This window comes from Bombus vosnesenskii, unplaced genomic scaffold (genome assembly GCF_011952255.1).
Source record: "Bombus vosnesenskii isolate JDL3184/JDL3185 unplaced genomic scaffold, Bvos_JDL3184-5_v1.1 scf7180000013288, whole genome shotgun sequence".
NCBI lineage: Eukaryota > Metazoa > Arthropoda > Insecta > Hymenoptera > Apidae > Bombus > Bombus vosnesenskii.
Genome location: NW_022882941.1, coordinates 835,187 through 979,365, shown reverse-complemented (window position 1 = coordinate 979,365; position 144,179 = coordinate 835,187). Strand labels below are relative to the sequence as shown.

General features: G+C 37.0%; 8 protein-coding genes and 1 pseudogene across 10 annotated transcripts in view; 3 read left to right on the top strand and 6 right to left on the bottom strand.

Annotated features, from left to right (window-relative positions):
- The window catches only part of LOC117232428 (endocuticle structural glycoprotein SgAbd-1-like), a 6,297-nt gene extending 4,785 nt beyond the window's left edge, over positions 1 to 1,512 (bottom strand). The window contains exon 1 of the mRNA XM_033491782.1: positions 1,325 to 1,512. Within this exon, the coding sequence (XP_033347673.1) occupies positions 1,325 to 1,336 (12 nt within the window). The 5' untranslated portion in view covers positions 1,337 to 1,512. The remainder of the gene's footprint in view (positions 1 to 1,324) is intronic.
- Positions 1,513 to 14,299: 12,787 nt separating this feature from the next.
- LOC117232452 (larval cuticle protein LCP-17-like) lies at positions 14,300 to 16,260 on the bottom strand. The gene is made up of 2 exons (XM_033491798.1): positions 16,156 to 16,260; positions 14,300 to 14,784 (listed from the first exon to the last, which is right to left on the bottom strand). The coding sequence occupies exons 1-2, from the start codon at positions 16,165 to 16,167 to the stop codon at positions 14,410 to 14,412; spliced, it is 387 nt and encodes a 128-aa protein (XP_033347689.1). The 5' UTR covers positions 16,168 to 16,260; the 3' UTR covers positions 14,300 to 14,409.
- Positions 16,261 to 55,011: 38,751 nt separating this feature from the next.
- Positions 55,012 to 82,451, top strand: LOC117232429. 2 transcript variants are annotated; one of them, XM_033491783.1, is made up of 4 exons: positions 55,012 to 55,101; positions 68,008 to 68,124; positions 77,052 to 77,248; positions 79,829 to 81,039. In XM_033491783.1, exons 2-4 carry the CDS (start codon positions 68,037 to 68,039, stop codon positions 80,711 to 80,713), a joined length of 1,170 nt encoding a protein of 389 aa, XP_033347674.1. In that variant the 5' UTR covers positions 55,012 to 55,101; positions 68,008 to 68,036; the 3' UTR covers positions 80,714 to 81,039. The 2 variants fall into 2 exon arrangements, with proteins under 2 accessions (XP_033347674.1, XP_033347675.1); XM_033491784.1 differs by lacking the exons at positions 55,012 to 55,101; positions 68,008 to 68,124 and adding an exon at positions 76,562 to 76,734 and having other exon boundaries at positions 79,829 to 82,451.
- Positions 82,452 to 85,480: 3,029 nt separating this feature from the next.
- LOC117232422 (protein BUD31 homolog) lies at positions 85,481 to 87,064 on the top strand. The gene is made up of 3 exons (XM_033491776.1): positions 85,481 to 85,675; positions 86,299 to 86,421; positions 86,498 to 87,064. The coding sequence occupies exons 1-3, from the start codon at positions 85,582 to 85,584 to the stop codon at positions 86,713 to 86,715; spliced, it is 435 nt and encodes a 144-aa protein (XP_033347667.1). The 5' UTR covers positions 85,481 to 85,581; the 3' UTR covers positions 86,716 to 87,064.
- A 491-nt stretch (positions 87,065 to 87,555) lies between these two features.
- Positions 87,556 to 90,332, bottom strand: LOC117232423. The gene is made up of 2 exons (XM_033491777.1): positions 89,233 to 90,332; positions 87,556 to 88,839 (listed from the first exon to the last, which is right to left on the bottom strand). Exons 1-2 carry the CDS (start codon positions 89,518 to 89,520, stop codon positions 87,556 to 87,558), a joined length of 1,572 nt encoding a protein of 523 aa, XP_033347668.1. The 5' UTR covers positions 89,521 to 90,332.
- Positions 90,333 to 93,586: 3,254 nt separating this feature from the next.
- On the bottom strand, positions 93,587 to 94,770 carry LOC117232426. Its single transcript, XM_033491780.1, has 2 exons — positions 94,023 to 94,770; positions 93,587 to 93,647 (listed from the first exon to the last, which is right to left on the bottom strand). Exon 1 carries the CDS (start codon positions 94,622 to 94,624, stop codon positions 94,145 to 94,147), a length of 480 nt encoding a protein of 159 aa, XP_033347671.1. The 5' UTR covers positions 94,625 to 94,770; the 3' UTR covers positions 93,587 to 93,647; positions 94,023 to 94,144.
- A 7,482-nt stretch (positions 94,771 to 102,252) lies between these two features.
- On the top strand, positions 102,253 to 103,771 carry LOC117232448. 2 transcript variants are annotated; one of them, XR_004493131.1, is made up of 3 exons: positions 102,253 to 102,404; positions 102,484 to 102,729; positions 102,936 to 103,771. XR_004493131.1 is itself a non-coding variant. In XM_033491796.1 (2 exons), the coding sequence occupies exon 2, from the start codon at positions 102,681 to 102,683 to the stop codon at positions 103,083 to 103,085; it is 405 nt and encodes a 134-aa protein (XP_033347687.1). In that variant the 5' UTR covers positions 102,253 to 102,404; positions 102,484 to 102,680; the 3' UTR covers positions 103,086 to 103,771. The 2 variants fall into 2 exon arrangements, 1 of the variants encoding a protein (XP_033347687.1); XM_033491796.1 differs by having other exon boundaries at positions 102,484 to 103,771.
- A 10,605-nt stretch (positions 103,772 to 114,376) lies between these two features.
- LOC117232443 lies at positions 114,377 to 117,985 on the bottom strand (annotated as a pseudogene).
- Positions 117,986 to 124,122: 6,137 nt separating this feature from the next.
- LOC117232430 (putative fatty acyl-CoA reductase CG5065) lies at positions 124,123 to 143,130 on the bottom strand. Its single transcript, XM_033491785.1, has 8 exons — positions 142,784 to 143,130; positions 140,463 to 140,726; positions 138,913 to 139,229; positions 137,421 to 137,668; positions 130,743 to 130,926; positions 125,046 to 125,231; positions 124,717 to 124,977; positions 124,123 to 124,627 (listed from the first exon to the last, which is right to left on the bottom strand). The coding sequence occupies exons 2-8, from the start codon at positions 140,682 to 140,684 to the stop codon at positions 124,549 to 124,551; spliced, it is 1,497 nt and encodes a 498-aa protein (XP_033347676.1). The 5' UTR covers positions 140,685 to 140,726; positions 142,784 to 143,130; the 3' UTR covers positions 124,123 to 124,548.
- Between the last annotated feature and the right edge of the window lie 1,049 nt (positions 143,131 to 144,179).

The following is a 144,179-nucleotide window of genomic DNA, read 5'->3' as shown; positions in this document are numbered from 1 at the left end:
AATAACAAAGAAGAACTAATAGAATGAATCGCACGTGGGCAGACAGCTATGTAAGTTATGAATAATTATATGCATCTGATGCGCTGCGTATTTTATCTTCTTTATCAATCTGTTCGTCTAACGCTAATTATATTGCATTATTAAGGAAATTTTATTATTTAATAGAAAATACGTGCACATAAACTGCCGATTTATTTCTCTATTTATTAACTTATTACAGTTATTTAAAATATATGTCTTTAAAATAGAAGAAAACTCGGTTTCAATCGAATTCAATGAATGCGATGTATGCGATATGCATAAATGTCTGCCCCTCATATACATCTACACAATTTTAACGTACTTACGAAATTAAGTCAATGACGCGATTAAATTTAATTGTATAATCAAGATTTTAAGTTTGTAAAATAATGTTGTGCCCTTGAGTTTGTGCAATGTACGTGAAGTTAAATAGTTAATTTTATATTTGAACGTATGTATGTTACATTAAATATTATTGTCGTACAAAAGATCAATCTCTGATTAAATGTAATCTTAGATTAAATGTTATCTTTGGTAGTGCAACATTTTATTCATCATGTATTGGTTTGAAATTATTATTGAGATCGCCGAAACAAAACTACGAGACATTTGGAAGAAAGGCGTTTCAAATAAGTCAAGATATACTAAAACATACCTTGTAATTTTATAATTTTATAATATTAAAACAGTATTTTATAATATTTAACATACATTGCACATAGCTTATAGTATATTTAGAAAATGATGCGTATAGCATTCGGGATCTGTAACGATTCTAACAATTTTTCATAACTTGATCGATGTTGTGGTTGTAATTGCTAGGGAATATGCGAAGAGATAGGAAAATGTTGTTAAAAACGGATGTAGATGAATTTTATGTTTGACCGATAAACATATTACTAGATTATTTGTTTTTTAGTAGGCTTTAGTAATGGGAATGACAGTTTTTGTTAATCGATAGGTTCAGAATCGTTAAATGTATGTAATTGTCAGTTGTTTAGAGAATGTTAAGACAGAACGCGTGTATTAAAGACGTTGGTTATTTGGTTTCATTGTAAAAGTTACTCAGTAGGAACAAGTTCTTTAAGAACTGTACCTCGTCACAGGAATCGCATTAATGTGTATTTAAAATAGGATGTAACATATTTAATAACTTTAATAACGAACAAAACTTGCGTAACATTTTCCAAATTTCCCCTTGTTACAGTTCTAGAGATATTTTTGAAGTATCTTGAGGATTATGTATTTTAGTATTGACTAACAAATTGAAGATAATGGGATTAGAGTAATACATTGCACTCACAAAAATCTTCATGATGACTACGCAATAGCAAAGGTTGAAAATCCTTTAATTAGTCACGAAGCCACCAGGCACGACACGATTTTTGAAAAGTAATATTCAATCACGGTCCACTTTGATCTTCGAAAAGACACGTGATAAGAGTTCGTCCTATCCTGTAGTGCTTAGAAGTACGACATCAGACGGATTACGATGAGGTTTTATAGTCGCCACAGTCCTATGCTTCTACTTCCTTCCCGCCCCGCCACTGATTCAAACAAGTTGAAGGGGAAAGAATATGTTTCATCTATTCGTATAATCTATAAGTAGGGTAGCGATTGCGTTCCTAACGAATATTGCCGATTGGCAAGGTATTTGCGCATTTACATATGCTTATATACTTTAACTTTGCTAATTTATAACAAAATAAGGTTCTAAACAAAGTATAAAGAAAGATAATAACACGGGGTTACATTTTTGGTAATATGCAATGGAGTTTCGAAACATCAAAAATAACAAATTTCCTATGTTTCGTAAAAACATTTATAACTGCGTATATCCACACAGAATGTTGAAGAAATACAAGAATCTGCTATATTTATTCGTTTAACATATACTCATTAATTTGTCTATCATTCGATTGGGGTTAGGTTGTGCTTAGGTTGGGGTTAGGACTAACCTTTTCGTAAATATTAAAAGTTTTTAAAAATAAACATCGTTTTGTGCATATATGAACGTATATTCGTACTTAACGATCAGTTATCGTGCAATTCGATACAAAGTACAATTTGGATACTGAATACCTTTTTCTTAATCTTAACTGAGGAATTGCTTCAATATAGAATACTTGGTTAGAATGTAATAGTATAAATATGCAATGCGTAATGTATAAGTCTATTCATTAAAAAAGAATAAACTCGGAGTTACGATGATTGTGGTGAAAAGATAAAGATAACTAGGTCTATATTAGGACACATATTTTACCTTGTTATAACATCAATTGAAAATATAAACAGATATTGTTTGTAATTAAGAACCTATAGACAGTCTTTTACTTAGTTCTATTTAATTGTCGTTGTCTCTAATATAGTTTTTATAAAAGTTTCAGTCAAATACTTACTACTCTACTCTCTTGTTCCAATAATATTTACCAAGCATTTAAATATCGTTCTGAAAGAGAATTCTAAAAGGAACAGGAGTTTTCAAAAAAAAAAAAAAAAAGAAAGAACACACACACACACACACACACGTGTGTAACAACGATATATTAAAGATGACTCTGTTAAACATTAAAGGATAGGTCAATCATTGGCTTTAAAACTTGACATCTTATCTTATAGTATCGGTATCGATGCACGAATCTGTTATACTTGCATGTATAATTACACACAATGCAATGTAAGGAAATACACGAACGAATATATTTCGTAAACTTTACGCGCATCTCGTATGCATATGTATATAAGAGATATAATCCCTAGAGTTTAATAGGATTCTTTTCTACTTGGCATTCGACAGTTGTTCCCTTATTAACATTTAAAAAGCTTTTTGCTTGTAAGACCGTCAATTACAGCGGTATGCAAACTGTCTAACTCGTGTAATCTTAATTCTCGCGTGTTCATCTAATAACGATTATTCATGATGCATAGCATAAGAGTTGGAGTAGAGCTTCTAACAGGATGGTAGACGGCCGTCAAATAGGCGTTATTAAATCTGCCAGTTTGCAATGTCTCGTAAGACACGGACCGAAGCGACCTCGGTACAGGATTCAGATCGCCGGATTTGCCACGGATCATCACAGGGCGTATTCCTTTCACTGGTTGCCTGTTACGAGCAGGATGCACGATGCAACGATTCGCTGCACAGCATCGGCGATCCTTGCGACACTCCCTAGGTGGAACACCAACGCATTCTCGTTTATCGTTCCTCGCATCTCGATAGATCGAGATTTCCAGAATTGATCCAACTTACGACTTTCCTTCCCCGTCCCGTCTGCCACAGTGACACTTGTTTATTTCCAATTCGTCCATCTATATATATACATAACGAAGAAGCGCAGTAACTGACATGTTAATTCATTGGATGCTAATAGATAGCTTTGCACATAGCATTTACAAAGGATTCTAAAGATCAAATTGTTCTCATTGTAAAGCGATGCTTTCGTCCTAGTTTCGTTCTATCGAAAACTTCTCAATTATTTTCGGCTATTCGTACATTTTTTAATACTTTTGTCATTTTTACAATGTTATCTTTTAGTTTGATTAGCTTGATTAGTAGCGTATAGAATCGGTTGAGCGAAAAAAATAGTTTTGATATTATTTTTAACGAAATTTAAACGTAAACAAGTGAAACATAATACAATATATAGATTAATTATGCTACTTTTTAAGATGAAATATAATATATACGCAAATATATGTAGATACAGGATTAACAGGAATTAAATGTGAAAAATATTAGATATTAATATATACATTAATAAAATGTAAATATTAAATGTAAAGATTAAATATGAAATTGCGTTCAATTAAATCGTTACGTATGATTGCTTTTATTACGTATACTGTATGATTTATAAATATACTTCTTTTGTCAATAAAAGGTTGGATATATAAAAATTAACGATAATATTGGTATATCAAATTTTCGGAACTTTACGTAAATACATGCAGATAACGAAAAACATCGAATTTAAAAGCAAATCTTTCAAGTCACGTGTTATTCACTTTCGTATTTATAAGAGTGTTACGACTCGTCTTAAACGTTATACGAGTACAGAAAAACACAATTGTTAAACAACGAAGGAGTATACAAGTGAGAATGATTTGACACATATTTTAAATTACAGAACTCTGAAATTTTAGCGGTTGCTTAACAGTTAATCCGCTTTCAAGATGTATCGAATTCTATGGTGAACAGACACTTTGTCACTGACTTATAAGCAATGAGATGCAATAGCTGCAATTATACGTTTTATCGTGACTTTATTACACTAACATTTATATTTCAATAGATGTAACAGTAAGTTTCTACGTAATCCTTCAAGTGGGTTTTACGTAATTTACGGTTCTTCATTCAACAAGATAATCTTATTGGGCTGCAAAGTATCTGTTCATAGAACACGAATATTTCTAAATCATAGTATCTAATATACAATGTGTTACTGAAAGTGAAATTCATTTTACGTAAGTTACATTTTACGTCGATTAAATTAAATTAAGTTTTAAATGAAACTTTTTCGTTCGAATACTTTTGTCGGAAACTTTACAATTTCTGACGTTAATTTTGTTAAAATTGGAAAACAAATTTTTCATAAGAAGCTACATAAAACATGCTGAATAAAATTCTTCCGTTACGGAATTTCTAAAAAGTTAACATGGAAAATAATTAGATGGTTCAGTGTTTACTCGTGCACATTCATAAAACGAGCCAAATAGCTTTATTTTCTTACTTTTTGACTTTGGAAAGGAATTTGGCTACGTGGTTATGCCTATGAAATCAATATACATGTACATCCATACGATAGATTGATGACAATTACGATATTTAAGAGATTTAAAATACTCGCGAATCTTATTCAGCCAATTCCCTTCTCCTTTCTACCATTTTCCCTATTCCTTATTATTCCCGTCTTGATTCTCTTGCCAGCGCATCATCGTCCTTCTGGTTAATTGTTTTTCTCTTTCAACTTCTCTGTGTTCTTCTTTCGTTCTTTCCTCTTGTCCATACGATCTACCGATCTTCTCCTCTGCTTGTATACAAAATCTGTTAACTCTGTCCTCATTACGTTACCGTATCTGATTCTCGTTATCGTATCATATATTCCTTCTTCAGATACTCTGCTCTATTTTCCTCCCTTAATTCCAGGGGTCCAATGAAACTGTTAATTTCTATAAATTAAAATTATTTACCAAACTTTTTCGAACAATTTCTTTTCTGTTTTAAACTATCTGTGTACACTGAAACTTGAACTCTTTTGTAAGAATCCCTTTTTGACAGTTACTTTACCCCCGATTAACAAATGTTTTGGATGATCAGGTACCCTCGAACAGATATTTAAGGGTAAGATGTAAAAGTTGAAATATTGTTTTAATTAGTACTACTTAATTAGTATGATTTAATTAAAAGCAGGATAAACGTAGAAGAGAAAGTCACGTTGTGATTTTTGTGTAGTTACTTTGTTTCATTAACGATAAAAGGAAAACTAACGAGGACAAAACGTTATGTATACACTCAGAGTTCGCAGTTTAGTTTTGAGAGTAATGTGTTTTTCATATTATCTTCGTTAATTTCATTTTTGTCAAATTTGGAAGAATCGTTATTTCTTAAACCTCCCGGTCTCCCTTAAAAATAGAACTTCACCGAACGGTTCAAGGTTTCAACTTTTGAACAATCTGCCGCACGACATTTCCATCAAGTTCGTCCGTGCTATTTTCCAACCTTCTAGTAGCTCCTCGATTTCACCGCCGTCTTTCTCTACTTAGCGACGAACCTAGCGACTCCCCGCGTCGGTTTCGTTCATACAGTTTTAACCTCTTGCGACCCCTCGACTTCGCGCCAGGTTTATCCGCAAGTGACTTCATTCCAAAGGCTGCCCGATTTGCATCAGATTCTTCCTCACAAACAACAATCTTAGCACTGCCTGATTTCCTAACCGTATTCCCTAAAATACTCTCGTCAGCTTCTCGCGCTACTCAAAGTCCTGGTAACATTAACGTTACTTTTTTCCAAGCATCTGTTTCGCTTGTGCAGATAAATTGGGAAATGTACTACATAAATTTGATTTATGATTATATTCGGTCCGGAAAATTTTTTTTAAGTTTGCTTCGTATCCAATATCATTTCAACGTTGTTTAACGCGTAATAACGTTGTTAAAGATAATTAAGATAAAATTATTTGTCATAAACAGATATAGTAGCGAGAGTCGAGTTTGAGCTTCCGTGACGATAACACGTGTTGATCTTAAGGCCATGGTGGATATCTGGCTTAAGCGTCCTTTCTCCATTTACAAAAAAGGTTCCAACATGGATATTTCCGGTAGCAAAAGCATTCATCCATAATGTCTGAAAAAGCAACAAACCTAATAAACAAGCAACAAGCTTCATACTGAAGAATCGCATAACAGGACGTGTGCCCGAAAACAGGGCAAGCTGTCGTTATCGCGATGAAGCAGAAGGCCTTGAGAATATGTTATCCATTTAAAGAATACGTAATATAGTAACCTACAAGAAGCGCATAGATTCCTAAGCGTAAATTAGAATACTCTGGAAGTAAAGCCTTTAATAACGAAAATTAAATGTATCACTATCGAAGAGCGAAGGCAGGTATCGTAATCTAAAGAAAATTAGCGGAATTTGATATAAATATATAATCTAAAATCTTGACTATAAGAAGTGAATAGGATGATGTAAGTTTTTGTTATATTCACAGCTTTAGAAGACAAGTTTACATCGAGCAAGGTAATGTCAGTAAGTTAGAGGAATCAACATTAGTTGTATGTGTAAACGTAAAATATTGCATATAATATAATGTTTATGAAGGAAAAAGCTGACTTGATTTTTATGCAAGAAGAAAATCACCTGGGAAAATACTAAATATATGGAACCCAACACTCATTCGAATGCATCTGTTAGCATCTACAGTCATCTGAAAATGTAAATAGTCGATCGGTATTGCAACATCGTACTAATATACAAGAAAGGCATTTTCCTACATTTCTTTTACCACTTCTACGTTTCTTTATCTATTTAATACCTCACCGGCAACTAACGCTAAACGTTCAACTACAGCCAGTTAAATGCCATTTTGAAGAATAAATTTATTTAATAATAAGCTTTGAAAATGTCATACAATCTCTTGCTGAAACTAATGGTAATCCGAGCATAATGAACATTGCTTTGAAGTTTTCTAAAGATATGTATACCCACAGTTATCGAAGCACTCGGATTGGTCTATGTCTGCCTCCTAAATTCTTTCATTCCGAGAAATATTATACATGCAAGAAACATAGCAGAGGAATGCAAAGCCGTTACCAACCTCAGACTTATCGATTATCTGTATTGTTCATCGGGTGAAGATGGGTGGGCCGAGAAACCACAAATCTCATGCTGAGGCGTGATATGACCTCTCAGTTATGCTATGCATTAGCTAAGAAGAGCACATCGCCGTACATAATTCGCCGTTGAATCAACGCTCACCATCCTTTACCGCATTAACGTCTTAGAACATCTATTATTATTATAAAACGTCGCTTCTCTAGTTATTCGTATGGCAAACACACGTCTCTTCGATATAAATGTTTCAGTATACGGTAGTTTCCTCTAATCTCACCCAAGAACCATTAACGTTATTTGAAACAGCGACATTTAAACACTTGGTAGGAACACTGAGTATGGTTGTAAAATGAAAAATATCTGTAAATGAAAAATATATAGCTGACTCAGTATTCTTCTGCCATTTACGGCCATGTAACGAAACATGTTTTAAATCGTACTTTAATAGTGCTGAGTGTACTATGAATGACGGTGAAACAAATTCCGAAAGTACTTTGTTCTCATAGAGAAACCAAGGTCACTTTGGGTAAATAGGATGAGACTGCAGGGGATTTTGCAACAAATTCAAAAAGCATATTACATAATACTTTTATTAACTCTATACCAGGTTTACGGCACGCTTTGTTCTAATGCTTGTTCAAATTGCATATCGCCTCCCGCGATACGATATTCTGTTCTCTTGCACTAGCTTGAATGAATTGTTGTTATTAGAGTGACTGAAAGTAAACACTATACTCGACACGCTGTGGTAATTCTCCCTTTCTGAAATGTAAGTAATTCTGAAATGAATCAATGAGTGAAACGTTACTTCAAAAACTGTAAACCTAGTATTCGATTAACGAAGATATTACGCAATATGCTGCTTGAATTTGTCGTAAAGTCCTCTACGATATCACGAGAAAAAGGCGTATATAAAACAAAGTATTTTCGGAATCTTTTTATCGTTATTCGTAGTAAACTCGACGCCATTGAAGTACCGCTCGAAACATTTTTCGTTGCAAGGCCGCAAATGACAGAAAAATTACACAACACCTGTTTTAATTGTCAAAATTACTTGTGAATTTGAAACGTGAATGTTTAGGAAACGCTCGTCCGTTTTGTGTACGATAGGAAACAGTATAAACTGGCAGTTTCCCGAATTTAGTATTCTGTGCGCGTTTAGACAGTGAAAATAAAAATTTAATATTATTTTGATACATTCAAAAGTGTTTTACCGGGTTTCAAGTAAAATAAAGCGTGAAAAATAATGGTAAAGAGCAGTAAATGTGCAGAATGCTAATTTGAACTGAAAGTGTATGAATTTAACGAAGGAACTGATTCTTTGGTTCGAATACGGAATTTACTCTTCTACTTTTTTACCGCTCATTCTTCATCGTATCATGCACGTTATATACTTTCTTCGTACTTTATATGTACACTGACTAAAGTTAATTAGTGGCCAATCATCTTATCACAGAGATTACTTGGCACGCTAACGAATATATGACTCTTTTCGATGTGTTATCTAACTTAGCCTGGCTAATCATCGTATAAAGTACTAACATAGCACATTTAGGAGGTTGAAGCGGTACATAAAAATTTATATCTGAGGTGTTCGTTTTAAAAGCATGGTTGGCTATACCTGTCGAGAAAACGAACAGGCTGCTCTCCAGATGTGTGTAAGAATGGTTAGGACTGTTTCACAAGGATAGCGTCATTTCGGCAACGAAATCGAAAACTTGAAAAAGCTATTCCACGCGACAAAATATAATTTTTCATTTGGTTGTACGTTAATTTGTATTATTACACTTTAATCTATAAAAGGATACCTTAATTAATCCTTCGAATATAAGTTTAGACAATTTTTTTGTAATTTCTTTTGGTTTCTTCGTTTTTTATTTTCATGTGTATGTATGTGAATATCGTAATATGCAGTGATCAATAATTTGTGTAGGAAATGTGGAAATGTGTGTGGTTCGTGCAAGACAGCGTTCAACCACATTTGGTAGCATCTCAAGAATACTTAACGCGTATGTGATTTTTCAGTGGACAGCCGCGTACAGGACGATCGTGGTGTGTGTGCGTGTGTGTGTGCGTGAACATTATTTATATGTGGTATTATTTATTAATTATTTATAGAGGCAAAGAATCGGAGGAAACATTAATCTTCTCCACTCGAAAATTCCATTAGGCGATTTTCAGCAAGTATAATGTTTAATCTACGATTTTTCTTACGAAACGTCGCGCAAGATGGTATACGTTTTACGGCATAATAATCATAATCTTCTCTACGACCTGTACGTGGTAAGCTGCTGCCTACGTATCGTTCGATATGAGGATCGATGTGCATCCCGCTGTTCAGGTTGACGTACTTTCGATCGTGTAAAGAGGTTCGCTTGTGCACAGGCGTATCTCGGCTAATCTTTAATTGCCAGTAACTAAGGCACAAAGTCGAAAACGCAATTTTTTAATTCTTAGTTTTCATCTTATCCTGGCTTAAAAAACCACCCCTTAAATGTTTTTACACCTGTAGCTAAACACTCAGTATAATTATGTATCTAAGTTTAAGCAGGTTGTCTCTATTCTAAAAGTCCAAAGAGTATATCTTTCAGCTCTTATTTTTATTTTATTTTATTTTATTTTCTATTTTTTATATTTCATTTTTTTATTCTTTATTTTATTTTTTATTTCCTTAAGTTTACAATAGTACACAACACATAATCTTTATTAAAGCGGTATACAAGCAAGCAACGATAGGAGCAATGCGTTATAACAAAACATAGATGGTAAAATGAGAGAGAAAAATAACGCGTGACAAAAAAGTGCAATTCCAAGAGCAAGTTGCGTATATGAGCGGTAAGTTAATGTGAATAACGCTTGTAATAGAAAGTATAATTTCTATTTAGCAGAATGAGCTAAAGAGCTACTTCGTGAAGGTATGAAGAATGTGGAGTGACGAGTGATAACTGAGAATATGAAAGCAGAAGATTTTTGGAAACGTCATATTTTGGTGCAACTAACATGTATTAGACTCAAAGAAAAATTAACAAACAAAGAGGATTATTCGCTTAACTAGGAACCGACGCGCGCGAGATCTTTGGAATACGTGAATTTGGTCACAGGTACAAGGCCAAGGTACAGGATAAATATAAAAAGAATCACGATAAAAATTTTTCTCTTTTCTGGTTCTCGCTATGTTAATGGGAAGAAGAGTCTGTGATAAAGGAAATAAAAACGATTGAATTTGCAATCAAGTGCATTTGCAATTGCCGCATATGATATACAGTATACCGTTAGAGAGGAAATGACTAGTGCTGCACAATACGGATAATACTGGAAGGTAATCTACGTTAGCATATACAAGAACCTATCGAATTAGGGATCTGCCCTATTTGGTTGCACGCTGATATAGACAAAAACTTTTTTGTTCCACGCTACAAGAATCTATTTAATTATATGGCTATACGGAAAAGTTGGTATCTATTTATGTTCAAGATAGACACTTATGAGTATAATAAAATCGCGCAATAATTCAGCTGATCGCAAGTTGCCTAAGAAAGAAAAATTGATTGTACACTATGTTTTTAGAGAAGGAAAGCGAATGTTGCTTTTCAAACGATAACGGATCAGTGAAATGATGCAATCATTTTAATATATTTTCCGTACAACATTTAGGTATAACATTAATCCTTGGCACTCGACAGTTTTATAATATACAGTTAGCGGATTCTTTGGTTTGCGAGTAGGCGAAAATTGTCATGCCGTTGAAAAAACGACCTTCAGCGAGTCATCAGATCTGTCGCACATGATTCATTCCACTAGAAACAATAAATAGATCTGGTGCTTTTCAACGAATCAGTTGTAATTATTATATATGAAGAATTTACCATTTACTATCAAAATTTACTACCTGTTATTTATTGTTCGTTTGTTAAATTTGTTTTTTTGTAAATTAGAATGTTTTGAAAGTGTTAAAAATCACAAATGAAAAAATCATTAAATTGTTAGATTTTAGGTTTCGTCAAATATTAACAAGCAAATACGTGTACTTTTTCATCATTATCATACAAAGTGTTTGACGTTAATTGTATATTTATTGTTTATTTCTTCTTTATTATTCGTCATTCGAATAAATTTTGCTTGCTAATCGCAACGAGATCATAAACTGGTAAGCAGAAACAATAGCGATCAGCCGATTGGGGCATGAACTAAGAGAGGAAAAGTGCACTGTGTACTAATACGTTACTACCGACTGAGCCCTTGATGACGTTGCTCGAGACTCCGGTGTCAGTGAGGAATCGTTTTCGTTCTTCTGTCCCCATTCTGCGGCGTATTTCATCTTCTCCGATTGTTGTATCGGCTGTCCGGGCCTTTATTCGTCCGAGGAATTTTAAATAATTTCGCGGCGATCTTGACGAAACTCACCTTCCTTACCGCATTTCAAGTATTTTGCTGCGAACGTCGATAGATGAGATGGCAATGTTTTCTCAAAGTTTGATGATGCCGAACACCTGTAGCTCCGAACGACTAATACGTTTTCGAAAAGTAACACGTTTTGCTTTTGGCTGTAAAAATATTACATTAAATAGGTTGGCTAACATTCTACTGCAGGAATAAGAAGCTAAAAGTTTCTTTTAATTAAAGTACATAAATCTATAGCGAAAGAAATGGATTCAATCAAATATAAATAAACATAAACTAATTTATTTAATTAGCGATATTACTATAAAATTGGATAAATACTTTCGAGATAAGATCTTTAAACGCTAGTGCTGCTAAATCTCCTATTTTCTTTTTAATAATAGTTGAACTTCATGTTGAAATTTTTAAAAATTTTCGTCTCCATATTTTTCTCATTCGAATCTTTGCAAGATGGATAAAACGTGCAACTTTTCGCAGCAATATCCGAAATATACCGCTGTTTGTAGTGAACATGCTCGGTATCGTGGTTAATCTCAAATGCTGGTTGCCGGTGAAAACGATGAAATGGACTTCAATTTTGAGACAAATTGAAATGTGCTCGTATTCGCAAAACAAAAAGAACATGCTATTTTTCGTACACACGTCGATAGAAACTTACAAGAGAACATCCCCAACTCGTAAATTTAGAAAATTATGAAATCTTGGGGACGTGTAAAACATATATAGATACGAATATACTATAACGCGATTTCGTTTGTTGCTCAAACTCCCTCTCAAAATTGGTCTCTGAAAATTTAGCTATTTTTCGATTTTGTTATAAAGCGCAACATATGAGAGAGAGAGAGAGAGAGAGACAGACAGACAGAAAAGGTTTTGAGGCAAAAGTTACATCTCTTAATTAGGACTGTAATTTGATAAAAGATTTATGAATTATTCACATAATTAGGAAAAGTTATAAAAAGAAATATTTATATAATACACAAGATTCAAAAGTTCTTCGATTTACGAGGAACATAATTCACCAATACGATAAAGCCTGTATTTGTGTTAAAAAGAAGTATGTCGTTTTATAATTATTTAAACCATCGGTTAAGATTTCCGTGAAAAAATGAATTAAAACAGATTATTTATATTTTCATTCATAAATTTTTGTTCTAATTATATAAACGCTTAATAAATCCTTTGCCAACCAACAGTCCCCGTTAAAGGAAATAACTTTTGCCCTGAAACTCTTTTTCTATGTACTACTAGTTAGTTCTATCTACTACAAATAGTTGAGTTTGCAGCTGTCAATTTTACTCCCTTGAAAAGGATTTGGGCGACAAACGAAATTGCGTTATACATATCTCTGAAGTTTCATAATTTTCTGAATTTTCGGGTTGAGGACGTTCCCTTGCTAGTTGTAGAGGGAACTCTCGGAGAGGGAACTCTACGACGCGACCAGGGTGGCTTCCTGTAACGTGGCCCTGGGTCTGGACCGAGTGGAGGCGATGAACAACAGTCAACGAACGTTCGCGCCGCGTTTTGAGCTTGGAACGAGAGTGTCGTCCGGTCCCATCGTACGATGACCCGGTGTGAACTGCTGGTGATCTGGTGGCGAGCCGTCGCAGTCTCCTCTTGCTGAGAAGCGTGCATAAGACGGGAATACGAGTGGATACCGGACGGTGTCCTATGCAGCGGCAACTGATCTGGCGGCGTTGCTTCCGTTCGAGCTTCGGACTCTGGTACTCAGGTCTACGAGCACCTAAGGGGTCCAGGATCGGGAGTTGATCCTGCCAGGCGGGCGGTCCTGGACGTCCGGGAAACCAGGGAGCCGTAGCTATCCTAGCTAGTTGGCGAAGTGGGTGGTACGGGCTACCGAGTAATGGAGACGATACTTCTGAGCTGGGAGAACTGATGGGGACCCGCTTACCTTTCGGATGACGCAGGTGACGGGACTCTGCCATCACTGCAGCGAGGGCAAGGACACCGCGCAGCAGAAATGCTGCGTTCGCTCTTGCGCATCGTCATTGGCGAGAGTTTGCCAACAATTGTCGGAATTTTAAGCTTTAGAATATAGCGGGCGTTCGACGTTGTGCTACTATAGTGATATCTACTTTATAATGAAACGATTAAGAGTGATATAGAAAAGCAAGAAAATTATACTAGATCTGTTGAGTTTTCTAAAATCTATTTTTCGTTTTAGAACGATGACGTATGAATAAATAAAAATGAACTTTTATAAATATAGAATACGTAGGTAACGTATGAACGTGAAACGTAATTATTGGGGAAGTATTTTATCTACAGCAATTTCAAATTCAAGATACTTTTTTTATTATTCATTCTACATTAGCAAGTGTTGTTCTAGTATAATGACGGCTAATTTCATTTGGAGCCTAATTATGCCGAAGTGTGTAACGTGTAACAACTCGCACTTGTGTTATCAAGTGTTTCTCTACTTTAATTTAAAATTGTATACGTGTTCTAGTTATATGTACGTTATACACGTAATTCTTGTTATATGTATATGTATTTAAAGCAAAGAACGATAAGGAGAATGTCTTTATCATAAGAATTTTCAATAAATGTTTATTATCGTGCACTTGTTATGTACAAAATGTAATCTCATTTGGCGACGTGGAGGAAGTTGGTAAAGGAAGCGGAACGTGAATTTATAGGTTAGGCTGGTCGGCTTGTGGTGGATGCGTTCTGATGTATTCAAGAGCCCTTTGAATCAATGGAGAAATAGCTGGAATGTGTTCGCCCTGTGGTTGGAATCCGTTATGATCGGCAACATATGTCACCTTAATTGGTGTACCATCGGGGGATGTATATTGATACTCTCCTTGGGTAACAACAACGGGTGCGCTCCTTGCATCTGTCACCACTGGAGTTCCACTTTCAGAATGATAAATTCCATTATCTGTTTCGTAGGAATAAGAGTAGGATCCGTCAGGCGAAATATCTTGAGATTGTTTAACGATAACTGGTTGATGCTCAGCCACATCAGCCGAAGCCATAGCCAACATAGCAACAGAGATCACTACCTAAAACAAAAGTTTCATATCTTTTATCAATATGTCAATTATAAACATAATATTATTCTCATCAATTTGTAGATACAATATTATATTATGTACTTAAACATTAATACATATTTAGATGGATATTTACATCAAATTTGATAGAAAAAATCATCTATATATTTACGTTAACTATTTACTGTATTTTTAAATGAAATTATGTACAAATTATTTAATATTTAAAATGGGGCAAAGAAAAGTTAACAATGTTTAAGCGTTTATAGCAAATCCTTCTGTGATAATAAACATTGTAAAACGATTTTAATAAGATGAATAACTCTGGATGATGAAGCAACAAGAACACCGTAAAGGCTTGAACAACGACGCTTGACGTTTGCTAAAAGCCAGAAGCATAGTAAGTAAACATTTGATCAATGGACAAAGGTTCTACGAACTGATGAAAACGAGTTTACTGTGTTTTATAATGACGATAGAAATAATGTTACTATATGCAACATGAGGATGGACGTCAATGATTTAATATTAAATTGACTGCAAGATGTGGAGATGAAAATATAAGGTTGCATTTCCAGCAATAATATTGACCCAATAATACAAATTTAAACATACTATGAGACAGGTCTTTGTACCTAATGTATATAAATTTTGTTTGAACTTGAAAATGTTAAAGTCATCCTTTAAAATGCACTTATATGTTTAAGTAAATTATGAAAACTCACAAATAGGTACAGTAAATGTTTCTGTTTGCAAATAAATATATCACCAAAAGTTATATAGTTCACTATAATAATTACATAACAAACGATATACTGACTTTGTAAGATGGAAAATTCGTTAAAAACCGTTCCAAAACAAAATGGATCGAATATGTATACGGGAGGAAGTAAAATATGAATATTTCAAATAAAAAGCAGGTAATATATAAAGTATAGTTATATATGTATATTATAAGATTTATGTATTGTAAAGTTTGAAATAATAGTATAGTTTTTTACAAAATGGGTTCAATATTTAATTATTATATCGGAATCGTTAGCTTCGATGTTTAATATCGGAAATGTTTTAATTCCCAAAATATGCGTAGAGAGAAGATATCATTTTCGCAAAAGTTACTATCGTATATACTTTTGTATTTTTCGATGGTGTTTAATATAAATTTATTTATATAAAATATATATTCTATTGCATATATACATATTACATATTCTATAATATATATTATTTTGTTTGTGAAATCATTTTCATAGAAAATGCAACGAAGAATATAGCGTGTTTCTAAAGTTATACAAATGTAAGAAGTTTAAATAATTGATAGAATAAAAATAAAGGCGATAAGGTTAATACAGTCAGAAAAATGTGAAAAAGAAGACTCACGAGAAATTTCATTTTGAAAGATAGCTGGTTGTCACCAGATGCGAATCCAATGGAAGAGATTGAGATTTCGAATGTGGTTTCTGTGTGACACGAATGCCCTTTTATACGAAACTTTGGACATCGCTTTCGCCGAATATTATATTATTCGAAGAAGAAGAAGCTACAGTTGATGAGGATGAACGAAAGGGAGAGAGAAAGAGAGAGGGAGAGAGGGAGAGAGAAAGAGAGAGGGAGAGAGAAAGAGAGAGGGAGAGAGGGAGAGAGGGAGAGAGAGAGAGAGAGAGAGAGAGAGAGAGAGAGAGAGAGAGAGAGAGTGAGAGAGAGAAAGAGCGGAAGAGAAAGAGAGAGACAGGAATATAAAAAAATGACCCATCAGACAAGCAGAGAACTCTGCAAAATTTATTCGTTGGTTTGACATTTCCATGTTGCCTAAATCGATTGCTTGTATAACCATATACATACATATATTAAAGTAACTTTTGACTATTATTAGCTCTACCGTATATATAGCATAGTACGTTTTAAAATCGCATGGGTTTGCATTGTTATGTATGTTAGAGCAATGTAAACATACATTCTCCATAATTATTGATATAAGACAAAATGATTGATCAGCGAAGTAGAATAGGATATAATTTAAGCATTTTATAATTATGTAATTTGAAACTACATTTACTTCCCAAATGCATATATTACGTCTTTTTGAATCTTGTCGCTTCGTTCACTGACTCGCGCACACAAATTTATATTTATATAGAGCGCCTCGTTTTAATTAAATACATATTTCGAAAAATACAATAGGTACGGGTAAATATTTTCACGTAATAACGACAAAAATGTCAAGTAAAGCATATTCTCTATAATTTAAGTTTCTAATTTAATTATTTTTATTAACATTATACAATAATGTACATATATATATATATATATATTTGTGTGTATGAGTGAGTGAACAAGATGAAAAGAATACAATTATAATAAGATATGATTATAAAACATGTATTGGAATGCTATTTGATTTTTATTGCTATGTATATACCGAAAACACTACTACATACATACCTATGTTTAATTTTGATTGGTGATCGTAAAAATATCAGATGTCATGCTTGGAAATGTTACGTAACAGCCTTCCCATTCTTGAATACCTCTTTCATCTCTAGTAGAGATGACCGTATACCTTTTTTTAGTTTGAGTAAAAATAACCTCGTGCCATCATCATCTTGCTTTAATTTTGTTGTAAAATTTATAACAGGAGCATTTACCCTGCGTTTTACGTGTGTACTCGTCATCGCGTGTTTTCATTTATTCACCTCACGAGAGATTTCTAACGCTGAATTCCGCAGTTAACTGGTTAATAGTAGTTATTCGTTTATTACACGTTATCTAAAGTGTTCAATGCAATCGAAGAATTCAGTTTAGTAAATAATTTCTGGGTAATATGTCAATAAAACTAATCTGCACTAAACGTTGGGCAACGTAAGGCAACGTAAATCGAGGTTTTCATAAAAAGGAAAAGAAATCTATCGAGTTTTCTAAATGAAATTATGCGCTGTTTTCCATATTATTATACGAGAACTATAGTAAAATCAAGTAATGCACACTAGAACACTCATTTATTTATATGCTGCCTAAATATTTCCTTATTTTAAGTTTCGTATTTTTTACAATAATTTAACAATTAAACTGAGTCAATTATCAAAACTTTATGCCACGGTGAGTCTAAGGTTTCTTAAATATGTGCAAGGAGAAAAACAGACATAATAACTGCAACTTCGGTACAATGTAGTATGCATTGGCGGACCAATATCCCTATTTATATGCTCGCCATTGTGCATCGTGAACATAACAACTCAACGAGCATAGTTTATTACGAGGATGTTTACTTTCACGTATTGAAACTAAGAAGTTGCTTCTACCAAAGTTAATATTTTTAGTTGTAATTATTATAATTCGGTTGGGTGTACATACAGAGTGCGTGTCAATAAGAATTACTGTCTAAAGTAACTCGTTATTTATTGTTCTCATCGTTTTAAATGACTTTAATGAATTTTATGAATTAAAATGAATTACGTTGATTGCAAGGGACTCGTCGGATGGATGCTATTTTACTTTCTGTGATATCAAGGTGACCTGATGTTTTCTGAATGGCACCGTATATATTTTGTAACATCAATCGGTCCAGTTGGTCCATTAGTCTCTACAAAAAGGTGTTAACATATTTATGCCGAATAATTATTACTTTGACAGATATTTTAACCTTAATTTATTAAATTTAAAATATGTAAGATTAAGTCGAAGAATAGCGCTTTACGTCTTTTTCTGTCATTCATACATTAAATTTGACAGATTGTAGTTATGTCATATGTGAAACTAATGGTTTTTCGGTATAAATAGGTTAATACTTTTTCGCAGAGAATGTCCAGTTCGATGGGCTAATGTAATAAAAAATATACCATGCTATATAAGAAACCGAAGATCACCTTGATACGGCAGAAAGTATAAGATGTAAAAAAATAAAATAGCATCTATCCGATGAGTTCCTTGAAACGCAACATATGGTAATCAGTTGTTTTAGATTGGCTCTCATTGTATATACTATTACCTTATTTCTAAAAGTTACTTTGTTGTTGTATTTATTTCATTAACTTTTATATAAATAAACATTTATAAAACTATTTATCGGATTACATGAGTTGGCCACAGAAGAATAGTCGAATCGGAGTAATTGTGCTACAAATTTCAGTGTTAAATAAAAAATTCGAACGATATGCACACATTGCATTAATGTTTTCGGAAATAGTAAAATAAACTAATAAAATAAATTAAAGAAATGAAATATTTCCCAGTAAATTAGAACCCTACTGTATTTAGTATTGGTCAAATAAAATGTTATTTTTGAATACTATTTTAGAAATGTTTTCCAATAAATAAAACATTTCACTTGCAAAATTGCACGTATGATATAAAATAAAATTGAAATAACGTTTTACTCGGCATTGTGCCAAATAAGCTTTCATTGAATAACAAATTGATTGGATATTGCTTTGTAGAGCAAACAATTTATTTTATATAATGATAGACATTAAATTACATTATATTTACGTTCGGATGTATTCAATCGCACATCTGAAGCGATACTGGAAAGTTTTTTTTCAAGGCTAGACATGTGACGCTTTGATACGGTACCAAACATTCTCCGCTGACCATTAGTCGACCGATTAGCTTATACATTGTGGCTCGAAACAATCGATGAATTGTCAAGCGATTTTCCTAATGTCATGTAAAAAATTTGTGGAATAAGTTTTCACACACCTTGTCCAGAAAAGTAATTAGTTCCTTGAATTGGATTTCTTCCTGTTTGGTTTAAACAAACATTCAAACAGTTGCCACTTTCTACAGTAAGATACCGTAAATGATGGTTGGCTCAGATAGAGTATTTCGAATAGGTGTTCCTGTTTCGTTTGGTACTAACTAGCGCAAGAAACTTAGTGAAACAGAGGGTTTGTTTCAGCCTAATTGACTAACTTTCATACAGTGTTAGCCGGGATCCGTGAGAATAATTCTGCAATGCGAAAGAATGAGTGTTATATACTATGCAAAAGGGATGGGATTCTATCGGTCGATCGGACAGTCCATGTACGTATCAACAGCAAACCCAAGATCAAGAGACTATGTTTTCGGCGTCAAAGTTGACAATACTGCCCATTAACATTTTTTAAAGTAGGTCCGTTGGATATATTTCATGTTTGAGACAAGTAAAAACATATCAGGGAGTAAATTATTAGGTTGTGGTACGATTATTCCTATTTTGTCATATTTTAAGATCCGATGTTAATTTAAGGTCATTTCAATTATTTGTAAACTAGTGACTTCATTGTGAAATGAGCCCTTTTCCAATGACTAGCATAGATTCGCAACTAAATTACTTGTAGTCCCTTACTTAAATCAAAACTCTTTGTATCTAACTGCACCCTAACGTTTACTTAACCATAAAACACGGTGAGTATCGTTTCATGCTTTCCGAAGATATGCGATCCTTATACAACGCTGCTAATCTTCGCTATGTGCTATGTTGCTAGTTACGTTGACGTTGCACTATTTTCGGTCGGCCGCGATCTATCAAACCGAAACCAATACCGATACTTTTCTTTAAAAGAAGCTGGTTGTCTTTTCCGCGCATATATTTTCTTATTATATGAACTATCGTCGAACGTCTAACAATAAGTTGTAAACAATAGGAGCACGCGTTATGTACACATTCCCCTGATTCACATTTCATACGGGTTTGCAATATCATTATGTATTTAAAAGTAAATATTTCATGGACTCCTTTTATATGAACGTGATCCTATTGTGTAAACGAACAATCATAGATGGTGAGGAGAAATAGCCGACTCCTATAAATAGCTATATAAAGAGCTGAACTCCCATTACACGAACGATTTCGTTATATGAATATGCTTGTCCCTCGACAGGTTCATATAAACGGAGTTCTATTGTACGTACATACATTTATCTCTCAGCCGTATACATACATCGTGCATACTCATATTATTATGTTAATTGGGAACATTGCACGCAGATGTACTATTGTATACAGAGACCTGTGTGATGATTTCCCGAAGTTAAAATTTTATATTTCAATTTTATTATCTCATTCTATGACATTCGCCAAATTTTGTCTCGTTCAGCCATCGATGGCAATCGGAACTAAATATTAGCTCAAAATATTGCCGATCTTTCCTTTTCGTTGCATATAATACTTATATACAGTACATAAGTTATTAAATTATCCGAATTTTTCTTAGGATAGAAGAGAGGATAGAAGAGAGAAGATACCCTAAAGCTCTGAGTTATGATTTTTTCGTTCATATATTTAATCTTAAATAATTATGGATTAATTCCTCCTGATGCAGAGTTTTCCGAAGGATGCAATCATGTAAATTTACAAATACAAACACAACTTTGCTGACTCTGTTTACGACTATATGCTTAAAAGTAAAAGTGAAACATTTTCTGCAAGAATTGGTGTGATGAATGAAAGGATGCCGTTTCATACGCTATAATTAACAATTTCAGCCAAAAGTAGAAACCGATATATGCGGACATGTCGATGTGTACTCTTACTGAAGATATTGCTCTATTGCTCATCTCCCGTTATATTTACATATTTATTGCTGCTAGCTGTATACTTTCTTAAATAAATGTATTTCTTAACATTTTTATTAGTGATATTATATAGTACTATTTAGTACTTTTGTATAATAAATTATTTTTATAAAAATAATAAACGTTCTTCTTTAAAAAGCAGATTCTTTTTCAGTATAAGATCTAAAGAGTTGATACTGATTAAATAAGAAATTCAAAATGTTTTTGATATAAAATATTTTATAATGCATTTGTGATATAAAATACATATAATTATTAATGATATAAAATATTTCGCGATCTACACACTACTGTGCTTGTGGATATGTTTCTTCGCCTACGATCTCGTCGCGTCTTCACGGATAAATAAAGCTTATCAAAATCGATTATATTTATCGTTCCTATTCTTTCTCTATTCCTTATTATTCTCGTCGATTTATGTAATAAATTGTACGAAATATTAAGCCTCTATTTTAATATAATAGCCATTAATAATTATTTCATCTAAATCGATATTACGTAAATATCTTTAAAGCTACTAACAATACCAAAAATGATGTTTCGGTTAAAAGCTGAATGATTTCAAGGAGAATGGAATCTGACGTCGATAATCGTTTTGTACGCGAATACATAAAGAAAGTACGAACGCCAAGTCATATCTCTTTAATTAACATCATAAGTTTGTAATAATGTTTATGCATTTGTTGAGACTTTTCTTCTCCTATGTTTCGTCGCTGTAAGACGGAGAGCGTTTGGAAAAAATCAAAACAACACACATATGTAAGTAATAGTGAAAATCTCTCTCTTCCTCTTTCCTTCTCAAACAGGACCAGAAAGGATATGATAATAAGACTCGGATAGGAGAGTTTTGTATGGAGTCAAATGTATTGCCGGTCAAGGCCGTTTACTTTTTCCTCTGATGCCACATTTTAGTTTTATACGTTATTGCTATAGAAAGAAAGAGGCTTACGAATTAGGTAGAAAGAACGAAAAAAGTCAGCTACCGTACTAACAAGAACAAATTTGTCTTATTTGACGTTCGGTAAATCCTTTTTTATCGGTTGAAAATTTGGTACCACGCTAATTCAGCTAATCCCAATAGGGTGACTTTCAAAGATTGTTGCTTCACTATGCTTATCTTCACTATACTGATACAATTAAATCCATGGAATGCTTCGTGCTTAGTCGTCTTCTATTAATTTTATTAAAACCTTCGGCTGTTGGCTGATTGTTGTCCTTTTCTATCTTTTCTTTGTATCTTTTAGTACTATTTGTTCGGACACAGTTGACATTTTTAAGTCTCTTCGTGTATTCTTATTTCTGAAATACCATGGTACATCCATCACCGTTCTTAGGACATCTGGAGTATTTGCAACTTTGCTGTATGGCTTGTTAAGAATAAATATTACCGAAAAAGGTGGACGAAGAAGGGAATCTTTGTAAGATACCAAATAATAGCAAAAGAGAACTCATTTCCGTAGAACAAAACCCACACATTGTCGTGTCATTAACGTTCATTTTTCAAACTATATACGCAAATTTTATTGTGTAAATATAGAATTTGTTCATTTAATAGAAATGTAAAGAAGGAATAAGCTTAACGAACTAGTGAATTTTATATGTAAACCTTCATTCGGTATAAAAAGGTAGTTAATTTGGTCATTACTTTATAAATTGTTTTAATTGGAATTGATATATGACGCTTAGAAATCATATTAATTGTTTATAACGAATATAATGATATTTGTAGTCAGAGTTATAGTTTCAAAGTTCTATAATCTAAGCAAAATTGTTTTTTTTTTTTTTAATACAATTCTTCTAACACCAAGATTAATATCCTGCGTGCGTGTAAGAACGTATTCGTATGTAAATACATGTATACATATGTATCTGTTCAACGGACAGAAATATCTAAAAACGTTTTTTATTAAATTTACATAACAAACTGCTACTATGTGTGAACATTTTCCTTCTATTTCCCTACATTATTTACAATCTGTTTATTGCGACAATAAAAAACCAATTAAATATCCAATCATCGTAAAAAGAAAAGAAAACGGTTACCCAAGTCTTAAAAACCAACTTATATTAAATGTACTAAAAAATTATATAACTAGAATTAAACAAATTTAACGGTGTACAGAGTCGCGAATTACGCTTGTTACATAGGAACCAATTATATTTTTCCTAAAGGATATTTCAATATTGTCACTAATTTTTCAAATATTGACAAGAATCGATCGTAGAGAAAGTTGCACGTTTATTTTAGAAATTCAGATTCCTATTGAATCAATATAATTGTATTATGTATAATTGTATTTCAATACTCCGTTGATGACATTTAGAAATATTTGAAGGTTAAAGGAATTGGAATAATGTAAGGCCGCATCAGTATTTGCCGCATGTTTGCATAACTTCTGCTCTATTACGAAATAACTTGTAATATATTCAATGACCTTGTACTGAACGGTTTTTGAAAGGTGTTGCAATATATAATTACATTTGCTTAAAAATATATACAATCCCTGAGGACAATTTGCACTAAAGATATGCGATATGTGTTATTCAGTCAGTTTAATTACCAATGAAAATAATATGTTACAAGAATTTTAAACGATATCAAGAGAAATAAAAAGAAAGATATATTAGGTATTTAATGGAAATTTCACATTTTTTGAAAATATTACATACATGCATTAACGATTCTATACAATTTCGAACAATTTACAATAAAACACTTGTTGCGAAGATATGTAAGTACACTGTAACACCATTGTCCTCGACATTAACAGTTACACCTGCAATTAGGTGATTCTGTGCTCTGTGAACGAGTTTCGAATTGTTTCTTATCCACAGCAACTTGTTTCTATATATATATATATATATATATATATATATATATATATATATATATATATATATATATATATATATATATATATATATATATATATATATATGTCGGGTTATCATAAGGATTTAAGGCGCGTAATGATTCTTCGTTTGAATTAGCCATTGTTTTACAAAACAGGGAATATATTTACGCGAATAAACAAGATTTTACAAAATATTAAGAATAATGAGTTTAATAAATGAAAAGATTAACTAATGATGAATTTAATTAATAATTAGATTAAAGAATAATAAGTTTAACGAACAATAAGAGGAACGAATAATATGTCTTACGAATAATGAATTTAACGAATAATGAGATTAACGATTGATAGGTTTTACGAATAATGAATTTAATTAACGCTGTTAACAATGTTTCCGGGGTTCAAACGAATCCACGGTCAACGGGATAACTTTTTACTATGCGTAGAATAATTTTTTAAACACAAAAAAAATACGATTGCTGAGACACTCGGTAAATTGCTCGATGTATCACTTTCCAAGGCGATCACACGAATGAATATCTGATGAAAATCTTTTTCGCTGTACAACTGCATTTGTTTGTTATATGCTCGCTGGAGACATCGAGAAGATTCCAATCGTTGTTGCTAGGCAATTTCTGTCAAAAGTTTGTTGTATACTCTTTGGAAACATCGAGAAAGATCCAAACGCCGTTACTAGGCAGTTTCTGTCTGGAGATTGATTCCTAATACAACGTGTGTCCCATTATATCGACATCTCTAAAGTACAATTCTATGTGATTTCTAGGGAGAACAATACAACCGATCCACATCTTCGTCAGGCAAAACGTTTATCCCGTGACCGTGGCTACGTTCGGCGACCAGTTGTCACCTCGAACCCACTTTCGCTTTCACAAATATCAAACAATTACAAATGACAACAATTGCTTAATTACAGCTATGATAAAATCTAGGCTAAAGCATTAGAAGACTTTCCCAAAATTGCAAAGGGAAGGCTTCGGTTTTCCTTTCATCTCCGACATATATATATATAAGGTTCAATTCTAAGATATAATTCAGGGATCGATTCTGAAAATCGAGTTTATCGTGAAAATACTTAAATGAAATACAGGAGTAAACAACAATTAATAACAGTAATAATTAAATAAACAACAACCAATTAATAACAGTAAACAATAAATAGCAAGTTCTGTACAATGTCTACATGAAAATCGAGAATCGATTTTCAACGTCCTGAGCTACCGATCTTTCTCCGTCAATCTTCAATGTTTTAAATAATTACTCTTTCTTCTGTGATCTTGATCTCTGTCCGTCCGTTTGGGAAATGCGTGTCTCTCAAAATGGCTCTCCGTAAAACAAAGAAAACCGCTCTGTCCGTGAAACAAAAGAAGTCGTGCTGTCCGTAAAACAGAGAAAGTCCCCTTGTTTATCCGCATTTGATCTCTTAGAGAGTTCATAAATAATCGGTGGTCTCGCTTAGTTTTCGAGATATTTGCGAGAAACTATCGGTACCACTATATCCTCCTTTGCAGGGTATATTAAAAAAAAATGTTTACTTCGTAATAATATTTTTGCCATTTTTCCATTTTCATATTTCATAACATATCTCTATTTTATACGTAGCAAGATTATTTCTAACATTTTATCTAAGCTTGAAGTAATAGAAACAGATTTTTAGGGTGTGTTGACCTAGGTCAACCATTCATAAAAATTGCTTCCTAGATGCGTGTAATACATGAAAATGCCTACCCATTAATACGGTCACATGCAGAACCGTATGCGTTTTTTCGGAGCAATTTAAATCTTACAGCGAGAATATTAGTTGCAAGTTAATACTCTGCTTGAAACCTTTCAGTAAACCTATATCGTATTAAGTTTCTATCGTTTTTTGCTTGATAACAGTTAACGTATTAGTAAAAATTAACATACGGTTGATAAATATTCAAACATACGTGAGATTTGAATGGGATAGGAAAAATTGTACGTATTCCATACGCGCATAGTCAACTTTTCAGATCAATTTCTATCATCGTTAGTAGTTCAACGGTGAGTCACGAAATTGGAATTTTCAGAATTTTTTTAGATAGAAAGAAGGAACTAGTTCTGTGACATAAGAATAAGCAAATATTTCCAAGTATTATATATAAAATTATACAATTATGCATAAAAGAATGTTTGCTCTTAATATTAGATTTCTTACGTATAATCTTATACTTGTAGTAGTAAAGGATGGGAAATCTTACGTAAATATTAATACTATTTACTTAATGATTCAAACTGTTTGCTTTGTTTTAACGGAGGGAGCTCCAAATCTTTCGAAATATATGAATACTTGAAATTCTCAGTAGGTGCTATGTATTATGTTATGCGCATTTGAAGTAATTACCAGAAAATCTAATAAATACTATTGAAGTATACCGGAGAACACGAAAGACCAGTTTCATTATTGTTACGCTACAAGACGAAGCAAACGGAGCATGTCTGTCAATATGATAGCCATTGCTAAATCTATCAGCCACCTGAGAATTGGCGACGATAACATGGAACCTAGAGGTTTCAGAAATCATTTTTTGCAACAATATGGAGATCGATATTTCGATGCACCAGGATTCCAGATGACAAACGTAACGGCTTTTTCGTCAAATGTAAAATTATATTTGCAAAACGCTTCGACAGAAGGAAGACAGCACTAGATTAGAAACAAATCGTATGGGAACCATCAGAGACCGTGCTCTCAGCTTCGAGGGCTCAGTGGTGCCTAAAATGTAAAACTATATCGTCTAATCGAAAGCATCACGCCGCACGTCGAGCTAGTGAAATCCTACTTCACGGAAAGAACGGATATCATGCAAGTAGATGTAGATACAATGCTATAAACAGGTCGTGATACTCATATGTTCGATGCGGCACCAACGATACGCCAAGAGAAGAGTTTAAACTAAACAAAGAATAATCACGGCACGTATTGTAACCATGTCAAACTTTATTTAAACAAAAGCTCAACAGAGAAAAGCTCACGCTGCCGAGCGTGACTATAAATTCTGGTCAAGCACGAGCACGTGTTTAACGCAGAGTAATTTGTATCCGATGAAGATCCGATTAAGAAAACAGTGACTTGTTATTAAATCTGGATGAATCAATTTGTTTATACGTGATACTACATCGGTATAAATCTCTATACAACCATTCGAAGCAATGTTTCTTCTTTGGAAATACGAATTTATAAAAAGTTTATAAAAAGTTTCTTCTGGCGTTGCTGAAGACTCTAAGTATTTAATTTTAAACAGCATAGCGATTCTCCCTGTATATCTTTACATAAAAGATCAATATATTTGATATATACCAGTATTATTTCATCGTCCGATACGTCTATCGATTCGTCTAATTGAATTGCATAATACCGGGATTTTTATATTTTCTCCGCCAATTAAATAATTTAATATCGTCAGACAAATCGATTATTAGTTGACTTATACCGTAGTTTGACATGGATACGCAATTTATTTTCGCTTCATATTCTTTGCCAAATAATTCGCTGCAAATGTCTTTCATGCAAAACTTTAATAACATTTCTCCAACGATATACGCTTTCTTCCATTTAGCTATATGGAAAGCTGCCAAATAAGAACATTTCACAACTTTTTGTTCGTAGAAATAAATTTTGTCGCATTGGATCCATTTGTTCTTAATTAATCGCATTTTCTTAACAGAAATCCGTAGGTAAATCTTTATATTGGCTATGATTTTTCTCCAAATGTCCTTATAGTTTCTTAATTCCCAATGGAGAATTGGCTAATACGTTTCCATAGATAACACACTGCGGTAAATCTATTCCACTTTCTTTTATCAAGGTGATAATTTCTCTTGATAACAATAAATAAAATTCTTGTTTTTTATCTTTTTTGCTATTTATTGGTTCGCTTGAATTAGTAAAAATTTCAATATTTCTGTTATACGAATTAGTTCGACAGAGCCTTGGATATCGTCAAACTCTACCCCAACAGACTCTTTCTCATTTGTACGAATTCCAGTTGCATTGATCATCGTAGAAAAGATAAAAGAGTACAACGAAACTAGTTACATCTTACAAATCTAAATTTATCTGGGTATCGTCACGCAGAGGATTGGTTGGCAACGAAGCAGACAAAATTGCAAACAAGTACACCAACCACAAATCCAACCATCTTTATTGGCAAATGCCATACCAAGATCTTGTAACCACTTATAAACAGCGAATGTGGAAACCTGCAGATCAAACTCTACTCTACGATATAATATCAGAAATGGACTAGGACTTGGCTCGAAAAGTTGCAATTACCAAGAAACATAATAACGTGTATTTGCCGGGACCGTTTAAACCTCTCCAAATTGAACGCTCGTGGATCGCTCGAAGTTAATGAAGTTGACAACCTGAACTGTTAACACGGGCTAATGGAACGTAGCCTACACTACGGCAAGTATATTAACGTTTCATTCAATCGATTCCATTTGATCCGATTCCTTCAACTTGAAAGACAAAGGTAGTAATATAAGAAATAGGCAGTAATATAAGAATTTTCAAAACTATATTTGCTATTTAAATGTATCTACTCGAAAATAACAAGTAATTATAATTTAAGTCATACATACTGATGTTTACTCGTTTATAGTTGAAGAGTTTGACATTTAATATCTGTCTTTAACATTCTCAATATTCCAAAACTTAAAAGAACTATTCAACGCGATAAATATCATTTTTCATTTGGCTGTACATTAATTTGTATTATTTCATATTACTCCATAAAGCGATACCTCGATTAATTCTTCGAGTATAAAATTAAACAATTCTCTTCGTAGAGTTTCTTTTGGTTTCCTCGTTTTTTATTTCATGTGTATTGAATAGTGCGATATGCAGTGATCAGTAATATGTGTGTGGAAAATGCGTGTGGTTCATGCAAGAACAAACAAGAACAGCGTTCGACCATATTTAATATCACCCCAAGATACTTTATGCGTATTTGATTCCTCTGTGGACACACACGCACGGGAAGATTATGGTGTGCGCGTGAAATTTGTATAAACATTGTTTATATGTGCTATTATTTATTAATTATTTATGGAGGCACAGGATCTCTCGCACTCGAAAATTCCATTAGGCGGTTTTCGATATGCCGTTATAGACTTTAATGAGTAGGCAAGTATAGTGTTCAATCTACGATTTCTCTTATAAAACGTCGCGTAGGATGATTAACGTCTTCAAATGTCATAATTTTCTCCTCCAAAATTTGTACGAGGTAAGCTGCTGCCCAAGCATCCCGCTGCTTAAGCTGACTTACTTTCGTTCGTGTAAGGTTTGCTCGCGCGCACGTATGTTTTGGCTAATTTTTAATTGTCAATAACTAAAAACAAAGACGAAAACACAATCTTTTTACTCTTGATTTTCGTCTTATTTCAACGTCAGAAATCAGCCTTTAAATCCTTTTACGCTTGTAGGCAAACACTCTGTATATCAGGGTAAAATAACTCTGAGCTTGCTCAGCATGTTGACGTATCTCTAAATAAACTCAAAAAACAATTCGAAAAATGCAAAACGCATAAAACAAAAACCATCCAATGATTTTATCCAAGGAAAAAAGTATTTTAAGCTTGCAAGATATCTGTTAAATTGTTAATGCTGTTTGTTAAACCTACGTTTTTTATGATAAACGTCTCTTCATGGAAATTGTATCCTGTATTTTTACTGTTTTTTTGTCATACATATCATTCTTTAAATATATATTTAAGTTTAATTAGTAGAAAATTTGATATCAAAGACATTGTTGCAGTTAACGTGTTTGTTATAATATTTCAAATTTGTATTATTATTGCATAGTCCGTGCCTTTCGGCTTTGGACGAACTTTCGATTTTACATCTCTTATGTCTATTTCTCTTCTTATATGCCTACCTCCCCTCTTTTCCACTCTATTCTATTGCACTACCTTACTTATTCTACCTCTAAAAACTAAAAATTAGGAACTATAAATTAGCAACTAACGACTAAAAATTATCGCAACTTTAGTCTTTAGCCTCCTTGCTGTGCCTCCTTCTTGTCGTTTGCCCTTCTCTTCTCTATTATTGCTTTCAATTCTGTTAAACCTTCTCAAGTCTCGTTTAGCGTTTTTCTTATGTTCTTTGGTCCTCCCGTCATTTCACATTCTTCTATTACATGTCTTAGGTCTTCTTCTTTCCTTCTGCATAGTCTGCATCGTTTCCGCATCTGAATCTTGCCAGTATTCTTCTGTCCTTCCACTTCATCCTCCCTTCTAAGTACTTTGGTAATTTTTCTTTGGATTCCCTTATCCTTTTCCCCCTCTCTTCTGTTTATCTCTTTCATCTTTCTTCTATGATTTGGTCTGCTGTGATCCTTTCTTCGTCCTCTCCTGTTTTCACTTCTTCTAGTCTCTTCTTTCTCATTCTTGCTCTTTTCCTTTCCTGACCATTCCCCCATTCTCTCTCTCTCTCATTCCTTTATACACTCCTCTACTAATTCCTTTTTTGATTCTAGGGCTTTCTCTTCGTACCTTGCTGCTCTTTTTAATACTTTTTCTTTTATTTCCATTATTTTGCATTCTTCTATCAGTATATAATTTGGTGTTGTCATATCTAAGCCTAATATGTATTTCAAATTTAAGGGACGTACGTAGCCTTTTATGACTAACTGTTGGTCATACAAGAACTTATTTTCGTCTATTCTTGCAACAGAGTCCGATTCGAATCTAAGATATAAAGAATGGATAAAGAAAGTGTTTTGGTGAGCCGAAGGTGTATATAGATACTTGTCCCATTGGAGAGCATAAGAGATTGGCAAACTAAATCAATCCGAGTACATGTGCTTCTATTCATGTATACGGAACCGTTTCCGCGGGCAAGGTAAAGTGGTCGGGCCAGTTGAAAAGTCGATTCTGTACAGATATATGCTACTGTTTCCACCGAATCCAAGTTGTTCCTACTATAACGAGACATGTATGACGAATCTGACGATTTCGGAGAGCCATAGCATTCAAGGAGTTTTCCATCTTTATGGTTTTTTTTTCGGCAATATGGTAATCTTCGCCTGCCCGCAAACGAAAGCACACTGCTCCTGATCAGCTGCACATTGCAAATATTTTATACGCATTTTATGGGTTTCTTTTTATTAACGATAAACGAAATCATTAAATTTGGGGCGTCTGTCAAATATTAACAACTGGAAATATGTGTAGTATTACGATAGAAAATTTTCCGTTATTATAATATCAATTATTTATATTAGTATAACTCTACTCTCCGAGCAGCCTTTCATTTCTTAATAGATTTTCTTTATATTACTTTCCGAGATACGAAAGCCGAATTATTTTTATTTTCTTTTTTTTTTTTTTTTTTTTGACGGAACTATACATTTTTCTTGAGATCAGTTGTTAGCGTTTCCGTAGACGAATTCGTTAATCTTTCACGTGTACGATCGATTTCAATTAATCTTGCAAATATCGAGCCTACGAATTTATTAACTTTTAGGGAAGAAACTTGATTGGAGTAGGAAACACGGAACGATGGTCTTGTTCGCGCTTGAAATGCCATTTGTTAAACATTGCCTTTTGAAACAAATGCGAAGGGTCTGTGTCAAGAAGCGTTTGAATTGGTTTGATCACTGCTTGGGTTAACGTCAATAGATCTCTGATTATATCCTCCAAGATAAGTATCTTATAATAATTAATAAGTATCTATATTCAGCCCTAATTCACAGAAACATTTTCTTCGTTTATTCTTTATCTCTTCGATTCGATTCGAAGTCTGTTGCAAAAATAGACGAGAATAAGTTCTTCTATGACCTACAAGTCTGTAAGACTTGCGCGTTGGCTGGCGTTCTGTTTGGCTTTGCCTGTCGACCAAGTATACGTACGTAGTTTCGTCAGTCACGTGGAGAACTTGCGTGGTTTCGGTTTGTTCCTCTTGTTCTTTCTTTTCTTCCAACTTCTTCGCTCTACTTTTCTTCGAGTTACATACGTTTAGTGGCACTAATAGCGACAGTGGTCGATTCAAGAAAAGTTAAAAACTGTGCTACTTCTGCTGAAAGTAAGAAACGATTTCAATTTTTCAATATTCCTTAAGTTTGCCTTTGCGCGAATTTCATGGCTTCTCAATTTTCTTGATATTATGTAGCTCTAATTTTATTTCTCGTATCGTTGAAGAAAGTATTTGCGTTCATTAGCGTAAAATTTTACAGCATAAAGGTATTTTGCAGTAAATTATTCTAAGAAATACTATGACTCTGACACACTTATCATTTATTACCTTAAAAATTGTATATTTTGGAAAAATATACAATTGAATGATGCAGAAGCGAAAGTTAATTAAAAGTAATTTGTCAATAGTAATTAGTAGTACTTGGTCAAAGTCGAATACTTTCTATGTGTTTTCTAAACTCATGTAGTTATATAGTTCTATAAGTTATATCGTGGTTTGTAACCGATGATTGTGCGAAATAGGAAGCTTTTGAAATAAATGGTTTCATCTTAATACGAAATAAGAGAAACGTTGTGATTCCTTCAAATTCTTTCTCAAAACAGTTCCATTCGATCGAACCTTTTATCTCGAAGGAACGAGAACAGCAAGGAAACTTAATGAAACGACGGCATTGCAAAGATTGACGTGTGAACATAAATATTAAAAATTACATATTCAATTATGAAGTATTGATAAATCATAATAGATACAAATAAGTACATTATTCGTTTTTCTCGATAAGTATAATAAAAACACGTGCACTATTCGAACTAATTGGAATGGAGCTATAGAAAACTTGGAAAATATCGAGTTTTCCGAACAAATGAAATTGTAACTTCGTTTCATACGAAAAATAATAATTTATTGCGCATTATTATATACGTTTCGATCATTTTCTTAAGGGTTTTCTTATCTGTCTCTAGAAAAATTATTCGCGTAATAAGCTGATTTCGTCTATATTACTTGTATACATTATCTGAACAGATAATTTTATCTCGTTATTAGTTCTATAAATCCTGTTTTACTGATTTCAATAGCAAATCGATTTGACGATAGTACTTTTACCTGACATATTCAGTCCACCAATGCCGTAACCTGACTTAAATTTTGATAAGTAACGATGCTTTAAAGCTGTAATCTTCTCTTAGTGTCTCGTTCAATTGCAATGCTTTTCCATATAAGCCTTGATATAGCGCTCTTTTTTTCACATAATCATGTCAACATTCTATTAGCAGAGTTTCCCTGCAATTGCATGAATTTTTTATATTGCGTATATGTCGGAAACCTTTTCCTCCTCGATACGGCTCTTTCGAGATCATCTTCATTGAAAGAAAATAATTTTGTGCAAAAGAGTGCACGAAGTTTAAAATTATGCGATCTTTAACTACATAATTTTCATAAAAGAAATCCAAAAATGTTGCACATAAACATTTGCTTTATTAAGAAATTTAACGATCAACTGTGATACAATGTACGCGTTCTAAACGTATACATTATGAATCTTAAGAATATTTATTCTATAAATAAATAATAATTAAGCCACAATAAACGACATTAAGTAAAGTCACAGTTTCGTACGATTCTTTTTCTTTTCGTTTTTGTAATTTTAGTGTGATCAAATCCTTTTTTTATTTATTGTTTAGCGTCACATCTCCTGTTAATATATTAGTAACTACATTCACATGTACCTCGCAAATAATTAAGCGACAATAATATTATTTATATGGAGATACACTTATGTTTGTAATACTGTTTATATGTACTAAAATGAGTAGATCAGTACGGTTTTGTATAACTTTATAGTTGACGCAAGAGATGAATTTTTGTTAAGAAACTTGGAATCCTTTACATTGTGCTTTACTACTTATGTTTATGCGCATATGTTGCATATCATTGGGTATCTTTAAGTTATATATCGTGCTTTCAAATTTGAGACAATAACAAATTAGATATTCGAGGGTGATGTTAGCGTTACAGTAATAACAAAATTCGGGGTTTTGTTTTTTCGATAAAATGTAAATGTGTTATACATAGAGGTCATTTGTACTTATTTTGTTTCTTGTGATAGTTACAGTCGAACTTACTTCGTGTATATCTCTTCCGATTTTATGTAAAAACGTGTGTTAATTTAGGCATAAGTTGTTTCACTCGTATTTTAATTTTTTTCGTTACAAATCGTTTCTCTTTTATGTCTTTATTGTATGCATTGGATTGGTCATTTCCATGGTAGTGTAATATTACTTTCGTTTAGTTATTCTTGAACTCGTATGAGAAATGCTTTGGTTGCTCGAGAGTTTTCTGATGTAATTGGCGATTCTCTATAATATTTTATACACCTTGTTGTGTACATTGTGATCGCGTAAGAGAGGGTGATTAGTTTTCTTCGGGATTGACTTCGAGTAGACTGTGCTAGTTCGATATGCCCCTGTTGCTATTCTGGCTCCTACGTTATGAACGCGGTTTAAAATATGAAGTTGATGATGCCGAATTATATACGATGCAGCTTACCGCATATGGTGCAGTAACCTATTTTCGGACGTATTAAGGCTTTGTTAGTAAGACTTGGAATCTTTTGATCGGCTGATCAATTCTTCGAAGCCATAGTCTTTATGACGTTTAGTCTGTACGTACACAGTGTCAAAAATTATTTGTCATGTTTCGGTGAAAGGTGTTTACTTTTTGGATCGGTGGAAATCAATTAAAAAAGTGGATCGTAATTTTGACCTTGAGTATGATTTGTAAGATCAATCTTTTTTATTGCGTCATATACTACTCGTCACAAGGAACAAAAGTCTTACAAGATACACGGATCGCGAGTTAACCGTTCTCCTGGAAAAGGATATTAAAGTTCCATTAGTTTTCCAATTCACTCTATTTGTAATGTGCTTATATTCCGCAGTCGGATGCAGGGAAAATAGCATCTAGTATCGTAAAAATTTCACATCCATCATTAGATATCCTATATCCTTTTCTCTTTCTTTCCTTCTTTCTTTCTTTCTTTCTTCCTTCCTTCCTACCTATTTATTGTAAACAGACCAGTGCTCACATTCTACATTACGGCCAAGTTTCTTCTCAAGATCACGTATTGACTTCAATCGATGAAAACCATATTCAACCCGATGTCTTAATCGTTAAAGATATATATTATCTATTAAAGATATAATATCGTCTTAAAGATATCCAACGGTTCAAATGTAATCCATTCACCCCAACTATAAACGATTTCTTTTTTCTTATGAAGTAATTGCCTATTCCTTTTGAAACCTGCGCATTCCGATTCTAAGCAACAATTGGAAAATTCATTCGTTCTAATGAACGATTATAACGCACGACCTTCAATATAGATAATTTTTATCAACAAATAATTTCTAATCATTCGTAATTTACTTCAAATTAGTCTGTATACTTTTGCTTCTCGCTTCTCGCATCGTAAAATCGATGTGTTCAACTCAACGCTTACAAGTAATTATGTTGTGAATTATAAAGGTTTGAGCGAAAATTGTACCAAAGCTACCCCCTTTCCAATTTCGATGATTTTGAAATATGTTGTCTAGTTCAATGTTTTGTACAACGTTTTTCTGCAGATAGAATGACGGTCGACTATAGTTTCCCAGATATTTACAAAAAGCTATCGGTCCCAGTGGATTCTGCCTATAATTGTGCGTCCGTAGCGGCATATAATCAGCCTTACGGCGCTGCGACCAAATAATGGTCTAACCCAAATCTAACTCCTATCTTTTTTATATGGTATATAAAAAACGAGGGTTTGGCGCATTTAGGTATTTCGCCGATCCTTTGGGTAAAAGCCTCGTGCTGCATCTAAGTTGTGCTTCTCAAATTATCAAACATTGCAACCGTCTTCCGAATTGGAGTAGTAAGGACGTGTGTGACAGTTTTATGTAGTTTTGTTTGGTTTTAATTTGTTTACCTGTTTTTTATTGTGTTGTATGTTGTGTTCTTTAGACATGAGAATCTTTTTTTTTATACCTGGGGAAATTCTCATGGATACTCCGTCGCTTTTCTGGGAAGCAAAACTTACCGACTAAAACCCCGCGGTGGCCTACCTAACGCTTAATACGTTGACTGCCACGCGTGTTTTCAAAGAAATCTCCGTCAGTAGTCTCCAATCTCCACGCGTACAGTAGTATCAAGCGTTCTCTGCTAGGTGCTCCCATCGATATTTTAGTAATGCGAGTCGCTCAAGCGGTGGTCTCAAGAAAGATCTTTCGTTTCATTTGTTCGCAACATTAAAATCACTAGCTGTTGTTGAATATAACGAAGGAAAGTGTGGTATAGATTATTCCGACCAAATGGTTTCTTATGCCACCACAATTAGGAAAGGAATCAAATGGTACAGAAAACTTAGCATTCAATTCCTTCTGGGAATTTCTGTTGTAAACGCTTTGACGGTTTACGACAATTGCAACAAGGAAAAATATAAATACTAGAATATTTAGACAATTATTCGTTGCAAAATTATGAAGGTTGTCTGAAAATACAAAAAATCCTTGTCTTCGACGGAGTCAGCATAATATCGCCATTCGGAAAAATGATTCCGGAAGAAGCATTGGACGCGCGTGCAAACTATGTTATGCAAATAAAAGACGTCGAATGGACCGAACAAAGGCACAAAAGAATTTGAAGAAAACAACAACTTATTGTCCAAATTGTCCCGACCAACCTCAGTTATGTATAGAATGCTTTAAAGTTTTACATTCTAAATAACTTTTTTAATAAACCATTTTCGTATTTTTATTTTATAACAATTCAACAGTTTTATTATTATGGAATATCTTTTCAAATACCTATGACGATCCTTTGCAAGTAGTCGAATAAGCGACAACCGAATATGGGTTACGCGGCCTGACCAGAAACTTTGCTGACATCCGAATACGGGTGTCGTGGCAGTCAACGTGTTAATAGGAGTGCTCCGGGACCTCAATATAATAGAATCCCAATTGTTACCTATTTTTTGTTTTTTTGCAATAGAATGCATCCAATTCTTTTGTTGATCTTTATAACGGGGGCAATACTAGAACTTCATGTTTATTTTTGCAAATTATAAATAACAAAATAGACAAACAGATAAAGGAAATCAAGTTTAATGTCGTATTTCTAACAACAGCTCATAGATAACGAGCGACATTTGATTGTAGCTAGTTTTTCTTGAAATTTTCCTTGAGATTGTGGCTGACTTTCACCTTTAAGATAGATGTCCGTTTGAAGGCTTTGTAAGATACGACATTTGATCTCTCAAAAATATTCTCAAATTGCGTATTTGAGAATAGTTTTCAGAGCTTTACTTTTAGATAGACTGAAAACATTTACCAAGAGTTTGTTATCCGCCCGAATTCTCAGAACTATATCAATTTGAGATTCGTGTATGCCCAATTTCTGTGTTTTACGTTTGAAACTGTCGCTTCTAGTTATGTGTTATATAACATGTCGTTGCTGGATTCGCAAAGTCGCAAGGGCCAAAACCTTCAACTTCGATTCTTCGATTTTAATTAGCTAACTTAATCGTTGATCTTTCTGCCCATTCAACCAAAAAATTGGTTTTGAACGTATATTAAAAATACATATGTGCACAAATGTAGTTAAGGACTGAATTAAAATGGCCGAACATGTATAAGAACATGTACCGATTTTCCACAGTTTCTACAACTTTTCACAACGTGGAAATAATAGTAATGGATCTCGTTGAAATTGTTTTACTGAATGTTAATTTATTTTGGATAAAATAATACGATATCCCATCCTGAAAAATTAACCTGATCTTGAAACGCCTCTCATTACTTTTATAAATAGATCATTAAAACTATTATAATTATGTACTGATATCCGGATATTTGCCTGATGAACTTATAAGAAGATAGAGGTGTGTGTGTGTGTGCGTGCGTGCGTGTGTGTGTGCGCGCGCGTGCGTGTGTGTTTGTGCGTGTGCGTGCGTGCCGGGAATGTAACCGTGTCATAAAACTGCAGCATCTATTCAGCATTCTCGAATGGATACTCCTATGAGAATACGGTCATAATATGAAACTGATTCATATTCTAGAAGCAGCTCACCGATAATAAGATTAGTTCGTATCTGCTTGAGAGGAACCTGCAACACTATCTTCGCTAGCCAATCTCTCTCGCATAGTGTCCACTTGCCAGAAATACTTTCAAAGGCAATTTGGGTATTTCTACACGTACACATCCTGCTGTATGTAAGAACGGAACAAATGTGTTTCTAATTGCTAATTTTCATATTGCTTTTGCAGCAATACACGCTAAATTCGTTAGGCTTCTTTCTCTGTGCTTTATAATCGATTCTGTATTTCGTGAATTTATAATTCGATATTTATAATATATATATTCAGTCAATGCATTATTACAAAAGTTAGCTTCAACATTTTTTTCATAGAATTCGAATCTCTTATATTCATTCACAAATGGTTTTTCATCGTAGTTATTTATAATTTATAGACAGCGATTTGAAAATCTTGGAATATAAACAGCAATTGTCGATACTCCAAAATTGGGTCGGACTTGGAGTTGACGAAGGCTAATTAGTTTTTTAAATTGGATAAGCTTGTTGAGTTACTGTTTGCAGATACTTGCTCTGATCGACAGATACTTGCTCAGCATCGGAGAAGTATCGCACTAAATCGTAGTTGAATTATCTACAAGAACAGACTGGATGAGATTAAATCGCTAATTGAACGTCGCACACGGACTGCAAGTTGGCGAAAGTTGTTAAGATATATTGTATGTCGCGTTGAGACTGTCGATAAAAGAATAGTTGAAGAAATAGGGAAGTATGCGTCGCGCAGAATAGAGAATATATTATACATTTAATCGCACTAATTGTAAAATACCAAGAAACGTATATCATACGCCACGCTGAGACTTTTGGCATTGAAGAAAGAATTCAGAACCACGAGGTTAATTTATATGTTTTGGATAGAACTTGAAGATATCTCGTTGGTTAACGTCAACTTTTTTCGTGTCAAAGCGAAGACCTCTGAGGACCTCATCGATGGTCAGCGAAAGCGACAATGCAAGTGTCGTTTCTAAAAGTATCATTTGCAAACCTTCAATTCGGACGAACACGGAAATAATCTTTCTTAGATTTTGTTCACAAACCTGTATCAAATGAAATGAATTCATTCTATAACCCTGTCGAAGTGCCTACATCTCGGATAAATTACTTCAATAGTTTAACCACAACAAAAAAGACAGATAGTTACAAGGATACGTAACATGTTGGACAAATCACAGTTCACACACGCATTTCCCACATTTGTTTACTTACGTCTCTCTCTCTCTCTTTGTCGCTAGCTTTCTCTCGTCCGAAGATAAAATCAAGGATGTTTTAGCTGAAAAGAACATCATGTTTAAGTCATTTTGTTGGCTTTTCAAGAGTACGAATTTTTCTTTTCGAGTATGGTATTTTATTTATATTTCTGCAAAAAGTAGGCGAATCAAGAATAATCGATGCTCTCTATAATATCTTGTTATCGATTGAAGCGATATATAATAAATGATGCGCTCAAGTAAAAGAACCAGAACATCAGTTATTTTTCTCCAAACGATTCTAAATGCAAATATTAACTAGGAAAATCATATAATATATTTCTACAGTTCCTGCAATTGTCTTTGGTTGAACGTAAATGAATTTAAATTACTGTGACAATTACTGTGACAAAAACTTGTAAAAATCATACAATTTTGACGTAATGTGTATGCATTTACGTAAAAATTTGCGTTAAATCAACAAAGTTCTACACAGAATATCATTAATCAATAAAGAATAGAAATCAACGTTACACGTAAATTTAGATGATTCATTATGAATTCAAACCTTTTAGAATCTTAAATACCTGTATGTGTATATCGTATTATTAAAATTATGTAATTGCATTTGTTTAAAACATTTTATTTACATGTTAGTGATAGAGAACATCCAGCTTGTCCCGCACTTTTTCAGTTCTTTGAAATAGAAACATCTTTATTTTAAAACATTTATCTAAACAATGAGGCACGTGGTTGTGCTGGAATATGAGTTGCGATAACATCAAAAGTGCACTATCCTCGGAAATCTTGAAGGATTACATCTTCCATATGCATACGATATACGCCTGACCTATCCCAATCATAGAATTTCGAAATTATTCATAATACACATACAAGGAGTTGAAAAATTACGCTCCTTGGACAAAACAGATTGTATAACTTCGGGTCGCGTTCGTTCGGAAGTAGTATAGTAAAATTGTGCTAATGTATCCTTCCGATCAGTGGTCAATCCTTTGGAATCTGTAAGGCGATTGAAATTTTGTTTGGCAATATTTTGAAGCTACTCTTAGTTTTTGCACTGACAGTGCGTCATAAGCACCCACCAAAAACACTACAGTAACATAACTACTCTTACTTATACGCGACACACACACACACACACACACGCGCGCGCGCGCACACACACACACACACACACACACACACGTAAGGGGTTACTCTTTTCGTCGATAAGATCGCGAGAGAGAATGCCTTTCCCGTCCCGATGATGCCACGGAGGAAAACTATAATGGGGTGTGTCTAAGGACACGAGATCGTCGGATTCGTCGAGAAAAGCCTTCGTTCAGAAAGTAAGGGAAATTGGCGTTGCTGCTAATTGGTCAATCTCCATATCGGTGGTTAGAAAAAGATGCTAGCCGCCCTCGAGGGAAAGTTGCTAGTGGGAGACGCCGCTCGTTGAAAAATAGGTCACCCCTATTTTCCCGTAGTTGGGACAAAGACCGTTTGTCTGTTTGAAGGACTTTAGTTGACTAAATCTTAAGATTTATAACGGGCCCTCGAGCTAGCTGAACATGTACTGCGGAGACGCATCGACATTTGGCAATCATCTTACTCGAAGAATAGGGTCTGCGTGTGGCGAGCCACGGGACCGAAACCGTTGGAATGTTTACTGTCGCGTGTCGCCACGAATATTTCTTTTAAGGAGAGCTATAGAATTACTCCGTACCTTTGTTAGACAAAGCGTTCATCCCGTGACGTTCGGCGACTGACTGTCGCCTCGAGCCCAAGCTCATTATCACAACTCTCGAACAATTACAATCGGATTGAATAACTACAATTGTTCAATTACAGCTATAGTAGACTCTAGGTTACAATGTTGCGGGATTATCCAAAATTCCAAAGGCTCCGGTGTTCTTTCATCTCCGACATATATATTATATGTATATACACAGTATAGTATATTCTGTACAATATAAATAGTTGAAGTTATCGATATGATACGACTTTTATTAACAATTAATAAGACGTGTCGACTTTTATTAATCAAGTTACGGAGCCTCTACTAACATTTTCTGTATATTTTGTTGCCTTCCCCGCTTTTATATCAGGTTCGTTGGCACGTCTCGATCCAAAGAATATCTTTTCAATCCAGTGGTTCTCTGATTTTGAGTTAATCTGCGCTGTTTTTTCCAACGACTCCCAAACTTCGCATGTTATTCGTCCACGCAGTTTCCTTAACTTTGCACAAAATTCGTCCACAAGTGACTTTCGCGCTAGCCGAAACACCGCATCGGTTAGTAAAGATGCGTCTCCAATAACGAACAGTCATCGAATTGTTCGCGAATATGTCACAGCCGCCGGTTGATCTTTTCAAACATGCAATGTAACAAGTTGACGCACAATTCTCAAGCACCAAGAAATACAGTGGTGTCCCTCCGGATCTCTCTAAACAGATTTCCGAGCGCCGTGGGTACATCAAATGGGTTTCCAAATTAGAGTTCATAGCTTTTAGTTAAAATTACGTATACTCTAGCTTGTACAAGCAAACTATGTTTGCGTTTGCTATCTGAAATATAAAAAATAGGCAAACATTGTGCGAAGATTATATACTAGAATTTTATATGTTTTCAGCATCCGAACACATAGAGAATAATGATAAAAATGAAATGTAATACGTACAATTTTACCGCCATTTCAAACCCCGTATTAAATTTTCCATTTACTTAACTACCATTTTTTCTAAAATCTGTCTAAACTTTGTAGATAGAAGATTAGATTAGAAAATGATTAGTTCCAAATGTAATACGTAGCTTGTGCAATCGTTTCATTTTCGGCTTTAATTATTATAAAGAAAGAAATTTTATTCTCTTTTTTCATCATGATAATGCTCGATCAGACACAGCGCAAACGTTAAACAAAATAATTGGAATTAAGTTTTCGGTAACTACGTATTGGAACAGTGTACAACATAGAAAAGTATATGTATAGTATACTACATATATCAACACACACATATATATAGCAGATTGAACGTCAGTTTGGGATCAATAGATGCAATATGTCACGAATTCTCGTACGTTAGAAATATTGCATGTTATGGCATGGTCGAAACTTCGATTGGCGAACTTTGCCTATAGTACATGATGCGCTGTTCAAGGTCAGTAAGATCCAATCTTGAGTTGCTTAAAAAAGAACGCTATTCGATTGATAACAGAATCGCTCACAATTTTTTATTTTATAAAAGTATTCTACTAAAGATAGAAAATATTTGTGAAAAGTGCTATTGATAATTGACTTAGAAGCCTGCTCTATTCTCATAAAGAAATAGTCAGTAAGCTTCACAGAGTTTGCGACTCTACACGCTAAAATATTTTTAAATATATAAATATTTTCAAAAATAGTAATTAAAAAGAGTAGATGTCCGTACCATGAACTCCAACGATTGAACTGAGATAACGTATATTAAAACTCCTCTTCGACAAAAAATATATGTTTGATTACGACGTATCGTAAATTCTTCGTTTGATAATCTCTGTTTAAATATACTTGACAAGTTTTCCGACTCCACTTTCTCGGAAACGAAACGTCATATGAAAATATGTTATGTTACATTTTCGACTTATCTTTTCATGTAGAATCACTTCCTACCAGCTTGTACCTCCCATCAGGTCTCACACATAGGCCTGCATATCTTACACAAACTTACTTCCAAATAAAATAACTTAAAATAGTCAGGCAGACTTCTTACAATTAATTATTTTTCTATGGTTCTATTCTATTTGGAAAAATTATACACTTAAGTAGCATTAGGTTTGTTAGTCTCTTGATTTAGGTTGATCTTTAATTCTTCACCACTCAAGGAGTTAGCGTCCTGATCGATTGTCCTCGAGATTTTCGATTGGTCTGCTTTCTAATCAACACGTCTAATCAGTTCTATCGATCAGCATTGATCAATATCTTTTCGAGATCTCGGGACTCTTTCTGAAGTAGCTGTTGAACCGTTAGCAATAACTACACAGTTGTAAGCTGGGTTTATGATGCGGACGTGATTTCACTATGCTTGAGTTTAAGATTTCTAAGTAGTCCAGTCCTTGTATTTGCATCTCGTATGGCAATCGTATATTTAAAAATAATAATACAGTACACTTCAGTTACAATATCTCGAATAAATATTTGCCGCGCAACAGCGGAAATGAGGTAATTTTGACAAATCATTCGAATGACTCTTCTGACCGCTGCCGAAAGTAGCTCCTACACCTTGACAATCGATTGTTGACTCTTTATCCAATTATTCTTTGGATCTCAGTGCATTGGTGTTTAACGTTCTATATGTCTAACCCCTGATATATAATATTTCTATATAGCTATTTTGGTAATAAAAAAATTTCTAAATTCAAAAACAGGCATCAGTATTGTTTTTTAATTTTCCAGGTGGCTTTAAATAAAATTATATAAGTCACATTAGTGGCAAATATTATCATTACATCAATTACCATCGATACCATGTTACGCGGCATAGATTGTACGAATATTTTCAAATCGTATATTATATCTACAACTGTCTTTGCGAAGGCAATCAGCAAATTTGGTCAACGTAATATTTTACTAATCGAATTCTACTTTTTGTGTGGATTTAAGAAAGATTACAAGTTAATTCGAACCTTTCTTCGCTGATATTCATAAAGTATACTAACCATGTTTATTTAATTGCAGCAACGAACCGATAGTATCTAATTTAATAATTTAAATCAATCGATAAGCAAATTAACATAAATTTCTATTTTATAAAATATGACAGTGTTACCAAAGCAAAAAGTATACATAAGTGGTTCGGTTTTTCCGTTTTCATTCAAAATGAAATATCATTAAAATTGATATTTCGGTGTTTCTGTTACGCTATGGAAGTGCTTCCATCGTGTACTTCTATAACGGCACCGAATTCCAATCGATGGATCACCGATGGTTTTAAAATAATAAGTACTACGTCTTGTAGTTTACCTACATGACGTGATTCGATCTGATTCCACGCGATTTAATATATCTTCTATACCTTTATAATGATTCTAGCAAGCAATTGACATTATTTTGTTTTTTGTATCCAAGAATTTTTTTATTATTATTTAATTTGTATTTTACAATTTGTCCAGCTGGACATTTGGTAAATTTTTCTAACTTAATTGATAAATAACATATGGATGGCTACCCCCAGCGGGATACCATCTTCGAGTTTGACTATTTTATTTCTTTAGCGAGGTCAGTGGGGTATTTTCTTTTTAGTCTTCTTTCTATGAAAGTTTCGCTTGCTTCAGCAGCCACTTGGTTTAAAAGTATTGCCGTTCTTACCCAAGATTGCGTGATGGTCATGCATATTATAGATGTCTAGTCAGGTGTATCTCTTTAGTTATTTCAGAGCTTTATACAGTACATTAATAGCAAGGATTGTCGTTAGAAGCAAGGAAGTAAAGATTGATGCTGGAACTTACATGAGATCGGGCTTGCTGAATGTTTGAATGTTTCAAAAGCGATAATCTACCAAAGTCCAATAGGGCATACCAATTTTTTTAAATTGGAATGGTTACATGGTATAACGTTATAACGTATTACGCTATATGGTATAACGTTATAACGTATTACGTTATATAACATAACGTTATATCGTATAAGTGAAATTACTCGAATCAAAAGTATTATAACTTCTTCTCCAGCAGCACAAGCTATCAAAACAGCTGTCTCTACTATACACTAATGCAAATTGTGCACAATCTTGGAGCATTTAGATTACGAAATAAAATTATTTTTATCTTTAACTTTAAAGAGTGATATTATAACGAAGGATTTAATGAATCAAGCAACCCTACAGGGCAATGAACAATGTGCTGCTCGTGAATGAAAAATAAGTTTGGGAAAGAGTATCGACTTTATCTAAAATGAAATTATTAATACTGTTTACCGATTTATTTGTTGGAGCCAGCATATGGCGGTGTTATTAAAAAGAGTAACGTCAGAATAAATGTAATCAACTGATTAATTGGTGACCTTGTTCATATCACGGACAAGTTATCAAATGAAATATTTCCATGTGTTCGTAAAGTCTCCGTTACCCAGCTTTAGTAATAACTCGGAGAACACGTTTACATTACTGTCCTCATGAAGTTCTTATATGAAGTTATTACGAAGATCCCCGAAACTTCTAGTTAGGGTTTAAAACATTGCATGTTCTACCACAATACAACACCGTTGCACCTATCCCAGAAAAGACAACTGCAAGTGCAATTGAAGATTCGGAGCGCAGTATTTTTGGTTCCACTGAGACATCCAGTCTGGGTATTGCATCATATACAATTGTTTGATCGTTATTTAGGTTTAATTCATTTCCCATAGTATTATCATGTAATTTTTGTCTGTTGCAAGAGATCGTACGATACGATCAATTTTATTAAGGACAGAAAATCACATCATTAAATTCCAAGTCTAGCATGACTGCTCAGTTCGCTGTGGAGTGCCGAAGCGTGCAGACGTGTCTCTAGTGCCCAGCGTAGTTCGAAAACAACACGTGTCGCCCAACCGTCGAAAGAGAACACAGCTAAGTGTCCCTTATCCTTTAGGGAGAAGAAAATCCCACGCACCTAACCCCAACCCGAATACTAGCCTCACAGCCTCACGACTAGTTGTTCATTCCGAATTAACTAGCTCGATGATGGCCCAGCAACCGCGACCAGGCTCTCCGGAGCAGACTCGCAGCTACCCCGTGGCAGAAGTGTAGCAGAACTCTCCGCACTAACGACGCTAACACTACAAAGAAAAGGAAAATAGAAACAGCAACGCAAATAAACACACACAACAGGTTCGCAGTATTGGAATCCTCAAACGACGCCATGGAAATCGTAGAACCGCCACAAAACCAACACTCACAGAGAATCGCCCCTCCCCCACCAATATTTGTGGACGACGTCATTGACATACAGACAATGATCAAGTCCCTAGAGAGAGATATCAGCAAGGAGGAATATAACCTTAAGATAAGCAACAACAAAGTAAAAATACTACCGACGAACCCAGAAGCTTACAGAAAACTCACCAAGACACTCAGGACCCTGAACGCCAACTTCCACACCTACCAACTCAAACAGGAAAGGCCTTTCCGGGTGGTCCTACGAAACATACACCACTCAGCAGACATAGACGAACTAAAATACAAACTCTCAAAACTCGGCCACGAAGTCATCAACGTAAGTAATATAAGGCATAGAGTCTCCAAAGACCCGTTATCCTTATTCTTCCTAGACATTAAACAAAAGCCGAACAATAAGGAAATCTACAACATCAGTCGCCTAATGAACGCGATAGTAAAGATCGAACCACCGCTCGTGAAAAAAGAAATAGTGCAGTGCAAAAGGTGCCAAAGGTACGGTCATGAGCAGAAATACTGCAACCATACTTTCCGCTGCGTTAAATGCGCAGGCACTCACTCCACTGACCAGTGCGCCAAATCACCGGAAACCCCAGCGAAATGCATCCACTGTCAAGGTGACCATCCTGCCAACTATAAAGGCTGCTCAGCCTACAAAACCCTGTATACAAACAGGTACCCTAAACTCAGAGCAAAAGATGTAACCAATCAAACACCCAGCCAGCCGAAATTCACGACTATCCCAATCCCCTCAACCAACCAAACACCCAGTCCTACCAAATTCATCTCCACCTCAACCTCCTATGCCCAAGCAGTACAAGGCATCCAAAATAACCCGAACAGCCAAAGGAACCTTCCCCAAAACAGTGTCCCCAACCCACCTAACACAGACAACTCCTCAAGACTTGAAAAGCTAATAGAGAAACAATCGGAGCAAATAAACCACTTGCTATCGCTACTAACACTCATCGTGGAAAAATTAACACGCCCCGACTCAAAATAAAACCAAGGCGCATAGCACTCTGGAACGCCAACGGTCTAGTGCAACACAAACTTGAACTAGAACTCTTCTTAAAACACCAGCAAATCGACGTAATGCTCGTATCGGAAACCCACTTCACCGACAAGAGCTACCTGAAAATAAATGGTTACAAATTCTACCATACTCAACACCACAGCGGAAAGGCCCACGGTGGCACCGGAATAATAATCAAAGCAAGTATTAAGCACTACGAACTTCCATCATTCCAGAAAGACTACCTCCAAGCAACAAACGTAGCAATAGAAGACTGTCATGGCTCAATCACCACCTCAGCAGTATACTGCCCTCCCAGACACTCCATCGCCAAAGAAGAATTTGATAACTTCCTGGACACCCTGGGCAACAGATTCATAGTTGGAGGAGACTATAACGCCAAGCACATCCAATGGGGCAGCAGACTGGTTACAGCAAGAGGCAAAAACCTCTTAAACAGCATAATAAACAACAACCTCAACTACCTCACCACATACGAACCCACATACTGGCCCACTGACACCAACAAAATACGCGACCTTCTCGACTTCTTCATAACTAAAAATATCCCATCAAGACACGTCCAGATCAACTCCTCGGCTGATCTCTCCTCTGATCATTCTCCCGTGATAGCAACAGTCAGATCAACAATCATCGAGAATACACCTAATGGCTCCATTCACAACCAACACACCAACTGGCAGCTCTTCAGAGAAGTCTTTACACACTCAACCTCAGCCTTCACCCCACTAAAAACAAAGGAAGATATCGAAGCAGCCACGGAATACTTAAACACGAGCATAATAAACGCAATCCGCCTCTCCACACCGACAAAGCCATCTAACAGCAAACAAGAATATCCCCAATACATACTAAAAAAAATAGCAGAAAAACGTAGACTAAGAAGAGTATGGCAGACCCATAGAACACCGAAGGACAAACGCAAACTTAACAACGCAACTAGAAAGCTATCCAGAACCTTAAGAAACTATAAAAACAACTGTTTCCATAAATACCTCGCCAGCTTATCCCCCACAGCCGACGCCAACTACTCACTATGGAAGGCCTCCAGGAAACTCACACGCCCCCCACAAATAATCCCACCTATCCGTCGTCCGCAAGGTGGATGGGCGCGAAGCCCTATAGAAAAAGCCGACCTGTTTGCAAAACACTTGTCAAAAGTATTCAAACCCCATTCCCCCCAAGCCGCCGCGGACGTTACTGAATACCTGCACACCCCCTTCCAAATGTCCCCTCCTATCGAACTCTTCTCCTCTGCTGAGACTATAGAAACAATCAGTCGCCTAAACCCCAAGTAAGCAGCAGGACACGACCTAATAGGAAATAGAGGAACTTCCCACAAAAGGGATAGCACTCATCACATCGATTTTTAATGCTATCCTTCGCCTGGAACACTATCCTAAGGCCTGGCAAATCTCATTGATTACCCTCATCCCTAAACCCGGTAAACCGATATACGAAACTTGCTCCTATCGCCCAATCAGTCTTCTACCCACCCTGTCCAAACTATTCGAGAAGATGCTCACGAACCGACTCCTTCCAATCCTAGAGAACTTAAAAACATTCCCAGATCACCAATTCGGCTTCCGAAAACATCATTCTACAGTAGAGCAAATCCACCGCTTAACTCATACGATCAGCCAAACACTCGAAAAGAAAAAATATTGCTCAGCGGTTTTCCTAGACATCCAACAGGCATTCGATAAAGTATGGCATGAAGGGCTACTATACAAACTTAAAAAGATTCTACCCCACTCCTACTACTCCATCCTAAAATCTTACCTAACCAATAGACAATTCATGGTTAAATACCTAGACGCCACTTCCGCAACATTCCCAATAGAAGCCGGCATACCCCAAGGTAGTGTCCTCGGACCCCTACTGTACTCCATCTACACTGCCGACCTACCTATATCAAACGATATAACAATAGCGACATTTGCAGACGACACAGCGTTATTAGCTACCCACGCAGACCCGGTAATAGCCTCATCCACTCTCCAGTGAAGTCTCGACTCCATGGAAAAGTGGTTTCACAAATGGGGCTTCAAAGTCTACGAAAAGAAATCCTCACATGTAACCTTCACGCTCCGAAAACAAACCTGCCCCCAGGTCACCATCAACAATGCAACAGTTCCTAGCAGGGACACAGTCCGATACCTGGGCATGACCCTGGACAGGAGACTAACGTGGAAGACACACATCTCAGATAAAAGAAAGCAACTAAAGGACAAACTAAAAAACTCTATTGGCTCACGGGCCGACGCTCCAAACTAAAGATACAGAATAAAATTACCCTCTACAAGACCGTAATAAAACCTGTCTGGACCTACGGAATCCAACTATGGGGAACAACAAGTAACTCCAACATTGAAATACTCCAACGCTTTCAATCGAAAACGCTAAGATCCCTAATTGACGCACCTTGGTACGTAACCAATGAAACAATACACCGCGACCTCAAGATACCCACCGTCAAAGAGGAAATAGCAAAATATAGCGACAGATATAGCAAAAGAATCAACAAACACCGAAACCCCCTAATCACTGGACTACTCGATACGACGGACCAGGTTCGCAGGTTGAAGAGGCACTACCCGCTAGACCTAAACGTTAGATTCATTTAATTATCCAAATTAAGCATATGCACTTACTTATAATACTTATAAATTATACCTATCTATAATAAGTATTAACTTATTATAAATAATCAGCCATGTCACTGCGCCACGCCAGAAAAATTACTGAAAATTCTCAACGCGAGAATTGATTGTAATTTCAACAAATAAATAAAAAAAAAAAAAAGCATGACTGCTGAGTCTGGATGCGGTGTAAGATATCCTGATATATAATACTATCTCTATATTTCATCCACAAAGACAGCGTGTCAGATATTTGACAAGCCGCTAACATCACAGAGAATAAAGATCAAATGTTTGAGGCAGAACTTGTAAGAGCTATCTCTATGGATAATACCTAATACCTAGGTCTGTTACTACTACTATACTCTATATATATGTTGGAGATGAAAGGACACCGGGGCCTTCTCTTTGGAGTTCTTCGGAAAACCTCCAATATTCTAGTCTCTATAATTTAACTCGATTATAATTGTCCGAGATTTGTAATAGTGAGCTTGGGTTCGAGGCGACAACAAGTCGCTGAACGTAGCCGCGGTCACGGGTTGAACGATTTTACCTAACATAGGGATGGAGTAATTCTATTACTCTCCTTAAAAGAAATAGTTGTAGCGGCACGCGACAGTAAACATTCCAACGGTTTCGGTCCCGTGGCTCGCCACACACATGTTCAGCTAGCCTGAGGAGCCGCTATAAATCTTAGGATTTAGTTAACTAAAGTCCTTCAAACGGACAAACGGTCTTTATCCTAACAGTCCCTAAATCTACCACCTACTACTGGAAGATACGAGAAATCTGCTTTTCTCACGAACGACGCTTCCCGCTAGCAACTTTCTCTCAAGGGCGGTTAACATCCTTCTTCAACCACCAACATAGAAATTAACCAATTAACAGGAACGTTCATTTCCCTCACTTTCCGAACGAAGGCTATCCTCGACGAATCCGATGATCTCGTATCCTTATACACACCCCATCATAGTTTTCCTCTGCAGCATCATCGCGACGGAAAGTCATTCATTCTTGCGATCTCATCGACGAAAAGAGTAACGCCTTGCAATCAGAGAATATTACGCGTTTTATTAACAAGGAGTCCGACTTAGATTTTGTGAGCACGTACATCTATCATCCCGTTAACCGCGGATTCGTTATTGAACCTAGGATCATTGTCATTAGTTTCTCGAGTATCTAATTACCACGGTTACTTGTCCAATTCTATAATAATCGTATTTGCACTAGTCAATGTCTTCTCTATTGTATAACGTCATCTAAATGAAGATTCGTTTCACGCCCCTAACCCTAATTGTAATGTAAATCCGACATATATGTACTCTATATACTGTATATTGAAAAAACGACTATTTCATACAGAAGGGGATTTTACATAGATTTAACATGAGCAATGGGCGCTGCTAATATTCCTCGGCGTACTTTAGAAAACAATTTCTCTATCCAAATCTATAGGGTAGAATATTCCAAAATAATCGACGCTACGGAAGAATTAATTAGACAATTACTATAATGCAGGTATTCAATATATGAGGGAAGATGTAGCAAATCACTAGTAGAGCTAACGGTTTTACTATAATATGTTATATTTAACCGATGTGCATAAACTTTTATGACATTTTGTGACATTTGAAACATTTTTCCATCGAACAATTACAGCACAAATTCTTCTTTTTAGACATATGTAGTGTCAATGCGCGATCCAAATGAAAATGAATTTCCGTCTATTACTTCCATTCAGTTCGTTGGAAATTGAGACGAGAAACAAGAAGTGGGTGTGAAACAGGATAAAAATCTACTAGACTTACTGTGTGCGGAAATCAGAATGAGAAATATCAAGTCAGAACGAGAAAAAAATATTCGCCAATTGTAGCGCAGTATCACTGCCGTATTCAGCTAATTTCTAGATATCAGTGTATAGAAATAACGACTGTAGTGCAGCGATTCATTTACTGTTTTAAACGATCATCTTACAGTGCTGTACATTGTAGAACTCCTGCGGCATGTATGATCTAAGCTTTTGTTAAATAAAAGGTTGAATATGAATATTACTTTGTAAAACAGAAAGTCTCTTCTACAATGATTCATGTTTTTTATATATTGCGTTTGTTACGCCATGCGGCTTACCATAGGTCATATTCTTAACTGTCGATCGCGGCACTATAATGTCGCAGACGGATCGTCGCGTCTGCCCGGCAAACAAACATTGTAGTGGCAAGCGCATGGTTCATTAAGCAGGGCGACCTCCAGAAACGTCGACTCGTGGCCGTTACTTTACCTCGCGTAAAAGAATGTGGCGTGATCCGAACGTAGTGGGGGTCGCCTTCCAGAAAAAACGAAAAAATCGAAAGGCGTTCAGAACTTTTCGAGAAGTCGAATCGTCAACACATCTCATATGTCGCGCATTACTTATCAACCAAAGTTATATTTTTGTTCCATTTATATCTTTCTAGTTAATAAGTTGTTGAAATAAACATTAATTTATTTGTGTTAATTCTGTGGAATTTCATTGAACTACTCTTATTATCATAATCGAAATAAGGGGATCGATCAGTTCGTGGCGTCGATTATTTAATCGTAACGGGAACTTACAACTCTCGTTGACGTGCTATCTCGCGATCGTGTCACGTAATTTTTGGGTTGGTCGGTGAAAATAAAATATAGTTGAGTCGTAACACAACTATTTACTTGGTTTTAATCAACCTTTATTATGAATTCAGCAATCACAATGTAACACGCACTGAATTAACATAAATCACAATTCACTCCAACCACGTTATGTAAGACTTAGTTACAACAATACATTAAGTACGCGACTTATAAGAGTAGAGACCGACATAGATATGTTGACTATTCTAAGGATACAGAATAAGTGAAGTTTTTCTGACGATACTGTGTCTGAGGAAAGCTAGGGGTGGGTGTGTCTAAGGACACGGGACTATCGGATTTGTTGATGACAATTTTGGTTAAGGAAGTGAGGGCAGTAGACACCATCTCCGATTGGATAATAGGACGGTTGGTGGACCAGGAAGGGTTTTAGCCGCCCTCGCGAGAAAGTTGCCAACGGAACATACCAGATATGGAGAAAACCAACTTTCTAAGCTAACACGTGGTAGACAATAAACGTAAAGGGAAATCTAAGACAGGAAATACTCGCTTGGTCCGAAGGACCTTAACTATGAAAATGCCAAGGCCCCTGGTGGGCACTTAAGACTATTGAGGGTGCGCGCCAAGGATATGCAGACATCTGGGTGCCATCCTGTCCGTGGTGTGTGGCTTGGTCTCTGATATGAATTGACGTTACAATCGCGTCTCTCCGCGAACGGTCGAAACAGCGTTACATTTACATTTATATATGTCGGAGATGAAAGGAAAACCGGAGCCTTCCCTTTGCAATTTTGGGAAAGTCTTCTAATGCTTCAGCCTAGATTTTATCATAGCTGTAATTAAGCAATTGTTGTCATTTGTAATTGTTTGATATTTGTGAAAGCGAAAGTGGGTTCGAGGTGACAACTGGTCGCCGAACGTAGCCACGGTCACGGGATAAACGTTTTGCCTGACGAAGGTGTGGATCGGTTGTATTGTTCTCCCTAGAAATCACATAGAATTGTACTTTAGAGATGTCGATATAATGGGACACACGTTGTATTAGGAATCAATCTCCAGACAGAAACTGCCTAGTAACGGCATTTGGATCTTTCTCGATGTTTCCAAAGAGTATACAACAAACTTTTGACAGAAAATTGCCTAGGACGATTGGAACCTTCTCGATGTCTCCAGCGAGCATATAACAAACAAATGCAGTCGTATAGCGAAAAAGATTTTCATCAGATATTCATTCGTGTGATCGCCTTGGAAAGTGATACATCGAGCAATTTACCGAGTGTCTCAGCAATCGTATTTTTTTTGTGTTTAAAAAATTATTCTACGCATAGTAAAGAGTTATCCCGTTGACCGTGGATTCGTTTGAACCCCGGAACATTGTTAATAGCGTTAATTAAATTCATTATTCGTAAAACCTATCAATCGTTAATCTCATTATTCGTTAAATTCATTATTCTTAAGACATATTATTCGTTCCTCTTATTGTTCGTTAAACTTATTATTCTTTAATCTAATTATTAATTAAACTTATCGTTTGTTAATCTTATCATTTATTAAACTCATTATTCATAATATTTTGTAAAATCTTGTTTATTCGCGTAAATATATTCTCTGTTTTCTAAAACAATGGCTAATTCAAATGAAGAATCATTACGCACCTTAAATCCTAATGATAACCCGACATATATAATGTAAAACGATACAAGTATGCCGAAAAATTTGAAAATTTTTACATTCTCCTCGCTCGGCAGAATCTATACGATGGTGTAAAGGAGATTGCATTTGTGTAGGAATATCTAACGAAAATTACATTGGCTAGAATTTGAAAAGTAAGCATCACAACCGATACTTTTATATATGTACTAACTGACTTTCGCATTCATTTCGTTGTTTAGAATCAACACTTCAAATGTGTCTCACATATTTATTAATACCTTGTGTTTTATCAAATTGATCTAGTTAACCATAATTGCGCAACATACCAATGACAATAATATATTGTCAATATTACCTATAAACCACTTCAAACTTCATATTTACAACTCTGAATTGCTGATCAAACGTTAGGTATAGTCTATCTTTCGAATTACGACAGTTCAATTTGGTTAAGTTTATCGCGCTATTACATTTACGCGAAGTAAATTGTGTGCTGTATAAAAAGCAAACGTAAGAAAGGCTTACTAATATTTGTCTAAAATGCCAAACATAAATTATGTGACAAAATTATGTAATAAATTTAATTTGCACTATTTTTATGTAAAATACCCTACATTCTGCTTTTTGTATCAGTATGAAAGCGAATATCTTTTCTGAATATCTTTTCTCAATAATTTGTATTTCGTTTTCATGGTTTCAGAGAAGCGTAAAAGTTGTAAGAGTGGAGGGAAGAAATCGATCTAGAGGACATGTCACAGTGTCACTGCACAAACATCAGGATGTCAATCGCAGTGGTAGGTATATTAAAAGTAGCAGTTGACCGTAAACCTCCGAACGGGACGGACCTCTCAAACTAAAAAGGGACAGCAGGCTTAGGCCCTAAAAGTGTGCGCGTAAAAGTAAACAACCACCCTCTAAAGGAAAAAGAAAAAGTGGCAAAAAGTGAAAAATACTGCAGTGACATCATCGTGATATAAATTAAAAAAAAAATAAGACAAAATAAAAGTATATAAAAAAAAATAGAAGCTACCGAGAATGATGCAAAAAGCATGGCAACGAAACCCACCTTAAAACTAACAAGAAAACCCACCAAAAGAAAAATAAATCCGCAAAAAGCGGCCAAGGAAATCAAAAGCTTAAGACTGTCCGCGCAAAAGACGCGGAAACTCAACCCCCAACCAAACCTAGATGCCAGAACCAAAGGATTAGAAGAAATCCTAAAAAACACAAAACAAGAGTTCCCCTCCGCCCAGGACGAAAGTACCAAAGAAGACAGAAACATGAGACCCGTAAAAGCTGCCTCGCCCCCAGCGATCACAACACATAACCGATTCAGCTTGCTAGAATCAGAACCACACCTACAGTCACAGCCGGGATCAGCAAACTACCCAACGCCAAACAAAATGCTAGAGCAAATTAAACAAAAAAACTACGTGGCAAAATGGGAAAACACAGTCCCACCCCAGACGGACACCCCACAAGACACGCTGCAGAGGAGCGCACGAAAGCCCCATCCACCACAAGAGAATACAAACCGCCGCCTATCAACATAACGTTACAAGACCCTAAGGACATAGTAACGCTCATAGAGAAAGTAACCAAGATCAATCAGTTTTATATCAAAAGGATACACTCAGGTAAGCATGCTCTCTACCTCCGAAATCTATCCGATTTCCACACAGCGAAAGAAACGCTTCGGGCAGCCAACACAACCTTCTACACGTATACACCCAAAGCAGAGAAGCACCAAACATACTTGCTAAAAGGCTTAGACAATAGCTACACTGAAATGGAAATACTCACGGACCTACAAGCCTTGCAAATAAACGACGTAAAATTCACAAAAGTCACACGATTCACGACAAAAAGATCAAGGGAGAACGATATATTGCTCCCAATTTACATAATACAAGTATCCCCCGACAGCAACATAAGCAAACTGCTAAGAATAAACCATTTTAACTACTACAAAATAAAATGGGAAAAAATAATAAAAAAAATAACGATATAACCCAATGCCACAAATGCCAGCGACTAGGACACACAGCACAAAACTGTAACCTAAACTACCGCTGTGTAAAATGCACCGAGCCCCGCGGCCCAGGCGAGTGCAAAATCAAAAAAGCAGAAGCAGTAACCAAGGAGAAAATATTCTGCGTAAACTGCAAAAACTACGGACACCCCGCGTCCTACAAGGGATACCCAAAACTCGTGGAACTGCGCAAAAAGCTAGCTGAAAAAAAGAAAAAAGACAAGGAAACAAAGATAAAACGAATTGCCCAAATAAGCCGTAAATACGTCCCAGAACTAAAGTTTTCTGACGTAGTGAAACAACAAACAAAACTAAACCAAATAATCGAAAACACAACACAAATAACAAACTTAAATCCACGATCAAGCCAAAGCGCAACTACAACCGATAACACCCCCCAACAAAGCATTATAAACGTTATCGAAGACTTCAAAAAAAGCATACTACAAGCGTAAAAAGACCAACAAACGCAATTAAATGAAATAAAAAAAACACTATCGACACACGGAGAAAGGATCAACGCCATCTTCAGCACTTTTAACAGTGCAGAAGATTTTTCTTTTTTATTTATTGGTTGAAATTACAATCAATTCTCGCGTTGAGAATTTTCAGTAATTTTTCTGGCGTGGCGCAGTGACATGGCTGTTTATTTATAATAAGTTGATACTTATTATAGATAAGTATAATTTATAGGTATTATAAGTAAGTGAATATGCTTAATTTGGATAACTAAATGAATCTAGCGTTTAGGTCTAGCGGGTAGTGCCTCTTCAGCCTGCGAATTTGGTCCGTCGTATCAAGTAGGCCAGTGATTAGAGGGTTTCGGTGTTTGTTGATTCTTTTGCTATATCTGTCGCTATATTTTGCTATTTCCTCTTTGACGGTGGATATCTTGAGGTCGCGGTGTATTGTTTCGTTGGTAACATACCAAGGTGCGTCTATTAAGGATCCTAGCGTTTTCGATTGGAAGCGTTGGAGTATATCAATGTTGGAGTAACTTGCTGTTCCCCATAGTTGGATTCCGTAGGTCCAGACAGGTTTTATTACGGTCTTGTAGAGGGTAATTTTGTTCTGTAAATTTAGTTTGGAGCGTCGGCCCGTGAGCCAATAGAGTTTTTTTAGTTTGTCCTTTAGTTGCTTCCTTTTATCTGAGATGTGTGTCTTCCACGTTAGTCTCCAGGGTCATGCCCAGGTATCGGACTGAGTCTCTGCTAGGAACTGTTGCATTGTCGATGATGACCTGGGGGCAGGTTTGTTTTCGGAGCGTGAAGGTTACATGTGAGGATTTTTTTCACTAATTTTGAAGCCACATTTATGAAACCACTTTTCCATGGAGTCGAGACTTCGCTGGAGAGTGGATGAGGCTATTACCGGGTCTGCGTGAGTAACTAATAGCGCTGTGTCGTCTGCAAATGTCGCTATTGTTATCTCTGTTGATATAGGTAAATCGGCAGTGTAGGTGGAGGACAGCAGTGGTCCGAGGACACTAACTTCGGGTATGCCAGATTCTATTGGGGATGTTGTGGAAGTGGCGTCTAGGCATTTAACCATGAATTGTCTATTGGTTAGGTAGGACTTTAGGATGGAATAGTAGGGGTGGGGTAAGATCTTTTTAAGCTCGTAAAGTAGCCCTTCATGCCATACTTTGTCCAGTGCCTGTTGGATGTCTAGGAAAACCGCTGAGCAATATTTTTTCTTTTCGAGTGTTTGGCTGATCGTATGAGTTAAGCGGTGGATTTGCTCTACTGTAGAATGATGTTTTCGGAAGCCGAATTGGTGATCTGGGAGTGTTTTCAACTTCTCTAGGATTGGAAGGAGTCGGTTCGTGAGCATCTTCTCGAATAGTTTGGACAGGGTAGGTAAAAGACTGATTGGGCGATAGGAGCAGGTTTCGTATATCGGTTTACCGGGTTTAGGGATGAGGGTAATCAATGAGATTTTCCAAGCCTTAGGATAGTGTTCCAGGCGAAGGATAGCATTAAAAATCGATGTGATGAGTGCTATCCCTTTTGTGGGAAGTTCCTTGATTGCTCTATTGCCTATTAGGTCGTGTCCTGCTGCTTTCTTGGGGTTTAGGCGACTGATTGTTTCTATAGTCTCAGCAGAGGAGAAGGGTTCGATAGGAGGGGACATTTGGAAGGGGGTGTGCAGGTATTCAGTAACGTCCGCGGCGGCTTGGGGGGAATGGGGTTTGAATACTTTTGACAAGTGTTTTGCAAACAGGTCGGCTTTTTCTATAGGGCTTCGCGCCCATCCACCTTGCGGACGGCGGATAGGTGGGATTATTTGTGGGGGGCGTGTGAGTTTCCTGGAGGCCTTCCATAGTGAGTAGTTGGCGTCGGCTGTGGGGGATAAGCTGGCGAGGTATTTATGGAAACAGTTGTTTTTATAGTTTCTTAAGGTTCTGGATAGCTTTCTAGTTGCGTTGTTAAGTTTGCGTTTGTCCTTCGGTGTTCTATGGGTCTGCCATACTCTTCTTAGTCTACGTTTTTCTGCTATTTTTTTTAGTATGTATTGGGGATATTCTTGTTTGCTGTTAGATGGCTTTGTCGGTGTGGAGAGGCGGATTGCGTTTATTATGCTCGTGTTTAAGTATTCCGTGGCTGCTTCGATATCTTCCTTTGTTTTTAGTGGGGTGAAGGCTGAGGTTGAGTGTGTAAAGACTTCTCTGAAGAGCTGCCAGTTGGTGTGTTGGTTGTGAATGGAGCCATTAGGTGTATTCTCGATGATTGTTGAACTGACTGTTGCTATCACGGGAGAATGATCAGAGGAGAGATCAGCCGAGGAGTTGATCTGGACGTGTCTTGATGGGATATTTTTAGTTATGAAGAAGTCGAGAAGGTCGGGTATTTTGTTGGTGTCAGTGGGCCAGTATGTGGGTTCGTATGTGGTGAGGTAGTTGAGGTTGTTGTTTATTATGCTGTTTAAGAGGTTTTTGCCTCTTGCTGTAACCAGTCTGCTGCCCCATTGGATGTGCTTGGCGTTATAGTCTCCTCCAACTATGAATCTGTTGCCCAGGGTGTCCAGGAAGTTATCAAAGTCTTCTTTGGCGATGGAGTGTCTGGGAGGGCAGTATACTGCTGAAGTTGTGATTGTACTATGGCAGTCTTATATTGCTACGTTTGTTGCTTGGAGGTAGTCTTTCTGGAATGATGGAAGTTCGTAGTGCTTAATACTTGCTTTGATTATTATTCCGGTGTCACCGTGGGCCTTTCCGCTGTGGTGTTGAGTATGGTAGAATTTGTAACCATTTATTTTCAGGTAGCTCTTGTCGGTGAAGTGGGTTTCCGATACGAGCATTACGTCGACTTGCTGGTGTTTTAAGAAGAGTTCTAGTTCAAGTTTGTGTTGCGCTAGACCGTTGGCGTTCCAGAGTGCTATGCGCCTTGGTTTTATTTTGAGTCGGGGCGTGCTGATTTTTCCACGATGAGTGTTAGTAGCGATAGCAAGTGATTTATTTGCTCCGATTGTTTCTCTATTAGCTTTTCAAGCCTAGAGAAGTTGTCTGTGTTAGGTGAGTTGGGGACACTATTTTGGGAAAGATCCCTTTGGCTATTCGGGTTATTTTGGATGCCTTGTACTACTTGGGCATAGGAGGTTGAGGTGGTGATGAATTTGGTAGGACTGGGTGTTTGGTTGGTTGAGGGGATTGGGGTAGTCGTGAATTTCGGCTGGCTGGGTGTTTGGTTGGTTACATCTTTTGCTCTGAGTTTAGGGTACCTGTTTGTATACAGGGTTTTGTAGGCTGAGCAGCCTTTATAGTTTGCAGGATGGTCACCTTGACAGTGGATGCATTTCGCTGGGGTTTCCGGTGATTTGGCGCACTGGTCAGTGGAGTGAGTGCCTGCGCATTTAACGCAGCGGAAAGTATGGTTGCAGTATTTCTGCGTATGACCGTACCTTTGGCACCTTTTGCATTGCACTATTTCTTTTTTCACAAGCGGTGGTTCGAATTTTACTACTGCGTTCATTAGACGACTGATATTGTAAATTTCCTTATTGTTAGGCTTTTGTTTTATGTCTATGAAAAATAAGGATAACGGGTCTTTCGAGACTCTATGCCTTATATTACTTACGTTGATGACTTCGTGGCCGAGTTTTGAGAGTTCGTATTTGAGTTCGTCTATGTCTGCTGAGTGGTGGATGTTGCGTAGAACCACTCGGAAAGGTCTTTCTTGTTTGAGTTGGTACGTGTGAAAGTTGGCGTTTAATGTCTTAAGCAGTTTGGTGATTTTTCTGTATGCGTCTAGGGTTATCGGCAGAATTTTTACTTTGTTGTTGTTAATCTTCGGGTTGTAGTCGTCCTTGCAGATATCTCTCTCTAGGGACTTGATCATTGTCTGTATGTCGATGACATCATCTACAAATATTGGTGGGGGAGGGAGCTTTCTCTGTGCTTGTTGGTTTGGCGGCGGGTCTGCGATTTCCATGGCGTCGTTAGTGGATTGCAATACGGCGAACCTATTGTGGGTGTTTATTTGTATCGTTGATTGTTCGTTCCGGATGTCGATCGTGTCTGGTTTTGATGTTTCTATTTTCCCTTTCTTTGTAATATTAGCGTCGTTGGTGCGGAGGGTTCTGCTGCACTTCTGCCACGGAGGAGGCAGCGCGGGGTAGTTATGAATTTGCTCAGGAGAACCTGGTCGTGATTCCTGGGCCATCATCGAGCTAGTTAATTCAAAATGAATAACTAGTCGTGAGGCTATGAGGCTAGTATTCGGGTTGGGGTTAGGTGCGTGGGATTTTCTTCTCCCTAAAGGGTAGGAAACACTTGGCTGTGTTCACTTTCGACGGTTGGGCGACACGTGTTGTTTTCGGACTACACTGGGCACTAGAGACACGTCTGCACTCTTCGGCACTCCACAGCGAACTCAGTGCAAAAGATGAATAGCCAAAATCCACTAAACCAACAATTACAGCAAAAAACACATAAATTAAACTTAAAACACCTGAAAATAATAGCAATAAATGCCAACTCTCTAATTTCAAACCAAAAAAGATACAGTATGCTAACCCTAATAAATAAAGAACCCCCGACATCGTACTCGTCTCAGAAACAAAACTAAATAAAAAACACAAAGTACACTTCAAAAACTACTCCATGATAAGACACAACAGACCGAACGCCAGCCAAGGGGGAGGAACAGCAATCCTCATAAAAAACCCCATAAAACACAAAACAATTCTAAATGACAAAATAACAAGTTTCAAAATCCTAGAAACAACGATCATAAAAATAAAAATAAGCAATAAGGTAAACTTGTTTATCACTGCAGTCTACGCAACCCTCGGAAACCAGAAAGAATTTAGCGACGAATTCAATAAACTTTTCGAACTCTTACAGCTCAATAAAACGGAAAACTACTATATAATAGCAGGCGAGCTGAACGCAAAACATACGAGCTGGAAAAACGAAACAAACAACACGAGAGGCAACTGCATTAGAAACTGGCTAGACAATAAAAGCACTCACTACAAAACAACCTTATACAGCTCCGAGCTACCCTCTTACCCAAAAGGACGCTCATACCTGGACATATGCCTAGCAGATGCACGACTAAAATTTCAAAACCTACGTCCAAATAACACCCTCAAAACCTTAGCCTATGACAGTGACCATAACGCCCTAATATTTCACGTAAGCAAGAACACATCTGACCTCCTAACACTCGAAACACAAACCGAGATACCCAGGTACAACTACAAAAAGACAGACTGGAAAAAGTTCCAAAACATACTCTTACAAAACTGTGACCTAAAGATCTGCAACAACGTCAACCTAACAAACAGACAAATCGACGCATTCATAGACGAAATAGAAAAACATACACAAATCGCTCTCCAAAAATCTGTGCCAAACATAAAACAAAAAAATTCATGCGAGCCCTATATCAACAACAAAATAAAAGAGCTACATCGAGACAAAAGCTACATAATCTCCAAGATAAACAACATAAAACTTAACTATTCTTACGACAAAAGAGAAAAATTAGAATTCCTAAAGTACCTACTATACAAAATAAAAGCGCAAATGAAACAAGAATTCGTAAACTCTATAAACCATTACTGGACAAATAAAATAAAAAACATCTCCAAAAACGACTCAGCCAACATGTTCCCACAAATAAATCAAATCTTCAGACCAAAAGGACAAAGCCCCATCCCACCTCTCAAATTGCCCCCAGAAGAAACCTCCCTCATCCAAGAAGCAGGTATAACAATACACAACACCACCAAAGACACCGAGGGTAACTTCATAATAACTAAAACAACAGAAAAACTAGATATCATTGGCACCCACTTTTCCAAAATACACACACAAAACGAACACATGGGCCGAGATTAACTAAACAGGATTATCATCGCTGAAACAAACAAACTCAAAAATGAAATGGAACAAGACAAAACGCTAAACAAAACAGTCCGCACATTCTCAAACGAAAACACCGCAGACAACCCCAAACAACCAGATCCAGAAATAAACTACTTCAGAAATTACAATCAACAAAACACAATCTTCTCCAAACTAAACAACAAAAAATCCTTCGGCTTCGACGGCATCCCAAACATTTTACTCAAGCGCCTACCGAACAAAATAAAATGGTACTACACAGTACTCTTCAACAATGCACTAAACAACACATATTTTCCCAGAAAATGGAAAGAAGCCAAACTGATAGCTATCACAAAGAAAGGCAAAGACGGCTCATCGCCCACAAACCTACGACCTATAAGTCTCCTCCCCAACATAAGCAAAGTATTTGAAATAATCATAAACAACCCCCTAACCTCCATCTGCACAAAAAATGACATAATCCCAGAAAATCAATTTGGCTTCAGGCACAAATACTCCACAATCCACGCAATAAACAAACTTACGTCGGACATCTGCTGGGCCCTAAACGCAAAACAACGAGTAGCCGCCTGCTTAATAGACCTCGAAAAAGCTTTTGATCCCAGTCTGATTTAACAGTCTGGATCCCAGATCTCATATACAAATTGATCAAGATAAACCTTCCTAAACACCTAATTAAAATAGTCTGGGACATTATGATCACAAGCAGAACATTCGTAATGATCGAAGGTGCAAACACATCAAGCAAAGAATTCTCCATAACAAACGGTCTGCAACAAGGTACAGTAAATTCCCCGCTACTTTTCAGTATTTACAACAGTGACTTACTGAACCTCTTTAATCTCAATACATCCACCCACAAACGCTCCATAGCCTTCGCAGATGACCTACGTAACAGGCCGCAAAACGAAGACAATAAAAACTGAACTGCAAGAACTTTTCGAAAAAATAAACGACTATTACCACGCATGGAAACTAAAAATCAACACAAGCAAATGCGAAACCATACTGTTCAGACCCAAGTTAAGTGAAATCGGCCCAACAGAAAGAGAACACTGCAGAAAATTCCAAGCAAGAGAAAAAGCAAACAAAGGGGCACTCATACCACACAAAAACTGCGTAAAATACCTAGGAATAAACATAGACGACAAATTAAACTACAAGCAGCACACCGAAACCCAACTTGCTAAGGCCAATAAAGCATTCTGGAGAATAAAAAGACTATTCTACTCCAAACACCTCGACAGCAAAGTAAAAATACTATGCTACCAAGCACTAATCAGATCAATCATTACCTACGGCTGCCCAATCTGGTACAACATATCAGCCTCCCAGATGGAAAAAATCCGCATATTCGAAAGAAAATGCATCAGGGCTTGCCTGAGCACATACAGATCCGAACATAGCGGATTCAAAAAATATGTAAAAAAACAAAACAATATACGACCTAGCCAACATTCACCACATCGACTGTCACATCCTAAAGCTAATAAGAAACCACTTGCGCAAGCGGCAAAAATAAAAGAAAACAGCTTAATTTTCAGCTGCCTATTTCCTAACAACGCATATTACAAAAACACTCTGACAACAGGCCACATCCCCCCCAGAAGCTTTCCTATACCTAGACGAAAAGAACTACCTCCAGGACCAAAACAACATCCCAATAATATATCACATAAAAAGAAAAACAGGGATCAAAACCATACTTTACGAAGAAAACATAAATGGACAGACCGCAGACTCCAGATGGAGATACAACATAGCCCTCCCCCTGAAAGACACCAAAGACAAACACAGAAAAAACACAAAAAAATACTGGTGGGTACAGAACCCATAGCAAAATAAGAGAAAACATTAAACTAACAGAACACAATTCTGACACCGCATAACACAGGTATAAAATGTAAATATTGTAAATATTTGTAAATATTGTAAACACTTGTAAATAATCCTATTGGACATCCCCCCTCGCCCCATCCCTCTCATCCCACCCCTCCCCAAAGTTACACAGCACCCAAAAAGCAAGCTACCGAAGCGTCCTGTTTTGCGACCAAGTTTCAGGACAGAAAAAACAAACACAAACAAAATCACATAGAAGCTCCGCTCCCCCAGCGGCTTAAACCTAAAAATTATATTAAACACGAAAAATGTAAAGCGCCGATACATATTATAGCATGGCTACGTCGTACCGTTGCGTATCGGTACTTTTGCCTAAAACATCACTACAAAAATTCACCGTTTATTGCGAATACCAAAATGTATTTGAAATTGTATCTTGGGTTTAATAAACATCTTTAAATAAATATATTAAAAATAGCTAATATTGTATATGTCGGAGATAAGAGGACACCGGTGCCTTCCCTCTGAAACCTCGGGAAAATCCATAAAAACATTGTAATTAAAATCTACAGTTGTAACTAAACGATTTGCCGTCATTCTAACCAATTGTATTTGTTTGAGACTTGTGACAATGAGCTTGGGCTCAAGGCAACAATTAGTCGCCGAACGTGGCCGCGGTCAACTGGACGAACTCTCCATCTAACAAAGGCATTGAGTAATCCTATAGTTCTCCTTAAAAGAAAGATTTGTAGCGGCACGTGGCAGTAAACATTCCAACGGTTTCTGTCCCGTAGCTTGCCACACGCAGATCCTATTCTCCGGGCAGGATGTTTACCAGATGTCGACGCGTCTCCACAGTACGTGATCGGCTAGCCCGAGGACCGTCATAAACACTAATATCTAGTTACCTAAAATCCTTCAACAGATACACAGTCTTTGTCCCAGTTACGGGAAGACAGGAGAGACCTATTTTTCCACGAACGACGTCTCCCACTAGCAACCCTCCCTCAAGGGCAGCTAGCATCCTTTTCTAACTACCGATATGGAGATTGGCCAATTAGCAGCAACGTCAATTTCCCTTACTTTCCACCGGGACGGAAAGTCACTCTCTCTTGCGGTCTCATCGACAAAAAAAAGGATTAACTCCTTACGGTCAGCGAATATTAACACAGAATCCGATTTAGATTTTTGCGAGTGCGTACGACTACCGTCCCGTTGTCCGCGGATCATTATTGAACCTAGGATCATTGTCATTAGTCTCTCGAGTATCTAATCACCACGGTTACTTGTCCGGTTCTATGGTAATCGTATTTGCACTAACCAATGTCTTCTCTATTGCATAACGACGATGTGTAATCCAAACGAAGATTCGCTTTACGCCCCTAACCCTAATTCTAATGTTAACCCGACATATATATATGTCGGAGATGAAAGTAAAACCGGAGCCTTCCCTTTGCAATTTTGAGAAAGTCTTCTAATGCTTCAGCCTAGATTTTATCATAGCTGTAATTAAGCAATTGTTGTCATTTGTAATTGTTTGATATTTGTGAAAGCGAAAGTGGGTTCGAGGTGACAACTGGTCGCCGAACGTAGCCACGGTCACGGGATAAACGTTTTGCTTGATGAAGGTGTGGATCGGTTGTATTGTTCTCCCTAGAAATCACATAGAATTGTACTTTAGAGATGTCGATATAATGGGACACACGTTGTATTAGGAATCAATCTCCAGACAGAAACTGCCTAGTAACGGCGTTTGGATCTTTCTCGATGTTTCCAAAGAGTATACAACAAACTTTTGACAGAAAATTGCCTAGGACGATTGGAACCTTCTCGATGTCTCCAGCGAGCATATAACAAACAAATGCAGTCGTATAGCGAAAAAGATTTTCATCAGATATTCATTCGTGTGATCGCCTTGGAAAGTGATACATCGAGCAGTTTACCGAGTGTCTCAGCAATCGTATTTTTTTGTGTTTAAAATTATTCTACGCATAGTAAAGAGTTATCCCGTTGACCGTGGATTCGTGTGAACCTAGGAACATTGTTAATAGTGTTAATTAAATTCATTATTCGTAAAACCTATTGTTACGACCGTTCGCGGAGAGACGCGATCGCGAGATAGCACGTCAACGAGAGTTGTAAATTCTCGCTACGATCATGTTAATCGACGCCGCGAAATAGTCGTTCCCCTGTTTCGTTTAGGATAACAGAGGTGGTTTAATGAATGTAACACTGTATTAACAGGTTAACATAGAACAATATATTTTACAATAATCTGATGAAGATGTTACAGAAATTTGACTCGACTTTGATCTCTAGATAAATTCGTTTGCTATTGGTCTGATATGTTCGGTGTGTCACGTTCGACTCGTCAGAAGGTACTGCCCGCCCTTCGATTATTTTGGTCTTTTCTGGAAGGCGACCCCCACTACGTTCGGATCACGCCACATTCTTTTACGCGAGGTAAAATAACGGCCACGAGTCGACGTTTCTGGAGGTCGCCCTGCTTAATGAACCGTGCGCTTGCCACTACAATGTTTGTTTGCCGGGCAGCCGCGACGATCCGTCTGCGACGTTGTAGGACCGCGAGCGACGGTTAGGAAATACAGCCCGTGGTAAGCCTCGTGGCGTAACACCTATTAATCGTTTATCTCATTATTCATTAAATTTATTATTTGTAAGATATATTATTCGTTACTCTTATTATTCGTTAAACTTATTATTCTTTAATCTAATTATTAGTTACACTTATCGTCTGTTAATCTTATCATTCATTAAACTTAATATTCATAATATTTTGTAAAATCTTGTATATTCGCGTAAATATAATCTCTGTCTCGTAAAACGATGGCTAACTCAAACGAAGAATCGTTACGCGCCTTAAATTCTAATGTTAACCTGACATATATAATAATATAACATATGCTTATAATAAGAACGCTATTTTTACTCATTAATATCTTCATTAATTTCAAACCGATTATTGTTTTTGTGAATATCTTGTACAAGTTATATTCAAAGGTTTTCTATGATAATAATTACAAAATTTGGTAAGTTTGAAAAATACTTAAAAAAATTGAATAGAATTCTATAAAAATATGGTTGAATAAAAGCAGATTGTAGAATGTTCGTAGCATAAACTAATGTTTAGACATAACAAGCTTAAAAACGTTGCTATTAGCAGACCATAAGCACAGCGCTTGATTACAACGCGTTACGATCCTCTGAATAAAAGAACGTTACATTTATTTAAAGAACTTTTTCTATGAAAAGAGTACGTCTAACTAACTTACAATTATTAAGTAGACTAATCTATTTTGCCTAATACATTAAAAGGCAGAAGAAAATATACTACGTGGCAATAAATTTATGTAAGCGAAAAAATATTAATATAATATTATTTATTATTATTTCAAAGTTTCTAAGATTTACTTACACCATTTGTGATTATATGTTTTATTTTTGTTCGTCTAGGATACGTGACAAAAATTGAATTGGAATTGATGGAAGCTCCGGATGACAGGATCCTCGTTGGACCGATACCATCTCAATTGAATATCACTGATGAAATTAATTCAACTTATCCGAATGGTGAGTTAAAATATCCCACAATACTCAGGACAATAGTAGCTCTTATCGTCCGTGAATTCGAAAGTTTTATATGGACACGATTCGCTTTGCCATTTTTTAGATCATAGGATCCCAAAAGATCCGAGATACATCTAAAGATTTAAAGTTTATCACAGAGAAATCGATCCTTTTGTGCTATTACGTTTGATTAAACGGACATTTCAATTTGCCCTCCCATGAAAAATCTGGCGCAGCAATTTATAAGGATAGAAATTTAATCTTGAGAAATAGTAGCGAGAGAATGGTAGAGAAAGTGAAAAAAGCTCGTTGGAAGAACAGAAAATGACAAGGGCATGTTAGCATGGTAGCAGTGCGTAGCTGGCACGATGTATTTGTCAGAGAAGCGTCAGGAATAGAGTTGTGGGCATTTGCTAGATCTTCATTGGAACCTGCCATCGTTGTGTTATAACGAAGATACGGCCTGATACTACGAGTATGAACACTACCGATTCGACAATCAACAGCGGCGATTAGGCACTCACGACACTAGTGATAATGGTCTTAGGTTCGATAATGAATCCACGGTCAACGGGATGATAGATCCCGTTGCTCTGACTTGCTCACAAAATCTAACTCAAACGTGTAATACTCACTGATCGTAAGGCGCTACTCCCTTCGTCGATGAGATCTCCAGAAAGAATGAATCTTCGTCCCAATGATGCCACAGAGGAAAACTGTGATGGGGTGTGTCCAAAGACACGCGATCATCGGATTCGTCGAGTATAGCCCTCGTTCCGAAAGTAAGGGAAATTGACGTCGCTGTCGATTGGTCGATTTGGGACAAAAGCTGCCTGTCCGTTTGAAAATCCTAATTACCAAAAACCCCAGGTTTTATAGTGGGTCCTCAGGCTAACTGAACTTGTGCTGTGCAAGTGCCTCGACATCTGGTATGCATTGTCCGAAGGAACCGTTGGAATGTTTTATTGTCACGTACCTCCATTGGTATTTCTTTTAATGAGGGTCATACTATAACTCCGCACCTTTGTTAGGCGAAGCGCCCGTCCCGTTGACCGCGGCTACGTTGGGCGACAGGCTGTCGCCCCGAGCCAAAGCTCACCGTCACTAATCCCGGACGGTTACCATCGGCTTGGATAACTGCGATTGTTTCATTACGGCTATAGTAGACTCTAGATTACAATGTTAGGAGGTTATCCTGAAGTTCCAGAGGGGCCCCGGCGTCCTTTCGTCTCTGACATATATAATATGTGATACGTTACCGAGTACAAGAAAGATGAAATCAGCCCTTGGCGTGAAGAAGGTGAGGAATACCTGGACAAACGTAAGGCCTTGAATCGACTAGATACGGATCGCGAAAACTTCGCTAGTTGGCTCTCGATCAGTTTTTCATCGAGATGGGGGTCACGAGGCGGCTACGGGTTCTCAGGGCGTAGGATCACGCCCTGGGAAACCCCGATGAATCTGATGTTCTCCTATAGCCGGATGGTGACTGGTCGGCGTCTTCGGCCCCCGCCAGTTTGCCGATCCGGTGCGGAGAACCAAGACCACTCACCTCACCTTCTTGTGGGGCTCCCCGTCACCCTGCACCAGCCTTGACCGGGGCAGGGTGCGAAAGAATGAGTGGCACCAGGATGGAAACCCTTATAGACGATCTCGGCGATTTCAGAATTACAATGGATAGAAAAACGAATCAAAGAATCGTTTACGGTGCAGGGGAGGGATACCCCAGTACCGCAGCCATGGGTTGTAAAGCGGGCCCCGCTGCGTCGTTATCGAGCAACCGTGGCCGTCCGGGGGTGGGCCGCCAGGCCCCTGGACACGCTCAAGCGTCTGGCGAAGGAGACACACGAACTGGAGGGTCTCGGAGAGGGTTGGAGGAACCCGACGTTATGACCGTCGGCCCGGGATCTTCGCGGGATGGGATGCGGTGGCGCCGCGGTCGCGGCGGGGGGGGTGAGATCCGACGACGAAATGTCGTCATGCTCTTCCTATTCGACCGTTGCGGGCACGCTTGGCAAGCGTGTACTGGTGGTCCGAGAAGATCGCTCGTCTCCGCGAGGCGTGCATCGCCTCTGCTCAGAGCCGGTACACCAGATCCCGCCGTAGTCGGCGGGTGGACGAAGCCACGGTGGCTCGTCTGTACGAGGTCTACTGCGAAGCGCGGAGGCCCCTGCAACGAGCCATCCAGGAGGCGAAGAGGCGGGCCTGGGACGAGCTGCTGGCCAGCCTCGACTCTGATCCCTGGGGGCGCCCTTACAAGATGTTATTGAACAAACTCCGCCCATGGGCGCCTCCCTTAACGGAGAGCATGGACCCTCGGTTCCTGCAGGAAGTCGTCGGCAGCTTGTTCCCGGGAGCATCGAACGAGGGAGATGGCAGTCTTACCGAAGAGGAGGAGCAGGAGCCTCAACCGCCGCAAGAAGAACCACGTGTCACCGCAGGAAGTTGGAGCCCGGAATCGAGGGTTACCGAGGAAGAACTGGCCGGGGCCGTCGGAAGGATCGGAGCGCGGAAAGCTCCGGGTCCCGATGGAGTTCCGGCCCGTCTGTTGGAAAGACGTCGCCGCGGTCTTAGCCCCGAGACTAATGCGTCTGTTCGACGGATGCCTGTCTCGAGGTGAATTCCCCGCTTCGTGGAAGGAGGGGCGGATGATCCTGCTGCCGAAGCCGGGGCGCTCCCCGGACTCGCCTTCCGCCTTCTGGTCGGTGTGCCTTTTGGACGAGGCGGGCAAGCTGCTGGAGAGATTGGCGGTTGCCCGCCTGGAGTCGCATTCGTCCCGGAATGTGCCCGAACTGCACGACGGCCAGTTCGGTTTCCGGAGAAGGCGGTTTACGACCGACGCTGTCGCCCGTGTCCGCTCCCTTGTCGAGGGGGCCGAGCGGCGTGGTTACGTGGCGCAGGCCGTGTCGCTGGACGTGGTCAACGCCTTCAACAGCATCCCCTGGGACAGGATATGCCGGGCCCTCGAATTTCATCGGGTGCCCGTGTACCTGCGGGGTGTGATCCGAGCGTTCGTCGGGGACCGGAGTATCGTCTGCACCGTCCGCGGAGGAGGGGTGACCAGGAGGGCTGTACACCGCGGGCCTCCGCAGGGTTCGGTGTTGGGTCCGTTGCTGTGGAACATCGCGTACGACGCAGTGCTTCGGACGCTGGTGCTTCCGAACTCGGCACTGGCGTGCTACGCCGACGACACGTTGGTGCTGGTCTGGGGCACGGCATGAGGTAGAACCGTCCGCCTGGCGGAGCTGGCGGTGGCCTGCGTGGTTACCGAGATCAAAGGATTGGGACTGAGGGTGTCCCCGAGAAGTCCGAGGCAATGTGGTTTTGCCGCAAGGCCGATTACGGGACGCCTCCACCGGGCTATCGCCTGAGGTTGGAAGGGGCTGAGATCGGGGTCGGAACCAGCATGAAGTATCTGGGCCTAACCCTCGACAGCCACTGGACCTTCAGCGCTCACTTCGAGTGCCTGGCGCCGTCTGTTGAGACGACGGCGAACGCCTTAGGACGTTTGCTGCCTCGGCTGGGCGGGCTTGACGTAGGAGCGCGCCGGCTGTACGCCTGTGTGGTGCGATCGAAGCTCCTCTACGGAGCTCCGATCTGGGCAGAGGACTTGATGACCAATCGTCGCAAGCTCCTAGTGATCAGGAGGCTGCACAGGACGGTGGCCATCAGGGTAGTGAGGGGCTTCCGTACCATTTCGGCGGCGGCAGCGGCGGTGCTCCCCGGGTTTCCACCCTTCGAATTGCAGGCCCTAGGGTGTCGCGAGATTTACCTCCACACTCGGAATGTGTCGGGCGGGGTGGGCCCGGCGGGCGCCGACGTCAGGGTTCGGGCTCGGCGGGCTTTGCTCGACAGATGGCGCGCCAGCCTTGACACAAGAGCGGATACGCCTGGGATAAGGGTCCTCGGGGCCGTCCTTCCAAACTGGGAGGTTTTGTTGAACGGCGGCGGGCCTACCCTGACCTGCAGGGCGACGCAGATGCTCACCGGACACGGCTGCTTCGGTGAGTATCTGCATCGAATCAGGAAGGAGGTGCCCGCGCGCTGCCACCACTGCGATGCGAGCGTGGATTCGGAGCAGCACACGCTGAAATACTGCCCGGCGTGGGCGCGGCCGCGCAGCGATCTCATCGTGGAAATCGGATGGGTCCTCTCGCCGCTGACGATGCTCGAGGCATTGTTGGTAAGCGAGAGAAGGAGGAGGGCCGTGACCTCCTTCTGTGCGCAAGTTTTGCTTCGAAAAGAGGCCGCGGAGAGGGTGAGGGTGCGGTACTCTCACCCTGAGAGGATTGACCGGCGAGGGCGCGGCAGAGGCCACGGACGCGCTTCGGTGAGGCACGCTAGGTCCGCGGCGCTCCCCTTGGGGTGCAAACTTAGGCGCTGGCAGCTCAGCGTTCCGGGGCCGCAAAGCAGTTCCGGTAGGGGAACCGGACTGCCTGGCACGGCGGCTCCGACGACGAGGCGCGGTGTGACGTGGGGCCCGGGCCCCTCTTGATCGCAGCCGGGACGGTCATCGTGGAGGTTTTAGTCGGTTGGAGTCCGGTACTACCAAGCCGCTTTTCCCGAGAAGCGACCTGGTGTCTGCGCAGATTTCCTTCACGTTAATAAAAGAAAAAATAAAAAAAAAGTTTTTCATCGAGATACGCCGCCGAGCAGATTACGTGCGAGGTGAGCTGGATTTCGCGAGACTTACAAGAGCAGTATGAACATTTTCCAAGCAGTGAAATGTCATTTCTATGCGACAGCAAGTAGCAATCGTTTAGGTATAGCGATAGATGTATGCATTGAAGATACCAAGTATGTATGAATGGAAATTTTTGTCTTTTTATTACCAATAAAGCTATATTTGGAATATTATTCCTCGCCATGCGAAGCAAACTTCAATGCCCATGCTTTGTTTATTCGTGATTCAAACTAACGAATAATTTACGTGACGAAGATGATTGACATATATAAATCGGTCCGAATCGTGTGTGTCGCAATCTACATGTCAGAGATGAGAGGACACCGGAGACCTTCCCTCTGGAACTTCGGAGAATCCGTAGAATTGTAATTAAAGTTAACAGCTGTAATTAAGCGATTTGCTACCATTGTACTTGTTTGCGATTTGTGATAATAAACTTGGGCTCGGGGCGACAGTCAGTCGCCGAACGTAGCCGCGGTCACAGGATGAACGCTTTGTCTAACAAGGGCATGGAGTAACTCTATAGCTCTCTTTAAAAAGGAAATAGCCGTAACACTCGACAGTAAACATTCCAACGGTCTCTGTCCCGTAGCTCGCCACACGCAGACCCTATTCTTCGAGTAAGATGATTGCCAGATGTCGACGCGTTTCCGCAGTACATGTTCAGCTAGCCTGAGGGCCCGTTATAAATCTTAAGATTTAGTCAACTAAAGTCCTTCAAATAGACAAACAGTCTTTGTCCCAATTACGGAAAAATAGGGGAGACCTATTTTTCAACGAGCGGCGTCTCCCACTAGCAACTTTCCCTCGAGGGCGGCTATCCTCTCTTTCTAACCACCGATATAGAAATTGACCAATTAGCAGCAACGCCAATTTCCCTTACTTTCTGAACGAAGGTTTGTCTCGACGAATCCGATGATTTCGCGTCCTTAGACACACCCCATCATAGTTTTCCTCGGTGGCATCATCGGGACGGAGATGCATTCTTCTTTTTTTTGCGATCTCGTCGACGAGGAGTAACGCCTTACGGTTCGTGAGTGTTACACGCTTGAGTTAGTGTACCGCGCAAGTAGATCTATCATCCCGTTGGCCGCGGATTCGTTATTGAACCTAAGACCAATATCACTAGTATCGCGAGTGTCCAACCGGCACGGTTGATTGTCAAACCTGTACTATCCATACTCGTGTTAGCAAACCGTACCTTTGTTATACCGCGACGATGGCCAGTTCCAATGAAGATTTATCAAACGCCCACAACCCTATAGCTGTCACCTCTCCGACATATAAGATATCGATATCGTGTTTCGAGTGTTTCGTGTTTTACTTCGTGCCACGGAAAGATAATAACCATTACGAAACGCAAACACGCAGCAGTGCACACCGATACAATTTATCTGTTAATTTGGTAGATAAATTTCGTCGGACAGCAGTTCAATTTCCGGACTTGTTACACTCGCTTTTTCGCATGTAATTTCCGATTAGACGCAGTGAAACTGGTCAACTGCTTTTCATCTTTCTCCTTAACATTTTCCTACAAAAGACTACCATGCACGTCCTGAAATCGTTTCTGTTCACGCATGGGAAATCCAATATAGAACCGCCGACGCATTCGCCGGCAATGATCTAGATCAACCAATGGAAAAGGTAAGCATAACATACCCAGGCAAGAGAGCAGGAGCAACGCCTTCCGATGTCCACAATCGTATAACGAAACCGACGCATGCTGCCAGACACACGATAATTGAGCCCACAGGTTCCGAGCACAACCTGTGGAATTCTTCTTAATTTCGCTTTCTTTTTGCTTTTGCCAGAATTTCGTCTGATACGGTCGCGCCTCGAGGTAGCCGTTCTTAATTTCATTCTTCCTGTGAGATATAGATCTTCTTACGCAGAGCGGCGGGGCGATCCATAATTCGACGCGCGGAGCATCAATCATTGCTAGTTTTTGAAGTCTCAAGTAATGTTCAGGCCGTTGAACGATTCGACTTCGCAACCGAATTTGTAGCGAGCGCTGAGTAAAAAATACACGCGATTGGATGTAACACTGTATACGAATTGTTACGCCTGCCTAGCCAACTGCCTCGCGATCCGTCGAACGTCGAATCCTGTTTCGAACAGTTGTTTTCAGCGCAAACGTTCCGCTAAACAAATCGAACGAAGAGAACAACAGCAAGAGTAAAATATGATCTGAAAAAGCGACAAAAGAATAGACGAACAAATACACAATTTTTTGAACAGGTTAAGCTACGCCTGTGACAATAAGTTCTACCAATGTTTTAAAAATTCAAAAGACGCTGCCGCCGACAGAGTAGGATATCTGTATTTCACCGTCTTAGGGACACAATGCTTCCGAGAAGATTATCCTGCTTCTTGCAAAACTCAAACCCCATAAGTGCGATTAACGTGATATCTAACGTGAAATTTTCTTCTAACGACGAACATGCAAGCGTTCGAGTTGAGATTATTAAAAAAATTTGTTCGTATGATTGTTGGCAGCATTGGGCGTTGTTTGGAGTAGGAGTTTGATAAAACTAAAGCAAAGGAGTATCAGAGTGGTTTGACGTGCAACAGTTCTAGTAAAATTTCGGCGAACCTCGAGGATGTTTGCTATTCGATTAGTGTTGTCAAATAAATCTGCTAATAAATATTAATCAACATAATAAAGCTCGATAATGTATGATAAAGTTACAAAATATATAGCTGTATAAAGATAAATATTGCATTCTGCCAAAATTACGACATTTTGAAAACATTTTGAAGAAGAAGATAAATTATTTTTACGCGTATAACTCTCGAATGGGAGCGAGTAGCGTAAGAGATAAGCGAGCGGAGTTGAATCGGCTTTATTCGATATTATAACAGTTCGAAATAGATTATAACAATTCGAAATCCTGTTTCATCTTTCTAGGCAGTTCCACAAATGGGGCATCAAAATTAACGAAAATAAATCCACACATGTAACCTTCACCCTGCGAAAACAAACCTGACCTCAGGTGATCATTAATAACATTACAATTCCTAACAAGGATTGAATCAGATATCTGGGCATGACTCTGGACAGGAGAATGACACGGAAACAACACATCATAGACAAATCGAAGCAACTCAAGGCCAAACTTAAAAAAATTCTACTGGCTCATTGGCCGATGTTCCGACTTGAGCACGCAGAGTAAAATTACGCTCTACAAGACTATAATAAAACCTGTCTGGACCTACGGAATCCAACTATGGGGAACAGCAAGTAATTCCAACATTGAAATACTTGAACGCTTCCAATCGAAAACTCTAAGATCCCTAATAGATGCACCCTGGTATGTTACCAACGAAACAATACATCGCGACCTCAAGATACCCACAGTCAAAGAAGGAATAACAAAATGTACTAATAGATATATCATAAGAGTTAATAACCATCGAAACCCCCTAGTTACTAAATTACTTAATACGTCGGACCAGATCCGCAGGCTAAGAAAACACTATCCTTTAGATCTAAGCACTAGATTCAACTAGACATAAACTTATTATAAATAATTAGTCATGTTATTGCGCCACGCCAGAGAAACTTACTCAAAATTCTCAATGTGACAATTGATTGTAAAGTACTTGTAAATAAAAAGAAAAAAAATCTTTCTAAACAGATGTTCTACTTTCTCTTTCACTTTGGCTTTTAAGGAAATAAGGTTTGTAATATTAGTAACGGGAAGAACGCAACAGTGAGTAAATTGTTGCTTGGAAACCTTGCAATATTATTACCGTCACATTCAGGAATCATTGAGGATACTCGAGGAATATGGTATATCGCAGATGTGTTTGCCCTAGAGCCTTTAGCGGTTAGCCAAGAAAATCATCTTGGTCATCCAGAGGACTCATTAGCCTTTGTGCGTTCAGTCGGAAACTGAACGACATATAAAATACCTACTGTTTAAATCGTAAATATTTAAGGAATTAATTACTGTACAACAGATTTGAAAGTTTCATGCCACGGATTGTCATACATAACTCTGTTGTGAACTATACTGTTTGAAGTCTCACCTATATAAAAACAAAGAGATCTTCACGATGTACATCGATTTCAGTGGATCCTTCGATACCTGAAGAAGGTAGCTGCAGTAGTAGGGAAACGTCCGGAGGAAATTCCTTTCGGACACGGCTCTTACCCAAGACCCTCAAACAGTTTTGTTCACAAGAGTGTTATATTTAGTTAGACAATAAACTTTAAATAGTAACTCGAACGATGTTGTAATAGGCAGTCCAGAACTAGGTGCAGTTATACTCAGAGCTGAAGAGGCCTTGATAGTTATTTTCGTACTCTTTCTATGGGCTACGGCAATTGCATTATTCTTCAATCGATGGGGCAAGATAAGAATGTTGGAACCATCTCAACCGAAATTCCTGCCACAAGACGAACAAAATTGTACCACGATTGAACAAAATCAACTACAGGTAATGCATAAATATATATTTTATTTATAATTGATATTTTATGACTATACGTTAGTACTGTGTACTGTGTATTGACCTTCGTGCTGTCTAATGCTGAGTTCAGACTGGCTAAAATTGTTTGCAAGCTATTCATAGTTGTAGCATTGTTACTCGTTTAGTGTTGGTACGCGCAGCCACTTGTTAATTTTGTTCGTCTATAAATCTCAATATATGTAAAGATTTGCTGCTCATATTGCATGTAATTGCATGTTTCATAGTAAAAACAAATAATGTTAGAAGAAAAAATGATTTAGAGCATCGATGCTGGAAGAGAATAAATTTTGATACAAGAGACAAATAATTTATTAAAAAACGAAGATGAATTGAAAAATTCTATCGAAATGTCATATGACAAATTACTCGGACCTATGAGAAATTACTTACCATAATCCAATAAATATTAGAAACAAGTATAAATTTTCGAATATCAATTTCAGTCAAAGAAGGAATGTTGATTACGTTAAATTTTCTATCAACGAACGATACTCACGCTGATTGTTCAGAAGGCAGTAACATCAAAGTTTACAAGCTGCTTTACATCTGCTCATAAGTTATTTGCAAATAATACACCAGCTCTACTGCAGGCACGAATACATCTGGATCCTGTATTATAATTGGTACCTTTGATGTAACGTCTCTTGAATAAGGAGTGTTCTCTGTTCACTACTCGTTGTTCACAAATAAGTTCACAAGTGTCCAAAGCTGTTGAAGAACGTAATTTGTAAACAACAATGTGGACCTAACGTAAGATGATCGAAAGACTCCTACACAATCCTAATTAATTATATAGTAATAAAAAATTTTTTACTTGAGACTGACTGAATTATTGATGGCATCTTCTAATTGAGACGAACTAATTGAAATTTCTTAACTCAATTAAACATCAATGGCTGCGTCCTGATTGGCGTTCCGCTCAACTAACAGAATTTAATTGCTCTAAGCTTTCTGGTTGAAACTTACTTAACGGATATTTAACGATCAAATCCAACGAGAATAACATCCATACGTTACTCTTAATCAAGGTATAACAGCTTTCTGAACGTCCGCCAGGACAAATTGCAGGAAACTTCATATAAAAACATAAAAAGAAAAATATAAAGATAAAATTCAAATCTAAAGACAAAAATATCGAAAGATCTTAGTCAATTTTTATCAATCTTTCAAATCATCTATTATTATTTCAGAGATGCTTGACCCGAACGCAGCTATCTTACATCATTTTCCACCAAATCGAGGTTGTACAATGCGACTATAAAAATAACATACAATTTCTTAATACCCAACACATAATCCACTACCAACAACATTTATCCTTGAAAAAATGTGCCGCATTCTTCCCGTAATTATCCTATGCGAAATATTATACATTTATAACTTGTGTTGCAGGACCGCATATTATTTATTGCTAAAATTAGTTGCTTTCAAACTTCTAGTTCCTTATCAGAAAGAAAACAAAAAATACTTTGTTATCGGTATCACAATAAATCGCTGCATTTCTATCAACTTTTATTACTTGACACGGACTTGGACACACACAAACACGTGCGCGCGTGCAGATTACAATATGGATTGTTTTCAAACTTTGCACTTCTGGAATGCTATTTTACTTTTACCGTCCACCGATTCATTTCTGATTTCTTCGTCGTGATTCCAAATAACCACTATGTATTTATTTTGACATTTCGACTTTATCATTTACTAGATTCAAATTTCCTACTACAATTTCCTAGACAATTTTTTATGCAATTAGAGACTTAACTTCTTAAACATAAAATGTAAAATTTAGGGAAAAATGTTTCATTGAAAAACATGGATTGAGTAAATATTTTTTACATCCACTGTCCGGCATACATACGTACATATGCATAAATTCATAACGGAAAGGAGCAACGCAACAACATATAACGTAGATATAACAAACACGAGAGAAATGTTATGCATTAATGTTTAAAATATGAATAATATATTATATACGACACACTCTTATTAATTATGTATTAAATAATTAATAATTAAGAGAAGAGAAGAAATCGAAATTTTCATCCAACTAGGGAACTGGATTTTTTATATTTCTCAATATATTGAGAAATATTCCATACTGAAAGGCTGAATCTTTTACACATTCAATTCATTTCAATGGAAGGATGTTGCAAAAATCTGAATTACCATTAAATAAATTAAAAATTAATGGACAATTTATTTTCTATAGAAATTAAACTGATTTTTGAGATATTAAAATTTCCAAATGGAATACTGTTTTTGATAAAAGTTTGATTTATATGTAAACAAAATGATATAGACATGTATACATCATAATCTTAATTATACCTAGAATAATGATCTATTCATCTTAATTTTATATAAAACGTAGGTAACGTAGGTAATACTTTTCAAATCTGTCAAATCATATTTTACCCTGTTCATCGCGACTTTCTCTAAACAAACCACTCCAAACACGAATGTAGATTACAAAGATCAATTGAACTGTTTACAAGTGGCGATTAAAATTAATTTACAAATCATCTGTTTGTTTGTTCACAGAACCGACGCACATTCTCGAAATGCAATATTCTTTGCGAAGAGTGTCCAATAAGGCACGACTCGAACTATGCTTTGGGACAAATGAGACCGAGGCAAAACAGTGCGTTCATTGGTTCCAGCGTGTCCTTTCTCCCAGGTGGCGGAGGTACAGCGCGTCGCACGAAAAGCGCGTTCGACCTTCAATTTTCCGTGTTTACGGAAAATAACACGCTCGACTCCTCCAGTGAACAGGATACTTTAAAGAATTTTAAGCCGGCCTGCGATTCCACGAAATTATTGCTAGACGAACGAAAGACAAGCGTCTATCAGCTGGACAAAACCGAGACAACCAAATCTTTTTGTCGAAACAGAGGAATAAGTGTTTGTCAATTCGATGCTTCGCCAAAATTATGGCAACGAGATCGTGGAATGAGCATCTGCCAGTTCGATAAGATGGAGGTTCTCGCCAGGCCATTGCAGAGAGATCGCGGTGGAAGTATCTGTCAATTCGACAGAATGGACGTATTAGCCAGATCACTGCAGAGAGATCGCATGGGTAGTGCTTACCATTTTGACAGAATGGATGTGTTGGCCAGACCTAATGTAACTCTTGATAAATTCTTGTTGAGAGAAAAACGCGTTAGTATGTGCAACCTTTTGGGAAAAAATGAGAAAACGACAGAAGGAATTCAAATGGAACGGCATTTAAGCAACGGCAACGTTGGGAAAATCGGGGAAAAAGATACATCGGGCGAGGAAGAGAGAGGCAGGATTATGGCGGAGGAACAAAAGACATTTATTAAACAAATACCCAAAGAGAAGAAAAATAGCTTTTGTCGATCGAACCAATCATCTTGCAGCCAAACTTCTGATACTGCATTTGGATATAAAGGTACTTGCGTGTAGCGTGAGAACTTGTAGAATTCGTCAAGGAAGAGCTGCAATTGTGTGACAGAATTTCCAAGATAATGGTTTTGTTCGGAAACGATCTCAAGATTGACATTCTTGCGAATATATCATACATATGTATGTATATATAACGAATTAATTACTCGTTTTGAACAGAATTAACATTGTATTTAAATATTAAGTATGTATATTGCTTTTGATATGAACACTTTCAGTTCGCTTATAGTGTTTGCTGTAAATGAAATGTTGGACAAATTTCTAAGAGAAACATGAAATTAAATATGCATTGTACAGAATAACCCAGGTTAGTATTTTACCAAATTATTAAAAAACAAATATCTTACACGTATTTTTAAATTTATAAGGAGGAACGACTTGTTACTGAACGATCGTACTAAATTTATATGAAAAAATTATATAATCTGTACAGCTAATAGCTAAAAAATATTTTGTCAGGATAAAAAAATGTCATGGAAATAGATGAAAACTACAAATTACAATAAAATTCAAGGAATTAAAAAATAATGATAATAAACGTGATAATCTGTCTTTCAAATATAGAGGAAAGATACAAATATCTCGTATTTTATTTATTCTTTCGAATTTTTATTATGTTATTCGAATTCATTCTTATCCTATTGTATATTTATCCATTAGTGATGAATAAAATTTGATTTATCATTTTTATTCGAATTTTCAGTATCCAAATAACTTTTTTACTATATCTTACTATCCCTTACTATAATGTAATAATGTAATAATTTGAAGTGCGAGTACTAAATGATAACAGTTGCAACGTTGTAAATAAGTAGTTGACCGGATTTATAAAGAAAGATATTCTTTTAAGCATTGCAATTTATACTTCTTTTCTCAAACGAAATATATTTACTAAAATCTACTATAGTTTTAGTCTTCAGCTATTAAAGTGAAAAATATTCAAAGAATATTCGATTTCAAAAACTACAGCGAGTCACGAATAAAGCGACTAATCATATTCAAAATCATATAGTAAAGGTATTGTTGAAAAGAGAAATTGAATATATTAAATATTCTGCCGTCTTCCATATAAATTTATTACAAAAAAATTTTAATTTATTATTTAGTTACAATGCATCCATTTATAACTGTCATCTACTGAAAGACTAGCTATTAAATGTTGTACGGGAAAGCCGTTTTATATTTCCAAGTCAACCGTGTTTTATATCTCACAAAAAGCAACATCTACATATTCCAGAGTGGCAATATATTTTTAAATGCAAACTACTGTTAAGCAAGTGCTACTTGTATAATTATCGAAAAGATAAGTTATCCATTGATTTATGTTATTATTTACTTTTTTCTATGTAATTTATGTATAATTTGAGACCACTTCTGCAAAAAGAACCTTGATAACCTTATATCACTATATATAATTAGCTATTTATATAATTTATAGCATTTAATTTCCGACAGTCTAGGTGTAATAAAGTTTCATCTCTTCAATTGTAGAAAAACCTGGAACTTTAACATTCTTCGATCGTCTAAAACCTCCATTTTCCATCAAATATGTTTTTGAATTAGAAAAGTTCGTTTGCGATAGATAAATAATCTTTACCACTAATTGTATCTATATGAAATCTAAATTTGTGAGTCTTTTCAAGCGCAATAAGTATTATTAAGTTTTACTGCAAAATATTACATCGTTTACACAGAATTAATCACATTTATGCAAAATTTCAAAGTGTAATATATAATAATAAATAATAATAATATAGTGCAATTTTTCAGCGTTTCTTTATTAAAATCAAAAATCAAATTAAAACTTAAGAAAAATATTCCTCGGGCCCAGCAAACTTCTCTACACGAACCTATGGAGCATCCTATGCACGAGAGCCACAGCGAGTCTCAAGTTCAATAATGTCCGCCAATTTACCTCGTATCGTAATGAAGAAAGCTATAACTATATAACATCCAGTAGCACACAGGACTCTGTATATTACACATTATTTCGTTAAAAAATTAGCGTACCTTATACACGCAAATTTTCTCTGTGATTCTTTCGTTGCACTTATGTAATGTCCCCAGTTTGCCGCTTTCAATTTTTAACTAATTTCACGGAATTTCCATCGAAAGTTTTTCGCTTTTATCTCCGAGTCACGGGTGCCCGTGTCTTCCTTGATTCGTTTTGCTCGCTCGAAATTTTATCCCAGGCTTTATGCGAATTTTATGCAATGTTGGATTTTGCGGAATCTTGCCACCTCCACCTCCTTTAGCATAATTTCTTCTTCGTGACCTCACCGAGCTACCCTCTTAAGGAATTTTTAGCGGTCAAACTGAAGTCTTGTTTCGTTCCTTTTGTTTCTGAACTTAGATCGCCATCCTCTCTGACACTCTCCTCTTCGTGGCTCTGCTCAGAGAGGACGAATCGTCGCAGCGTCGTGTAAGAACAATCAGCTCGCTTTTCCTGTACGCTTCTTCTTCGTTTTTCGTCCTGGAGATTGAAGCCTCGTTATGTCAGAGCTGCCGCGATTTCGGGGTAATTCCATATGCTCTCTGGCTGTGTACCTACTGTTGCTACTTCTCCTTCTCTTCCATCGCTTTTTATATCTACCAACACCAAGACAGGTCTTGTTTTGGACAGAACAAGGTCGTTCGACTCTTACATTTTAAGCGATTCGAAATGCGAAGAAAAATGTTACAAGTTTGGATTCTATCGAGTGGAGTAAAATGAAATGAAATCATAATCTATTTCATGTAAATCTTAGAGATCAAACTAGAACGCTCCTTGAGGCTACTGCACTATATACAGCTTTGTATCTGTACAAGACTTACCAACGTAAACTATACGTTATCCTATAATCCAGCGGTTGAAACATTAACAGAATTTATTACAATTGTGTATAATAGTAATGTATTTTGCACGTTACTTTATACACTGTTATTCGAGCATTAGTAAAAAGAGTGAACGAAAACTACTGTTAAAAAAATATATTCAGTCCCTGGTTACCGAATTAATTCAACCACACGCAGAAATTTCATTTTTCTACTTGCAATGTGTCAGAGACGCATATTCGTATGTATATTATGTCGGATAAAGGACAAATTATCATTGGTTGTTTAAACTGTTTATAGATGATTATGCACATATATACATATAGCAACTATTTAATTTATTATCTCCTTCTTCCACGTCGCTTAATTTTAATAAAAAAATTAAAAATACTGAAAATGTTAAATTTGATTGTAGTGATTATAGTAACCAGAGTCTATACGTGTCTTTATAAGTGACAGAAAATAAAATACACGTATAAACCTGAAAAACCATCAGCAAGTCTCTGAGAACGAGGTTAACGGCATCGACCGATAATACAGAAAACTAGAGGTCGGATGAACCGTGTCTGAAAGGAAAGCAAACTTTTTCTTTTTTTCGTCAAACATCAACCATGGGACGAGCAGTATATATCGATCGATTTCTTACTGGTCGCGCTACTAGGAATCAATCAAGCCCTCAGGTCGTCGATGCTCTTCTTAACCGACAGTCAGTCTAGAACGTTTCGTGAGAACGTAACACAGCGATTTCCACATCATCTATTGACATTTTCTCCTTCTTCCAAATAGCAAAAAAAGCTCAATGGTAGAAAAAAAAAAGTTGCTGACACAGCATTCGTTTCGTGGCATTTTTTGTGAATGTCTTTCTGAGTGTCGATAATAAACCATCGAGCACACGTGCTTTCTTCTTCTTCAAACACGATGGCGTTTGCGATCGATTGCGATTTTTTGCGTCTTGTCAAATCTTCTTCGAGTTTTCCTATCGTTTTATAAACTACACACTTCGTATCACGCAACACTTTACATCCGACATTTTGTTCTTTATATTTTCGTACCATACATTTTTGGAATAAAATGGTGAGCTTTCGAAAAATTAGTGTTGACTATAGACTAAATACAATTCTGTTCAGTAAACCTTCTAGACCAGTCGAATTTGCCTTCAAACTACCCAAAATTGGGAAAAATGGTAAACAGTATATTTTCTACGAAATGATTTTTGTGTGATGTTGTGATTTTTAAATGATAATTTAATATAATATATATAAAATAAATGAATTTTATTACATAATTTAGCATTTCCTATCTTGCAACGAAGTTTTAATGAAATGATAATTATGGTTTTCTTTTTTTACTTGTTCTGTAGGTGAGTGTACAATATCATTAGACATATGGTTTATAGGAGATTAATCTACTCATTGATGCATAATATATGTATTATTCATTATAAGAATTAAAGATAATATGTTCTACAGGTTGAGAATGCTCGTGTAGCAGAGCATTGATTATAGAAATAATTGTTTAATATATTCAAATATCTTTTAAATGATGCTTTAAAATTTCATCCATTCTTATTGTTTAATTCTTCTTCCGCTCTTCTTCTACCAATTTTACGTATACATATGTATAGTCTTAATATAACTATAGTAAATATAATATAACAATAACTATATTTTGTAATTCTGAATGGTTGTAAATTCTCATCAAATCAATGTTTTAAACAAATGTCGATACGCATAGTATCTGTGCATGAATTTTTCTATTTTACAAAAGGTGCATTATGCAGCACGAATTTATTCTGTACAATATTGAATTATCTTGATATTTCTGAAGAAGAAACTGTTTAAAAAAAATATGAGAACGGTGTTTCATTTGTGATTTGCCGCCATGCCGCCATTATTCGTTTGCTTTGATTCGTCACGGCAGTAATGTATCTATAGCTATGCATAATCAACACAGGTACACAAGTGCACAAGTAACGGCATTATAACTCTACGACTTGACATTACTGTAAACTGTATATTGTATACTTTTACTGGTAACGCTGATGCGAATTAAAAATGCCCAAAGTACGTAGAAGTAAGAAACCTCCGCCAGATGGTTGGGAATTAATTGAACCGACGCTAGAAGAATTAGAACAGAAAATGCGAGAAGGTAAGAAGAAAAAGAAAATACAGGTTATGACTAGAAGGTTATGTTGATAACGAAATGTTTCTATTTGCTATACGAAATACAATGTCGCGAATAATTATCAACTCAACCCTATTTCTAGATTTTTCATAATATTAAAATAAAAATTTACAAAATCTTTTATATAATTTCATATTATAGTATAAAAGAAAACTGAAGATACAAAACAAATAATATTTTTTTCTTTCGAAGTCTGGGAAAAATATCAACTTAATGCTGATTTTGTTAAGTTTTCATTTAATGTTTAGTGCGTCATCAGGACTCGACGATAGCCATCGCAATAATTCTATTCTGAAATCTTGAAACCATTTTTTGTAACACTGATTGTATAAATAGGAGCGTCATCTTATTGAAAAAATTGTCTTTTTGTCTCCTATTCTGTTTATAAAAGACAATAATTTGCCATGCAACATCTCCTGATATCCTATAACGTTCAATTTATCCTTTACAATAACAATTTCATTTAACACATCCAGCCATGATTGATGGTTTCTTGGAAATATCGAAGAGATAATGGGAATCTAAATGTGTTTGAGTCTAAAATTATTCTTTTAAATAATTCTAATCTATTGATGTTTGAATCATAGCTGAAACGGAACCTCACGAGGGCAAGCGAAAACAAGAATCTTTATGGCCCATATTTAAAATTCACCATCAGAAATCACGATACATATATGACTTATATTATAGACGGAAAGCGATAAGTCGCGGTAAAGTATCATTGATTATTTCATTTCCTTACTTTTCTCACTGTTATTTACTCTTTTATATGTTCTATGTTTTCAGAATTGTATGATTATTGCCTGAACGAAAATATAGCAGATAGAAATTTGATAGCCAAATGGAAGAAAGTGGGATACGAAAACTTGTGCTGTCTACGTTGTATACAACACAGGGATACTAACTTTGGTACAAATTGTATTTGTAGAGTACCTAAGGGCAAACTCGAAGAAGGCAGAATAGTGGAATGCATTCACTGTGGATGCAGAGGATGTTCTGGATAACATTTAGCAATGACTACAAGATACGTATTTATGTTTCTGTTAATGATATTGCATTGTATATTACCTAAAACTGTATTGCATAATATCGATGACCTATGAAAGTATCAAGTTATAAATTAAAAGCGTATGTACCTTTATTATACCTTATAATTCTCTCTAATTGTACAATTCTCCATCTCTACTGACTAATTCCAAGTATTTTTAAATAGTCTAAAACAACATTGTTGTTTTTATGTAATTGCAGACTTCTTACATTTGAATTTATCATATAAATAATTGAAATGTATGGACGAATTAAAAACTTTTCATCTGAAGTGAAATAGAAAATAAACTTTGGTTGGTATTATTAGATCATAAGTAATTCGCATGAATGAAATGAAGTCAAACTTTGAATTTTTGGGTAATCCAATTTAATTTGTATTCTGTAAATTCATTTGTAAACTTAATATGTACACTTTATTTATCTTTTAGAATTAAATAATATAACTTCAAATATAAAGCACATTCTGAATAACATGTAGCGATGATAATAAAGATGTGTTTATGTTCTTGCTAATGGTATTGCATCGTAAAGTACCAAAAATCTAATTTAAATTGATTACTTGTGTTCTAACAATTCCAGTTCAAAGTTAACATAAGATAATCTACGTATGTATAAAGATTGAAAATTTTTTAATTATTTTCTAATAAAATAAATAAATCTCTGTTCGATTTGAAAAAGTAAAACTGAACTAGAAGCTGATGCAAGATATGTATCATATCGATAATATATAGATTTTTCGTATAATATAATTTTTACCACTGATTTCAATACTTTTAATATGAAGTGAACGATAACTTTTAATTCTGGTATTTTTTGTAAAGTTCTGTAAAAACCGTCTGACATTCTTTATGAGTAAACGTTTGTGTGTATTGGTTATTTAATATAATAAATCTTTTACCCTTTCGCCAAACTGTAGCAGTTGGTGGTGAGTCACATATCATTTCTTTAATAGGATGACAAATCGTATTTGTTCTTGCAGATAAAAATGAAATAGCCGATCGACATTCTGAAACGGTGAAATCTCTTTGAGAAGTTTGTGTAGCGATTCCAATAATTTGCCAAGAATATTTAACACTACATTTGTAGACTGATTCGTCATCGAGAAGATTGCTTTCCTTAACTAAATTGTCTAAAAGTGTCTGTGACGTTTGTGAACTTGTACCAATGACCTGCCAAGAATATTTTATCTTGCACATACGGCCGTAGTGCGAGTTTGTACTATCTTGATATTGAGATCGATTGTTCCGAAGAAACGATAGAATCGAATGGCCAATGTTCTCTCGAGAATGATGCCGAAAATTACGCGTAGCCAACATTTTACTATGCATAGTCTCTATCGTATCGGATCCGTTCATTTTTAAAAAATTGTCTGATGTCGAAACATCAAACATGCTACACTGAAGTTGATTAAAGGCTTCCGATTCGATATGTGTAATTGGATACTTTAATTCTTTCCCACAATCAATGATATTATTAGAAATTGTTCCTCTTATGGCTACGTCGATATTTTCTAAGACAGATTCACAATAAGGATCAAAAATACATTGTTTTTTAACGTCTTCTCTCTTCGTGGTCGCTGTTGGATTTGTTGAACTTAATGTAATTGAAACATTCGAGGTGTTCCTTGACATAATTGAATTATTGATATTGTTTTCCATCAGATGTATCTTTTCCTTAGAACTTGATGACAAATATTTAGTCCGAGTAGTATCATTCTGCGATCGACGAATAACATTTTCTGATTCGTGTAATTTCAATTTTTTATCATTACCGTTTGTTTTTGGAAGATTCGATGAGATGCGATTAATACCGCCAATTCTTGTTTTCTCATTAATTTTATCCATTTTCTTCCGTTTACTTGTTTTAATTGCGTTTTCATCCATTGCAGGAGAGTAACTTTTGAACGAAGTCAAAGGCAGATCAGAAATCGATGAAGGAAATATCAATATTTGTTGCTTTTTAATTTCTGGTTGCTGAGAGAAATTTACTTTCTTAATGTTTACAAAACTGTAACTTTTATTAATCGAACGTAACCGTTTTTCTGATGTTTCTACTTCTTTGTGTTTACTTACTATATTAGTCTGAAAACACATTAACGTTGCATATTAGGCTATGAAATTTCACTCTATGCGAACTTTGTTTTAATATTATCGACTGGAATAGTAATATAGAGAATGGAGTTCTTGCAACCGTTAGAAACAATAACTATTTTACCTTTTATTTAATATTGGATAATAGTAAAACATTTAATTGCGTTTATTTGATTTTATTGATATATATATAAGAAAAAAAAATATATATATATGTTGCAGTGAAATTTCACTTATGATAGCGTAAATATAATTTTCTTTGATGATAGAGGTTTGCTTTAAAAAATGTTCTCTTTAATTTTAGAAATCTTGTATCTATGCGCGCGTAGGAGAAATCAAAAATGGAAAGACGAGAAAAACAATAACTCAGCTTAGATGAATAACCTGGTTCGGATAGGGTATTGGATCTGTACAGCTTTTTACTAGAAGGCTATATGGTTTCTTTAATAATGGCATCGTTGCGCCGTTATTACATTGGTATAACTTAACGAAGTCCACTTTTGGTACGGAAAAATTGCACTGCATTGCATCACCACGTTTCTTCGTAAATATGGTCCTTGTTATCGGTACAAAAACATTTTCCGTAATCACTTCCACTTTTGGTGCAATCAATTTTTTCGATTTTAACGAACTCCGTATACGGTTGCTTTTTGCGCTACCTTTTAACTCCATTGCCTTTCCTAATCGAATGTTACATACTAACCTTTCCAGAACTAAATAATTTTTTAGCCTGTAATATACATTAGGATGTAATAATAAAAATTACTTTTTATAAATTATTAATTGTAGAAACGGGATTTGTCGCATAGTATTGTAGAGAAGACTATAATCCACTAAAATTTACTGAAGATGAATACATTTATTGTCGATAACTTACTTTAATTGTTAATTGATATTTTACTAAAACACGATGTTGCGTATACATAACATCAAATGTGAAAAAAGGATATATGATTTCCGTGTGTTTATTTCACTTATGCAATTTACTTTTCAATTTGTCACATCTCCAAGATAGGTGAAATTAAAGACCAGTTTTAAGTAAGTGGGAACGAAGGTTAAAGTTAAAAAAAAAAAAAAAAGAAATAGGAAAGAAAAGAGAAAAGCCGCATACATTTTATCGTAATTCTCTTATTTCATATGAAAAATTTTCATTAGATCTTCATTAATTCTAGTAATTCCACCTGTTTCCAAAACAGCTGGTCAAGTGCTCTTGCACTGCATTGGTAGAATGTGATGCTACACCATTCTACACGAACCATCTCTTATTGTGTGTAGAGTTTCACGTGCCCAGAAATGTTCGTTACGTATATTTGTTGTTCCACATTTATTAAATGTTGTCTCATCAGTAAATAATATCCTTACGGGGAAACTGGAATTGCGTTAAATTTTCCGATTTGTTGTCATTTGCAAAGATTATTTCTTCTTGAATTTTCTCGAATACGATGCAGTGTTCTATCTCCCAGATTCGGATTGTCGTGCTGAATTCGCCTTATCTTTGAAATATTTTTGCGTTGGGTATAGTCCTATTGAGATATTTTTTCGGCGTATAAATTTTGCACTTTTATGCTATTACTGTCCGCCGCACCGTAACAAAACTGTATGTCCGAAAGTTCTCTAAATGTATACATATTGTAATAAATATGGCTAGAAATGTCGCTATAAATACAACTACACTGCACACAACACTCACTACGCGTACAATACACGCACTACACACACAATGCACTCAAGTAACACCCTAACTTGATATTTTCAGATCTTTGAAGGTTCTTCGTCGACCGTTGGAATGATTCTGTTCTTCAAAAATTGTTCCTACCCTCTTGCTTCAAAATGACTAAAACTTGGCAATGGTTTATTCCGAAAAAAATTTACGATATAAGGGTATGGTACTGAGAAGGCGAACAGGCTGTGCACCAAATATGTTTAAAAATAAGCGCAAACCTATTTTGCACAATTTTCAAACTTTACATAGCTAGGGATTTATTAGTGATGGTCATTGGGAAAGTGGACTTTCTGTTTATAAGATGGGTTTCGGAAATATCTCAATTCTTCAAGCCTTATTGTCTTCAGTTTTTATAACCGTAACGTATTTTAAGCATGGAAAGAAAAAATAGCATAAAAAAGAAGCATAACTCTTGCATTTATTATTTAATTTGGAGCAAACACTGTAACTATATTCGTGGAATAATATAAAGTATTAATTCAACATTGTGTAGGAACTGTTGAAAAACTAACTATAAGTTTTTCGGTAAATATTCACTTTTCATCACAAAATTTATATCTTATATATATGTGTATATATATATATATATATATATATATATATATATATATATATATATATATATATATATATATATAACGATAAGTTTGTTCATAATTACAAAATTCTACATTATGAAGATTAAAACTGTGTTACCGATTACTTCGCCGGATCTGCTCCGAAGGTAAAACATTTTTAAACAGGAAAGAACGTTAGTCCGCTATCCGTCAGAAATGTTTTACCATTGACTAAAAATTGGATAGAGCATGCATGTAATGCTTAAGAGTGTCCTACGGCTGTATTAGTACTGAGTGTCCTACTGATTATGTAGTCCCTCGTACTATCCTAGTATCACTTGCGACATTATCGGTTCAGTATAGAATAAGATATCAGCGTTATTGGAACGGTAGGAATTATAATTAAGTCAGTGATCGATATATTCATAATCGGGATCGAACTATATTCTATATAAACCATTCGGACTATGAGAATAGTGAGTAAGAGGAAAGAGAGGTCCAGACAGGTTTTATTACGGTCTTGTAGAGGGTAATTTTATTCTGTATGTTTAGTTTGGAGCGTCGGCCCGTGAGCCAATAGAATTTTTTAGTTTGTCCTTTAGTTGCTTCGTTTTATCTGAGATGTGTTTTTTCCACGTTAGTCTCTTGTCCAGGGTCATGCCCAGGTATCTGACTGAGTCCCTGCTAGGAACTGTTGCATTGTTGATGGTGACTTGGGGGCAGGTTTGTTTTCGGTCATCGCTTATGCATAAAAGATTAGTATTTCTAAAAACGTATACTAATTAACGAAACAGTATGTGAAACTAAGTTTCAAAATTCTTTAAATTATCAAACTGCGGATGTTTCAAAAATATACACCATACACGTGTATAATGCTGCAAAATATATAAAATATTCAATCTATAGTATCTATCATAATATACATATTAAGTAAGAGAAAAAGTCTATGCTTAGATTTTATTCCTTCAATCGTGTTCATCAAAATATCAATTTGGATAACTATCCGAGTCTAGTTATTATGTTCACCGTTTCCAATTCTAGCCTTATTAATAATTTCCGACTCGTAAGAAACTGAGAAGTTGCTCGTATTATAACAAAGAATGGTTGATTCCAGTTGTTGTCATTGAAAATATCATATCCAAGATAACCTTCGGAAATAACCATTCGATCCGAGAGTTATAAATGTCGTGCGCATCCCTACACCATTTTCCCCAAGTTTGTCCTTTTCGTCCTCTGCATCGTATCTCGTAGAGTCCCAAGGTAGGAGGAGAGAATCCGGAATAGTTGCCGGGAAAATGACCGTCCTGGCTTGACGTGTGCTAGGTTATGACCTGAATAGCAGATTACCCGTTTACGAGGCTACATTCTACCTTCCTCCGTTTTATTGAATTCAGGGAATACCGTGCGCATCGCGGCTTTGACGCTACAGAACACGAACCTATCTAATGCAGAGTTGCGTGCGATATGTTGGCAGCTTGGATTTAACAAAAACAATATTTACAGTAGATGGAACTAATATATAATATGTTGTTGTAAACAACAGCTTCAAGAAGTAACACTCATTGATATTTATTCATTGACTTTATTCGTAGAAACGAACTGCTACTTTTGAATCACGAGTGATTCGATCACGTTCGTTGCCACTTACCGTAATTTTTTGTATTGATTTGTGATTTTTCGTGATCGCTTCTGATTGGTGGAGAGTATAATACGATTTTGAAATCTAGAGAGAAATTAATAGCTTACTCTTCAAAATACTGATATAGGATAAAGAAGTGAAAATATGAGGAAAACGTAAAGTAATTTTAAATTAACATTATCAATTACAAGAACATCATTACAAGATTACAACATTACAAGAAACATAAAAGTATCTTATAAGAAATAATTCAATTAAAATCAAGAATTACGATCACAGTGAGCAAATTCACTCAAGATAAACAAATTATTGTTCATAAAAAGTATTGTTCATAATAAGAAATTTACATGCTAATTAAGTGACAGAAAAATGATGAAAAACAAAAACAGTAATTGCTTCATATTACCTTAATTCTTCTTCGAGATGAACATTGTAAACTATTGAAACAGAGTAAAAAATATTCACTTCTGGTATTGTCGAAACATTAATCTCCGTTTGCTGCGCATATGACGCAATACTGAAAATGGGATAATTCATGTTTCCTACTGCAACTCATAATCTTTTACGTTATCTAATGTGGATATTTTTATTGCCTAACTATTTGTATTTTGATAATTTTGTATTTTTGGTTGTCATAGAATCATTAAGGGAGTAAGGTTAATTCGTACAAAAAAAGGCATGTTTTTGTGAATTTTTTGTGACGACACAGTTAAAAATCTCTTTTTTAAAACCAATAGTACATTAAAGTATGACATTCGAAGAATATTGTATACAATTTTCACGGAGAAATATTAAAAAATACGGCAATGGCAGCAATTATTCGGATGTGTCTCGGAAAAAAGTATATTGCGGTGCCCTTCAGAACTTGGTGCTGGATCATCTGAAATCAAAAAATCAAAGTTCATTCGTTAGGTAACAGTTTTCCACAGGTAACGCTGGAAGGGTTTTTCGAAATTTCAATTTTTCACTTTTTTGGAACACTTTGAAGGGATAAATTAGCCGACTTTACGAAAATTTGCGGCTAATTTGTTATTGTACAATAAAAATAATTAACAAATTTGAAAAAATTCTACAGCGTTACCTCGTAAATTATGTACAAAAATAGTGTTCAAAATTTCAAAAGGATCGGTGCAGTGGTTTTGAAGTAATTGGGGACACCGACTTTGAAAACGTGAGTTGTGGGGAAAACGCTTTAAAGTTTTGAACACTAAAAAATCTGGTATAAAACGTTCATAAGGGAATTTTATCGGCTTACCTCACACTGAATCATCAATGCCAGGTCCATAAAGGATGTTGCTATCATCCATGATAGCTCTTCGGTTGTTGCTACTTTTTCTTCTTTTATAGCAGATTAAAAAAATCGATTCGCTATTTCTCTTACATTCGAGCACATTTCTTTCGCGTAATCATTGTACGTCGGTTTTGATAAAACTTACTAGACAAATCCATCAAGCCGCAGAACTTTTCACAGCCAACTAATCCAAGATCTAATATCCTCATCGCAAAAACAAACCGATAATTAACATCGAAAGTACCAGAGTTTATTTTTACACTAGACGGAACATTTGTAATCTGTTTACGACATTCGCACGACACTTTGATGTTAAATCCAAGGCCTTCTTTCTTAGTCGAATGAAAATTTACTTTTCCATCACATTTCACACGCTTCACTAGCGTAGCAATTGTTGAAAAGTCCTTCGTAACTTGATCTTCAACGGTCACTTTTATTTTTTTAGCTGACGCGCTACTTGTTGAAGTGCCTTCGTATTTACGTTTATGCGGAGGTACAATTTTTCTAGGTCGATATAATCTCGAACCAGTTGATTGTCTATCAGATCTTGTAACTTGTTTAGGCATTTTAGAAATAATTTAACACAAAACTTAATGAAAATGGAGCCAAAATGATGCGAAAATAGGAACGCACGTGTACGTCTGCTCGATAGAATATTTACTCCTACACTAAATTTTATACTCTACATTGACAAAATATACAGTACAGGTATAAGGAGTCGTTAAGTACTATAAATAGATCTGGGGGTAAGATTAGGTATTACGTCTTACGATTAGGTAAAACGTCTGCCAGGTAGCAATAGCACGCTCGGGTCGGGTAGGTAATAAAATCCGACATGTATAAAAATACTTGTAAATTCGTCAATTTTGCTCCAATCGACTTGAAATTTTGACACAATATTCTTAAGATGTTATGCACTCAATTAAAAAATAAAAAAATGCAAAAAAATTTTTAAACTTAACCCCCCCCCTCTTAAGCTTAACTTTTATTTCCTATTTTTCCTTGCTCCATTTGAATATGAGTTCCATTTAAAAAACAATCGCTACCGCAGTTATACCGTAGTCATTCTTGTCTTACGTTACCATTAACTTCAACTTCAATTACATTATTTATCCTCAACGTCTTCTCTAAGATCTAGAAATGATACGAGATAAATTATAATCAATTTGAGATGTAGTTGTTGTCCGTGATACTTGTAGCTGCTGGCTGAAGATGTAGACGTCGCTATGAGATACTGCTGCTTTCTTCTCATTTATGTGCCATGGAAGAAAAGTCGGACTACGGGCGCCGGGATTCGAACCCGGATCCCGAACGTTCGTAACGCCCGGTAGAAGTTAGTGTCGAGATCTTTTTTTTTCATTTAGTTGTTTACATTCACAATTTGTCTGATTTGGACATTTGGTAGAATTTTTTGGCTGTTTGATTATCATGTGGGTGGCTACCCCCAGCGGGGTACTATCTTCGTGTTTGTTAGGTTATATCCTTTATGAGATCTGTTGGGTGTTTCCTTTTTAGTCTTCTTTCTATGCTTGATGTGTTGATCGTTTCCACTGCCAGCCGATTCGGGTACGTTGCTATTCTTTCTCTGTACCTTCTTGCACATCTGCTAATCTCCTCCTTGACCGTTGGTATTCCCAGGTCTTTCCGAATATCCTCGTTTCTAACGTACCATGTGGCGTTTACTATTGTGCTAAGAATTTTAGCTTGCATTGTCTCTATTTTGCTTATATGACTCATTGCTGCTGTTCCCCATAGTGATATTCCGTCCGTCAAGATTGATTTTATGATCGTTAGCCAATGCATTTGTCTCCTTGCTATCTGTATTTTGTCTATTATTGATTTGATATGCTGTTTCCATGTGAGTTGTGTATCTATGTGGAGTCCTAGGTTGACTTGCCTTGTTTGTATTATGTGAGTGCCGTTCAGAATGTGTGAATGTAATATGGTTACATTTATTGGGGTTTGCTTTAATTTGTTTAACTTGTAGCCACTTTTCTATTTTTCAGCCAAAAAATTCTACCAAATGTCCAAATCGGACAAATTGTAAATGTAAACAACTAAATAAAAAATAATGTCGTGAAATCGTACGTTTGATTCTTATTTAAAAAAAAAAAAAAACTTTTCTATTTTTGTGATATGTTCTTGTAGTAATGTAACTGCTGTTACAGGATTAGTGTGCCTGACTAGTACAGCTGTGTCGTCCGCGAATGTCAGTATTTTGCTATTAGTTAGTGTCGAGTGGCGGATATTTTGTTGTCGAGTGCCGCCACAAATTCTATATTTACTACATTGTTCTTGGAATTCTAATTGCTCGTAGAATTTTAAGAGCACTCCCTTGTCGTTTCTATTTTAGAAATCACCAGCCACAATTACGTTTCCGAGCGAAATTATTGGATACTCTGTACCTTCGAATTATCTTTCATCATCATTATCGGCTGTCGCGTACGTGCAATTTCGAGTCATAAATTTAGGTTCAAGCATGCTGCATAATTTGCGTACAATTAATGGACGAGCGAGTGTAATCAGAGCGCGATAATTACGTGGCGATAATCGAAGCTGGCGAGGAAACGCGTACAAACTAGAAGGTATTTTTCGATTCTTATTCGCTTGGTTCCCTAGGTTTGTATCTTCGAAGAAAAGTTTTGCCAACGTTTTAAAATCAATATTTCGTTGAACTTTTGAGATTTCCAACGACGTCGGTACTCGGATAAAATCGAGCGCAAAAAGCCAAGGACGTGCACAAACGATCTCGAAACGAAAGCAAATATTAAAGTTCTCTCTTTCGAGCGCTCCTGAATCTTCTAAAAGATGCAGCAAATGCAAAGGAGGAAAGAGGGGTCTTGCACGGAGCAAGTACGGCAGTTTCAAAGACAGAAGGGTGGTTTTTTGGATACAAGGCTGGCACCCTTCAAAGGAAGAAGGGAAACTCGACGATTGCTCGGTCCACTTAAAGTGGCGCCTAGCGCTTGGCGATGAGTCAAGTAGTGCGTAGAAATAAAGCCAGCAGCGGGAAAAGAGGGCGGAGGAAGAAAAAGGAAAGGAAGGGGCCCTCCTTCCTATTTTCCCCTCTCTTTTCCACCCACTTCCTATCCCTTTTCTTTCTCGTTCTCTATGCTTCGCCCATTGGTCGAATAAGCAGCGTTGCCAGGCGACAGGAGCACTGGCGACCCTCGAGGATGTCACGCAACGTGCACGCAAAGAGAACGAACTTTTGACCTTTTAAGGGTTTCTCCAACCACCGCAGCTCTACAACCTCTTCACGACGATGGTCGTATGGACAGTTTCGGGGTTAATGTACCCCGTGGAAAGCACAAAATTTGATGGACGCGCATCAAGTAGGAATCCGCAATTTATTCTTATCAAAACAACGTGTAGCGTACAAAGTAAAAAGCAGATATACGTCTATCGTGTAAAAATTGATTAATTGAATATTTATTTAAAGAAATTGTCAAGATGTTTCCTGATTGTCACAACCTTCCGAGTGAGACAAAAATTTCGTCCTATTGTAATCGGATCATGATCCTTGCACCATAACACATCGCAGCTAAGCAATGCAATTTTACCATGACTATACCATAACTATAGATTCTATTGAACTACGCGAACACAGTGGCCACGGATATACAATGGTTAAAGATTATGTTCAATTGTATGAATTGACAATGTAATTAATTACAATGGTTATATAATAAATTACTCTACGTGTATACCCGTGTATGTATTTAAATACATAGGATTGGATATTATTTAGTTTCTCTGAATCCGGCCCGCGGTATTAGATCTTCGTTCGGTAAGATGCAGATATTCGCCATCGGCCGTTTGACAACCTCATTAACTGTCCTTATTGAGATGATTTTGGTAACGCCATCCTTGTCTTGATGCAATCTCGGTAATACGGTCGAACCTCCAACGTAAAGGAGGAAGGCAATCCTCCTTCACCACCACTATAGTGCCGAGGCAAAAATGCTCTGGAGTAGCGATGCGAATAGCATCCACGAAATTTCCACCGTTGTTGAAATAAATTTCTCTAATTTATATAGAATAATTTCTAAATTTCTCTGCGTGCAATGAACCACTAAAAAGATTTTAAGAATGGACTCGTAAACATCGACCGACTGCAAAGGATCATCCCTCCATAAAATATGTTACAATGACCATTGCTCGGGTGTTATAAGAATTTGATTATACAATTATACACGTCTTAACGCCGTGCCCTGTATGAATTCTCTAATTTATCGTCAGCTGTGCGCAATGGACGTTTGAGCCTCTCAGCGCTAGCTAACAATACAAGACGCGATTGTTTTTCTGAGGGTCGCACTTATTGTTAGTATGTTCGTTCAAGAAACGCCTCCAAATCTACTAAAGTTTCCATGCGGCATTATAGTTGTCGTCGGACATTGCCAATGCTTCAAGCATGCCAGCAGATTCTCTCTTTACTACAGACTTTAAATATAAATAGTGAAATCGTTCGATGATGCTCAAGCATTTGTTTCGATTGATCAGCGATTCGAAGTTATTGCGGAAGTACAAACAAGTGATGCGTGAAAGACAGTAGAATGGACCATAAATTTATAGTAGCCGCGGCTGCGGACACTGCAGGAGACGCACTCATTTCTAATTGCCTGATTCGCGCTGTTAAGCGCGAGTGGCCTTTCGAAACATATAATGATCTATATAACTGCGAGCCTCTTGAATCAATTCACAATAAAACGCTACAACATTTTCCGTTAATAAAATGTGATTTTTCTCCTCCTCACTTCCCTCGACGAGGAAGGAATGAATTTGTTTCTGAATATACAGAAAGCGGTCAATCTGCCGTGCGCACCTAGTTGTCCAATCATTAATGGTCTCGAGAGATGCCATCTTTCCATCCATTCTCCAGAAATATTTAAATCTCAAGAGGCATGCTCTAGACACACTGCGTTGATTTGTCAGCGTATTGAAAGCTTCCTCCCTTTCTGGATCCATCGTTCAACGCAAAACAAGCAATATACAAAACTCGACTCACTGCAATCCAAGTTCACGAAGATGTTTGTTTGTTAACGACTGCAGGTTCCACACCTAGCTACTGCGATGAGCCTCGTCTTGAGTTTCCAGTACACTGATTACCGATAGATATCACTCTGTCAACTGATCTCTGGGTCCAGAATGTGCTTCCTTCTAATCTGACTCTCGACTTCTCGCATGTGGTGTCTAGCTGGCTCTGCTTCTTCTTAGCATACTAGCACTGTCACTCAACTGGAGTTATCAACAAACTTCGGTTGTGAGCCGTTCTAGACGTTTAAGACCTTCTTCACTCCCCCATTCCATAACCATAGGTTCTCGTAAGATGGAAAATAATAGTTATTGACGACTAATTTCCCCCATTTGCCCGATCGCTTAAAATGGGGGGAGGAGGAAGGATAAAGATTTGCTTCATTCACTGAGTGGTTTACGACACTTTTGAGCCTTCAAGAATTTTCAGCCCTACACCCATCTTAGACCCCATTCAGCAGTGTCATAAACCCTTACCTTTCCAATTGTCTCGAACAGTTACCATTCAAATATTGAGGAAGCTAATCGTATGTTCATAAAACTGGGATTTAGCATTAAAAAAGTTTCTTATTCTAAACTTATTTTAGATTTTTATTTATTATGCAAGTATGTATTATGGATATTATTCAAATACATATTATTTGATTTTATATACATATAATAATAATAATATATAATATATATATATATATATATATATATATATATATATATATATATATATATATGTCGGGTTATCATTAAGATTTAAGTCGCTTAAGGTTTCTTCATTTGAATTAGCCATTATTTTACAAAACAGAGAATATATTTACACGAATAAACAAGATTTTACAAAATATTATGAATAATGAATTTTATAAATGATATGATTAATTAACAAATGATAAGTTAAATTATTAATTAGATTAAAGAATAATAAGTTTTATCGAACAATAAGAGGTACGAATAATATATCTTACGAATAACAAATTTAATGAATAATGAAAATTAACGATTGATAAATTTTACAAATAATGAATTTAATTTACACTATTAACAATGATCCGGGGTTCAAACGAATCCACGGTCAACGGGATAACTTTAAATAATTTTATAACACAAAAATACGTTTGCTGAATCACTCGGTACTTGATGTATCACTTTCCAAGGCGATCACACGAATGAATATCTGATTAAAATCTTTTTCGTTATACGACTGCATTTGTTTGTTATATTCTCGCTGGAGACATCGAGAAGGTTCCAATCGTTGTTGCTAGGCAATATCTGTCAAAAGTTTGTTGTATACTCTTTGGAAACATCGAGAAAGATCCAAACGCCGATACTAGGCAATTTCTGTCTGGAGATTGATTCCAAATACAACGTGTCCCATTATATCAGCATCTCGAAAGTACAATTCTATGTGATTTCTAGGGAGAACAATACAACCGATCCACACCTTCATCAAGCAAAACGTATATCCCGTGACCGTGGCTACGTTCAGCGACCAATTGTCACCTCGAACCCATTTTTGCTTTTTCACAAATGTCAAACAATTACAGATAACAATTGCTTAATTACAGTTATGATAAAATCTAGGCTAAAGCATTAGAAGGCTTCCTCAAAATTGCATAGGGAAGGCTCCGGTTTTCATTTCATCTCCGACATATAAATATATATATTATATATATATCATATATATATTATAATGTAATATATTATATATATGTAATATATTATAAAATATATATATAATATATATATTTATATATATTATAATATATATATAAAGGACACCGGAGATGAAAGGACACCGGAGCCTTCTCTCTGGAACTTCGGGAAAATTCGTAAAATCGTAATTAAAGTTTACAGTCGTAATTAAACAATTTGCCGTCATTCTGCCCAATCGTACTCGTTTGCGATTTGTGATAATAAATTCGGGCTCAAGGCGACCATCAGTCGCCGAACGTAGCCGCGGTCAACGGGACGGGCGCTTCGCCTAACAAAGGTGCGGAGTTATAGTATGACCCTCATTAAAAGAAATACCAATGGAGGTACGTGACAATAAAACATTCCAACGGTTCCTTCGGACAATGAATACCAGATGTCGAGGCACTTGCACAGCACAAGTTCAGTTAGCCTGAGGACCCACTATAAAACCTGGGGTTTTTGGTAATTAGGATTTTCAAACGGACAAGCAGCTTTTGCCCCAAATCGACCAATCGACAACGACGTCAATTTCCCTTACTTTCGGAACGAGGGCTATACTCGACGAATCCGATGATCGCGTGTCTTTGGACACACCCCATCACAGTTTTCCTCTGTGGCATCATTGGAACGAAGATTCATTCTTTCTGGAGATCTCATCGACGGAGGGAGTAGCGCCTTACGATCAGTGAGTATTACACGTTTGAGTTAGATTTTGTGAGCAAGTATATCTATCATCCCGTTGACCGTGGATTCATTATCGAACCTAAGACCATTATCACTAGTGTCGTGAGTGCCTAATCGCCGCTGTTGATTGTCGAATCGGTAGTGTTCATACTCGTAGTATCAGGCCGTATCTTCGTTATAACACAACGATGGCCAACTCCAAGGGAGATCTATCAAACGCCCACAACCCTGTTCCTGACTCTTCTCCGACATATATAATTGTATATTATATATTATAACACATATATTGTATATTATATATTATATATTAAATGCGTATTATTTATATTTGTTGAAAATGACAACGTGAGTTCGTGCTCGCCATCCATATGCAGATGCGTTAGTTATAAGAAATAGTAACTAGAGAATGATCCTAGTTACAATCGATAGAATTAATCGATAGGCTTAAGATGCTTTTTTGTTCTTATCCCTAGTTTTTGTAAGCGCGTGCAATAAAGGTTTTTTTTCGGCTCAGAACGGTGTGATAGATTTATCCATTCAATAAAATAACTATTCTGATCCTACCTCTAAGTATAGAAATAACAACAGGTTATGGGCCCAGGTGCAATAATTAGTTATTATTTTTATTGAAAATATTATTAATAGTAATAATATTGAGGAGCGCAAAAGATAACCTAAAAAAAAAAAGGGGGTGCGTGATCGATGATTCAGTGTTGAATATCATAAGGACGCTTTATCGAGTATACAATAATTTTTTACGTGATAATACAGTTATCAAAAGAAAAAAAAAAAATGTCAAGCGAAAAAAAAATAAAGCCAGAGCTGATATTATTCTTACCATAAGTTCGAGTGAACTATGTCATGTGAAGCATTGCAAAATTTCACATGAAATGTGGAATAAATTAAAGGAGGTTTACGAATCCAAAGGACCCACAAGAAAAGGTACGCTTTTGAAGCAATTATTATTCACGAAAATGTCCGGTAGTGAAAATATGTCCGATCACTTAAATAATTTTTTCAGCCACGTGGATAAATTAAAAGAAATGGATATTCCAATCGCTGATGATTTATTGTCAATTCTATTATTATATAGCGTCCCAAATACATACGAAAATTTTAGATGTGCAATCGAATCGCGGGACCAATTACCTACTCCAGATGCGCTTAAGATAAAATTATTAGAACAAGCTAATTCTCGTCATAATTCAAATATTGTGAATGATCACTAAGAAGCTCTACAAGTGGAAGATTCAAATAAACACAAAAGGTATGATAAAAATAGAAATTTTTCTAATAAAAATAGATTTATTAAAAGCTAATAAAGTAAAACACATTGAATGTTTTTATTGTCACAAACGTGACAATAAGGCAAATCAGTGTTTGAAGAAGAAAAACGGTGATCACAAAGCTCAACTAGCACAAGTTCCTGAAATACCCAAAACTGAACAATGCTTGCGTGCTTCCAATATTCAGGATGAAGATAATCAGGATGATAGTATTATTACTGATGTTTCATTGAATATAAACATGGAACCACCGATGGAATGGTACATTGACAGCGGTGCTACGTTACATATGTGGGATGGTGTGACGTCAGGGAAGGACGTGGCTGATTGTTTATAAACGTTGTCAAGATATGTTAATGTTGTCAAGGAGTGTTGTGAGCATTACCAAGGTTTGTTAAGGGAAAAATGAGCGTGGTAAATGCTGTCAGAGTTGAATTAATCGTGGTCGAGAGAAGTTCATCGTGTTGCTGTGACATAGAATTAGTGAGAAGCGAATTCGTGAAATGCGATATTATATTCGATTCTGTGAGAGTGCAACGATATTGTGTTTATCATACTGTTTTTTCTGTTAATTTATAATATAACATTCCTACACATATGTGATGTGACATAAACTGTTCTAAATCCATAGAGCCAGTCAGAAATCAAAAAGTAAAATTAGCGAATGACAAATTAGCTGAAGTCAAAGGTAAAGGTACTGCAATATTATTTAGTTATATAAAAAACAAACTTGAGAAATTTAGATTGGAAATTATACGTACCAGAATTAAAGGCAAATTTGATCTCAGTATCAAAAGTTACCGCAAATGGAAAAAGGATTGTATTTACAAATAGAATGGCTACAATATTTGGAAAGAAGGATGAAGTCGTTATTACTGCTATTCGTAAAAGGGATTTATATATTGTAGATACAAAATCCAAATATATTGGTATGGTATATGAAAACAGAAATACACTTATGGATTGGCACTATCGATATGGACACTTAAATGAATCTGATCTTTGGAGATTAATAAATAAAAATATGGTAAATGGTCTACCTAACATAAGATTGAGTAAAATGAATACTTGCGAAATATGTAGGCAGCAACCTCGATGCCAAAGAGATCTGAATTAAAGATGTTGGAAAAATTAGAACTGATACATTCTAATGTATGTGGCCCTATAAGACAAACATCTTTGGGTGGAGCAAAGTATTTTGCCACCTTTATTGATGACACGTCATATATAATCTGTAAATTGTAACTTGTCAATCTACTAGTACTTACATTATAAATTGGTAAACTTTTGTGTGTGTTGAGGGGGGGGGGAGTGCTAGATGTAACACTGATGCGACATTTTGAAAAATATTTAATTATAATCATGAAAGACGTTATTGAAATATTGAATTCTTATTAATGTTCCTTGCAACTTCAATTTTGCGTATCATATTTAAAATGTACATAAGATGTAAAGTATATTGACAAGTAACAGTCACAAAATTGTTTCAAATGAGGATAATCATCCTAATATCAACTTATCAATTGTGATCTGATAAACAAAAATTCAAAATACAGTTGAACTGTGTTCTACATACAATAATCTTTTTCGGATGAGATTTAAATATATGAACATATTGTGATATTTTGTCCATAATAACATGAATAATACAAAGTTTCGTATTACATATACTATATTTTTTAATATATTCTGCATATCTCATTTTATGACAACAGACAAGCAAACTATATTCCCATTATAAGCTTCGCTCTAATTTCGCATCATTTCACCTGAATATATCGTAAAATTTCATCCCGTCAAAACTTTGCATCAATCTTTTTTATCTTAAAGGATTAAAGACAGTTGCAAAACGCCACGGTGTTTTGGGTTTTGTTTAAATTTGCGCCAAAAGAAAATGAAGTTTCGCGAAAAATGGCGGTTACTAACAGCACGTCTGGTTACAATTTTCATTTGCAATACTTTTGGCGAGTATATATGACGTACTGGGTCGAGACTAAGTAATCGGTCGTCCCTGAAATTTGAACTGTTGAAAACGAGGTAATAACAGGGCGACTGGTTTGTTGCTGTGTAACGTATACACATTTCTGAAGTTTTCTACTTTGAATGAAATTAACTGCTACCCGACGGAGTTTCGACGTAGCGATAAACACGCCACTGAAAAAAGCGACGAATGGGAATGGAAAATACGTAAAGACAAAATGTCTCGTCTCGTGGTAATAGCAGAGACCAGACTTCTGCGGTCTGTCTTTCGAACTCGATATCAATCTTGCCTTCGATATGTAGAATAACGATGTGAGGTGGATAGTGGGTGAAGAAAGAAATACTCTTGATGTTCAACAAAAAAGTTAATTAAACTATTAACAATCAACAGTCAACAATTTATGATCAACAATTAACGATTAACTGTCAACAACAATTAACGATGAACGATGAACAACAATTAACGATTAACGACTAACGATTAACTATCAAGAGTCAATAATCACGTATCTCTAATTGTGTTTGCTTCGCTATGACGCTTAACCTTTCGCACTCCGCAGCTCGAATCTTTGATTCGCAGAATGAATCTTTGATTCTAAACCAAATGGATTCTTTTCTTTGTTGCCCCTCGATATCCCCACTACGCACGCGTTTATTAGATATCCGCGACGGTTGCCGCGTATGCATTCTTCCGAATATTCGGCGAAAGAACTGTAGGGATATCGATGGTACATTAGGCATATCGGCCTTACGCTTTGAAGGTATAGCGCTTTGTGTCGCGAAGCTGTTGGAAAGTTCCGTGGTCGACTGCCATCACAGATGCATGACGATTAGATACAAACACTTCGAGTATTACAATTAATAGCTGATACAATTGCAACAAAACAGATGTCCTTTATGCAAGACTACTGAAATTACACAGCTACAATAAAATAAGGAATACGTCTGTACTATGGGAAACATAAATAAATATACACATAGTAGAGCTTATACAACATGTATGTGGAGGACGATTAAACGTGTTGTTGATTAATGACTAGACGAGTTGATACTTAGTGTAGTCAAATGTATTTAAAATTATTTGCAGTACAGAGTTAGTCGTCGTTCGCTTAGTGTTGCTCGATATGTGTATACAAGGTAATGCTTACGTTCGTTCGATATTAATTCGCTATAAGAATGTGCGATACTAACTGTCTTAACGATCGTGTTCGTTTATTTATACTCGGGGGAGTACCGGAAACTCTAAATTCAACCTCGGTTGACGGTTGCACGTAGCGGCAACATTGTTTTGCCCGGAGTTTGTTTATCGTTACGCTTTGCGTGTCACGTAAAAATAATGGGAAGATAATAATAAAAAAATGTTGGGTTCTTGAACCAGAGTTCGAGATACCTTTATTCTATAATAGGATTACAAGTGTGCGATTAGACTGTTACCGAAAGACTGAAGCCTCGATCAAGAACCAGCCCTTCTAGATGTTCGTTTATCTTATGCCTACGTGCCGAATTCATACTTTTTTTAGGATAATGCTGACCCTAGCACTAGTAATAATACTTTTAGTTAGTTGCCTTAAATTCACGTTGATAGAAAAGAGAAAACAGAACGTACGACTTCTTTTTTTATTTACTACGGGTTTCTATCAATTTCTAAATGCATATTTCAACTCTTATAAATTTGTTTATAATTTTGTAATGATCACAGTTTCTCTAGTACTTTTGTAGATTGAGTTTATTATTCTATCTAAAATATATCAATTCAGTAATGAATTGAAAAGACACCTTCCAACGAGTATAGAACCAGGCGTCATGTTCACTTAAGCCCTAAAAGGAACGTAAGCGTGAAATATCACCTCCTGTATATTTCCTGTAAAATCGGTTACTTGTATGCATATGTCAGAGAAGCGTCAGTAATAGAGTTGTGGGCATTTGCTAGACCTCCCTTGGAGTTGGCCAGGGTCGTGTTATAACGAAGATACGGCCTGATACAACGGATATGAACACTACCGATTCGACAATCAACAGTGGCGATTAGGCCCTCGCGACACTAGTGATAGTGGTCTTAGGTTTGATAACGAATCCACGGTCAACGGAAGGATGGATATGCTTGCTCTAACTCAAACGCGTACTGATCGTAAGGCACTATTCCCTTCCTCGATGAGGTCTCAGTCAGGAATGCCTCTTCGTCCCAACGACGCCACCGAGATAAACTCTGGTGGGGTGTTTAAGTACCCAAGATCCTCGGATCGACGTCGCTGTCGATTGGTACGAAGTTTTGTCGTATGTCGTAATGCGAGATCACGAGAGAAAGGTGACACTTTTGGTAGCTGGTTGTATTTTTCTGTCATTCCAAAGTTTTTGCGAGGAGATAAGTCGATGGATAATCCAGTTATCGATCGATTTCTCGATTCCAACCGGACCGACAAGGAAGATGAAAACGACGTCCAGATGGAAACAATGGCGAACGTTCACGTTAAACCGATTGGATTGTCTTCTACGAATATTGATATCGATCCCATTCGAATCGAAGAAGATGATATTGTGTCTCGCTGCAATCAGTCTGATCATTTGTCTCAATTGTCACTATTACTCGTGAATTGTACCATATTGAGCATGTTGAAATCTACATAAGTTGATGTACATCTGATGAAATGTACATCTGTTTGAATAAATGTAACTTTGTTCTATCGTATCATATCAAACAGTTAGAGATTATGTATCGTTTGAAAGTTTTGAAAATCCATTGTACCATATCTATCGTATCTATTCAACATGTTGAGAACTGAATGTATTCGTTTCTAAAATTACAATTAACAAAGTTTCAAAGTTCAGCTTGTGTGCAGTACATCTCTTTCGTGATTCCATGCCATGCATCTAAAGGTGTACGAAATCCGGTTAATCAGTTTGTCCCATTCGGCTAATTTGATCTCTTAGCAAACTGTACCGTTTACGAGTTACGCGGTTGCGAAGTTACGCGTAACGCTGTAACTATGGCACGGTCGGTCACAGCGTACCAGACACAGAGGTACATTTTTCGCGTCGTAACTTTTTCCAGGTTGGTTCGATCGCGATAGGACCAGTAACGTTGGATAGTACACGAGTCCAGGTTCCATAAAGCCTGACCCTGCGACACGGGTTTTCGATATCGAGTTACGGGGCTGTTAAAGTACACGTACCGCTATCTTTATTGTTAAATTAAACACTGCATACTCGACACAAAGGTGCCTTGGTCCAGTTGTAACTTTGTTCCGGTGCTTCGGAGCAGGACTGATCCACGACCGATAGATAGTTCGTGTCATCAGCTTCCATAAAACCTGACCCTTCGACATGGGTTTTCGGTACCGTTTACGAGTTACAGGTTGTCAAAGTTTATCTCGTAATGGTCGAGTTGGTAGACGGAACGCCCTAGTGTTGACAACCCGGTTAGTTCCAGGTTAGTCTTAAAAAACTCGAGTAGATAGTGGTCGCCACTCTCTCGCGTTTTACCGTCAAACGGATGTTTGTTGCCACGCGCGTGTAATTCGAGATCAGACAAGGATCAAGACCGTTTGCGTCGATCAGTAGTCGGATATCGCAAGGTTGCGCATTAGATCCTGTCGTCACCGTCTCCTCTCTTACGCCTGTAACCGGTTTTCCCGTTACTACGTCTGGTGCTCGAGACTGCTTATCTGCCTTTCTGACGCCATTTCCCCACTCCCAGCTGGAATCTAAGGTTGGCGGTCAAAGTCCACTGGGGGGATTTTACGTAATCGGTCGATAGTGCTGGTTCATTCGCTCTTGGGATGCGATGACAGCTGGGCGGCGGTTGGACCGGTGATTGATGGTAAAGTTGTTTCTTATTATCGTGATTCCTTTTTTTTGTCAATAATGAACGCCTTTTCGTTTAAAGTACTTGGACCTTGTGAGTAGCTATCGTTTGGACAATGCTGAACCAGTTCTGGAAGATGTTCAATTTCCAATTTTGCACCCGTTGCAACAAGCCGATTGTGAATGAGGAGAATTTGAGAATTTTGCGACACATTATTCTCGGATCCAGTATCGTGACTACGTTTTGTTTGGGATTCTTTGCGTTGCCGATAATTGGGTTTGCCTCTACTGGTGTTGTTTCTGGGTCCATAGCTGCAGCTTGGCAATCAAGTATCGGTAATGTTGTTGCTGGTTCTCTTTTTGCGACATTGCAAAGTATGGGAACTTCTGTTTTGTATCAGCTTTTGTTTGGAGCTATTGGTTCACTTGCTGGCGGAGGCACTGGAGCACTAGCTTGTTTATTGGTCCATGCCGAGCAGCTGGGATTCTGTACGTGCAACGTTGATCGTGCAACGCAAATTACGATCCGAAAAACCAATTAATTAAAACGACTTGGAAGTTAATCAAGAAACCAATAAAAATAAATTAATAAATGTAATAATACTACATAACATAATATAACAATATACAATCAGGAATAACCTATGATTGACAATTCAAATTACGATTTGAAATTCTATCAACAAAGATTAACCAGCGATTTCAACTAATTAATTAACCATGATAATTTACGAATTTATGATTTGAGAGCCTCTGATGAAGACATCTCCGCATCCACCAAATCATCAAAACCTATATTCGCTTTAACAATAAACCAAACCAAACACCGGAAGCAACAATCACACAAAATATATCCTATATAAAATACAAAATTATACCATTAGATAACACCTAGGCATATCGACACACATAAACAAACAAGGCACTATATTAATAAAATCACACACGAAACGTCAACATACACTATACACCAAGGACACACAATAGAAAATTCCTTTGACTAGAAGAGCGGTGACATAAAAGAACATCCAGGATTTCGACAGGAGCCTCCTTTGGGAAACGAAACTTTCTACGAATCATCCGTATCGCCTTCATGAGCCATTTATACACACTTTTGGAATATCTCCTCCCCTCACGCTGAAACAACACATAAGATTAAGGAGGGAAATAGACGAAGCACCATAGGAAACAGGACGAGGTTAAAATAAATAAAGGATACATACCTACACAACATAACCTGTAGTCACAAGAAAGACACAAAACTACGACGAACTAAAATACCGCGCAAATAAAAATAAATAAAATAAAAAAATTCTTTATTCGACCGATAACACCAAACAAATCAACACTTATATATCTAAAATACGGTAAATAAACAAGACACTACTATCAAATAAAATCAAAGTCAAAATATGGAGCACCTGGATTCAGTTCGCAAAACTTTTTTATACACCACGAACGCACGACAGGAGAAATCCCCCTTTCACCAGAATAGAAATGACGCAAGTAAGCGTCCAAAACCTCCGCAGGAATTTCATCTAGGAATCGAACCCTTGAATAATTATCCGTATCAAGGACTTCGATCGATGGAGAATCGGTAGCTCAACGGTGTCTTCATCCGATAGGGCCAGCTCAACGGCCAGAGAACCATCAGGATCCGAGGCTGATGTCGAAGCCACAGTGTCTATCTGTTCAGAACGCACCCTCTCCAACGTCCTCAACTTCTGCGCACGGTTTCTTACACCGCCACGACAACCACGCTTTTGTCACGTAATTTTTAGGGTTGGTTGGTGAAAATAAAATATAGTTCAACCTTTATTGTGAATTCACCAATCACAATGTAACACGCACTGAATTAACATAAATCACAATTCACTCCAACCACGTTGTGTAAGATTTAGTTACAACAATACATTAAGTACGCAACTTATAAGTGTAGAGACCGATATAGATATGTTGACTATTCTAAGGATACAGAATAAGTGAAGTTTTACTGACGATACTGTGTCTGAGGAAAGCTAGGGGTGGGTGTGTCTAAGGACACGGGACTATCGGATTTGTTGATGACAATTTTGGTTAAGGAAGTGAGGGCAGTAGACACTGTCTCCGATTGGATAATAGGACGGTTGGTGGACCAGGAAGGGTTTTAGCCGCCCTCGCGAGAAAGTTGCCAACGGAACATACCAGATATGGAGAAAACCAACTTTCTAAGCTAACACGTGGTAGACAATAAACGTAAAGGGAAATCTAAGACAGGAAATACTCGCTTGGTCCGAAGGACCTTAACTATGAAAATGCCAAGGCCCCTGGTGGGCACTTAAGACTATTGAGGGTGCGCACCAAGGATATGCAGACATCTGGGTGTCATCATGTCCGTGGTGTGTGGCCTGGTCTCTGATGTGAATTGACGTTACACTTTCTCGAACCATTCATATACCGTTTGCGTGACTTGCGTTTCTCCTTATTCTTCTTTTTCTACTTCTTGCACTTAAAACAAAACGCACAAATTAATGAAATAAACAACACATGATAAAATGAATAAACGATACATACTTGCTCAGTGCACACAACAATACAGGTTGCTCAGGTGCAAATACCTCCGTTTCCATATAACCTGTATCCAAAAGAAAAACATAAACGAAAATACTGATCGGATTCTAAATATTGTGAACAGATAATAAATAAGCAAAACTCCCAACACTACCATTATTAGTAAAGAAACAAGGACGAGATGACCTTAAAACGTAAACGTTGAAATGAAGCCTCAAGCCACGCATTGCAAATAGAAATCTACTAATAATCAATCTAAACAAATAACAAAATCAAAATTCATAATATGCCGCTACGGAGATAGGACAACCTGCAACTACATATCAAAATATATTCATGTAAATCAGCAATAAAAATACCGAAAGTAATTATCAAAATCCAAATAATCTATACAAATAAATAATGAGTAACCAAAACACATAAAACTACACATTGAAGACAACCACTTCACGACGTTTTCCATGAAATAAATAAAAAAAGAAAAAAAAAATAAAACAAACAAAACTTACTATACTCTATTGAAAGAAACACGAAACGACATATGCCATGCGTACAACGGTTCCATAGAACAATAGAAGTCCCATTACCCATGAATTAGTTATAAATAAGAGTAGCAGCATACGAAAAAAGCTTTTTAGTCGGTTAAAAGGTTTCAGTCGGTTCAGAGAGATCATAAAGAGTTCAGTCGAGTTCGAAGAGTGCAAGAAAATTCAGTTTAATCAGTCAGTTCAGTAGAGTCCAATAGAGTTTCATTGTCCACCCTGTTTGTCATCTTCTCAAGAAAAGAGAAATTGTATATTCTAAGTCGTTATTTGAAAGAAATATAAAAGTGTTCACATTGTCACCACCTGCCCGATCATCGAAAACAATATCAAGTTAGTAAAATTGTGATAAGTATCCATAATTGTTACCATTTGTTAACCGCGGCGTCCATACAACCCTTCGCTCAATTGCGTCTCCAATAAAATTTAATACAACAGAAAAGTATCAGTGTTAGTTACCAATTTGTTAATAAAGGCGTTTATATTGTTATTCTTTAAGTGTCACGGTTCGATTAACCGTTAATTCGATCAAGTAAAATCTGAATAAATTATAATATAACAACACCAACCCAACCCAGCCGCACGAAATAAATCCGTGTGTCCATTCTAATTATTTATTCCGAAGAATAAATGCTAGTATTCCTGCCCATAGCGGGTTAGCCGAAACGTGGAATTTATTTGCCAGTCGCATTAAATGTAAGTAACGCTACCTATTAACATAACAACTATTGAATAGAAAAGAGAGAGAGAGTGAGAGACAACACGACGTTTAGACTAAGACCCCGGCAGACACAAGGTACAACGAATTGAGAATTCTCCAACGGTAGTGCGCTTGAGAGACGCGATACGAGATTCAGAACTCATACGAGTTGTTACCGAGAATACGACAGACGTGACAATACTTACTGTTACGACCGTTCGCGGAGAGACGCGGTCGCGAGGAAAACGCGTCAGCGAGAGGCGTAAACTCTCGCTACGATTCGGTGAATCGACGCCGCGAAGTAGTCGTTCCCCTGTTTCGGTTAGGATAACAGAGGTGGTTGAATGAATATGACACAATAGTAAGTTATATTTCACCGTTTATTCCACAACTTACAACGAAGACAATTACGCTGGTGCGTGTATACGAGATGAATGAGTGACTGATCTGCGGGTGTGTATCCCCGGTGGAAGGATGTTGATCGTTCGAAGGATGCAAAAACAGTACTGTCTTGGGAGACGATGATGTGTCGGAGGAAAGCTAAGGATGGGTGTGTCTAGCGCACGGGACCATCGGATTTGTTCGTGACGATTTGAGTTAGGAGAGTGAGGGAGTAGACTTCGTCGTTAATTGGTTAGACGAAGGGTCTTAGCCGCCCTCGAGAGAAAGTGGTTAGTGGGAGGAAAGTTGCAGCGTACGTGAGAAAAACTAACTTTCCCTTTTTCGCCGTGGTAGACAATAGTCTTTAGAAATTCTTCCGAACCAGATGTTTGTTTTGTTTGAAGGATCTTTTCTAGGAAATCTATTAGATTTATGGAAGGTACTTGAAACTATGGAGGATACGCTGCGAATATCCGAAGACATCTGGTTGCCATATTGCCCGCAGTGTGTGGCCTGGGCTAGGTAGAGTGTTACGCGACGTAACACTTACAACACAATAACATTCTTGACGTAAAGACAAAATATAAAATCTACAATAAATACAAAATAGTAAAAGGAAAATTGGAAGTAGAGAAAAATAGTCCATTGTGAAAGAAAAAAAAATTGTTTGAAATAGTCCCTAGATTATTTCTGGTGGCAACATCTACCCTATTAATCGGAAGTTTTAGAATATATATGTCGGGTTTACATTAGAATTAGGGTTAGGGGCGTGAAACGAATCTTCGTTTGGATTACACGTCGTCGTTATGCAACAGAGAAGACTTCGACTAATGCAAATACGATTATCATAGAATTGGACAAGTAACCGTGGTAATTAGATACTCGAGAAACTAATGACAATGATCCTAGGTTCAATAACGAATCCGCGGTCGACGGGATAATAGATGAACGTGTTCACAAAATCTAAGTCGGACGCGTAATATTCACTGGTCGTAAGGGTTACTCTATTAGTCGATGGGACCGCAAGAAAGAATGACTTTCCGTCCCGACGATGCCACAGAAGAAAACTATGATGGGGTATGTCTAAGGACACGAGATCATCGGATTCGTCGGGGATAGTCTTCGTTCGAAAAGTAAGGGAAATTGACATTGCTGCTAATTGGTCAATCTCCACATCGGTAGTTAGAAAAAGATGCTAGCCGCCCTCGAGGGAAAGTTGCTAGTGGGAGACGTCGTTCATTGAAAAAATAGATCTCCCCTAACTTCCCGTAGTCGGGACAAAGACTGTTTGTCTGTTTGAAGAACTTTAGGTAACTAGATCTTAGTGTTTATAACGGCCCTCGGACTAGCCGATCACGTACTGTGGAGACGCGTCGGCATTTGGTAACCATCATACCCGAAGAATAGGATCTGCGTGTGGCGAGCCACAGGACAGAAACCGTTGGAATGTTTACTGTCGCGTGCCGCTACAAATATTTCTTTTAAGGAGAGCTATAGAATTACTCCATACCTTTGTTAGACAAAGCGTTCATCCCGTGACCGCGGCTACGTTCGGCGACTGGCTGTCGCCTCAAGCCCAGACTCATTATCACAACTCGCGAATAATTACAATCGGATTGAATAACTACAATTGTCTAATTACAGCTATAGTAGACTCTAGATTACAATGTTCGGGATTATCCAAAATTCCAAAGGCTCCGGTGTTCTTTCATCTCCGACATATAAATACCCATAGACTCATGGCTTCGAAGCTCTGTTGTAATGTAACGCTGCCAGAGTGTGGATCTAGATTAGTATACACTGTACTTATACTTATGCTTATATTTATACTTATACTTACAGTTACACTTATACTTAAATATATTTCTGTTACACATTCATCACGCGTTCCTCGAAGAGATAACTTCAACAAAGGTGGTTGGAAAATTCTTCAGCTTGCTCTTCGTTGCTTCTGGCTCATGTGTTGTCCGTTAATCTGATTGCTGGGATTAGTTTAATTGGCTTCTTTATTTTGTTCGTGGCTTTCCATAGGAAATAGTTGGAATTTTCATACGCAGAAAGTGAATCTATGAATTTTGAGAATTCGTTATTATTATGATCTTTTATTTTACATTCCATTTCCTTTGCAAGTTTGTTTAGATGCTTTTTGCTTTCATGTGCTCTATGTTTTTGCCATTTTGCTTTCGCTTTCCTTTTTTTCTCTGATTTTGTCAAGAAGGTCTTGCGGAATTATTTTTGTTTGCCTGTTATTTGGTTCATAAATAGTAGTTGCCAATGCTACTTCTATAATCTCTGTCAATGTACTGCCTGTTCGCAGTGGTGCATATACTGCTAACATCTGGAAGTAATTGCCGTTAGTTTGTATTGTAACGGTGGTTGCTTGAGCGTGTTCCTGATGGATTTGGCTATGTTGGTGTTAAAGGTGGCGATTGATTAGTTACTTGTGCATAACTTCGGCTACCAAAGGTGTTGGTGTTTTCATGATTAGAGTTCTATTGTATTGTTTGCTGTTGGATCTGATTCCGTAATATCTAGTCGCTGTATGTTCTGCTTCGAAGCGTGTAGCAGGAGGGTGTGAGGAAAAAGCAACACCATGTTAATGATCATAGAGATCAACTTTTATCTTAGATATATGATTATTATGATTATATTATTCTCATTTTATACCTAACTAATTTCTAATAAATGTTATATAAAATAAATATTTTTTCATTATTAAAATCCTTTGTAAACTCTATAATTATATTATAATTTAGCTTCCTCAATAAAGAATTTAATAACATTGAAAATTTTTAATCATGGGTAATATTTTAAATGTGACACTATTTACGTATGTTATAGGTAATGTTAATAGCTACACAATTTTTTAATAAATTAAGAAAAAACTAAAAACAAACTTACTTTCCAATATATGCGTCAAATATAAAAGCATTAAAGATATGTGTACATATTTAATTTGAAAATTGTAGTCTTGTTAAACTTGTTTGTTGGTAATAATAATGCATGTTTAATAATGGTTCATAATTAATATTCATTTAAACAATGCTTTCTGTAATAAATGGAGTATTGTAGATGTATCTGCTTGGAATAAATGGTGAGAAATTATAATAAATACATAATATAGTATTAGTTATAGAATAAGCTTACTGCTTTAGTTTATATTCTTTACCTTTAGTGCTTTCACCGAAGAATGGCGCCAAACACAAAATCCTAGCTACTTGATCGCAGTGTTCAATGGTGGCCAATTGGTAAAGTATATCTTGCGACATTAAGAACCTTATCTCCTTTACAGCAGTTAACAGACCTGTGTGTACAACTATGGCCTAGGGACAGTGTGGCATATTAGTGAAATTAAAAGCTTAAAGTCAGTAGTGTCTGCTTTTATTAATGAAAACTTAAATATATTTTTTATGCTTATTATATATTTTTTTAAAATACTGTATGACTGGAATAATGTAATACAAATACTTTGTTAAACATAATATATTAAAAATTGAATTTATATTCAATTACATTCTATTTTCCACCAAAAGTTACGCAATTAATTCACAATTACTCTCTTCGTTTAGGATCGTTTGGAAGATAATACATTTTCTTACCACTCTCTGACTTGTTTCTGCATCCCTTGGCTGAGTAATCAGGCATTTGAACTAACGTTCCAAACTTAAATGCTAATTCTGTATGTTCTCTATAATGACTTCAAAAATTTGTAATAAACACGAAGCATAAATCACCTTAAAGTAAAAACGGATAACACCATACAGATTTAATTACTAAGATGTGTGTAGCTCAAAATTTGATGTTAATTTAAAATTGTAATATAATTTATTGTTAAACTTTACAAAAAAGTTGTATTTTCTTTTGAGGTTATCTTTAGCAATCTTATGAAAAGGTTATTCAACTATTATTTATATCTATTAATAAGAGCGACTTTTAATAATATCTTACTTTTTCTCATTATTCTTTATTTCCGTCGTTATTTACACTCTAATACACGGTAAATATTATTACACTTTGTTTACAGACAACTTTGTAAACGTATACTTTATACATTTATATCTATACCAATCTGCCATAACTGGTGCAGGAAGCGCTTTTATAAATGGCGGAACCAATCAGCGTTGAACGAATAGATTTGCCACACTGTCCCTGGATCAACTACACATCGCAGGGCTTAACTCTTCAGTCAGGTCTGTAACTGATTCCGAATTTGAAAAATCACCGTACGTGTAATCGATCCAACGATTGAATTAAACTGTCAAAATTTCCAATTAGTTGTGGAATAACAATAATTGTTTGGCCGTTATCTTTTCTGATTGAAGAAAACAGTTACAAAACGAAGTGTATTCATTGAAACTTTTATTGCATACAATTTTGCATAAATAAAATAGTTTTATTTTTTTAGAAGTAGAGTTTTAATTAAACAAGAATATTTATCTTGCTTTAATAAAATAAAAATTGAGTGTTATTAATGTCTTAAGACGAATATTAATGAAAGTAATCTGGGAAATACAATATATTACTCCTAAAACTAAGCTCTGAAATCTGAGCACATATATATGTTAGAGATGAAAGGACACCGGAGCCTGCCCTTTGGAATTTTGGATAATCCCGCAACATTGTAATCTAGAGTCTACTATAACTGTAATTAAACAATTGTAGTTATTCAATCCGATTGTAATTGTTCGCAAGTTGTGATAATGAGCTTGGGCATATTCCACGTTTTCGCAGAGTCCGACTTAGATTTTTGTGAGCACGTACATCTATCATCCCGTTGACCGCGGATTCGTTATTGAACCTAAGACCAACATCACTAGTATCGCGAGTGTCCAACCGCCGCGGTTGATTGTCGAGTCGGTAGCATCCATACTCGTATTAACAGACCGTACCTTCGTTATAACACGACGATGGCCGATTCCAATGAAGATTCATCAACCGCCCACAACCTTATTCCTGACCCTTCTCCGACATATATATTGTCCGCACCCAAACGTATATTAACTGATAGAGGACAAAGTTTTATTAGCGAACTAATGCAACAATACGAAGAAGCATTTAGAATCAAACACATAAAAACCACTTCATTCCATCCACGATCCAACGGAGGCATAGAACGAACACACGCTGTAATATCCGACATGTTAAAAGCTATACAAAACGACAATGAAACAGAATGGGATCAAAACCTAAATTTTGTGTGTCTAACACTGTGGTTCAGGATGTCACTGGATATATGCTTTTCGAACTAACATTTGGACATAAGGCCAATCTCCCCTCTACCATATCCTAAAGTCCCCAAAGAACATACGTTGATGAAGTTAGCTTCAGGAAACGAGAATGGGATGCCAAACTACTTAAAGCCAGAGAAACTCTAATGAAAAGTAAACAAAGATATCAAAGAGATCAAAGGAGAAAAATGATTAAACCTCAATCTGTTTTTAAAGAAGGACATTTAGTATTAGTATAACGATCATAAAGAACACAAGTTAGATACTGAATGGCTAGGGCCATACACCATTGAAAAAGTAAAAACCCCTTATTATGAAATAATAGTAAATGATTCGATTAGGAAAATATATGGTAATTGTATTAAACCTTACTTTCCAGGACGATATTCACCTTCTTCATAGTTAGCTAAGCTAAACGTTATACCTCTTAACGATAGTTCTATATATCAAGAAAAATTAGCTCATGCATACTTATATAGCGAATCTGTAAACATAATTATAGGTTTAGATATTAAGGATATATATGCAAAAATCTGCGAAATTAAGAGATTTAGACTAATGTTAACAGAGCATTGTAAAAGTGAATGTCCGTATTTCAATGAAATGATTACACGCGCTCGCGAAAGAAATTTAGGCAATTTACTAATGCCAGCCCGCCGAAACTCACGACTACCCCAACCCCCTCAACCAACCAAACACCCAGTCCTACCAAATTCATCTCCACCTCAACCTCCTATGCCCAAGCAGTACAAGGCATCCAAAATAACCCGAACAGCCAAAGGAACCTTCCCCAAAACAGTGTCCCCAACCCACCAAACGCAGACAACTCCTCAAGGCTTGAAAAGCTAATAGAGAAACAATCGGAGCAAATAAATCACTTGCTATCGCTACTAACACTCATCGTGGAAAAATTAGCACGCCCCGACTCAAAATAAAACCAAGGCGCATAGCACTCTGGAACGCCAACGGTCTAGCGCAACACAAACTTGAACTAGAACTCTTCTTAAAACACCAGCAAATCGACGTAATGCTCGTATCGGAAACCCACTTTACCGACAAGAGCTACCTGAAAATAAATGGTTACAAATTCTACCATACCCAACACCCCAGCGGAAAGGCCGACGGTGGCACCGGAATAATAATCAAAGCAAGTATTAAGCACTACGAGCTTCCATCGTTCCAGAAAGACTACTTCCAAGCAACAAACGTAGCAATAGAAGACTGTCATGGCTCAATCACCACCTCAGCAGTATACTGCCCTCCCAGACACTCCATCGCCAAAGAAGAATTTGATAACTTCCTGGACACCCTGCGCAACAGATTCATAGTTGGAGGAGACTATAACGCCAAGCACATCCAATGGGGCAGCAGACTGGTTACAGCAAGAGGCAAAAACCTCTTAAACAGCATAATAAACAACAACCTCAACTACCTCACCACATACGAACCCACATACTGGCCCACTGACACCAACAAAATACCCGACCTTCTCGACTTCTTCATAACTAAAAATATCCCATCAAGACACGTCCAGATCAACTCCTCGGCTGATCTCTCCTCTGATCATTCTCCCGTGATAGCAACAGTCAGTTCAACAATCATCAAGAATACACCTAATGGCTCCATTCACAACACACCAACTGGCAGCTCTTCAGAGAAGTCTTCACACACTCAACCTCAGCCTTCACCCCACTAAAAACAAAGGAAGATATCGAAGCAGCCACGGAATACTTAAACACGAGCATAATAAACGCAATCCGCCTCTCCACACCGACAAAGCCATCTAGCAGCAAACAAGAATATCCCCAACACATACTAAAAAAAATAGCGGAAAAACGTAGACTAAGAAGAGTATGGCAGACTCATAGATCACCGGAGGACAAACGCAAACTTAACAACGCAACTAGAAAGCTATCCAGAACCTTAAGAAACTATGAAAACGACTGTTTCCATAAATACCTCGCCAGCTTATCCCCCCTAGCCGACGCCAACTACTCACTATGGAAGGCCTCCAGGAAACTCACACGCCCCCCACAAATAATCCCACCTATCCGCCGTCCGCAAGGTGGATGGGCGCGAAGCCCTATAGAAAAAGCCGACCTGTTTGCCAAACACTTGTCAAAAGTATTCAAACCCCATTCCCCCCAAGCCGCCGCGGACGTTACTGAATACCTGCACACCCCCTTCCAAATGTCCCCTCATATCGAACCCTTCTCCTCTGCAGAGACTATAGAAACAATCAGTCGCCTAAACCCCAAGAAAGCAGCAGGACACGACCTAATAGGCATTAGAGCAATCAAGGAACTTCCCACAAAAGGGATAGCACTCATCACATCGATTTTTAATGCTATTCTTCGCCTGGAACACTATCCTAAGGCCTGGAAAATCTCATTGATTACCCTCATCCCTAAACCCGGTAAACCGATATACGAAACCTGCTCCTATCGCCCAATCAGTCTTTTACCTACCCTGTCCAAACTATTCGAGAAAATGCTCACGAACCGACTCCTTCCAATCCTAGAGAACTTGAAAACACTCCCAGATCACCAATTCGGCTTCCGAAAACATCATTCTACAGTAGAGCAAATCCACCGCTTAACTCATACGATCAGCCAAACACTCGAAAAGAAAAAATATTGCTCAGCGGTTTTCCTAGACATCCAACAGGCATTCGATAGAGTATGGCATGAAGGGCTACTATACAAACTTAAAAAGATCCTACCCCACCCCTACTACTCCATCCTAAAATCTTACCTAACCAATAGACAATTCATGGTTAAATACCTAGACGCCACTTCCGCAACATTCCCAATAGAAGCCGGCATACCCCAAGGTAGTGTCCTCGGACCCCTACTGTACTCCATCTACACTGCCGACCTACCTATATCAAACGATATAACAATAGCGACATTTGCAGACGACACAGCGCTATTAGCTACCCACGCAGACCCGGTAATAGCCTCATCCACTCTCCAGTGAAGTCTCGACTCCATGGAAAAGTGGTTTCACAAATGGGGCTTCAAAGTCTACGAAAAGAAATCCTCACATGTAACCTTCACGCTCCGAAAACAAACCTGCCCCCAGGTCACCATCAACAATGCAACAGTTCCTAGCAGGGACACAGTCCGATACCTGGGCATGACCCTGGACAGGAGACTAACGTGGAAGACACACATCTCAGATAAAAGGAAGCAACTAAAGGACAAACTAAAAAAACTCTATTGGCTCACGGGCCGACGCTCCAAACTAAAGATACAGAATAAAATTACCCTCTACAAGACCGTAATAAAACCTGTCTGGACCTACGGAATCCAACTATGGGGAACAACAAGTTACTCCAACATTGAAATACTCCAACGCTTTCAATCGAAAACGCTAAGATCCCTAATTGACGCACCTTGGTATGTAACCAATGAAACAATACACCGCGACCTCAAGATACCCACCGTCAAAGAGGAAATAGCAAAATATAGCGACAGATATAGCAAAAGAATCAACAAACACCGAAACCCCCTAATCACTGGACTACTCGATACGACGGACCAGATTCGCAGGCTGAAGAGGCACTACCCGCTAGACCTAAACGTTAGATTCATTTAATTATCCAAATTAAGCATATGCACTTACTTATAATACTTATAAATTATACCTATCTATAATAAGTATTAACTTATTGTAAATAAACAGCCATGTCACTGCGCCACGCCAGAAAAATTACTGAAAATTCTCAACGCGAGAATTGATTGTAATTTCAACAAATAAATAAAAAAAAAATTTACTAATGCATATTACACTTATGACACACACTCGTTATCGAAGAGGGTCATTGAATTTTGTTGGATCCATTTCTAGAAGTCTATTTGTAACTCTGGATGACAATGATTTAGAATTAATAAACAAAAATATAGATAAACTTTTTGATGAAAACAATAAATTAAGAACCAACATAACTTACAAAACAAAACTCAAAACTATAGCTTTACCCTTAAATGACAGTTTAGAAGAAATCCTGTACAATCGTATAGAATGCACCTCAATCAAATTTCCAACGAAGTTAACTCTCTTAATTATGAACATAGAATTAGAAGTCTTAAGAAATGGGAACTAAGTGTCTTATAAATTATTAGTTATATTGCTCTAGCATTACTAGGAATATATATGTCGGAGATGAAAGAACGCCGGAGCATTTGGAATTTTGGATAATCCCGCAACATTGTAACCTAGAGTCTACTATAGCTGTAATTGAACAATTGTAATTATTCAATCCGATTGTAATTGTTCGACATTGGTGATAGTGAGCTCTGGCTCGAGGCGACAGTCTGTCGCCCAACGTAGCCGCGGTCACGGGATGAACGCTTTGTCTAACAAAGGCATGGAATAATTCTATAGCTCTCCTTAAAAGAAATATTTGTAGACGCGACAGTAAACATTCCAACGGTTTCTGTCCTGTGGCTCGTCACACGCAGATCCTATTCTTCGGGTATGATGGTTACCAAATGCCGACGCGTCTCCACAGTACGTGATCGGCTAGTCCGAGGGCCGTTATAAACACTAAGATCTAGTTACCTAAAGTTCTTCAAACAGACAAACAGTCTTTGTCCCAATTACGGGAAAATAGGGGAGACCTATTTTTCAACGAGCGGCGTCTCCCACTAGCAACTTTCCCTCGAAGGCGGCTAGCATCTTTTTCTAACCACCGATATGGAGATTGACCAATTAGCAGCAACGCCAATTTCCCTTACTTTCTGAACGAAGGCTTTTCTCGACGAATCCGATGATCTCGTGTCCTTAGACACACCCCATTATAGTTTTCCTCTGTGGCATCATCGGGACGGGAAAGTCATTCTCGCTCGCGATCTCATCAATGACAAGAGTAACCCTTTACGACCAGTGAATATTACGCGTCCGACTTAGATTTTGTGAGCACGTTCATCTATCATCCCGTCGACCGCGGATTCGTTATTGAACCTAGGATCATTGTCATTAGTTTCTCGAGTACCTAACTACCACGGTTACTTGTCCGGTTCTATGATAATCGTATTTGCATTAGTCGAAGTCTTCTCTATTGCATAACGACGACGTGTAATCCAAACGAAGATTCGTTTCACGCCCCTAACCCTAGTTCTAATGTAAACCCGACATATATTTAACGGATTGCGACGGCAATAATTTACTTTCGTTATTTCGCTACATCAGAACAAATCCATCCTCCACATATGTATAGCTATTGTGTATGAAATAAAGTAAACTATTTGTATTTCCGAATCCTCTCTATATCTTAACACATGCATAATGTATAATGTATAGGATGTGTGGGGTATATAATGATGGACCTGAGACATGGACGTGCAACAATACATGCTGTTTTTCCTGCTCCTGATTGCAGAATCTAAACACATTATGAATAAAGTCAGTTTAAATATTATTGAAACTTTGAGGCGTTTCTTCCTCCTGACAAGTAGAATAGGCTGCAATAAAAAAAAATTTGACCTTGAAACTAGTACTTACGGCTTTGCACGAACTACACCTACTGTTTATACACTCTGTATATTTCGCAATCGTAATGATGTACACATACACACGTACACACATACAACATACAAACATACACACCGTTTCCGTGAACTTCTGAAATTTTCATCCTCTGCTTCGCAAACGCCTATGCTACTTGTCGTGTTGCTTCCGAGCGCAAAACATCGAAACATTCTAACGTAGATTGTAATTCGACCAGTCGCGGAGAGACTCGATCGCGATGAAGCGCGTCAACGGGAGTAGTAAATCTCCGTTACGATTAGACAATCGACGCCACGAGCTTGTCACGTAAAATTGATACTTGGATTGTAAAAGAAAAGAAAGCTGAGTCGTAACCCAACTATTAATTTTCTTTTATCGAACATTATTATAAATTTAGCACTTACAATAATAGAATAACACTGAACTGGAGAAAGGGGTTGCACAAGAACAGCGACTAGAACAAGAACTGCCCGAGCTGGGTGAAGTCTCGGTTTATATACGTTTTGGTTTGAGGATGTTGAGGGGGCTCGGTGTAGGTTATGATGTGGAAAAGTGTCCGAAGGTTGGGAGTCGATGTCTTATCTCTGATGTAGGTTGAGATGTGATTGATGTCACAAACTGATCGATCCCCTATTTCGATTAGGATAATAGAGGTAATTTAATGAGTATAATGCTTGATTAACAGTTCAAAGATATTATATATTTCCAACAACCTTGTAGAAAGGATAGTTACGCTGGTGCGTACGGTATAAGTTAAGTAGGCGAATGATTGAAGGGTGAAAACCCGGTAAAGAGATGTTGACTGATCTGTAGTCGTTGAACCAGCCTAGTCCGGTGATGATGTTGTCACAAAGGAAAATTCTCGCTCGGTGATGATCGCCCCACCACTTGTCGCTAGCGGGTGGGATCCCAATTTTTACCTGATGGAGCAATAACCATAAGGAACCTTTTGACTCGAAGACGTTTTATGCCAATTGACGGCCTCAGCGGTAAATAAGAAAGCCTCGTTCCATGGATAGTTCCTTAGGATTATTGCAATCTGTTTAATTCTATGTGCACGGCTGGTGGTCGCCTCAAACGTAAACAGTCATCGGACGTAACAGGTCAGTACATAACACGCAGTATTATCGTTAATAAAATAATTATAGCGAATGCTTTAGTCATCTGATGTAGCCAGTAAAATCTGAAATAAAAGAAAATATTATTAGTCGGATATACAAAAATGTTTATATTAGTTACTAGTTTTATATGCGAAGACATTTCTATACGTACATCGATAACCGCCGCCGCGCTGCATCTAAAGATTTAGGGTCCTCTTTAAAAATAAATTTCTTTATTCCTATGACGCAAATTGCAATGTACTTGTCCCAGTCCATATCTTGCAAGTCCAATTCAACGATATCGCTGTCTTCTAGCGTTTTCACTTCCTTCATCATATCGATAACGTTATCTCTTTTGAAGGACCATTGCCGTATGCTAAAGTAATTTGTTACTGTCGACATCGTATCGTAATATTTGCTAATTTTCATCATTCTGCAATACCATTTTTAAGTATTCTAATGTGCGGTAGCTCGTTGCTTGACAAACGATAGAATACTCACCTTGGTTTACTACCTCGAAGCCTTAAAAAGATATCCACGATGAAAGCAGGCAAAGTATGCAGAAATAAAGTCAAAATACTGTAAACATATCTGTTAGATACCATCGCACACCACGGGTACCACAACAAATCGTCCATCGGTATTTCGATGGCGTATTTCACGAATGTATCCTTCAGCTCACCGTATCTTGAAAATTGAAACGTTTACGCTGATAGAGATAATCGAATTATATTTCAATGGAGCTTATCATTATTAGAGTATCACATAAAATATTATATAATTTCAGCCATGTCTCCAGTTTATTAAATGAAGCTATTGAGAGCAAAAGTGAACGTAAGCATAGAATGCTTAAAGGAGCAACTGTCTTAATTACATTATTTATTTACTACTTGCTTTAGACCAGATACCATTCATATAGCAAATACAGTATATTTACGTTTGAATAATTCATTTAATAATTTAATAATTCGGACTGAAAATTTCGTAGTAAACGTAACAAGGTTTCCAATTATTCATTATTATTTATTTAAATGTAATTAAATTCTTACGGAACATTGTTTAAGAAAATTATAAATATGTTCCAGACCCTCGATATCAGGATCACATAAGAAGAAGCTAATGCAAAGTGGAAGACAGAGTCTGGCAGGTATTGTTAGTTTACTCTCGTACTCTTGTTATTTCCGGATGAGACTGTTGAAAAGCATTGTCAATAATGAAATTAACTCTAGCTAATGATGTGTTTAAATTATAACGGCAGCGACATTTATCAACAAAACTAATCTCTTAAGAGCCCTCGTCGAGCATACAGGGTTATCCATTTAACCCGGAACCCGATCTAGCGAAAACATATGAAAATGGCAACATTGTAACATGTACACTTATTATTACAGTCAAATGTCGTTCGTCACCTATCAGCTGTTGCTGTGCAAGTATAATTAGGCAAGAACACAGAGCGGTTTAATGGTCGCCTAAGAACTTTAAATTCGACGTCACAATAGGGGGAACACGGAGGGGCTGCAGTGATAATAAGAAACGATATCAAACACCACTTACATAGTCAAATTAGTCAGGAACATGTTCAAGCAATCACCGTTACAATACAAACTAACAGCAATTACTTGCATATGTCAGCAGTATATACACCACCGAGACACAAAATGACATTACAAAAATGAGAAGAGTATTTTCAATCCTTCGGTGACAAATACATCGCAGCGGAACACTTCAATACAAAGCAAACGCTATGGGGCCCAAGAATTAACGTGCCTTGCGGTAGAATACTAGAAAAATATATTAGAACTAGTAAGCTCAATATATTATCTATAAAAAGACCAATATGCCTTTCGACTGGTTATTTCAATTTGAATTGACTGGCTCGAGGATGTTCCAAGTAATTCGATCGGGCTCTCACGAGCAAGACTGTAATCGCACTGTTCTACCTCCTCCGTGGCAAAGGGATGGTCTGTCCCATCTCTTAAACTACACAAACAACAGTAAAAAACGTAAGCTAGATATAGTTAAAAAAACGTAAACACTAGTCGGAACGAATCGTCAACAAGCCATATTACTACTTCTAATAGATTTGCAATATTAGAATTTACAGACAATTCTATGGACGTAGTTGAAACATTTATAAATCAACATACGCAAGAAGGTCCTCTCCTCCCCCCAGCTATCTTCATCGATGATGTCATCGATATTCAAACAATGGTAAAGTCTACCGAGAAAGATGTTAACAAAGAGAATTGCAAACTAAAAATAAAAAATAATCAGGTTAAAATTCTATCGGCTAATCCAGATTCCTATAGAAAACTAATAAAGTTACTAAAAACCCTGAACGCAAATTTCTACACATATCAACTGAAATAAGAAAGACCTTTTCTTGTGGTACTTCGCAACATGCACCACTCAACTAACTTAGATGAATTGAAGCTTGAACTCTTAAATCATGGCTATGAAGTAACCAAAATTAGCAATATTATAATAATATCACAAAAATACCGCTATCCTTTATTGATTTTGACTTTATTGATTTAAAGCAACAGCCAAATAATAAAGAAGTCTATGACATCAACCGTTTAATGAATTCTGTAGTAAAAATTGAACTACCTTTTATGAAAAAAGAGATAGTTCAATGTAAAAGGTGCCAAAGGTACGGCCGCACACAGAAATTTGTAATCACAATTACCGCTGCGTTAAATGTGCTGGTCTTCATTCTACAGATCAGTGCAGTAAATTTTCAGAAACTTCTGCGAAGTGCATCCTCTGTCAAGGAGAGCATCCTGCGAACTATAAAGGTTGCATAGCCTGCAAGATCTTGTATAAAAATAAGTACCCTACACCCAGAGTTAAGAACCTAACCAACCAAGTACATATTCCACAAAAATTCACTACTCCTCCAACCTCGTATGCACAGGTAGTTCAAGGAAATCAAAGCAGATCGAAAATCTATAATGATCATTCACAAAATAGTGTTCCCAGTTCACAAAACACGGATAACTTCAATAGGCTTGAAAAATTAATCGTGAAATAAACAGAGCAAATCAATAACTTGTTATCATTGCTTACAATCATCGTGAACAAATTAACACGCTTCAACGTAAAATAAAGCCAATTTAGAATGCTAACGGTCTAGCTCAGCATCAATACGTACTAGAACTCTTCCTAAAACAACAAGAAATTGACGTAATGCTTATATCTGAAACTCACTTCATCGATAAAAATTACCTGAAAATAAATGGTTATAACTTTTACCATACACAACATCCCAGTGGAAAGGCACATGGCGGCACCGGAATTATCATCAAGACCAGCATTAAGCATTATAAGCTTCCATCGTTCAAGAAGGACTACCTTCAAGCTACAAACGTAGCGATAGAAGATTGGCATGATCCAATCACCACATCAGCAGTATATTGTCCTTCTAGAGATTCTATTTCCAAAGAAGACTTCGATAAATTTCTCGAAAACCTGGGCAATAGATTCATAGCTGGAGGAGACTATAACGCTAAACATACACAATGGGGCAGCAAACTTATCACAGTAAGAGGCAAAAATCTTTTGAAATGCATAAACACCAACAGACTTAATTACTTCAGTACAAACGAACCTCAGTACTAAAGGACAGATGTTACGTCAGATGGTATTCGATGTAATCTCAGAATGTTATGTCCGAACAAACTTAGTTATGTAGCCATGTTCGGTATAATTTTCTGTATATAATATTGTAATAGTACCAGTTAAGTGAATAACCCTGTACACTAATATTCTAAGGTTTGTTATTTCCTGCGTCTATTTCTTATAGACCCATTTTCTCAATCTCTTATCTTGATCGTAATTTGTGTCCGACTATGGAACAGGATTATGATGCTTATTGTCATCAACTAACCTCTTCGGAAGTGTATTCGTTGAAATGGTATACATTAGTGCAAAGGTGTGTTGATTGATTTCTTTATGAGTAAGCGGTCAGGTCCAAGTATTATAAAACATGTCAACACATGTTCCTGCGTGAAAAAATAGAATGGTATGATAAAATTGTGGCCGCATTAGACACACACAATGCCAGTTGCTACACCTTTCAATCGAATGACTCTAGAAAAGGCAAAGTAATAATAAGAGAGCTTCACCACTCGACATCAAAACAACTTATCAAAGATGATCTACAAGAATTTAGATATCAAGTATGCCACATGATAAACATGAAAAGCACAGAAACTACTCACACTACGCGTGGTTGAATTACAGCCGGTTCCAAACGATAAGAATTTATGCGAATCGGAAGAAGACTGGCCAACACTGGCAGAACTAGCAAAATCTAAAAGAAACAGCCAACAGCATACACGTTGCCAACAACACGGAAACTCAAAAAATTATTGAGACGGCAAACCATTCTGTATAAAATACGCTGAATCATATCTCTCCTCACTGTGTCTTAAAAAGAAAGAAGAACCGACCCTGTCATCTGCGTGAACTGTCAGGGAAAGCATCCGGCAAATTATAAGCGATGTAAAATTCGAAAGAAAATACGAGCAAGAACGTTGTCGAAATTAAGAGATAAAGAAGCAGAACAGGCTACGCAAGAAATACTCCTATCACAGCAACCATATGAAACGGTATGTATAAAAAATCGAGGAAACCGAAATTTAAAACATACGTGCGCCACAATTCACAAAAGTTACGCTCAGATCACAGCAACAAAAGGCAACCAAGCTAACGTCTCAAATCTTCTTGTCGAAAAAGTAGACAAACTCGGGACCATTCTGCAACAACAAATGCGGCAAACAACATTAACATTTGCATTTTGCTTTATATCTGCATTTGCCTAATAGAAGAAAACATAACTGATTTTGCGATCGCAGTTTTTCTCCCAAACATAAGCGACATACAGTTTACCTAATGTAAAAGCAAAACTGACATCTGACCACGTTCTAATCACCCTCACTCGTCATATAGAAGACCACAATCATCAGATCAAAGACCAGATCGCGAGACCAAAATCAATTACAATAAAATCCACTCGCTAGCCGACATTTCAGCAGCACCTAGACAAAACTCTAACCTGCAATATCCCCTCATAAACGAAAGAAAACATCGAATCAGCCGCGGAATTTTTCACTGCGGAAACAATTCAATCCAGACACGTACATCAATGAAACAGCTTTCAACTATTTATATTAACTATTTATATTAAACAAAATGAAAGAGAAAAGAAGAACAGCAAAAGAATGGCAAACATACTTATAAAGCAAGTAAAGCAACTTCTACTGGATGAAAAGAATAAAAAATTCAAAGCATTGGAAAGAACTTGGGCACCACACATCAGTGGTAAACTACTCTCTGTGGAAAACAATCAAAGACATTTAAAGGCATATTAAACGAACACCTCCGTGGAAAAACGACACTAAGTGAACGAAGGTTAAGCAGAACAGGCTGCAAAATACCTGCAAGTCATCTTCGATACAAACGATCCACACACGATGAAACGTACTTGATTTATAAGCAAATACTATAAGGAAGTATATGGCAAACATTCGCGCACTAAATGATTGATTCAAGCTGGAAGGGAACGATGCTCAGTTTACAAACACGTCCTATTCGCTTAAGGATCTGATCTGATTATACGAATTTGATTCGAAAAAAATGCTAGCACGTTTTTATAATTCATACAGCTAAATGGGAATAAGTTAACTGTATGTGTACACAGAAGAAATTTAGTATAGTCCCTTTTTACTTCCAGTTATACAGGGTGGTTGGTAACTGGTGGTACAAGCGAAAAGGGGGTGATTCTACGCGCAAAAAGAAGTCGAAAATATAGAATAAAAATTTTTCGTTTGAGGCTTTGTTTTCGAGAAAATCGACTTTGAATTTTCGCTCGGTACGCGTGTGGTACGTTATAACGAATCTCACTGTAGATCGTTACCTCGATGGAAAAATTAAAAAAAAAAGAAGAAAATTAAAAAAAATTGTTATTCTATATTTTCGACTTCTTTTTTCGCGTAGAATCACCCCCTTTCCGCTTGTACCACCAGTTACCAACCACCCTGTATAATCTTTAGCATTTGAATTATTTCATTTACGATGAAATGCTTTTCATTTATTGACATTCCCATTGATCGTGTCGCTTAAATAAATTACAGGTTTTACGATACTCCAACAATTCAATTAAATTGCTTGAAAAAATTCCGTAATAAATATTACTTGATAGGGCGCGCGTTATTCGTACAGTTGTACACTTTGATGTTCATATCACGATGCCGCGTAACGTGCCATGCGGCACATAATATCGTGTCGACCACATAATCAGCGGGTACTGTATCCGTTATTGTGTCTGCCTTAGCCAACGCTATTTTAGCGAAACCTCTGCTGATAAATAGTCCGAGAGCTGCAACAACAAACTTGGTTAAAACTAATTCATGCTTCTCGACTGCCTCGAAATGTGGCTATAAATAGATAGAAAGGATATTCGTGACTGACAGCAAAAGTAGAGCTTTAAAAATTGTTTTTCTTTTTATTATGTAATTTGTACTTTACAATTTCTCCAGCTGGACATTCAGTAAATTTTTCTAGCTTTATTGTTAATTAACATGTGGATGGTTACCCCCAGCAGAATACCATCTTCAAGTTTGTCCAGTTTATTTCTTTAGTGTGAGGTGTAGATAGTTGTGGGTGATAGTGGTGCTGCTGGTGTAGATGTCGCTACTGTTGTAGATGTCGTTGCTGGTGTAGATGTCGCTGCTGGTTTAGATGTCGCTACTGGGATACTGCTACTTTTTCTTTTCGCTTAGAAGTCGTGGAAGGAAAATCGGACTACAGGCGCCGGGATTTGAAACCCGGGTCCCGAACGTTCATAACCAAAGGCGCTAACCACTGCGCTACCGTCGTCCGGTAATAGTTGCTGTCGAGTGCCGCCACAAATGATGTCAGTGAGCTGCTTTCTTTTTAGTCTTTTTTTATGAGAGTTTTGCTCGCTTCAGCAGTCAGCTGATTTGAATGTGTTGCCATTCTTTCCTTGTATCTTTTTGCGTATCTACCGATTTCTTGTTTGACCGTTAGTATTTTTAGGTCTTTGCGTATATCCTCGTTTCTGACATACCATGGAGAGTTGACTATTATCCTCAGTATCTTCGATTTTAGCGACACCAATTTATTTATGTGACTTATTGCCGCTGTCTCCCATAATGGTATTCCGTACGTCCAAATTGGTTTTATTATCGTTTTATAAATTTTTAGTTTGTTTTCCATGCTGAGTTTAGAGTTTCGACTAGTTAGCCAGTACATCTGTCTTCATTTTATCCGTATTTTGTCGATAATTGATTTAGTATGTTGCTTCCATATAAGTTGTGTGGCTAAGTGGAGTCTTAGGTATTTAACTTGCCTTGTTTGTGTTATGTGCGTGCCATTCAATTGGATATTTCATGGTTTTCGTTTTCCTAGTGTACATGGTTGCATCTACTGGGCTTTGCTCTTATTTCTTTATCTTGTAACCATTTTTCTATTTTTGTGATATGCTCTTGAAGTAATATGACTGCTGTTTCAGGATTAGTGTGCTTGACTAGTACAGCCGTATTGCTGTTGGTAGTTGTTGGTATGTTGGCCTTGTATATTGTATATAAAATGGGTGCTAAGACGCTTCCCTGCAGTACCCCTGCCTCAATGTCTTTAACTTCATAATATGCGTCCTTTGTTTTTACTACAAGGGTTCCATTAATTAGGTATGATTTGAGTAAGTGGTAAATTTGTCTTAGGAAATGTTTTTTGGTTGTTTGTAAGAGGCTTTCACGGTTCACTTTGTCAAATGCTTTCTCGATGTCCATGAAGAGTACTGTAGAGTATTTTTTCTTTTCCATCACTAGTAAAATTTCGTTGACGAGCCTGTGCATTTGCTCTATCGTTTGGAGCGCTTGTTTCTGAATCCAAATTGGTGATCTGATATTCATTTTTCTTTGTCTATTGTTGGTTTTAGACGGTCGTATATTATTTTCTGTGGTATTTTGGAAACACGTGAAGTAGTGATATTGATTTGTAAGATGCAGTTTGGTGTGGGTCTTTGGTAACATTACGTTATTGGCTTAGGTAACATTATGATCTATGCTATCTTCCATAGATTAGGAAAACATTGGTTCTTAAAATTGCATTGAATATTATTGTGATTAAACGTATTGCTTTTGGGGGAAGGTCTTTCAAGATTTTACCATTGATTAGGTCGATTCCTGGTGTTTTATCGTTTTTTGTTTTCTTGATTATGATTCTAGTTTCTTGTGCTGTTATATTAGGTATGCTTGTTAGTTGAGGTACTAGTATTTTGAGCATCTTCGTCTGAATGAGTAAATGCGTGTTACAAAGATGGTTGGAAAATTCTTCAGCTTGTTCTTTGTTGCTTTTGGCCCATCTGTTATCTGGTTTTTTGATTGCTGGGATTAATTTTTTTGACTTCTTTATTTTGTTCGTGGCTTTCCACAGAAAATAGTTGGCAGCCTCGTGCGCAGAGAATGTCTCTATGAATTTTGAGAATTCGTTATTATCATCTCTCATTTTACTTTTTATTTCCTTTGCAAGTTTCTTTAAATGTTTTTTCTTTAAATGTTTTCACATGTTCTATGTTTTTGCTATTTTACTTTCACTTTTCTTTTCTCTTTGATTTTGTCAAGGATGTCTAGTGGAATTATTTTTGTTTGTCTATTATTTAGTTCGTAAATAGTAGTTTCCCATGCTGCTTCTTGTATAATTTCTGTCAATGTTGTTGATTTTGTTTTCAATTACTTGTTTAAATGTTTGCCATTTAGTGGTTTTATTGCAAAACGACTCTGAATTGCTATAAAGTATTGGTTTGTTTACGTATTCTATTATTATCGGTGTATGATCGGAGCTAAGCTCAAGACTGGATGTTATTTTTAATTTGTTTCCGTTTTGTCCTTATATTGCTGCAAAATCAAGCAAATCAGGAGTTTTACTCATTTCGTGTTCGCTCGGATTCTACAATTTCTTGTTTTGAGTGATAGTTGCTGTATGTTCTGCTTCTCAGCGGTAGAAACAGTTTACGTTGCGGTTGTTTTAGCTAGCTGGATGGTTTCCATTACAGTTATAACATTTTACTTTGTCTGTTTTTCCTGTGTATGGGCAGTTTGTTGTTAAGTGGTTTTCTGCATATTTGACACACGCTGGGTTTCTGCTGCAGTAATTTTCTTGTGTTTTTCCGTATTGTTGACACCGTATGCATTGCGGTATGCCCTTCTTATAACAAGGCTTCTTATAACAAGGTTTTTTTAATATCAAAGATTTCTTTGTTATTAGTTTTGGATTCAAGTTCTATTAGAAACAGTAGTAATGGCTGTTTCGTATCGTATCTGGTTATATTATTTGTTGTTCTTACTTGGTGTCTGATTTTTGCTAATTCCTCACATATATTTTTTATGTTTGTTCTTGAGTGTAGTTCTCTAATTACTATATTGTAGCTTTTTCTGTTTTGAGCTGGTATGTATGATACCCAGCGTTTTTCTCCTTTAACCCTTTCGCTTCGGCAGTCCAGTTCACCCAAGTGCTCTCCTTGTACGAAGGCGCGCGCCACAAATGTGGCGTGATTGCTGTATAAATGTTTTCCTAAGTTTTAAATAACAACTGTGCTGAATGAAACAATAATAAAACAATCTTTGCTCCAATATGATAAGTATAATTTACATCTTTAATATGAAAAGGCTTCTGCCTGTAACGGAAAAATATATTATTGACTACATATGGCACTGATGTATGCCTGATATATAGGGTGCCGATCGTCGCGTGGTCGCCGCCTATAAGCAGCACCCGAAGCGAAAAGGTTAATGCTCGCGTCACTTTTCTAAAGATTTCTGGAGTTTTTGTTTGTACTTTTACTTGTTCCAGTTTTAATTCCTTTATGCTGAAGTTTACTTTTCCATCAGTGTTGTTCAATAGTTCAATTAGGGGATCTATTATTTGGCCATGAATGTAGATCGGTGGTGGTTTAACGATATAAGTTGTTTTTTTTTTCTTTTGGGTCCATATCTATCTCTTCTACCAGTGAACTGAACGAATTTCGGAGTGAGATGCCTTGTAGCCACTAATGCGTATCGGTGTCGGAAATTTTTATAGCGCTTGTGCCTGGTATTATTTTACACTTTTTGTTTGCTGTTGCTACCTTCCAGTGTTCATCTTGATATGACAGTTCATCATTGTAGCTGTTTTCTTCTTGGTTTTACAACGTTTCCATTTCTTTTATAGTTGAGCTTTCCTGTTCTTTGTTAATTGGTCGTTTTCTGCTTAACATATTTGTAGCTTTATTTATGTAGTATACTTCACCTTTGTTATTTTCATTGGCGGTATTTGTTGTTGCATTTTGAAGCTTCCGTTTTGTCTACCTGACTGCTTGTCGCACTTTCACTGAAGCACAGTTTCTCACGTCTGTTTAGCTCAGCTGCTCGGGCAGAACTGCAAGCTTTAAAAACGGTTATCTAGTAAAGGTTAGAGTCATTTACCTTCTCAGAAATTAATTAACTCCACTCTTTGTGAATATTTCAATTTCATTACCTAAAAATGTTATTCCTGTTCGACTTCTCAAAAAGCAGCCTATTTCGATGAGTTTTACATGTATCATATGTCCTTTACGTCAAATCGTGGTTTTCTCGACGCAACTTAACTCTTCAAAAACGGTTTTTTCGTAAAGTAGTAAAGTAAACTTTCTAATATTTTGAAATCATGAACATTAACTTCTTCATTCCATTTAGAGTCGATTATTTCACGCGCTAAGAAATATTTTCCTGTTGTTACCTCCCGTGACTCTCTACATAAACCAGACTCTATCCCTCGAGCAAGATGGCCACCAGATGCCTAAAAACCCTTGTTGGCGGTCCTTCGATAATCTCAAGGATCAATCATAAATTTTAGCATTTTTAATAGTTAAGGCCCTTAAGACCACACAAGTGTCCTTTAAATTGAAGCATTTCTCAGACTTATTGTCCATTCCGGAAAAACACGAGAAAGCGAGTTTTTCCCATGCACAATACCACCCACAAGCGATCTTTGATTGGGGGCGGCCAGCACCCATCCTTACCTACCAGTTTTGTTTTTATCCAATTAGCAGCAATGACCGTTGTCCTCACTATCCTAACCAAAATTGCCATCAACGAATCCGCTTGTCCCGTGCTTTAGGCACACCCATCACTAGTTCTCCTCCGCGACAGTACCATCTCCGAACTTCATTGGTTTTACGTCCTTTGATCAGACAACATCTTAACTCGCTATTAAATATTTGATCGGTCAACATCTTAAACTTGCTATTTACACTTCGTTTTTATTTACACTTCGAGAACACGTCTACACCGCGTATATTAATACTTAACTCTTCAAAGTTGTTGGAATAAAGTGTATATTTTAACCTGTTAACGTTGACGCGCTCTACCGCGACCGTTTCTCTCCGCGAAGGTCGAACACCTGTTTCTTCATTAATATCGCGGTATTTATTTTCTATTTCACTTTGAAAAATGAACATATATAGTATATAATATTATAGTATCGTGGACGAGGGACCTGGGGGGTGTCGTGCAGATTGTAAACAAGCGGTTGTTGAGATGCGAATTATAAACAATCTTAGTGAGGCTAAGGCAAAAGACAAAGGGTTGCTAGGGGACGATAAACGAATTAAGAGCAGTATGAGTTGAGAAGTCAGAGAGTGCGGATTGTGTTGTCCAGATAGTATTGTTAGCGTTGTTAATTATCTAGTTGTCTTAATTATTATACGTTGACATTTAATTATTATACTCTGACGGATGTACAAAAACCTGAGGGGTCTGGGCTCGGGCGGTGACTCCTCTCCCGTCGGGCAGGCAGCACAAGACGTTCGGAGAGAAGCTAGGCGGTAGGTATGCGAGCAGTGGCGCTTCGACCTACTCGCCAAAGATCAGGTCCGTGGCTCCTGTTATCCTTTTGGATGACGCAGGTGCTCACCGGGCATGGAGTATTCGATGAGTATGTGCAGAGAATTGGAAGATAGCTGACGAACACCTGTCACCACTGCGAAGAGGGCGAGGACACGGTCCAGCACACGCTGGAGTTTTGTCCGGCGTGGGAGAGAGCCCCCCTTCCCCCGCCGTGTTCTGCAATTAGCAATTGCCGAGAGTTTGGACCTGTCGCGTCAGTCATGGAAGCGATGCTGAGGGGGCAACAGGAGTTCCTCGCAGTCCGCTTCTATTGCGAAGAAGTAATGCTCGCAAAGGAGCGAGAACTTCTCTCTCTTGTAGTGTTCCGTGCCGAAGGCCGGCCTTGCGCCGCCCTAAGTGGTCATAGGGGTCGTCACGTCGAGGAAGTTCTGGGATCTCCTCGGACTTGCACGACGGTCCAGGGGAAAGCGTTGAGAGGGCTAGTTCCTCTAGACCTGAGTGATGGCTCCCTCAGAATGAGAGAGGACGCTGGAGTACTCCGGCAGTAATTCGAAAGAGGTCCCGGAACAGCTCTGTCGAGCGTCGGGTGGACCACCGTGGGGTTTTAGTCGACATAGTCATTTATTAACATTGTCGACATTTAGTTAAGATCGACATTACCCCGCCGCCTCACAGAAGAGCGGCGGGTGTTCATGAAGATTTTCCCACGTATATAAAAAAAAAGTCTTTATCAACAGCATTTATACAACTTGCGCAAAAAGTATATTTTCACATACTTTTGAATGAGTGAGTGAAAATTTGACGCTGCTTTATTCTATTGTTGATTGATTCCTTCCTTATGATAGTTAAGGAGAACTAAGATCTTGTGATACAAAAGACTTATATTATTCGAAATCACTCGAGTATAGTTGATCGCTCTTACACGCAATATATGTAAATGAAATATGCAGCGATGAAGAATTAACATTATAAATATTTATAGAAATACCTATATGTATAGTGATATTGCCCAACCAACCAGGACATGGTTCCTTCAGCGAGGCACTAATTATACTTGGTCGCACTATCGCAACTGGGAAACTTTTACTGTTGCTGGATACAATCTGTTCTGCCAAATTCTTGGTGAACGTGTATGTGTTTGGATGAATTTTTAAAATTCTTTCTTCTAATAACTCAATCGACTCTTTGTCAAGACTGTCACAAATCTCAATCACGCTAGATGGTTGTATACTCGTGCTGAAAAATTATCAATAATAGGATATCGTATAGTATCATCTACGTAACTTGGAATCCGCACTGCCGAAAACATTGAGAATAACAACAATGCAACATATACACCACTATATCGTGCGTCATCTATGAGCTTTTACCAGAAGTATGGCAAGGCGAGAACATCGAGCGATTTCGTCGTCGGCATTGCCGTTGACGGAGTTTAATTTTGATGCCACTGTAAGTAAAAAACGATACCCGTTTTCTGTACAATAATTACGTTATATGAGTTATTTCGCTGCATCTATTTGGCTTCTCTTGTTTATCATTTGTACGTTCGATATATTCACAGCAGATAATTACTAAATTTTATGTTACAACATAGAAGAAAATGATTAACGCAACAGTTAAAAAAAAGAAATAACGAACGAAATATGTAGATGAAGAATAACGAAGTTTGTAAAAATGCAATTAATTACATTAATTACATATGAGGTAAACATAATTCAAGATTTCAGTTATCGAAGAAAAGAAAAGAAAATTGAGCACGGGAAAATGCACAGAAATGGACGCACATGCTTGTTTCGAAGCTTCGTGAGTGCACAGGGACATGAAATTGTATTTGACAAAAAGACACGGGGCTCGTTTCTCTTTATCCTATAGTATGTACAGAACAGCGATCCTTTTCTCCTTATTGGCTTTTTTATTTCTCCTTAATCAGCGACAATAAAATTGCTCTGTGTTCTCATCTCATTATACTTCTGACAATAGCTCATAGATGGCGTATGATATATGATTCTAACATATTAAACGTGCTACACGTTACAGTGTTCCCATCATAAACACATAAAAACAAAGTGCGCAAGTACATGCACGGCCGCGTATCAGGTCTAGAAACTCTATAGGAGGAGTTTGAACTATGAATTTTTAAAGGTTGTGCTTTGTAAATTACTTGTCACTAAACATAGATGATATAAACTAAACTACTTTTCATAAATTTTTTGTTAACGTACTTAAGGTAAACATAAAGTATTTCACGTGTATTTTGTAATAGTAGTAGATTTCAGTTGCAGACACAAGATTGCGCGGCGAATCCTAGCAATTTGATTGAAACGCCTTATTTCTGAGAAACATTTTTTGACACGTAATAATCTTACGCTCTGCCCCTCTGCCCTTACAGCAACAACAGTTCCCAGAGCTGTGTATACGACCATGATCATGAAAATTTAATTATTAATATAATTTAAATATTAAATATCATTTATCCTTACCTGTACACTTTTTCCTCAATATCTGGTAGATTTGCGTTACTATAAGCTGTGCTAACATGGATAACGCTAATTACATGCTTCAGTTCATTGCACAGTTCAATGATACTAAAAGTACCTTTCACATTTGTGTTCACGGCCGCATTCAACGGCTCCTTGAAATTCAAAGTGGCTGCAACGTGGAACAATATGTTCACATTCTCTATCAACATATTTCTGTCTTCTTGCGAAAGACCTAATTTTGGTAGACTTATGTCACCCTCTACGGGGTGAACTTTTTTTAATGCTGAGGGATTCTTTGCTTTAGCATCATCGAAAATCTGAAGAAGAAAAGGTACAAGCTCAGTTTCCAACATAGATTGTTATTGAATATACTAATTTTCTATCAACACATTGTTATATATACGTTTATATATATAAAACGTTATATATATATATATATATATATATATATATATATATATATGTCGGAGATGAAAGAACACCGGAGCCTTTGGAATTTTGGATAATCCCGCAACATTGTAACCTAGAGTTTACTATAGCTGTAATTGAACAATTGTAGTTTTCAATCCGATTGTAATTGTTCGAGAGTTGTGATAATGAGCTTGGGCTCGAGGCGACAGCCAGTCGCCGAACGTAGCCGCGGTCACGGGATGAACGCTTTGTCTAACAAAGGCATGGAATAATTCTATAGCTCTCCTTAAAAAGGAAATAGTTGTAACACTCGACAGTAAACATTCCAACGGTCTCTGTCCCGTGGCTCGCCACACGCAGATCCTATTCTTCGAGTAAGATGATTGCCAGATGTCGATGCGTCTCCGCAGTACATGTTCGGCTAGCCCGAGGGCTCGTTATAAATCTTAAGGTTTAGTTAACTAAAGTCCTTCAAACAGACAAACAGTTTTTGTCTCAACTACGGGAAGATAGGGGAGACATATTTTTCAACGAGCGGCGTCCCCCACTAGCAACTTTCCCTCGAGGGCGGCTAGCATCTTTTTCCAACCACCGATATGGAGATTGACCAATTAGCAGCAACGTCAATTTCCCTTACTTTCTGAACGAAGGCTTTTCTCGACGAATCCGATGATCTCGTATCCTTATACACACCCCATTATAGTTTTCCTCTGTGGCATCATCGGGACGGGAAAGGCATTCTCGCTCGCGATCTCATCGATGAAAGGAGTAACCCTTTACGACCAGTGAATATTACGCGTCCGACTTAGATTTTGTGAGTACGTTCATCTATCATCCCGTCGACCGCGGATTCGTTATTGAACCTAGGATCATTGTCATTAGTTTCTCGAGTGCCTAACTACCACGGTTACTTGTCCGGTTCTATAATAATCGTATTTGCACTAGTCAATGTCTTCTCTATTGCATAACGACAACGTGTAACCCAAACGAAGATTCGTTTCACGCCCCTAACCCTAATTCTAATGTCCGCTCCGACATATATATAATATGAAATTGAGAAATTAATGAAATGTGAAATTAATCGGTTTAGTTTATGAATGTCTTAAATATTGAAAGCATCGAAAATGTTATTTACGTACGGGATCATCTATGATCTCTTTATATCGTTGTTCCATCGTTTGGTGTTTTTTTGGACGAACCAGAATAAAAATAACGACGATGCGTGGACACACGCGTATCAGTTTCTCCAGAAGGCCTTTCCCCACGAAACCAGATGCCCCGGTTATAAAAATTCCAGTTCCGGCGTAAAATCCCTCGATGGAATTCACCTTATTTAAATTTTCTGTAAATTCCGTATTCATTGTACTAGTACCACAGCACCCTCGCGCTTTCAATCCCGATATCTGTAATTGAATAATAAAAAATAATATCTCGAAAACTAGGCGAGTCCACTCCTTATATGTATAGGAGAAGGTTGTCCAGAATATCGATTTCTGCAAAAATCATCGAAATCGGAATGCAGGCAGCATTTCTGAACTTTTTCCAGGAATTAACATTTTTCACAATTTTGCTCCTTTATATTTTATCTGAACTGCGGTATGAGACATGTAATGACTTATTTCTAAGTACATTATATTCAAAAGTAGTTATATAAAGCAGATCAGTATATAGCTCTGTATATACGAAAAAGTTTTCATTGCTCAGGGTTCCCCACTTACATAAGTGAGAATTCGCGCAAGCGAAAACATATGAGAATGGCTATAGTGTGACGTATACTCTTACTACTACAGTCAAACGTCGCTCGTCACCTATCAACTATTGCTGTAGAAATATAATCAGGCAAGAACATAGAGCGGTTTGGATATCGCGGTTTGAAAGACTTTAAATTTACTGTCATAACAAGCAGAAGGCGATCGCTAAGAAATATCGCCGCGTAATTTTTTTGCCAAAACAACTTCCCAATAGGAATTCCTTGTTTATTGAGAATATACACATGTAATATATACAGGGTGGTTGGTAACTGGTGGTAAGCGGAAGGGGGGTGATTCTTCGCGAAAAAAGAAGTCGAAAATATAGAATAAAAATTAAAAAAAAAATTTTTTTTTTAATTTTTTCATTGAGACAACGATCTACAGTGAGATCCGTTATAACGTACTACACGCGTACCGAGCGAAAATTCAAAGTCGATTTTCTCGAAAACAAAGCCTCAAACGAAAAATTTTTACTCTATATTTTTGACTTCTTTTTTCGCGTAGAATCACCCCCTTTCCACTTGTATCACCAGTTACCAATGACCCTGTAGAATAAAAATTTTTCGTTTGAGGCTTTGTTTTCGAGAAAATCGATTTTGAATTTTCGCTCGGTACGCGTGTAGTACGTTATAACGGATCTCACTGTAGATCGTTGTCTCAATGGAAAAATTAAAAAAAAAAAAAGTTAAAAAAAATTTTTATTCTATATTTTCGACTTCTTTTTTCGCGAAGAATCACCCCCTTTCCGCTTGTACCACCAGTTACCAACCACCCTGTATATAAATTAGATATATATATATTTTCATTTAAATAATCATTTAAGTAATCATTTAAATAAAATCATTGGATACTTGAGAGTTCAAATAAAAAATACAAGTAAATTATTTGTTACTTGAATAAATCTAAATACATTATTTAAAATAATGGAGTCAATTGTTATTTATAAATATAATTCTCGTTTATTATTTTTACCCATTTTTAATTAATACCTATCGGTCGTTGAACAAATTTATCTTTACACAAATATAACATTTCAATCGGCAAGATTACTGTAAATTACAATTTGTAATTTTTAATGCTGCCTGTTAACGACGAATACGCCAATATCACATCAGCTTTCGGACAACTTGTTCGAAAAGCAAATGCAAACTGTGATTTGTCTGTTGGAAAATAACGATATTAATTTTACGACTTCTTCATTGTACACAATGAAACAGATAAGACAAAACCAAAAACTATCTATTTATACATTATTATTCGTTTTCCAATTAAATCCAAATGGGAAAGTCTTTTAAACGATGCCAAAAAATAATTTAATTATTATTTCTTATTTGCGAATGATATTTTAAAGACTTGTGCTTAATTAAGAAATTTCATTCTTATTCGCAACTAAAATATTATATTGGTTTGTTATTTATTATTTAGTAGTTAAATAAAATGTTGTCTAGCACTAGATGCACATTTACCTTTGTTCTTCTTACATACTAATCTTGTCGAATTAACAGATCAGATATAACTGTTCAACTTAAACACTCTACCGTTCATTGACATATCTCAAGCATCGACGTGTCTTGTTTCGTTTTATAGGAAGCTTGGTACCGATAACCGGCTGTATTTAACTGAAAAGCCATGCTGCGCCAGCACGCTTCAAACATACGAAATGTGAAATTTATTATCACCTTGTGTACGTCAAAGTAAGTTCCACTTACTTGATCTTTCCTGTATTTTCTTCGGTTATTTTTCTCTTCTTCTTACTGATGTCTCGCAACACCGTGATTACCGTTGACGGCCTCGTTTCTCCAAATTGTTACACAGTAGCGTGCTGTTTGTTCTCACCTCACCGATGGTACATAAAATAAGCACGATGGCGGTCCGTAACTGCAGGAAAGGCACGAAATTCGTCGTTATATCTTCGTGGAGTTCTTTTCTACTTTTCACTTTCGTGAATCGTATCGCGAAATGGAATGGAAGCTCAGTTCGCTTCTCACTGTTAGACGCGATCAAATAAAAATAAGGATAATAACTGCTTCTTCTTGTCTGTTCTCTTCATTGACGTTACTTTTATGCTCCCCTCCGTCACGATCACGTGTTAACAGAAGGGAAAACGTGGAAAGAAAGATGGAGAAGGAGATAGAGATACAAGGAAGGGAATAAAGGAGCAAAGAGCAAGAGAAACAAAAAAGTTACGTGTCGCGTAAAAGCTATCAAGCAAACAGTTTTTGCAATTTTTCTTCCAGAAGAAAAGTCTTAAAAAATTCTTGTTAATGTGATATAGAAGGGCATATTTACGCGAAGGAATATTAGAAAAAAAAGTCAACGCTATTTATTTCTCATATGTTCCTCATATGTCAGTTTAATTAATGAAAAAATAATGCTTGTTTATGATTTTGTAACAATTTTGTGGTACATTGTGTAACATATCGTAATTAATATTTTGTAGCCATGCCTTCTGGATCAACAACATAGCATAGCGATGATGCATAGATTGAATTGACCGTATAATATAGCCGTGTAGTACTTTATTCCATTCTTTTACTAAATTTGATAGTAATTGTACCGTATTAGAGTTTCTATATTTTTCGTCATTCCATGTTTCATATTTCTCCTCTCTCTTTCTCTCTGTCTCTCTCTCTGTCTCTCCGCTTTATTTACAAACAACACCGCTCGCTTTATTTACACCGGTTTAGGATTGTGGCGGTGGATACCTGTCGGTACGGTGCGGAGCGTTTCGCGTACGGTCGTAGGTCTCTGTTCCTCTTTTAGTATGACGTGCTGGTGGTGATGCCCATGAACTTTGCAATGACTACATCACTCCTGGCTTGGGTCATCGTCTCGTATCCTGTCACCTGCTTGCGTGGGTCGGCGGTGGGGCGTCGAGTTTTGCTGAAGAAAGCGCCGTTCCGTGTGCGTCGTAGCGGTAGATCTAGATTGCCACAGTCTTATATAATATATTCGCGATGATCGAGGTCTCGGGTAGCGCTTTCACGGTCACACCTCTTTTCGCTGCCAATTTGAGAGGCGTAAGTGTTGTCCGTGATACTGGTAGATGCTGGCTTGTAGATGTCGCTGATGGGGTACTGCTATTTTTCTTCTAATTTAGATGAG

Excerpts from the sequence above, each read along its gene's own strand:
- LOC117232429 (XM_033491783.1), top strand. The coding sequence starts at position 68,037 with ATGGAAGCTCCGGATGACAGGATCCTCGTTGGACCGATACCATCTCAA. Across the intron at positions 68,125-77,051 it reads TAATTCAACTTATCCGAATG|GCAGTCCAGAACTAGGTGCA; the intron begins GTGAGTTAAAAT and ends ATGTTGTAATAG. Across the intron at positions 77,249-79,828 it reads TTGAACAAAATCAACTACAG|AACCGACGCACATTCTCGAA; the intron begins GTAATGCATAAA and ends GTTTGTTCACAG.
- LOC117232422 (XM_033491776.1), top strand. The coding sequence starts at position 85,582 with ATGCCCAAAGTACGTAGAAGTAAGAAACCTCCGCCAGATGGTTGGGAA. Across the intron at positions 85,676-86,298 it reads AGAACAGAAAATGCGAGAAG|CTGAAACGGAACCTCACGAG; the intron begins GTAAGAAGAAAA and ends TTTGAATCATAG. Across the intron at positions 86,422-86,497 it reads ACGGAAAGCGATAAGTCGCG|AATTGTATGATTATTGCCTG; the intron begins GTAAAGTATCAT and ends CTATGTTTTCAG.
- LOC117232423 (XM_033491777.1), bottom strand. The coding sequence starts at position 89,520 with ATGGAGTTAAAAGGTAGCGCAAAAAGCAACCGTATACGGAGTTCGTTA. Across the intron at positions 88,840-89,232 it reads CAATACCCTATCCGAACCAG|ACTAATATAGTAAGTAAACA; the intron begins GTTATTCATCTA and ends ATGTGTTTTCAG.
- LOC117232426 (XM_033491780.1), bottom strand. The coding sequence starts at position 94,624 with ATGCCTAAACAAGTTACAAGATCTGATAGACAATCAACTGGTTCGAGA.
- LOC117232448 (XM_033491796.1), top strand. The coding sequence starts at position 102,681 with ATGATCACTAAGAAGCTCTACAAGTGGAAGATTCAAATAAACACAAAA.
- LOC117232430 (XM_033491785.1), bottom strand. The coding sequence starts at position 140,684 with ATGAATACGGAATTTACAGAAAATTTAAATAAGGTGAATTCCATCGAG. Across the intron at positions 130,927-137,420 it reads CAATATCACTATACATATAG|CTCTCGGACTATTTATCAGC; the intron begins GTATTTCTATAA and ends TTGTTGTTGCAG. Across the intron at positions 125,232-130,742 it reads AATAACGCGCGCCCTATCAA|ATACGGTGAGCTGAAGGATA; the intron begins GTAATATTTATT and ends TCAATTTTCAAG.